The 144179-nt window shown below is 43.7% G+C and overlaps 1 protein-coding gene and 1 long non-coding RNA gene across 3 annotated transcripts; one reads left to right on the top strand and one right to left on the bottom strand.

Annotated features, from left to right (window-relative positions):
• Positions 1-777: 777 nt before the first annotated feature.
• SPTLC3 (serine palmitoyltransferase long chain base subunit 3) lies at positions 778-59773 on the bottom strand. Of its 2 annotated transcripts, none has more exons than XM_081906269.1 (12): positions 59305-59773; positions 31965-32156; positions 29171-29325; positions 27599-27747; positions 23031-23155; positions 22149-22242; positions 20653-20758; positions 18426-18645; positions 16711-16837; positions 6269-6404; positions 5214-5343; positions 778-2760 (listed from the first exon to the last, which is right to left on the bottom strand). In XM_081906269.1, the coding sequence occupies exons 1-12, from the start codon at positions 59545-59547 to the stop codon at positions 2647-2649; spliced, it is 1791 nt and encodes a 596-aa protein (XP_081762395.1). In that variant the 5' UTR covers positions 59548-59773; the 3' UTR covers positions 778-2646. The 2 variants fall into 2 exon arrangements, with proteins under 2 accessions (XP_081762395.1, XP_081762394.1); XM_081906268.1 differs by lacking the exon at positions 59305-59773 and adding an exon at positions 42127-42815.
• Positions 59774-59964: 191 nt separating this feature from the next.
• On the top strand, positions 59965-64597 carry LOC309367316. The gene is made up of 3 exons (XR_014167030.1): positions 59965-60096; positions 61599-61781; positions 63601-64597. It is a non-coding gene; the product is annotated as an uncharacterized lncRNA (long non-coding RNA).
• The last annotated feature ends 79582 nt before the right edge of the window (positions 64598-144179 follow it).

The following is a 144179-nucleotide window of genomic DNA, read 5'->3' on the forward strand; positions in this document are numbered from 1 at the left end:
GGTCGAATCATTCCTATGTCATAAACTCCAAAGTACTTTAAAGGGTGAGACCTTCTAGTCTCTTTTTGCTGATTATGCACTATAGGAAAATATTAACCTACCATACAGGATCCGCCCCCCCCAGATTACAAAACTAACCAAAACTGTGCATGGGAGATGTATGGGAGGAATAAAGAGGAATGCTTTGCCTGTGGGCAGGGATGGTTTGGACTGATTTGGAAGATACTATTGAAACTATTATTCTATATGGATGTTATTAGCCGCCAGCAGGGAATCTGTGATGCGGAATGGTAGCTTCAGTTCTAAAGACTCTTATGTATCTATTCCAAGGAACAGACAAATGTGGGACCTGGATCCAGTGCTCTGCTGCTAACAGGTATCCAGCTCTGCAGCAGAGGAAGCACACAGGATATGGTACCATTCCATACCATACTACCTAAACAATGCATCTGTTAAGGGAATAATGAAGGGGAGGAGATGGAGATGCGAGGAATTATTTTATTTGTAAGAGCAGAACTAGCAGCATCTTTAGAGAAAGCCCTTTCGCCAGAGCATCAATTTGGCAGCGTGCCCCTGGGGGTATGAAGCCATATCTCCCCCCCCTTTAAAATGACCACTGAAACCAGGATGTTCTGTGGATCCTGTGAATTGTGGATCATGGCTTAAGATGCTTCCTCTATAACCCACCATCATTCTTCAATGGATGAATGCCCCTCCATGCAAATCTGTAGATAGAAATTAAAGTTACCCGAACAAGAAAGGAGTCAACTTCAAAAATTATAAAAACAAAAACATCCTTTAATCTTTATACAGTAGTTTTAGTATAATGCACAAACATGGCCCCTATAGTGTTTCTCAAGTTCATCTGCCAAAGTGAACAATCATACAACACTGTACAAATCACTCCCCTCCACAATATACTTCTGAAGCAGACATTTGATATTGTGGAATGCGTTGCGGTCCGTTCTTAACATTATAGCAGCATTGAATTTTATTAACTTGAACAACAAAAAGGGACCTCATAACTAATCAGCCTTGCTTCATCCTCAAAGCTGCTTTAACAAGCAGGGGAGTCATATACTGTAATTGCTATTCCACAATTTAATTGTTCTGTTCTTAAATCTAATTTTGCAGCTGCGGGTTAAGTGGATACCACAGCTTTCAAGAACATGAAAGCAAAGTACATCTGTGCAACAGAAAGCTAACCATCTCTTGATCGGATGTGTTTACAGTGCCATCAGATAGTCCAGAATGGTTTGCAGCTCCCTCAAAGCTACAGAAACAACTTTCAACCAGTTATTTTATTTTTATATAAAAAAACTACATAAAACTACAAAGACCTTCCTTAACTGCTGAGACTGGAGAACTTCATTTCACATGCAGCCCAGTTGGAAGTGGATGATATCTTCCCATAAGTTCTGGCTTCATTCATTTGGTGCAATGCAAGTGGGACTACATCCACCTATTCTCCCATTATCCTTTCCAGATCATTGGTCCTGTTCTAACACCAGTTAAAAACTGTAAACATGTAATAAAAAACACAGATCTGTAACTCTCACAGCAAAACCAAGAATCTTGACCAACTTATCTCCAACTGTGTTATACCTCATAGAAACAGCACTATAAAGAGGTTTCAGGAGTCTGAAACAGCAAGTACCTGGCGCATCTTATTCTGTGAAACACACAACCAAAGTGTTCTTTACTCCCAAGTATGCTTATCAAGCCTGTAAGGCACTCCAAGAACAGAAAATAGGCTTCCGAATGTCAGTTATATTTTGTGCACCACAAGGGAAGGTATGTATGTGAAAGTATGCAAGAGTAACAGAAATGTTAGTTATGAAAATTGTGCATGAAAAGCCTTTAAACCTGCTTTCAGACCAAACAAATAAAAAAAGAAAGAAAAGAATTTCTACCATTAATTTTAAGTATTCAATGCATCAACAATGTAAGAATAAAAACAGACATTTTTGTGGCTTACCCTTTCTTGCCACGTTTGATGAAAAAACCTTAAAACATTTTTTTTTGCCAAAAAAAACCAACTGGCAAACAGAAGTTGTAGCTTTCCCCTCCCCAAAAAAACTTTTGGCAGTAATAGTTAATGTTAAGTAAGGCACTGAATGACCACTGTCTCCTACTAAGACACCTGTTAATCAAAGAAACGTCTGCCTGTAATTTCCTCTGCCAAAATTCACATAAGTTGAAATGGAAGTATGCCGTTCTGCAAGTGAAAGCCAGTTTAACAAGTGAATTTTTTCCTTCAACCAACATACTGCATTCCAATTCACTCTTTTGAAAAGTTTATTGTAATCATAATTAAGAACTATGAAAAGCCTGCTCATAAAAAGGCTCAAAACAAAGGCTGCACAGTTGCAATCAACTTAATGGGACAAAGTCTTTTGCATCAAATAATAATAATATTAATAATAATAATAATAATACTCGTATTTCTTGGTAGGGCTCTGTAGCAACCATATTTCAGTCTCTTGCACACAGATTCCAATCCAGTGAAACACACACAGTGCTTTTCTTGGTTCAATTAGCTGTGAAGCAAAAACTGTCCTTAGAAAAGAAGAAACACATTCCTATTGTTTAGGTTCCCTCCCCCCCTCTTGTAACATCGTAATGTTTTCTCCATGGGAGGGAAGCTTAATCTTCAAGTTCAAAGCATGTTTCATCATATAGTTCAGGACGAGATGACTTGGAGCGCTGGGAATATTTCAGCTGCAAAAAATCACCCAGTTCATCTAGAGCATCAAGGACCTGTAAATACAATTGTACGATATCAGAAAGATATAAAACGCCGCTCACTTCTGCTTAGCATCAAGAACAAAGAGCCATACAAGTGTATGTTTTCACACTCAAACAAAAAAAGGAATTAAGACCACTGGTGAATCCAGGTGAAATCCACAGTGTTATTCCATATTCATAACACTATTATGAATGTAGAGTCACAGACTCTACGTCTTGTATTACCTGGGGCCAACAATGAAGAAGTGAAAATTGTTTCTGTTTCTGATGTTTTGTCCAAATAGATAATCCAGTGTATACATTTCCACCAAATGCTTGTCAGAAGGAGGCAGGCTCTTTTATAGTTGAAGACCAACTGCTCTTTGGCACCTCCCAACTGAAGACAAATTTCCTCTCCCTGGTCATTTTAAAACATGAAGTCACCTGAATTCCAAATCTCATTTTCCTTTCCTGCTTCCGTTGCTTCTCTAGTTTGTCATCATGACTGTTAGACTGCAAACCACTCTCCATTCTGGTGTGGTCCTGTCTATTTTATTTCTGGTCTGGATATATTTCAGTATATTTTTCCATTTTAGACTCCAGTTTTACAATGGGTTTCATGCTAACTTTTTTTTTTACCATTCCCCTGCTTGATGTGCATTTGTGCAACGGCAATTGCCTGAACATCTTTAAAGATGTCACCACCACCACCAATTTGCATCCAGTTCTAGGCCAGGTCTTGCCACTACCCACCCTCAAAGCATGATGCTTCCCACACCTTCCTTTGACAAAAGGAACAATTTTTCATGCCTGCAAAAAGCTCAAGTGCCTATTTTAAAAAGTGCCTCAAAGAGCACGCATTTCTCCTCCACAAACAGCATTTAGTATTAGCTGAGTGTAAGTGTGAAGGTGAGATGATATTGCTGTTAATTTTAAATTGAAATAGCATCTGCATTAGAACCAGATGGCTTTTGTTATCAAATAACTATGGGATTTGTGTTTTTTTACGAGAGGAAACAAGCCTGAAATGTCTCCAGCAACAGTAAAATTCTTAGTGCATTACTTATGTGGTCTTGTGGTGCATGACACTTGTTTATTTGCACTATTCTAGATTTGGGGTTATTATATTTTATTATTATACAGAATATTATTATTATATATAATTATGCTTTCGTGTCTTACAAAAGTCATTGGGATTAAGGTAATGGGATGTCTTTCCATTTCAAGAATGGGTTGAAACATAACCAAATCAGGACATTCAACATATTGGTTTGTATGGTATCACAGCCCCTTCCTTCCTTCCTTCCTTCCTTCCTTCCTTCCTTCCTTCCTTCCTTCCTTCCTTCCTTCCTTCCTTCCTTCCTTCCTTCCTTCCTTCCTGTTTGTTTTGTGTCAAACCATAACACCATATAGGAAAAAACTAGTTACAAGCAAACTTTCCTTTATGGATGCTGCAGATACAGTATTAGGTTATCAAAATACAGCTGCAATCAGCAAGCTTCACTCTCCTGTCTTAACACCACATGGCCTTTACCTTGAGCAGGTATTGTAACTCTTTCCCACTGCTGTGTTAATTTGTCCAAAAATTAAATTAGGAGACTGTATAACTCCCCATTATTTCTCAAGTCCACAAAATACCACAAGGGACTGGAGCTTTGAGAAGCAAGCAGTATTCAAAAGGTATGGCCGAATAGGAGAGCTCAACCAAGTACAGTGGTGCCCCGCAAGACGAACGCCTTGCAAGACGAAAAACCCGCTAGACGAAAGGGTTTTCCGTTTTGGAGGCGCTTCGCAAAACGAATTTCCCTATGGGCTTGCTTCGCAAGAAGAAAGCCCATAGGGAAATCTCCGGGGACCTCTTTTAAATGCTAGCGGTGGGGAGCAAAGCCTTCCCCCCCCGGCCTTCAGAAGAGGTCCAGGAAGGCCGACGGGGGCCGAAAGGCTTTGCTCCCCACCACCAGCATTTTAAAAGCAGTCCGGGATAGCAGGGAAGCGCTTCTCGCTATCCCGGAGGGCTTTTGAAGACAGGCGGGGGGAGCAAAGACTTTTGCCCCCCACCCGCCTTCAGAAGAGGTCCTGGACCTCTTCTGAAGTCTTTGTCCCCCCTGCCTGCCTTCCCGGGGGCTTTTAAATCGCCCCGGGGCTGTCCCAGGGCGGAGATTTCCCTATGGGCTTTCTTCTTGCGAAGCAAGCCCATAGGGAAATTTGTTTTGCGAAGCGCCTCCAAAACGGAAAACCCTTTCGTCTAGTGGGTTTTTCGTCTTGCGAGGCGTTCGTCTTGCGGGGCACCACTGTATTTATTTTCAAAATCAAAACTTCTGCAATAATGTGAGGGCAATCAAGGAAGGCAAAGAGATAATAATAATAATAATAATAATAATAATAATAATAATAATAATAATAATAGAAGAGACAGTGTGAGGCTTCTTCTGGAACCTTCCCATTCAATGTCAAGTCGATATTGCAAGCAAGCTTGCTGTGCTTACCGCATCTAACATCTCCCGTGTATGAGCAGCTGACACACAAAACCGAGCTCTGGATTCTGCGATCGGAGTAGCTGGAAAGCCGACCACCACCACCCCGATATTTCTGGCTAGCATGCGTCTTGCAAAAGCCCTGGGTAAGAAAATGAGGCAAAACTGAAATTATTGCTGACACACTGCACAATGTTTAAATATAAAAGAAGTAAACACAAGACCCCATCGCAGAAGTGGAAGCTCATATTCAGTGCTTCTGTTGACAGGACTTTCGCTGAATCCTACCTTAAGCTGGTAGCAGTGATTTTGGCCCCCCAAATCCCCCCCAAAAAAACAACAAAACTGTTCCAGTGCTTCATTTTTCCATGGAAAACTTTCTACTTAATCAGTTCATTAGTAACAATGAATGGATGTGAATTGCAAATGCAGTATTAGGTAAGATTGGCAGTTTCAACTTTTTCTTCTTTGTTGATTAAATACAAGAAAAATGAAACATGCTAAATTGGATCACTTTAGGGCTTGAGAAAATTTTCCAACGCAGATTACTCTAATTTGCATGGGATCCCCCCCCAAAAAAAAACCCCCCACATCACTGCTTGGGAATAAGGCCTACTGAAAAAACAGTATACTTCCTTGTATAAAGGATGGCACTGCTTGTCTTTTATACATGTCTGATAAAATTGAGAGGAGGGGGCTGCTTAAACCCAAGAGCCTTTTAAATTCAATTAAGCCCAGAAAAGTATTTTTTTTTAAAAAATAAACTAATTTACAGGCACAATTTTTAAGACTATTACACCATAGAGGGAAGCATCCACCAGTTTGACACTCTTAAGTACTTATGGCCATACTTTTCCCTATAAGCCCAGAGAACAATTGTCAGTCAGAGTAGACAGCACTAGAAGGGAAGCTGCCATAGAAGGAAGCTGCCATATACGTCAAGTCAAAATATGTTCCCCAATGTAGAAATATAAAAAAAAGACATTTCTGAAATAAAATCTTTCGAGTTTACCAGCAAATTTCTGAAAACTCTGCATAGCTGCCTGGGGCAGAGGAGCTTAACTTACCCAATTTTGCCTGGTATGTAAAGGAGCAAAGGGACAACAGGAGAATCTTCATTGCCATAAATAATGAAACCTAGTTTATGCAATCTTCGTCTGAAGTACCTTGTATTCTCTGCTAGCGCGCGAACTCTCTGAAGTCCTGGAATAAGAACCAGAAAAGCAGTGAATGCAGGAACATCACACACCTGCTGCCTCAGGACCAAAACAAAGATCTAGAGCTTTAATGTTGCAGAGACTGATCAGCACGTAAAACAGCTAACTGAGATGGCTTCAGAAGCCGATACATCCTCAAACATACATTCAAACGTTAATGTGTCCCCAGCTGATTATTTCTGATACAGTGGGACCTTGGTTCTTGAATATAATCTGTTCTGGGAGTCCATTCGACTCCCGGAACGGTTCAAAAACCAAGGCGTGACATCTGATTGGCTGCAGGAGCTTCCTGCACTCAATCGGAAGCCATGTTTGAAGTTTGGCTTCTGAAAAACGTTCGCAAACCGGAACACTCACTTCCGGGTTTGCGGCGTTCGAGAGCCGATTTGTTCAGGAGCCAAGCCGTTCGACTACCAAGGTACCACTGTACATAATAGTATTATGAAGATAAAAAAGTACCCACAGGGCCAAATGAGACATGCATCCACGTGGAGGAGTTTTTTACACCAGTGGTAAAAGGAGCACCACTAAGCATTCCCCCAACCCACACATCTCAGGCCTTACCTCCCACTAGTCCATTGCTCAAGGCACTCTTCTTCATTCTCTACTTACTTCTGGTTTTGGAGTTAGAAGGGAATAAAAGTGCTTGGAGCAACAACTGGGGTTGGGAAGAGAGGGGCAAGGAGGTTCAGTACTCTCCTCCCCCCAATTTTTTTTAATACTGTTTAAAAACAGATGCCCCCCCCCCTGAATATCTGAACAGGGAGGCTATGTGGATGATGCTTAGTTTGACCCATACACACCGTACTCCCCTCTTTGCTTTCTAAGCAAAACAGCTTCTCAGTTACATTAACAAGGCATAGCGGAGGTATTATGATTAAAGTGTTTGGGAGGAACAATAAGACACCATGATTGACTACAATACATTTGTTCTACCCTGCTTAGTATAATAAACAAACACAGATACAGTACAATGTTGTTCTCACATGCAAACCCACCCGGACTCCATTCAATATGGGTTTAAAGAGAACAATATCCAGGACTGTTTTCTGGTGCAAGGACACACAAGTCCTCATTCCACCTGCCAAAAATTCCTCCTGAGTCAAGATAATGGGTTTGTATCTGGATCACAAACAACAATACATCAGGTGATAATAGCCATGGGCTCATTATAATACTATTCTTTGGAGTGCTAGAGAGGAGTTTGAAGGCAAAGGGGAGATACATTTCACCCACTTCAATACACAGTACTTTGCAATGTCCAAAGCATTTGACCTTCCAGATCAAATGGACTCCAACTTCCATCATCCTTGACCATAGTTCATTTTGGTTGGAGCTAATGGGAGTTGGAGTCCCGCATCTTCTGCAGCACTACAAGTTAACCACTTTTTAACTAAAAGTTAAAAACACAGTTCAGAATCTAGAGCAAACTTAGAGCGGACAGAACAAAACAAAATTTAAACTGGTTGACCCAAAGTCATTTCTATATTTCACCGACTCAAGACTGTTACATCTTGTCTTTACCGATGATGCAATAACCTGGCTATCTCTTTAATCTCCCAATAGCCAAGGGAGTATTCGCTGGATTACTTCTAATGTTAGTTGGTAGGAGACAGACACAAAGCACATGTTTGCAAATCTTTGTACATCACAATGTAGCAGATCTTGTGGCGTCTCTGATCTTTTTAACAGCCTAACTGCTCCACCATATTTCTTTTTTAAGGAGGCCACCATCACAATTGTCATTACAGCATTTCACTCTTTCCAGAAATTCTATCTACGGCACATCCTGCTCCACCCCGCCGAGAATTATTATTATTTTACAATGTCTCTGGAGTTCTTTGTAATTAGCACTTCTCTTAGGCACCACTTCAAGCCGAACTATTTTGCATTTCCCTATATTCAAAAAAAATAAATCAGTAATTACCATAATCCTGAGATTCTTCCCTTCATCCCATTTGGTTTGAGAAATGAGGCATTTCAGTTCTTTGGAGTCCCAAAGAACACTCTGTTGGCACACAGTTGGAACTTACAGGACTGCAAATAGATTTAACTCTTGGTGCTTATTTCTAGCCTTTATGTTATGTTGACAATATATCTCAAACAGATATATCCACACACAGCAGCTGTTAAGAAGAACCTCTTGTGCGTGTAGCTGATCAAGTAATATGGTGGGGCAGAAGACTGTTTAAGGCCCCACTCAAAACATGAAGCCCCGCTCAAAATATGAAGAAAGGATCCTCATGCTGAAGCCTGCTGTCACAGATTGCCCTTGCTGGATCTCAGAAGACTGTCTCCTTCAGAGATGGCCATACCATTAGGCAGAGTGAGGCAGCCGCCTCAGAAGGCAGATGTTGGAAGGTTTGCAGAGCAGTTTGCACAGTACGTCCAGTATTCCTTAAGCGAATACCGTATGTTGCCCTCAGGTTTCCTGGTGCCAGTGTTAAAATAAGAATCAACTGTCAATCCAGGGAGCTTTGGGAGATGGAACACAGCAGGTGGGAAAGTGGGCAGGCACCATGTTGTCCTTTGCTTCAGGCGGCAACCTCGTTATGGGCTGACCCTGGTCTCCTGCTTGGCAGGGGGTTGGACTCGATGGCCCTTGTGGTCTCTTCCAACTCTATGATTCTATGATTCCTTGCAGGATTTCTCTTTCTGACCAGCTGTTTAGGAACTTTCCGTACCATCAGTTTTGAAAGAACCACACAGGTGAATTTATTGGGTATGCTCTGTTATACCTGACATAGCTGACAAAGGATTTTGAAAAATTATTGGAAGGATTTCCAGGAGCTGGCTGTCCTATTTCTTTCACAGAAATAAAATACGATGCTTTCCTTAGATAGCACCTTGGTGATTAGTGTGATTGTCCTGAGAAATCTGATTGTGTGGAAATTACAGGAGCTTATCTGTGACGTCGTGAAAGACCAGCAGTTACATAAGCACCTCATTTGTGACACTCTAGATTTTTAAAAATACATCTAACCATTACTTTCTTCAGCGTCTGAAAACTAAGGCACCTTTAGCATACTTATCTAGTCATATCTTTCTTTTAAAAAGAGAGACAGCAAAGCTACCTCCTCTATCACCGTCTCATTTCTTATTTTTTTTAAAATGAGCTATGTTTGATGGTATGCTCTCTGACAAATATGAGTGGGAAGTCAAAGCTATCAACACACATATTTATAGATACATATTTCTTTATTTAATTTCATAAAACTTATATATAGCTTGATTGTAAAAAGAACCTATATGAGAGGAAAGAGGGTGGTGAATAGCTCTGGACCTCTGTCCTCCTGTCCACCAAATACGAAGAAAGAAGTACGGGTCTTCCTAAGACAGCAGATGAAAGAGCCTAATATACCGTATTTTTCGCTCTATAAGACGCACTTTTCCCCTCCTAAAAAGTAAGGGGAAAAGTGTGTGCGTCTTATGGAGCGAATGCAGGCGGAAAGCTCTGCTCAGCGCTCCCTTTAAAGAGCCGCGTGGAGCGTGTGTGGAGCTCTTCCCCGAGAAGAGAGAAGGGCTACCCAAGAGCCGCACACTCTGCGCGCTCTTTAAAGGGAGCGCGGCTCTTGGGGGAGCCTTAGCCGCGCGCAGCCTCCCCCGGGCAGGGGATGAAGGCTCCCCTTGCCCAGGAGAGGCTGCGCGCGGCTATCCCAGAAGCCAGAACAGCAAGCGGGATCACTGTGAGGATCCCGCTTGCTGTCCTGGCTTCTGGGATTAAGAATATTTTTTTCTTGTTTTCCGCTTCCAAAAACTAGGGGCGTCTTATGGTCTGGTGCGTCTTATATAGCAAAAAATATGGTACTTGGAACAGATCTCCACAATTTACAGATGAAAACAGGGTTGGCTTCTAACAGCTCAGTTCTTCTACTAAGGATCTCTGTCCAAGCCACCCCCCTTAGCCATCACAGTTACACACTAGACCCATGTATCATGCAGTATTATTATTATTGTTGTTGATGATGATCACCACCCGGCCTTCACTCTCAGAAGTCAGTAGTCTTTCACTGAATTTGAAAGCCAAAAAATTGCTATTCTTGACAAACAACAACAATCCTAAAACACATACAACTTGTTAGCAACAGTTCAAAATATTCCATACTAGACTGAAGAATGCGAAGTGGCATGCAAGATATTGTGTGGGGCTCTTGGTGTTTAAGTTCCAGGGGCCTTGGGGTGGGAGCTAAACTCTGAAAAGTGACAGAAGTGACCTTAACAAAATTTTAACAAGGGATTCTCCAGAAGAAAAAAATTGAACAAAACTAGGAGTGGTGATTTACCAGGAGGCAGTACCAGAACAGTGACTGTCCTTCATAATAAAGAGTAATTTGGAGCTCATGGACTTCCCAAGTGAGAAATTTTCTTATAGAAAAAGATGCTTTGGAGATGACCTGTGCCCTGCTGAATGAATGGGAAGGGGACAAAAAGCCTAGTACAGTCTGTGAGTATCTTTTATACACAGATCTGCTCACACAGGCATTCTGGCTGTTATTCTTTGGGTTTGCCATTCAGTTTCCATTTGACAAATCCGTTGAGTTAGAGGGACGACAAATAGCTTAACCATCTCTCCAGTGGCACTAAAACAAAAACAGCTGGGCCAGAGTATCAAAAACACAAAAAAGCATCTTACTACAAAGCTTTCCAGTTCTAATAAAAACAATAGTCTGGGGGTACTTCCAAAAATATTTTTGGCACAACAGATTTTAAAAGAACTCGGAAGAAAATGGGGGAGGGGGGGCTTGAATAGCTTGCAGGAAATTTTTAGAGGCTTAATGCATTGTTTAGCATGATTAATATTAAACTGGGGACTATCCATTTTTAATGCACAGATTAAAAAAAAAGTTTTTTTATGTAAAAAAAATAAATACCACCAGTTTTCTACCAGGATCCAAGAAAAGAAAAATTGTTAGTTCAAGCACAGATCCCTTTTCCTGGCTGTACAGTGGTACCTCAGGTTAAGTACTTAATTCGTTCCGGAGGTCCGTACTTAACCTGAAACTGTTCTTAACCTGAAGCACCACTTTAGCTAATGGGGCCTCCTCCTGCTGCTGCGCCATCGGAGCACGATTTCTGTTCTCATCCTGAAGCAAAGTTCTTAACCTGAAGCACTATTTCTGGGTTAGCGGAGAGTGTAACCTGAAGCGTATGTAACCCGAGGTACCACTGTAATGGGAAAACCTCAAAAGCTGATTTGTGTACATGAACAGAACTCACAACCAGCCCACCATTTTGTCCCATGTGCTAGCTTACTTCCTGTGTGCCAGAGTTTAGTCATGCGTTGCCTTCTGACTTTTAAGATATAAAAATGTCCCTTTACCCACATCTGCATGTCTTGGGCTGTATCAAACCTACTTCGAGTGGATGACAGAAAGGGTGTAAGCTGTTCTTTACCAAGCCTCAGCACTTTCCTGTCATTTCTGATGATGTGTTTTGTGGTCAGAGACCACACACTAGCATGACTGCCTCCCCAACCCTTGTGTACATGTTCTGCCAAGCTATTTTAACACACAAGGACAGATATTATGGTGATAGGTACTTTAGAGAAACCTCAGTGCTTGAACACAATTACAGACTCGCAGATTGATGCGGCTCCTCAACCATCAAATCAAGGTAACTTTCTAAAGGACAAAAATGGTTAAGACTGTTTTGTCTAAACCAAATTGTGAAAGTGTGACTTTTGGTAGTTAAGCAGGATGGCTTGTTTTAATTTCTTAGCTATAGAGTAACAGAGTTGTAGAGTCGGAAGATACCCTGAGGGTCAATCTAGACCAACCCTCTGCAATGTAGGAATCTCAACAAACAGGCTCCCATCCAACCTGAAATAATACCAGAGACTGCTTAGCTTTGCAAAGGTGCTAGCAGTTTTACTGCTGCACCACTAGGAGGAGATAGCTTTCTAAGGAATTTGTAGCACATGTAATTTAAATCAGCACTCCAGATCAGGGTAGATGCCTTGGAAACTTTCATCCACTACAGATCTTTTGACCTTTCAACTCATTCTCATACTTTTTGCTGTTGTTGAAAAGCCTAAATAGATGCGCAAAAAAGAAAAGAAAAGCAGCACTGTGGTGGAGTGGATGACTGTTAAAACGAAAGATTCCCATTACTAAACACAATAATCCAGCCGCAGTAAGAGCCTTACACAGAGGCTAGTAAAGGTAAAGGGTCTAGTTGTGACCGACTCTGGGGTTGTGGCGCTCATCTCGCTTTATTGGCCGAGGGAGCCGGCGTACAGCTTCTGGGTCACGTGGCTAGCATGACTAAGCCACTTCTGGCGAACCAGAGCAGCGCACGGAAATCCCGTTTACCTTCCCGCTGGAGAGGTACCTATTTATCTACTTGCACTTTGATGTGCTTTCGAACTGCTAGGTTGGCAGGAGCAGGGACTGAGCAACGGGAGCTCACCCCGTCGTGGGGATTCGAACCGCCGACCTTCTGATTGGCAAGTCCTAGGCTCTGTGGTTTAACCCACAGCGCCACCCATGTCCCTCTTACACAGAGGCTAGATGGTGCTAAATTCTATGTTTAAGGTAAAGGGACCCCTGACCGTTATGTCCAGTCGCGAACGACTCTGGGGTTGTGGTGCTCATCTCACTTTATTGGCCGAGGGAGCTGGCGTACAGCTTCCAGGTCATGTGGCCAGCATGAAACGCCACTTACTACTGACCTAAGCTATGGCAAGTATAATGATAGCCTGGAGAGGGGCACAGAGGGGAACAATGATTCCAGGGACCTACAATTACTGCCCCAGAATTGCACTTAATTTTTATTTGAATATTTCTGAATATTGTAATATAGACTTAGCAATAATATAGCACTCTGGGTGGTTCTGAATAAGCTTTACAGCACCCATGGTATGTAGGTCAGCATAGATAGATTTGCAATGGGGATTTCCTCATTGTTAGCACAGATTTTCACTAAAAATCTTAAGCATCTTTGTGGGACACAATTTTCACCCAGGTGGTGAAATCTGTGTTCGGGCATTATCCCTTTCGACTGTTGTTGTTGCTGTTGTTGTGTGTGCGCCTGTATGTACACACATGATGGAAAGGTCCTCAATATTAAAAAATAAAGCACGCACAAAAGACTCGCTGGTCAGGGAGGAGGAGTTTGGCCTAGGCTTCTTACTCCTGAATATTCTTGTTTTCTATGTACAGAGAACCCCCCTACCCCAATAGAGGAGTTTTCCACCATGTGAGACCCCACAAACCCTGCAATCTGAAGTAGTGCAGCACAGATATACTGGTTTTCTCCACAATGAAAATGAGGCCTATACTGACACAATATCTCTATTCAGACAGAACTTTTTTTCTTCAAAGAAGAAACATTATCTTGCTCCGACACAAAATTACAAACTGAGCCTTAATAGCAAACAGAAATTAAATCCTTTTTCAATCTTTCTATCATAGGCGAGGCTAGTGGACAATTTTGGTTCACACATTTTTTATATTTTAAACAATGTACAAAGAAAGATGGAAGGAAAAACGATTCAATAGAAATTTTAAAAAACTAGTACATTTAGCTAGGTAAATATCTAATATTCCAGGAAATCTGCCAAATTCATAAATCAAAATCTCACAATATTCCCAACAAATCATATGGATTTCTCTTTTCTTTGGCTTGTTACACCAATACATGATAAAAAGTCGTATTTTTAGGAAAATGTTAATAACTCTATTTCCCCTTTCTGACTTGGATCATTTTGGCTAGTTTTACCACACGGGGTCCCCCCCCCCCAGTGAGCTAACTGATTATTTTTAAGCTTTAATGCATGATTATTTGTATTTGATCTTTGCCACTCTGTTGGTTGGGGTACGAAGCAACCCAAGTGAGTTTGGCTCTTCCCTCTGTTCCATTCACAACAGCTTATGAACTTTACATAAAATCTGGAAGCAAAGGCACATAGCTCATCATTCCCTGTCTAAAAGTCTTCTCTTTCTGTAAACTGAAGGAAGACAAAGTCCAATAACATATTCCGTTGACACCGATGGAAGAAGCCCACTTTCCAGCTCATTTCTGAACCTACTAGATATTGCAGAATTCAGCACACTAAGAAGTTAAATCTTTCCCAGCCAGAGGCTTTGAAACAGCTTGCTGCATCCAGGTTTTGTTTTAGCGTGCTAAAACAGAATAATTTGCAATGGACTAACACCAGAGGTTCTATTGATTTATAAAAAACAGGATCCTGCTAACATTGTTCCCTTTTCAAGGCTTCAAAGAGGAATTCTACTGAAACTCTAGCATGGACATGGCACTTTTGCAAAACAGGCTTCTCCATTCACTTATATGGAAGGGGCAATTCTATTCTAGTGAAGTGGGAAGTCTTCTTTATTGCTTTCTGAGCAGATCAGAAAGAAGTTTCTGAATCAGCTTTAGGTGCATAGGCTTAGATGAAGAGTTTTATCCTATTTCCTTATCTCAGATACTTATCAATTGCCTGCAGATTATCCTCAAAGGCCTTTAATGCCTTTTGAGCATGATGCCCTTTCAGATCATTTAGCTTTGGGGCTGGGTGGGAGGGAATGCCCCAGCTGCCACCTACCTGCTTAAAGGAGAAGCACAATTTTCTCACTCCTTTAAAAGGGTCCCTTGAAGCTCATTTGGATATATCGTAATTGTCCTAGCCTAGTCTTCTCTCCAATATACTAGTTTGCCATGTTTGTATTTCTTCCACCACTGTATTCCCTTATGAGAAGTATGGGTAGTATATTCAAGACTGACATTTTCTACTGAGAAATAGGCCTGTCACTATGCTACACCAGGTGCAAGTGCTAAATAAGACAGTTTTTAAACAATCACTCCTTAAAAATGCTTTTGACGCGATCCTTTTAAGAGGCAGGGAGGGAAACAAAAGCACGCTCTATAGTTAACTCAGTTCAACTGAAAGTAGAAGCTTGTACCGTGAGCGGATGCCCAATGTGCTAGTGTGCATCAAAGCCACTGCAGTTAGTTCCCCCTTGCTATGCTTCTTGCAATGCAACAACCCTTGAACTTGCAGGTTCTGAGAACTTCTGTATCTGTGGATCTGTACTAGCTCAAAAAGGTAAGAAGAGAAAAAGTGCAGATGGAGCCTTTTATGTTTCTTTCTTACAGCCAGAAAGAATACTATCATCTTGGAAAACTACAGTGCAATGTTGCCCTCCACTGGCAAGAATATTTGCAAAAAAGCAGTCCATAAATCGAATTTTACATGTGTGCTCTTATTTATTGCTATAGATGAAGCACACCCCCTTTCACACCACTTTAGAAACTGTATAACAATTCTACACACTATGGCATAAAAATGCTATAGAGACAAAGTACACCCATTCTGTGCTAGCATCTCATAGGCACTGTTCTTTAGTACTGGCCACTTGTGCCTGCTTCTCAGTATGCTGGTGTTGTGGTGGCCACTGGGAAGCTGATATGAATTATGTGGGCACCTCTTGATGCATTTATATGAAGCTCCACCAAACATGTCGGCCAAATTCAACCACATCAGAAAAAAAGTTAATTTATTGTCGGCCCCAAACCACCTGGGCATCATTTCACATAAGCAGATAAGACCTTTGTCCTAACTGCCCTTTTTTCATCAAAGACAGGAAACAAATCCAAAATTCTGCAAGAATATTCCTTTTAACAGGGTTACTCATAAATATAATATTTAATTTTTAATCACTTGGACATTTGGGTCACTGCCACCCCATGCACTGCTGACCATGGTCTGTTCTATGTTATGTAGAAGTTTATGGGAAACAGTTCAGTGACTCTTTTATTCAGACTAACATTTCCACCATGTAAGGAGGTAATTATTATGCCTTACAAACAGCCCTACACAGTGATACATGTTTTATGAAGTGAGGAATAGGGTGTTGGACCTGTGTGCTTGTCTTCTTGCACACTGAAGTGTCAGCACTTCAGTTCTGATGAAATAAATCAGTTTCCCTTTACATCTAAAAATGGGGAAATGTAACTCAGTGTCAGTTTAGGTTTACAACCAAGATCTTGAGACAGCAAGAGTGAAGAAGCACATGCTCCCTGATGCTTGTTCCTGGCTTCATACACCTACCAAGTCAGAATCACTGCATCACTATTGGTCTAACAACACCTCCAAACAAAGTGTGCTTGCAGGTGTATGAAGGCCAGGAATTAAGTCCCCCAAATGCTATATGTTTTGCTCATACATTGACCACAAATGATCCGTTGCATTCATCCACAAGCATGCCTTTCTTAAGGTGAAATGCTGTTATCCCCCCTCCCATTTCAAACAACTCTAAAAGGAAATCTTCTCAGTCAGCACAATATCCTACCTTTTGTGGTTCCATCTAGTCCCATGACACATTTCATTGCTCTTATGATTTGTTCCACTACTGGAGCAGCCATAGATGAAGCATATGCAGCACTATGGGAGTGAACCCGTAAGTAGTCTACTAGTTCCTGGAATAAAAACAGAATAAAGTTTTAGCGCAGACACCAAAACCTCCTTATGTCTGTTGGAACAGAAGTTTGCAGGTGGCAAGAGCAATCAGATCCAGAACTAGCTGCACACTCAACTGTAAGCCGAAATGCAAAACTTTTAGAAACATACCTCAGTTTTTAACCAACGGCTAAATCAACTATTCGTTTCACTGATTCCCTCAAGTACTCTTATAGCAACTGTCAAAAGGGCACACTTTTAAAAAGTCAGTGCATGGCATGAAGCATCATGCTTCCAAATTTCCATGTAATGAGAGAACAGATAGACAGCAGAGGATGATATTTTAATGCACTATCACTAGAGATAGTCCTTCCCATGGACCTTGTACCCAGAAGAAATAAACTGCTATTCTATCTCTTTTTATGGTTTCAGTGTTTTGTTCTATTGCAATCCCTTAAAAGGAGGCATGGAGCTCTCCCATTCAGAAAAAGGTTATTCAGCCTAGACCCACAATATTTGAAGGGAAAAGTACATCAGGAAATTTATTTTTCAACAGTGCTTCAAATTAGTTTAATGCTAAATTAGGCCTGGCACAGTAGCAATGCCTAATTAAATACCTGCAACCTGGATCTTTTTCAAAGGCGTGTCTGACTGAGCACACCTCTGGTCTCAGAGGTGAGAGGTTATTAAACAGTGCTAATAGGGATCTGATGCAAAGAGTAGCACAGAAGCCAATTTAAGCTGACTCAAGTGAAAAATCTGACTACAGTTTCCCCTGCAGACAAAAACAAAACAAAACATGCTCACAGTTTTACTTGTTGATACTCAAGCAACATAAGACTTGAAAGTTCACAACCCTAAGGAAACTATGCAGTCAATGTAAAATTCATTCATGTTTAGCTACAATCCTTTGGCAAGACTTGCATATAAGCTGTATGCAACTGCACCTTTCCCCAATATTACTCAAGCAAAGAGCAATTTTTGCAGCAAGCACATGACATCTGAAGACATGTAATGTGCCCAGTACAGAGAAATCATTAAAACTTTCTTAAGATCAAATAACAAAAGGAATTCAGAGGCATTCCAAAAAACCATTTGAGAACTCAGTTACCAGTGTGCAAATTGTTGCTGCATTTCCCCCTTACATCATCATATTCAATGACATTAATTAGAAAGTGCTTACTATGAACAATCTGCATGCAAATAGTGGGATGAGATATTGGCACAGTTATCAAATGCAGCAGAAACAATGTTTACTATCAACAGGAGAATCCAAAGAGCTGTATATTTGTGACATGATATTCATTCAGAAGTATGTGAACTCTGTAAAACCATGTAGAGAGGGACCTCAAAACTGGAATATTCTCTGTTCTGTGGATGCAGATGGAACCACATGAAGCCCTTCAAACCTAGTGCAAATATACACACAAGGAAGCAAAAACTTTTGGAAAAGCATGAGCAGTGGCAGGATTTTCTAGGTACCAGAATAGGATATCTGCTTCCTGACTGCTATAGCAAACCAGGTCTTATTCCATTTTTGAAATGGTTAGCAATCATTGCCATTTGAGTTTTTACACACCTACAAATGCTGACAATTGATGCCAATACCTTTTTGCCTGCTATGTATCCCCCTGCTGCTCCAAAGCTTTTGGTGAATGTTCCCATCAGTACATCAACATCGTTGGGATCCATTCCAAAGTATTCCACAACTCCTCTTCCTGTTGGGCCAACGGCACCTATGCTGTGAGCTTCGTCCAAGTAGACATAGGCTTTGTATTTTCTCTTCAAGGCAATTATCTCCGGCAAGCGTACGATGGAGCCTTCCATACTGTGGGAAACAAAAGAAAACAGCTGAGAAATGAGCACTTAATTGATTCAGCTGTAGCTATTGTTGCATAATATGGACATAATGCTATTGATTGCATCCAAGCAGCTCAAGCCACAGTGGAGAAAAACCTAAGTATACTCGTTTGTACTCATGAGCAGCTACCAGCAAGAGACAAAGAAGCACTAGAATTCAACAAACCAAAAGTAGCTTAGCTGTGGACTCTTGTTTATTCCTTAGGTGTCAACAAAGGAGTGTCCCAAAAGGAAATGAGGCACAGTGGAGACTGTGGTGTCTTTAGGATATATAGTTTATTTACACACATACAGGGTGGTCCAAAAGTAGGTTTCAAAGAAAGAAACAATTCTTTTTCTTTGCCGATATTTTGAATGATGAGAACTTCTTGAGTCAAAGAACGAAGAAAGTGGATTCTAAAGCATTATACCTACTTTTGGGCCGCCCTGTATATAACCTGAGCCTGTGATGGAAAGGTTCACTGTGTCAACACCCCAAAAGGGTTTTGTTTCTCCCATAGCCACAGCCTTGGATTCAGCCAGAGATCCAGCATGGCTCTCTGTCTCTCTCTGCTTTTCCAGCCTGCCGTTTTTGCATCATATCACTCCCTAACCTCTCTACTCTAATCTCTGGCTTTATCTGTTGAGGGAGGGGGGGGGTCTCCACTCATTTTTCATCTTGCACAGACTCCTTGATCCAGTCAAAAACAATTAAAATAATTAGTTAAAACATGTCAACATTACACATAGGCTGGTCTAAAACATGTTTTTAGTAGGAACTGAAAAGAGTACAGTGAAGACACCTTCCAGATGTCATTAAGCAGGAAGTGTGGGTGTACTCATGATTTCATTGCTCTATTATTTCCCATCCACCCATCTACTTGCTAAATTCAGATAACATGATTGCTTTGATGAAGAGTTCTAACACCTTGCAGAAACACTGACCAGTTTGGAATGCAACACAACATTCAGACCAAGTGCAATTCATTATGCAAACAAAAGATCTCTAGAGATTTTCATCCATGACATGTTATAAAAAAAGAGATATAAAAATGCCAAAAGCAATCTGTGTCTTTTTCACAGATATATATCCTTTATTGTTTTAAGAATCATGCTACATGATCCCTATTCATATGCATATTATTATTATTAATATACCATCTGTTATCCAAATGATAGTGTAATGTGTTGGGATACTTCCAGGGAGACATGGGCAATCAGGCAGCCATGTTGTCTCCGGACGATCTCCGGTCTCCCGTTGGAACAGCATCAGTCAATTAGCGACACGAGCCTCAGACACATTCCAATACTCGTGCACACCCTTTCTGCAGAGTTTCCACAACGGAAGATTCACCCGGGAGAGCATATTTACAGCTTTATTCAACGTCGATCAGAACAAAGGAAAAAACATGACTGCTTGCATCCGTGTCGAGGAAAACAGCCAGAAACAAAAGCTATATTCAAAACGGAAACTCCCAGTGAGCAGGAAGTAAACAGGCATGTGACACACAACAGCCTGTTCCCTTTTTAAGGAGGAACGGAAATATCCTAACATAATGATGTAATAATGACACCAGGCACGCATTATGACAACAAAGGCTGAATGAATGAACCATGCACACCTGGGGAGAGCATTCCACAGATGGGAAGCCACCACAGAAAAAAGGCCTGTTCTTGTGTTGTCATCTTCCAAACCTCTTAGATGACAAGCACAGGGTCCAGGTTGGATCGAATGGGGAAAGGCAGCCCTTAAGATCCTGAGCTGTATTGCCATAATCTGGAACCAGAATCACGAGTAGGAAGAAAGGTGCCAGCTCAGCTCTCCCATGTCTGCAGTGGGGAGCCTTTCACATTCATGGAGGCTTCTTGTGAGATGGGGGTTCTACACAATGCAAAGAGCCTATGGAATTAGAAGCTACAGACCCATTGTCTTCCAAATCATGGCAGGGAGTGAAAGTCAACTTGAGCTTGCTCAGGAGTTTCAATTTCTGTATACCTGTAAATGCCTTCCACAAGAATCAGAATCTTTTTCCATGCTCTCCGACTTCGAGGTTGCCCATGTATTACTGCTTCCTTCAAAAGCTTTTCTAAGCTTTGCATATCTGGTTACAAAAACACAAGAAAGCAGTGCATCAGATATTTATTCATGTAATTTCTTTGCAGAGTATTTATATCCCTCCTTCCAACAAGGAAGACCGTAATCCTGTCATGCTCTGGGTAACAAAAGTCTGTGCTTTTCAAAAATTGGAGACCAGCAACGGATTCATCTTTTTAAATATTTGAACAATTTAATTGTTCAAGGACACATCTGAGTGACTTCTTTCCTAAACAAGAATGTCAACATTTAGAATACTGTTACTGTTCATGGTGGGGTGTGTTTTTATGGGTGTCTTCCTGCAACACACAGTCAGCTCTCAACTTATGTGGGGGATAGTGCATAAAGCCAAAATTGCTTATGGTTAAAACACTCTCCCTGCACCTCTGAATGCTCTCCCAAGCTGAGTGCAATGGCAGGTAAGACTGCTAATGTTTTCCCCCCAGACACCCACCTTTAAAAATAAATAAATTCAGCCAAGCATGTACAGATAAATTCGTACAAGTTAAGTTGTGAGTTGGTCTTACTATGTTTTACAAACTTCCAAGCTCTCTACTGCCTGCTGCTTTACATGCCCCTGAGAAGCAACCCCAGTCAACAACCAAAACACGTTGCATCACATTAGTGAGAGGTGCATTTTTCCTTGAGTGAGCAGTGGGGTAGAAGATACTTTTAGTTTATCATACAACCATATTAAATTTTCAGTAAACCAAGTATCTTAATGGTGATCTTTTATACAGAAGCTGGATTTTGTCTTCCCAACCATTCCATGTTTGATATAAAATGTTGAGATCAGTGCTTGCTCATAACACAAACACCCATGTATATTCTGCCAGATTGTGGTAGCATTCCATACATCTGATGACATGGATTCAAATCCACAAAAGCTTACACCATGATAAAATTCATTATTCTTTAAAATGGTGCCACAATACTTTTTTTTTTTTTGTCGCAACAGACTAATATGGGTAGCTTCTTTTTCCTAAACAATGTCAGTCAGGCATGTAATTTGCTATATAGTATATAGTGTGCTCATAAAAGTTTAACTGATGCACCAACTGAAGTATGGGCCATTTTTAGTTACTCATTTGTACAGTTTTTCTAATAACTTAGGAGCATGGGAATTGTTTCACAACAAAGAGAGTCAGTAAAGTTTCCTCCAAAAGTTCTGAATACCACAGATCAACCTGGGTAATTTAAGGGCTTTTGTGCAAAACAGAAAGCTGTGTTTCTTTTTAAATGAATGAGAAGTACAAACACGTTTTAACATGCATTATCTCCAGTGAAATAGTCTCATATGTCAATTGACAGAAGTTTCCTTGCGTGTACACAAGTCAGTTTAATTCCACTTGAACACTTTTCCACTTTTACCCAACATACCTAGTATTAATACTTACTGTTGTGTCTGAAGACTCTAATTGTAGCACCTGAGAGCCTTGCACCGAGAACAAGTGAAGAATGGTTCAGTTCATCACTTAAAATAAGACTTCCCTGTGGAAGTAAATAACGAATCACAATATGTTATTTGGTCTTGGTAATTGTCATCAATGTCCATTTTTTTACTTTTATTGTAACGTTTATTGATTGAGAAATATTGTAAGAAGGGTCATTAGTAGGTTCAAGGGAAGCCTGCTCTGAACATGATTCTTTATGGAAGCAACACTTTAATCTTCGGACCGTCGTGTAACTGAACTGAAGCATACAACTTTGGTTTTGCATTTTGTCTTTGTGGACTAAGGTGTTTATTTTTCTTTCTGACAAATGGAACACAGAAACGTTTAGCCATCTTGTTCCAACCATTCATTCTTAAAAAGGGTGGGTGTTACTTTCTAAAAGGTTACTTTCTAAAAGGTTCTAAAAGGTTCACTATCACTGCTAATGTTTCCTTCCTGAGGGAGTCATACACCCCAAAATGATCTCTATCACTGTTAATTGCATTTGTTATTCATTTCATAAAAAGTGTACTATAGCGAGTTAATAATATAAAAGACAGACAGGTAAAATAAACTAACAGTCAAATTAAAAACACCATACAGTAGAAAATTCCTGAAATGCTCACCCAACAATAAATTAAGAAGGATGGAGTCTACCTCAGCTCACTGAAAGATGAGTAGCATAATAGCGGCTAACTTAACTATCAAAAGCCTGGATAAATTAAAATGTCTTAGCCTGGCACATAAAACTGGCAAGGATGACTCAGGTACATTTTCCTGGGCATCACCTTCCACAAGGTCCATAAGTTTCCTGGGATATGGACATTCCTAAAGATGTTCACTCACCTTCCCAACCAATGCAGGGATGTTCATAGAATTTGTAGCAAAGCCCATGCCAAATGCCATAGCTGCTTCAACACCCAGGAATTCTGCCACCAGATTTTCTAACTCAACATGTTTGTCAAGGTTGCCTGTTGGAAACAATTAAAAATAGTTTTACAGATCACATTAGTACTTCCCAAGAAATTCAAAGCAGACAGTTTGCAAGAAGTGGATATACCCAGCAGATTACTCCGAATCTTACATGAGAACGGTTTTGAGCTTCTTATATATTTCTGTTGTATGGTTTTCTTTCGACTGTTGCACAGAGCTATGATATATTATTGTGATGTACTGGCATATAAAAATTTCTAGAGAGAAATAAATGAATAAACGTACGTAATGTTTTTATTTAAAAGATCCCATATGCTGACATAACTAAGTGTTCAATCTCAAGTGTGGTTTTTCCTTACTTAGGTGAAGTAGGAGCTATAAAAGCCCAACAAAGCCAAAGATCTGATGATGGAGCTGGACCAGCTCTGATTAACTAATCCATGGCTCCTTCCCCGCTGCAAAAGTTCACTAAAAACATACAAAGGGACCAGAGGAGTCATGTGGCTCTGGGGGCGGGGCTAAATACATGCCCCTGCCCACAGCCCTACTCTATCCAGAAAGTCAGTAGATCTATCCATGTGCTGAATGCAAATATCCACAAAAGGGTTTGGATGGTTTTAGGCCCTCCTCTTCCCACCCTCAGGAATCCCTCCTCTATTTATGGAAATTATTGGGAGTGGCCGGGAACTAACAGCAAAGACTTTTAGTTCATTCCTGTGGTTGATCTAGAAGGCATTGTGGATTTACCCTGAATGCCAGTCCTAATGTACCTACAAAAAGCCTGTTGCAATACGTGGGGTGCTCCTCTTCCATGTTTTTGAAAACCAACCCTATGCCCTTTGACAGGATACTCCATTTCATTCCCTTGCCTGGTTTTCAACTTTTTTCTCCCCTGCCCCCCCAACTGTCAGTCAGTATGTCCAACACATACAAACACCCCAAAAAATGCAAGTTTCTGAGATAACGCTGAGGTCACTCTCCTCTCACAATTTTAATCCTTCAGGTTTAAATATATTTTGATGATTTTTAGATTCTTGCACTGCTACTGGTTTCTGCTGTTGGTTTTATTCTGCGGCTGTCTTAACTGGTTTTTAGATGTTATGTTACATTTATTGTTATGTTCTTGCATTTTATAATTTGAACCTTTGTTTTCTGAACTGTCTGGTGAGCTCTAGCTGCTAAGTGGCACAGCAGTATTGTAAAGTTAATTTAAAAAAAAATCTTTTCAAGTGACAAAAGCCAAAGTATATGTGGGCTAACTGCTGTTTGCCAGCACCAAATATTGGTAATTGTTGTTTGAATAAAAAGCAAACAAACAGTATTTCTACCTTTGTACTTTCATGAAATATAACACACACAGTTACTATGTCCAGTTGGATCCAGAGATCCCAGGTGCAAAGTTCTGCTCACAGGATGCGGTGTGTGTCAGTTTTTTCTGATTTCCCATTTCCCCTGTCTGAAAATCTGCTCCAGAGGATTGAAGGACCCTCTGGAACAGCAAGGGGAAAATTCTGGGACTGCAGCCCATTTGCAGAAGTGCTACTCTAGATTCAGACCAATGTGTTCTTAAAACAGGTAACACAAGTTTACTGTTAAGACTCCCACCTCCCCACAATAGCTTCCAAATTTTTACAGGTGACCACTATAAATTGGAAATTATGACATGGCTATCGGATTACTCTATGACAAATAATTAGATAATGGAACACTCTTGGCAGTTCAACTGAACTAACCAAATATAATTTCCGGCAATTAGCAAGGTCACCTCCATGATGTTGCAAAAGCATCCTCGTCTATGTTACGGGCAAAAACCAGTGTGACAGATATGTTTCAGCTACATTAACATGCAGCTACATCTGCATGTCAATGGGTCTCAGAACATAATGAGAACTAATTCCTGATTCATCTTTGCATAAGTCAAACCTGACTGGCAAGGGTGTGAAAGACCAGCCCTTTGCTTTGCACATTTCTAATTAGAGTGGAACCTCTGTGGGTGGTAGGTGAGGTGTTCAAGAAAAACCATGAAGCATCTACCAGATCTTATCACTGGGAGGTTTGTGACAAGATACACAGGGTGGGGATGAAATACCCAGTTCAGTTTCAACATGTTTCTAAGCCCAACTTTTAATGCAAAAAGGATAGAACTAACTCAATCTAGGCAGGGATTTACATGCTTAGGCTGGCAGGCAAAAATATTGTTACATCGACCAACAATGTGCTTACTGGAAGGGTCATAGCTCACTAGCAGAGTGCATGCTTTGCAAGCGAAAAAATCCCAGGTTTGACATTAGATTCCAGGTACAGTTGGGAAAGGACTCCTGCCTGAAATCCTAGACAGTGGCACAAAGTCAACATTGACAATAATGAGCACAATGGACCAATGGTATGACTGCTATAAAGCAAGTGTTCACTGGTGCTGTTGTTGGTAATGCATAGAAAAACTATCTGCTGGAGCTCAGAACAAGTTATACCAGCTTTCCACTAAGGTTTTTTGGGATGTCATGAATTCCAAAAAGCTAAAGTTTGGAGAAACTCTGCCTCTTCCTTACTCCAAGCACAAAAATAAGGAACCCACTGTATAGGAACACACACAAATAGAAAACACAGGGGTTCAGGCGAGCATACAAAGACATGATATATGGCAAGCAAAGTACCACGAATGTATTTGTCACAATGTACCCGCTATTACAAGGCATACAGTACATGCAAGCAGTACTCCAGAATCGTCAAAATAAGTACAATATTACAATTAATGATATATTTTCATTATCTTCGACTCAAGGGAGTTATTGGGAGTGGTGGAGCAGCTATAGCAAACAGGACTGGAGGCCGGTGATCCCAGTTTCGAAGAGAAACTCCTTCTTCAGCTGACAATATAGAAGAATATGGTAGCAACCCAAGCCAGACTATATGCAGTGGAACCTCGTTGTTGAACGTAATCCATTCCGGAAGACTGTTCAACTTCCAAAATGTTCAACAACCAAGGCACAATTGCTGGTTGGCAAATTCCTTTTAAAAAATGGAGAAACACGCCTAGGAAGCTGTTCGACATTTGAGGCTCGTTTGAAAACTGAAGCATTCACTTCCAGGTTGTCGGCGTTCAGCTTCCAAAGTGTTCGACAACCAAGGTTCCACTGTAGTGTAAACTATTCCAGACCATGAGCAGGCTGACTCACCCTGTTGAGTTAATAAGGTCCCACATTGGGTACAAGTAGAGACAACTGCTGCTTCCTAGCTAGCAGAGCACAGAGGAAGCCCACTAATAGACATTTATTAGTAGAGACTGAAACACCGAGGATTTCTTAAGGAGGTACTACAAGAAACAGTCCAAATCAAAAGATGTATTCAACCCATGCGGTGTGATTGTATTAAGAAGATGACTAAACTTAATTTCTTGTCTCAAGAGTACTTTCTTAGTATTGAGAAGGTTGTGCATGCTCTGGTTATCTCCCGCTTGGACTACTGCAATGTGCTCTATGTGGGGCTATCTTTGAAGGCGACCCGGAAACGGCAATTAATCCAGAATGCGGCAACTAGACTGGTGACTGGGAGTGGCTTCTGAGACCATATAACACCAGTCCTGAAAGACCTACATTGGCTCCCAGTACGTTTTCTAGCACAATTCAAAGTGTTGGTGCTGACCTTTAAAGCCCTAAACGGCCTCGGCCCTGAAGTACAGCTCCAAAGGTCTTCTGGCGGTTCCCTCCCTGCGAGAAGTGAGGTTACAGGGAACCAGGCAGAGGGACTTATCAGTAGTGGTACCCTCCCTGTGGAACGCCCTCCCATCAGATGCCAAGGAAATAAACAACTTTGAGACTTTGAGAGGACATCTGAAGGCAGCCCTGTTTAGGGAAGTTTTGAATGTTTGATGTTTTATTGTGTTTTTAATATTCTGTTGGGAGCTGCCCAGAGTGGCTGGGGAAACCCAGCCAGATGGGCAGGGTATAAATATTATTATTATTATTAATTCTGATGTATGGGTCAGACTTCAGTCGCCTAATGGAAAAAAACTTTATGTCGGTGTCACTGTGCTTTTTCTTGAGATAATGTTCCAGGATAATGGTGCCCCTGCTAGTCTGTTTCGTGCCCGTTGCACTTTTATACCTCCAGTGAAGCATTTGCATATTATTCAAATACTCCTTAGAGATATTGAAAGACTTAAGCCTCAGCGTCACAGAAGGCATTATAATTGATCCAGAGCAGATAAACTAATCCTGGATACTGTTGCCCAATGCTGCGTGTGACTAATATAAAATACGTTATGTTCCATACTGATCCTGTCAGCTGATTTTATGAGAGAACAGAATGATTTTTTAAGGGTGCTTATAAGTACAACAAATTTGCATGATGGCTACTTTTAAAAATGGTTTCGTGGTTTGAAATGGAGCCAGAAATGTATTCTCAAATGGATTTTTAGCCATTTCCAAAAAAGAGCTCCCAACGCTAAAAATTGTGGTAGTAACTGAAAAACTGTTCCTTACCCATTTCTTGTCTGGTGCTACATACGCCTGTGCCGTATTTATGCAGCATAGTGCCCACAGTTTTCAAAGCGCTAGGATCAGTTTCTGCAAAGCCGAGGTAGTTATATGAACCCATGTTGATTACATTCTTCATTATCTTTCCAGTGAACCTGCAGCCAAGGGGGAAAAAAAACTTATTTCAATATTTAATCACAATGTTAATGTAATAAAACATAAATGGCATTATTAAAACCTCCTGAATTGAAGATATGAGTTAGGCCAACATGAAAAAACTATATGATGGAAGTGACCCTATAAACCTTGCCCTTGTTTCCTTTTATTTAATAAATCTGGTCATTGGTAAAGCATATGTGTGAGTGGCAAACTCTGCACAAGGAACTACATTTCAGCCAACAAATGAAGTCCTTTTTCACCTGCATCAACACACAAGCAGAATCTGGGGCAGTTTATATGGGAAGAGACAGTCCTTGAGGTATTGCGGTCCTCAGCCATTTAAGGCTTTATAGGTGAAAAACAGCACTTTGAATTGGGCCTGGAAGCTAATTGGCAGCCAGTGCAATTGGCCACCAGGATCAATACCCTTTGTACTTTGTTCCTTTCTCTGTTGTGATCAAAATAAAGAATTCAGATTAATTCCAGATTAACAACATGGATTTCCTATAGCGTTTATGTTTGAAGTCTGTGGTAGCTCAGAGTTCAATCCTGATGCTCTAATCTGGCTGGTATGGTGTTCAGCATATACATGATACATGCACTTGCTAATGAAATAGAAGCTCTCCCCCTCAGCTTTTACATGTGCTCCCTGGAGAGATCAGCGGGGTCAGCAGAAGGTTTGTTATTTGTTTTAAAACTCATGGTTTGTCCAGGAGATCTAATTGATTAGTCCTGGTTTGGACATCACAATTAGCAGCAGAACAAACGGGAAGCAGCAGCAAAATGATTGCAATCTCTTCTTTGGGAGCGTGTATGCTTACACTAAGGGCTTGTCCACTCTTCTGATTATCCCGTGCCTATAAAGAAAGGGTCCAAGTGGTTTTCTGCTTGTCCCATGCTTTCTAGGCACAAGTTTGAGCAGTTTTGCCTTTGCCCTGCCGCTTTCCCCCTGAAAACCCACTCTTTAGTGCTAAATCGGAGCAAACAACAATCCGTGGAAAACTCAGTTGCAGTTTGTTCCAATTCAGAACTAAGTATCAGGTTTCACCCAGACAAATTTGGGGGTCAAATGGAGGCGGGGAATAAGCCCTGGGCCACTGTGTAATGTGCCAGCCAGGCTACCATCAAGGGCAGAAATGCAACCCTGCTTCAAGATGCAAGTTCTGTGCAAGTGAGTTAACACAGGAACAGGGCTTATGTTGAAACCATTAATAATTTTAGGTTTGAGTCACAATTCAAGCACACAATCTTTATAAAAAGACTTCCCAAACACATCTGTCCAGACTCTACAATTCTGTGATTCTATGATTTCTGTGGTATCACAAAATAGGTAATTACAAAATTCCACTGATAGCTATGGAGAGTGAGAGACACATTTTTCTTCATTGATCATCACCTGTATTTACTAGCCTGACCCACCTAAATGTCCAGTTGTAATCATCTGAAACACGTTCCATCAGATCAAACTTTGGTCCAGGAACGCTGCAGATAGGGCGGTTCCAATTGTCTCTTATTCTCACGTAGAGGTTTCTTGTAAAAAAGTTTTCAAAATCTTGATAAAGTGGTACAAAATCCTAGGTTTTTTAAAGGGAAAAGAAGTGTGCAAAGTTACATCTCAAGGATATATGCATCATTAAGGTTTTTTTTAATTATATATATAAAAAAGCTGTATACATGACTGCATGTGGTCTGCTAGTTACAGTGTTAAGGTAAGATTAGGAAGTCTAGGTTGAAATCTCTACTCTGCCACAAAGCTTCCCAAATATCGTTGGGCCAGTTAGTCACTTTCTTTGCCTAACCCACCTTACAGGCTGCTGCACGGATAAAATGGGGATGGGGAAAACAATGATAACAGAACAGTAGTTCTAAGTTCCTTAGACGAAAGGTGGGATTAACCCCCCCCCCCGCGCGCAACTGATATTGTCCTCCAGTTATAGCATTCCATCCTGCTACAGAGTTAAAAATTTGACATCTCTGAAGCATTCTAAGATCTACCTCCTTGGCCTTTGGGGTTGGAGATTAAAGATGGGCACATTTCAGTTGTTTTATGGAGGGGTTTTTGGCCTGTCACCGACCCCCAAGTCTGCCACACTAGAGAAGGCTGTAAGTCTTAGTAAGATAAATATATTGCGATCTAGACTGGCAGAGGTAGACTTTCATTGGTGGTGTTCTGGTATGTATGTATGTATGTACATCTCTATTAAAACAGGTAAGACTGAAAAGCACTTTGTAAAATTAAAAGGGGACTTAGCACACTAGCAGTTGCACAATGGGTCAGTTTGTCTGGCTGTTAATCAGAAGGTTGGTGGTTTGAGACCACTCAGGGATGGCTGTGGGGAGGACTCCTGAATTGCAGGGGGCTGGACCAGATGGTCTTCATGGTCCCTTCTAATTCCACAATTCTGTGATTCTTGTGAGATTGTAACACCATACCTTAGGGACAGTCTACTTCTGTGTCTGTCAGCCAGCCAGCCAGCCAGCCAGCCATGTGGTACTTAAAAGGGAAGCTTTTGCACTGAGAAATAAGCTATCTGTTAGATCAAATGGGTTGCCATTCCATTTACCTGACAAGTGATTTGAAGACTAATAAGCAAATTAACAATGAACTTCGAACCAGGCATTTGATGTTTGGTAAGAAGTCCGCTTCCTTGCATAATATACCTGCCCCCTGAAACCAAACTACTTCAACACTGCATTTCCCCCCTGTGCTGGAAGCATCCCCTGCTAGATCCACCAATTTGCAAAAGGAAAAACGTAATGCTTCAGACAGTGATGCTAAGTTGCATTTTTCTTACATAAACAGAAGAAAATGCAACGTGCTCTGCCGCCTTTTAGAAGAGATCATCCTTACTATCTGTAACTGGAGGTGATAACACACAGTTTCTCAGGTTGAGGTCAGTGAGCGTAGGAAGAGTAAGAAGAGAAAAGAGCACATGCATAATAGGAATACACCCTATGCTTTTCAGACACATCTCCAGGACTGGTTCACATCTACATTTTCATCATGGTAAGAGGCGAGATTCTCAGTAGAATGTGTCAACTATCCCTATCCCTTAAAAAGTTATTTGCTGAGAGATTCAGAACCTCTTGAAAACTGCATGTGAGACCATCCATCTGCAAGTCATGTAGCTATGAATATGCATTCACAGGGTGGCACTCAAAAGACAAGTCTGATCATTCATATATATTTATGTCTATGTCTGAACAGTCTTTTCCCTAGAACTTGATAGATGCAAATTAATTCAATTTGCAGAATGCAGAATGGATACTGGAAAAAAGTTGCATATACCAGATATTTGTCCAAGTCAGCAAGTATTATTTATTCTAACTGGAAGCATCTCTCCAGACCTTTGCCAGAGTTTTTTCCTATCACAGAGGAACATCATTGGTATCTTGAGAAGTGTGCATGCACACGAAAGCTCATACCAATAACAAACTTAGTTGGTCCCTAAGGTGCTACTGGAAGGATTTTTTTTATTTTGTTTTGACTATGGCAGACCAACATGGATACCTACCTGTAAGAGGAACATCAGTATCTGCTTTTATACAGACTCAGGACACTGGTTCATTCAACTCAGTACTGTCTACACTCACTTGGCAGCGGCCAATATATCGTTCCCCATCCCTCAGATTCCAAACACCTCTGAATGAACCTCACCAGAATTATTGACCAGTGCAAGAAAATATTTCACTTTGGTGCCACCTGATTCTTATGGAAACTTGCAAGCACACACCTGTATCCTTCATAAGATCCAATTTAAGGAAGATTTTATTTTAAAGAAAAAAGCATTATATTCACATCACACGTGCTAAATCTTAACTACTATTAAGGTTGTTGTTGTTGTTCTTTTGCAGGGGAAGGTGGAGAGCAGGCTGCACCCATTTATATCTTGCTTCACATTATTTAGTATACTAGTCAGATGACTTGGATATTTTAGATAGAAATTCCAAAATGAAAAAGGCAGGCATCTAAAACATGGGTGGTCTACTCTCAGTAAGGGATCTCTCTCCAACTGTGGCCTGACACATGCAGACTTCTGCCACAGATGTGTCTTGAGACTTCCTATGTCGGGGGATGGATGGAAAGCAGTATGGGAACCTGAGATCTGAAGGGCAAGTGACAGTCGAATCATCCACCTACAACCCTGTTCTGGATATTCCCTTCCTGCTTGGGAAGGAATCAGAGCATTCACCAGTTTTTGATTCTATATACCTTTTGTTCTTCCCGCTCTACAGCAACAATAGTTTTTTGAAGTCCACAAGCTCTCAAGAAGTCTCGCAGGTAACCAAATGACGTTGCTACGACAAAACCCGCATACGTAAGGATAGACACATACATTGGTGCTTGTTCAAAGGACTCATTAAATGTTCGTTTGTAGATGCTTCCGTTTGAGATGCCATTTTCCTGAAAATGGAAATAAAGCAAGTTATAGCAATAATTATTTCACTTGGGCATAAAACTACAGCATTCCTTAAACAAATCTTGCTCTAAACACAGTAATACATCAATTGTCTGAGTCTCAGCCACATCACTGGTTGTCCTGTTTCTAACTATGCCTGCCCTCCATTTGAAATTAAGAGTCTTGGCTGGGATATAAGTAGATACTTAGATGGGACTGAGCGTGTTGGTATACTTCTTGAGTGAGCCATTTTTGCTGTACCAAAAAACACGGATGGAAATGCATGGAACAAAATTACTGCTTCCTAGAACCAACTTGATGCTTGCCTCTTCATTTGCGCTTGTGGTCTGAATCAGGAGGAACAATCTATCAATCTGATTCTGTTGGCTTAAAATAGCATGTCTGTAGGAAAGAGCACACTGTTCTAAACATTTACTGACTCGGGGCCACTAGGGGGCGCATCGGAAGATGGCTGACAATAACATCTCTCCGACCCACACGAGGTAATTTGGAGGCTATGATGGGAGTAATTAGCCTCCCTATCCCCTCCCAGGATGGTGTGTGTGTGTGGGGGGACTGCCCTTGCCTGCTGTGCCCTATACCACCCCCGAATTTGTGGGGATGGGGGCACTAGGCACAAAGCCCTCCTGTGGGATTTCGGCACTCCTGGACACCGTCCCTGATCCGTGCCACTAGCTGCAAGAACTTCAAAAGAAACAATTTGGATGAAGGAATGCACATATCTCAAGGAAGAAGGGGGAGTAAAGACTGCTAACAGAAGAGATCTCTGATAAAACAAGACAAGAATAAAACATGAGAAGATACGCCAAGATACAGTATGGCAAATGACTGATGGGGGAGGGGGGAAAACTTTCCTTTCTTTCCTTATGTGATTAAACAAGAATCCCCTCCCCTCACGAGTCAGAAATGCCGTTTTAAGGACTTAAGCTGTGGATTTAAGGCTGTGTGGAGATAAACTTTCGAACCAAAGCATGATTTAAGAAGAGCGTGGAATGTATAAGAGCTTTGGAATGACGCAGTTAAAAATGCCGTCGCCATATTGGGAAGTTCTGTCGGGAGGACTTAAGTCTGAGAGGAGAAATAGAGAAATAGAGCTGTTTTTATATTGTGGGTGAAACTCCTCAGTGGGACTTAAGAATGACAGTTCTGTAATTAATGATGGAAAGAGCGATGTTATCTATGAAGGTGATGATATATGGAAACCATCTTGATTTGAGAATTGGAAGAACGGAAAATTCACACAAGATTATTATTGGTTTTATCGGTTTAAGGAGACTATCAAAAGAGATCATAAAGAAAAAAAGAGAAAATATATGAACAAGATGTGATGTGGAAACAGCAAGATAAGATTGGATAGAATTATGAACTCTGTTTGGACTGATTTGGATTGATTTGGACATTAACGCAGTAGCAAGAAGATGATCAGAATCCCCCTTCGGATCTTGAGATATGGGTCCCCCCAACAAAATTTAAAATTCGGCTCTGTAATTCAGAATTTATGTGATGTGATTTAATTTGATTTGATTGGCCAGTTAATAAAAATTATTTTTTGAAAAAAAAACAAAAACATTTACTGACTCATCCTGGAGTGGATTCCTTAGGAGTTGCTCCATCTCAGTGAAAACAAATATTCTAGTTCATGTGCCTTTATTTACTGTATGGAATCTGGTGAAACTTTACTCTATGTTGCTCTCTCTCCCACTCTGCCCCACTCTTCCTTTGCCTTCTGTCAGCATTGTCTTTCCCCCCAAATACAAAGGGTCTATGAATATGCAAATATGTTAATCATGGATAGGCCAAAGTTCAGTCGTAGAACATCTACTTAACACGCAGAGGGGTCCCAGGTCTGATTCCCAGCATCTCAAAACAGTGCTGAGAAAGCCCTGCAGCCAACTCTGTGATGGGTTAAGGGGCTGCTTGTGCGTAAATGGCTTGAGTTCTTAACTCCTGCAATCAGTTTCTAAACTCTCCCCGTCCGCGGAGCCATGGGCGCATGGCTACCTCAATCGCTGGCAGAATCCATCAGTGGGCGCTTCCGGAATTTGCGCCAACATAGGAGTTCCTTAACGGAAACTCTCCTTTTGGAATCTCTGCGTGACAGTTTCCTGCGCGGAGTGGGCGTCCCCAGCGGAGGTCCTGAAACCTCTCCACTGTTCTCACTGGAAGTATCTTGGAGCCATCCCTCCGACTGAGTTTCTGCGGGAACTCTCTCTCTCCCCCTGCTGGTTCCTTCCTCAGCATCCGAGGGTCTCCTAACCTCCTTGAGCCCTTCCACCACCTGACTCTCCGATGGCAGTTCCCTGACAAACTCTGAATAGCTACTGCCTGTTATATCAGAGAGGCAATGCTGAGGTCTCATCAAGACTTGTGTGCTTTCCCGGAAGAAGTCCCACCGCTTTCCTCAAGGAAAACCCACTGTTTACTGCTGAATTGGAATAAATGCCAAACAAGTTTTCTGCAGATTGCGATTTGTACTGATTCAGCATTAAACACCAGGTTTTCCGGGGAAATTGACAGGATATATAAAAAAAGAACCGCCTGGACACTGATCTGGAAATTCCAATGCAAAAGGAAGTCTAGATGAGCCCTGAGTTGGATGAACCACTGGCCTGCCTCAGTATCAAATGTGAAGAGAAATTCAAGCACATTTTCATAATAATTAGCCAGGAAAACAGCTAGCATTACTATTTATGTTGATAGATATGTGAGAAAAAGCCTAATGGACACAGGAGAGCAGTATTGCCTTTAGCTAGCATTTACACTAAGGAGATAAGCGCAAAAGGGGAAGGGGAAGGGGTGGGAGAATGAGGATTCTAAAGCTTTCGCAAATAATTAATAGCATGTTGTAATCTCAGAAATCAGAGCTACCTTGAAGCATTATTATTGTACTGCTTCATGATTATTAATGAAGGCAGGATTTAATACATCAGCACAAGGAAATGGTTCACTGACACTGGCATCCAATGACCAATGACTGCAGCTTGGGAACATTCTTCCTCTTCATATCAAACTGCAGAGCAGAGCTGTCACAGTATTCCAGTATTTGGAAACACATGCTTACAACCACCATTTGTACCTTGGGCAACAGCATTTGTTACTGAAATGACCAACTTCCATGAAAAACTCGCAATAGTAATGATAAATATTAATAAGTACTGCTTAATATTTATGCATTATTAGTGCAATTGACTACCAATAATCTAAAATTGATGTAAATTAATGCAGATAAATACACAAGTGCACTCTTTTCTGTTTTTTTACAATAGGTTTTATTGATTTTCAGTGTATAAAAACAATTCCAAAGAATTCCCCCATCCCAATCTACCCCACTCCTTCCCTTAGGGTAAATCAGTCCATTAAGTTCTGGCAAAGTCCAGTTTGTGATTTGGTTGGATGCCATTCTTCAGGATTATCAATGGAATATTTTAAAAGAGGATGCCAAATTTCAATAACATCATCTGTGTCTCTTGTACTGTTCAGTGCTTGCAGTCTTTGTTTCCACCCCTGATATAGCAACTGGCCACACATTCTGTTTCCAGTGAGATATCTGCAAATGTTCCAATCCTTTCCAGTTATGTGCTACTAATATGTGTACTGCCAACAGAAGAAAAGTGGCTAATTCTTTGTTGCTTTTCTCTGAAATAGGTTAGCAGCCCCAAACTTGGGGTACATTCCACCTGTTGACCTGTCAGATAGCTTATTTCCATAAATGCACTCTGCCAGAAAGGCTATATATGTGGGGTGAGAGTGCTTTGTTGAGTGCACTCTGTTTTTGAGCAACATGGGTAATTTATAAATAATGCCATGTAGCTTAGGACAAAAACTAATTTATAGAAGAACTCCAATGAAAAGTAACAACTACAGGCGTGGCAGGAATCTTGCTTAACCAGGTAGATTACATATTCCCCCAAGCTGTATATTAGCACAAAGTTTGTAAGAACAAGGGGTCTCTTCAGGTGAACCTTAAGAGGCCTTTAGTGATTGATCTTCAAGGTAAGTAATTGTGTTCAACATACATTAAAACGAGCTTGTTTTTGTGCTAATAATGAGACACAGAGATTTAGTATTTGGCTAGCTATTTTTAGACTTGCCCATTGGGCAAATGAGCCCATACACACCTAAACAAGTTTATGAAATTAACATGTATCTTCAACATTACACAAATCTTTCTGGAGTAAGCATTTTTCTAGTATTGTTTCAGTATTAAACTAAAATGATGTACGTGGGGTTTAAAACTTTCCACATGAAGCAATGGGCAAATTAATTGTGAGGGCTCTGAGGTTTGTTCAGGAAGATCTAGATTCCTCCACATTTTTACAAACGGTTGCAGGTCACACACACACATCTCCCTGAAGAGCAGCCAGCGGCCAAGACAAGATGAAATCACTGGCCAGTATAGGATTCTTCTCTAGTTTTGTTCTCTTCCAAAGTTAACCAGAAACCCTAAAAATGCTTATGGAACAACCTTTCTCTCCCTTGTAAGAGAATTTGTACAGTATAACCCCAAGTCAGCAACATGCCTTCCTGAAAAAATACAACAGGCCAGCACCTTCAATTCAGTGAAGGAAACACTGGCAATTTATTAATTTGCTCTTGGTCTATTCTGTTCCAGTATCATTTAAAAATGAACCATTATTATACATGCACATGGAATTATTTGGCTGGATATGATTGTATTAATCCCCTAATTAAGCACCTTCTTGCAAAAACTTGAGATTATCAGTAAACTAGAGGGCCCAGTATGCAACAAAATAGTCTTTGGTACAGGGCCTCCTGGTGGTCGGCTTTCAAGCTTGACTATATTTTAGGCATATTTAGGCCCCTTTATTTAAGTTCAAGGCTTTGGACTAGAAAAGGAGCTATAAACCTCTTTTTTTTCCTTTTCTTGCAACTTATAAGACTTGACCACATAGCTATAAAAGACAAATGGATGCTTTCAAACACAAGTTACTATTCCTATTACATTTTGCAATTACTTTTGCCAGATTATTTAGTACGTTTCTCAATATTCCAGTCTGTAAAAGTAAACTTTATTACTTGTTGACAGATGGCCGTGGCAAATGTAAACATGTCATACAAGTGCCTTATTTGGAAGAATAGATTAGCGCTTTTCACTGCTCTTGTTAGAACAGGTATCTGAAAAGTCATTTTGGATTTTGATGCAAAAGTGCCTGTTATGCAACACAATTCGTACCTATGTTTTATTACTTTGAAGTACCGTATTTACTTAAATCTAATGCTCACCTCCCTGCATGTCCCTCTGTCTTTTATATTAACAGAAAACTCACTTCTGAGTGTGGATCCTTATGTAGCCAAAACCACACCATCCATGCACAAGAGGGAAGGTGGGGGGAACCCAAATGTTTAAAGGAGTATGAATTTCTTTAGGGTGAAAAAAACCCAATGCAGGGGGATACCCCAAAACAACACAAGGAAGACTAAACATAGTCAGTAGTTTCAGAATATTGACCATCTATTGGGGAAGAAGGAAGGAAATAGAAAACTGAGGAAGCGAAGTAATAAGTGGTATAGAATACTGAGGAAAAGAGCAGAGATAGCCAGAAGGAATTCTGAATAGGAGCATTCCAAACACTACAACCATTTGTTGCTGGCCCAACTTGTCCACCACAATTCAATTTCAAGAACAAACTAGACCAAGCACAAAATTAATAGTTTGTGCTATTAGTTCCACCTTCACTAGTCAAGTCTGGAGATAAAACCTGGAATTTTTGAACTCAGAATCTGGCAACCCTAATCACAAATTGCACAAGCTTTGTCTAGTAAAAACCCCAGCTTTTACAGATTCAAAATCACCATGCACCCATCCACCTGGCATCCACTTTCATGTCATTGTCCTTCTCTATGAATTCCTACATCACAATGCTTTTCTCCTTTCACTGTTCTTCCCAGGAAAGCACTTGTTAGATCATTAGGCCATACATGAAATTATTGATAGCATAACAAAACAACTGCTTCAGATTATCTATCAAGGAGGGTTGAAACACTCTCTCTTGAAGGAGTACGCTAGGCTTGGCCCAAATACACCAATAGTCCTGGTGGTATCCTTTTTTCATACACTGTACATTGTTGGATGCTGTCCCCTTATATACCAAAAAATAGACCCAGGGTATCCAGATATTGAAATCTTTCCAACGTTAGAGAAAAGTACTGCATTGCCGCCTGGTGTTTAGGAACAGCAAGATACCAGTTACTGACAATAAGATGGAATGGACTTTTAATTTAGCTTCACCATGACAAAAGGGAGACTCTGAATTTAGACAAGCTGATCTGCACAAAAATGTCTTCCCAACAATTCTTAAGCAAGAGCTAAGTTTGACAGCCTGCAACTAGGACCAGCGGGTCTTTTTCATTTAGCATCATGAAAGTTGAGAACTAGATGTCCGAAAGAGATACCAGGAACAAGAAGAATAAAGAACATGAAGAAACAAGAACATAGCTGCATATATGTCTTGCGTATGTTAACCTTGTTGAACACATGCGTTGGTGCTTCCCATCAGCACCTAGTTGGCCACTGTGAGAATGCTTTGGGCCAGCCCTGCATGCCAGGAGTTTCTGTGTTCAATTTAGTATTTGGAAACAATACCTGGCATCTAACAATACCTGGTATCTAAATAGAGTCTAAGGAGAAATGTACTGGATCAGGATAATAACCCACCTGGTCCATCCTGTTTTCACTGCTCAAAGCTAAATGACAACACGGTGCACAAAAACGCGCTGGGCTGAACACTGGTGACAGGATAGTGTCCTTCACTGAATCTGAAGCAGCAGGCCAGAACAGGGCCCCAGAAAGGTTCAGGTGTTGCCCCAGCTCCACACAGAGGGAGTCACCTTACTTTGCCTTCAACTGGAAGTGCCAACATGTACTTTGCAATTGTCTGGTTTAGGTCATGAAAGATCGAACCCTCACCATCTATAAATAAATAAATATCATGTTTTGATCCTAATCGGAAAGATTCCAAGCGAAGAGCGGTTTAGTTTCCATTTCAAAATATATAAATACAATATCCCCTAGTCATAGAAATGTACCATATTAGCAAAGTTGTATCAAGGCTGGAATATACCTGAAGGAATATACCTAGTATACCTGAAGGAGAATCTTCACTCCCATGGTTCAGCCTGGACACTGAATTCCAGCTCCAAGGACCTTCTGGCAGTTCCCTCACTGTAAGAAGTGAAGCTACAGGGAACCAGGCAGAGGTCCTTCTCGGTAGTGGCACCAGCCCTGTGGAACGCCCTCCCATCAGATGCTAAGGAAATAAACAACTATCTGACTTTTAGAAGACACCTGAAGGCAGCCCTGTTTAGGAAGGTTTTAATGTTTGATGCTTTATCGTGTTTTTAATATTCTGCTGGGAGCTGCCCAGAGTGCCTGGGGAAACCCAGCCAGATAGGTGGGTTAGAAATAAATAAATAATAATAATAATAATTAAGTGGGCATTGATTATGACATGATCTCACTGGGTGAATGTCTCCTTTTTTTCAAGGGGACCTTCCATTTGTCTTACTCTTTGCCTATTGTACTCTACATCGTCCTCTCCGCTATCTTCATATTCAAATTCCTTATTATGCATTTTTTCCTTCCTTTGGAGGCCAAGTATCCCTCACCCTAGTACTGTGCTTTGAAGATTCTTCCATTATATAGAACACAAAAAATCATTGAACTGCCCTGAGGCACTTCCTTAACGTAACTGGGATTACTAAGGTTACACAGGTATTACCAGTGTTTGCTGCAAGAAGCACATTTCTCAACATACAGTTGCCATGCCAAGGGGAGTAACAGCTGGGGGGGGGGGAGTCCTCTCGGTGCTGACAATACTAGCCATGAAAAGAGCGTCTCCCAAGAGGCTTGCCTAATGCCCTTTTGTTATCTTTTCAGTGCCAGGCAGATATCTTTTTTTAAAAAAACAGCCAACTTTAAAATAAAATTGTTCTATAAGATTCACTTTTGGTTTTATTTTATTGGGCTACCAATTGTATTTCTATCTGCCCAAAAATGGTGTTTTATGCTGCATTTTATTGCTCTTGTTGATGCTTTTAATTTCTGCCTTGTATTTAAATTCCCTGATGCCCAGGAACATGTGCTATTTTATTTATTTCATAAAGTTTATACACTGCTTGATTGTAAAATAAAGCTCCAAAACCTCAAAGCAGTTGACAAAGAGAATAAAACAACAAAAGTATCAATAGAAACCAACTGTTTAAAACATCGTGGAAAAAATTAGAACCAGCAATAAATTATAAACATTAAAGCAAGCATCTCCAACCTTCAGCCCTCCAGATGTTTTGGACTACAATTCCCATCACCCCTGACCACTGGTCCTGTTCGCTAGGGATCATGGGAGTTGTAGGCCAAAACATCTGGCGGGCAGCAGGTTGGGGATGCCTGGAGTAAAGCATACATCAACATGCTACATGTCTGGGTAAAGTAAAGGTAAAGGGACCCCTAGGCACCCACACTTTAAAAGGGTAAAAGGTAAAGGTAAACGGACCCCTAACCATTAGGTCCAGTCGTGACCAACTCTGGGGTTGCGGCGCTCATCTCGCTTTATTGGCCGAGGGAGCTGGCGTACAGCTTCCGGGTCATGTGGCCAGCATGACTAAGCTGCTTCTGGCGAACCAGAGCAGCGCACGGAAACGTCGTTTACCTTCCCACCGGAGCGGTACCTATTTATTTACTTGCACTTTGACGTGCTTTCGAACTGCTAGGTTGGCAGGCAGGAGCAGGGACCGAGCAACGGGAACTCACCCCAGTACAGGGATTTGAACCACCGACCTTCTGATCAGCAAGTCCTAGGCTCTGTGGTTTAACCCACAGCGCCACCCACATCCCTATATGTCTGGGTAGGCTTGCCTGGTGTCAATAAGAAGGGAGTAGGTGCTGCCACAACTAAATATCAATTTCTTACAAATGTGCAACAGGTATTATGCGGCACCTTTAACGGGGCCAGTTCTACAGATCAAAGCTGTCAAAGTGGGCATATATGGGGTAAGGTAAGGCAATCTGATAAAGAAACTGGCCCCAAGTTCTTAAGGGCTTTAAAAATACTAACACACTTGAACCTGGCCCAGCAGCAAATTGGCAACCAGTGCATATCTCTGAGCGCAGGTGTTATATGCTGACAAGGCCTCACTTTTGTCAGCAATCTGACTGAACGGCAGCTTCCGGATCAGGTGCCACATAAAGCACATTCCACTATTCCGTTCTTGAAATAACAAATGCATAAACTACTGTGGCGAGACTCTGCTGGTCCAGGAATGGTTGTATTTGCCATACCAACTGCAGTTGGTAAAAGGTACTCCTAGCTACAGAAACTACCTGCACCTCCAGTGACAGAGTACCTGCCAGACTGCAAACCTGCTCCTTCAAGGAGCAGTGCAGCCCCGCCCAGAGCAAGCAACTGACCAATTTATTGGAGGTGGGAACTGCTCACCCACAGTGCCTATGTTCTGCCAGGATTTAAGCTCACCATGTTCTTCTTCATCCATCTCACCACTGCGTCCAAGCAATGCCCCAGGGGCTGTGCAACCTTTCTCAATTAAGACGCTAAGGAGACATAACATACCCATGGCAATGATCCCAATGATCACTCCCAGAGGTTTCATATAGATATTAGATAGCACTGGGGGGCGGGGGCGGAGGGAGACAGTGTCCTGCAGCACAGTGTAATTTAGCTGTCAAGGCGCTGAAAGGCACTCTCCCCATACTACTCTCCAGATTTGGTGCCCCCAAATGGCGCATTAAGAATGTGAGGAGAGCCTGGCCGGATCCGGCCCAAGGCCCACCTAGCCCAGCATCCTGTCCTCACAGGATGATGAAGGAAAGCCTGCAAACAGGATGGCGTGCGATGGGAACGTCATTCTGGACACCACGGAAGCCATTAACGTGGCACGTTGAGAAGGCCCCCGTTAAAACCCTTTGGGACCACGGGTTACCTCCACGGATCCCTCCAAAGACAATGCTATTCCGCTCTGGCTGCTGGGTCGCCCCTCTCCCCCGTCTCGGGGCTGCTCCTTTTCGTCGCCTCTCCTCGGCGAGCTCGGCCTGCTCTTCTCTTTCAAAACGTTGATCACCAGCTCTGCCCCGTGCCGCCTGGGCGCCTCTTGGCGTTCTCCTCCCTGCCGCGAAGGCGTGTGCCCTCCTTCCATGTAGGCCATGATCTCCCTCCATGTCTCCCTGGGGAGATGGCCTATCCATTTCTCCAGTCCTCTCAACCCCATCGAGAAATGTGTTTTTTGAAGGAACGGGCGCCTTCAAGCTCTCTTCTAGGCCTTTCCTCCTTTACAGCCTTTCCTCCAAGCTCTTCCAGGATTCAAAAAAGCTCCTTCATTAGAAACCAAGGACCCTCACTAAAAATGGCTCATTTCAAGGAAAGGCGATGACAAGGGGGCGGGGGGGGGACAGGTTCTTTTGAGTCTTCTCAACCCTTCAGTCTTTTAAAAAAATAACTTAGTTATATACACAATATAAAGGAACGCTTAAGGCTCCCTTCATCTTCTGAGCGGTGTTAGAAGAACTGTCTCTTGGGAGGTGAGACGTCAAATTCACAGCACCCCCCTTTTTTTGGTGGGAAACGTACAAAAGCCTGTGCTAAACTCTGAGGAGTCCCTGAGGGGTAAATAGGAAGGCCCGCCTGTTCCCATAGTAACAGGCCTAGTGGCTTGTTGCGAACTGCCCTGAGCGCTACTGTAGATGATGGGCAGTATGCAAATTTAATAAATAATAATAATATTAAATAGTAGCTGCTAGTGGATACATTAACCCTTCAGAAAGACGGAACACTTTGCACTTGCTTCAGATGAAATGTACGCTTGAAGTTTGCTCAGAAAAGATTCTACTAGCTTTGGCCCATCATGCAGCACTGTTCATAGTTAAATCCACCCTGATCACACATTTACACAGAGAAATACAGAGTGTTGGTCAGGTGTACATACAGTGGTACCTCAGGTTAAGAACTTAATTTGTTCTGGAGGTCCGTTCTTAACCTGAAACTGTTCTTAACCTGAGGTACCACTTTAGCTAATGGGCCCTCCCGCTGCCACTGCACGATTTCTGTTCTCATCCTGAAGCAAAGTTCTTAACTCAAGGTACTATTTCTGGGTTAGCAGAGTCTGTAACCTGAAGTGTCTGTAACCCGAGGTACCACTGTACTTGGAAGGCGTTTTTAAATTTGCTGGGCTATTAACATACATCCAATACGCCTATCTTTATATGATAATATATGCAGGCCTGATGTGAAACAGAGACATGTTTTAATTCAAAGACATATAAAAAAAACACGATTAGAGACTTGCACACATTTTTTTTTTTTAAGTTATGAACGCAGAGGCAATATATTCATGGACCAGCACTGTAGAGATAGTTTAGCCCATGCATGTTGACAAACTTTAAATAGACTTGGGTGGCGATTTCAGTTATACACATACTCGTATCTTTTATTTGTTTTCTGACTATGTTTAACATAATCCAGGTCTAGGGAAAGTCTTGAAATAAGTGTATGTGTGCATTAACTAGAAAAGGGACTAGAAAAAAGTTTGCATGCTATCTGGATATTCTGTATGGTCATGGAAAAGCGTTTTACTGTCCTAGAAAGGTCCAAAGGATGATGTGTAGCAGAAAGTTTTCTACTATATGTGCTCCCACCCAGGGCTTATCCACACTTCCTCTTAGTCCCGCTGCTTTTTTCTCAGTGAAAACTGCTCTTTAGCCCTCAATTGGAGCAAATGGCAATTCGTTAATTAAATCATGTTAGTAGTTCAGCTAGTTTTAGATATTGAGATGTTTAATCAACCATGTGGCATACTTGCATTACTCAATACGGTTGAAATCCATTATGTAAACATGTCAAGTGACTGAAAATAATATTCTGAAATGCAACGTTTTTTTCATGGAAAACCTACAACACTGATTGAAAGAGCACACGTTTCTCAGTATCCTGCTCTCACCTTTGAATGGGTCGGCAGAGTGTGATCAAACAGCATGTCTTATGAACAGGCTGCATTATGCATCTTGGCCCCATTCTACACAAACTTTAGAATGACATGAGGGTGATCATTTATTGTATTTGTTGGCAATGTCGCCCTATTTATTTGCTATAGGATCCTAGAACTACACAGATTAGGGTTTAAGAAAAAAAAAGCAAAGCAAAGCAAAGCAAAACAAAACAAAACAAAGCAGAGGCTCCTAAAAGGGTTCAAGACATACAAATGAACACAGTACAGGAATACTGTTGTTGACAGAAACCACATTCATGGGTTCTGGAAAAAGCCATGGGAGAGAGACTGATGTAGTCACATAACGTGTAATCAGCTGACTAAAGACACAAATAGGACTTTAAACAGACATAAAACCAAATGAGGACGCTAAGCTATAGATGGTTACAGAAGCACAAGACAGATCTTTTTATTCTGTTTTTCCACAACCCAACCCACAAAACATTTAAAGTTCAATTTGACAAAACTATCAAAATAGATAAATAAAATCAGCACCAGCATCAATCTATATAATATTTTTTTATAAGAAACAAAAACAAAAAAGACTTAACCTTTCTCCTGGAAGACATTCCTATTTCAAAAAGGAGTTTCAAAGGGAAGTTGCAAGTAAGGAAATGGTTTGGGCCCAATTCTGAACATCTACAGAAAACCTCAAGCTGCCAGACCCCAACGTTGGGGACGGTGGCGGTATACACATTAAGTGGTACTCCTTCAGACATTCTGACATCCTGCGCCCAGATAATTTAAAGGCAAGTAAAGCTCAAAATAAAAGAGAAGGGCAGCACTCTGAAAACTCGAAGCCAAGTTTCAAAATAATGCTGAAAATACAAAAATGGGTCAGAAAATGCAATACACACAACAATACAATATACACTTTGGCATATCACCTCAATCGGGGCAAATATATTTCTATGCCATTTAGTGGTACCATCCCATAACATGGAGCTATGCACCAATGCAATTGAGTGTGCTGCTTGGATGTTGGGCCGTGAGATGGAGCTGTCAAGGCACTTGCATTATGTTTTGTGCTATCTATATGTCCCTAATAATATACTGAGCACTGCTTGTTAACGGGTGATGTAACTTTAACTCTGGATGTGCAATCAAGGAGTTTTCACTGCTATTTCCTGCCTCCTCTCCAATAACCAGCACAAGTTTCACTAACAAGCCCTACTATATTCAGTAAGATTTTCAGAAGTGAATATGCACCACTTCGGAAACATGTTGGGAAGCAGTTTATAAATATCGACTAGTAGCCATAAATTCAATGAGTAGAGATGTCTGTTATTTGCTTGGTATCTACAATTGGGTAGGCTTTCTGTACATTTTTTGCTTCATCACAGGGTCAACACATTTTTGTTGACCACACTTGCCAACCAAAAATTTGTCATGGCCAGGATGGCTCCTCCTGCCCCCAGGCTTGTTCCTGATCTTGTACTTCAACTCTGAAACACAACAAGAGATGAAAGGAAGTTCTCCTGGTCTTTTCTTAGGCCCTAGGCTTGGGGCTAGAAAGGGGAGTGGGTCAGAAAAAAGCTCCCACCCCATAACATTTCAAAAGCTGTAGCAGGGTGGAGAACAGATGCTTTCTCTGCCTCTGCAGTCAAGGGAACTCCAACATGAGAATGCTTGGGTGCAGAGGTGGAGCAAATTCACACACCTCCACCTTAACTTGGAAGGGAGAAGTAGAGAGACATCAGTTTCTTCTGCCCCTACATTCCTGGACACTCAAATCTAGGAGCACCTGTGAGACTCGGGGGCAAATCCACACACCTCTTCCTTTTCACTTGGAAATGGAAGGGGGAGGTGCACTGCCTTATTGTCTTGTCTCTGTGTCCAGTGGGCATTTCAGGTGTGGAGCGCATGCCAGATCAAGTCAGCAAATGCCTTGCCTCCTCCATCTATCTCTGAAGCTTGAGATCCGAGACAGACACTGTTATGGCTGTTAATAAGCACAGAGCCAAGACCAATCCAGGCTTCAGTTGGATAGCTCAGTTGGTACAGCATGAGACTCTTAATCCCAGGATCATAGGTTTGAGCTCCACATTGGGTAAAAGATTCCTGCATTCCCTCGTGGCATTTTCCAACTCTATGATCACAGAAATGAAGATGGAGTAGGGTTCATCTCCTTTCTGGATCTAGGTTTGGAAGAAGCCTTTGATACATCTTGATGGCCAAAGACTAACTCCCCTTTTCTCCATGGCCAGGGTGGGATTATAGAAACTTGGTCAGTAAGCAGAATGCTGCAAGCAGTGGGTGCTCATAAAGAAGTCCAAGGCAGTATTATGGTGAAACCTGACACCATGCTAGTAGAAAGTACTGGTTGTCTAACCAAATAACCCAAGTTATATAGTCTCCTGAGCAGATACCAGTTTAATAGCCTTGCCACTGCATTCCGCAGTGCTGAGTTTCCAAACACTTTCCCCACAGAGTGCCCCAAAGGAGTCTCCAACCTTGATGTTACCAGAGCATATAAACTATGTACATGCATTGTAATAAATCAGCAAACGCTACAGATGCCATCTGCAAATTAACTAGTATGGCTGGTAATGTTGTAATGCATTGTGTTGCAAGATGAACATACACAAAACCCTTTCATCCTTGTATGTTTTATTGGTGGGTAATGAAGCGCATTCAAATACTGTCTGGTCACAATGGCGGTATAGGCCTTTGACAAGAATACCATGCACTAGCTTTTAGGCTATTGTTGTCATAAGTTTGAAATCCCAAAGCTGGTGCTTGTGGCCATTATGTTACCTTCACCCACCCACCAAGGCTCATAACCCAATTTTTATATTTACTTAATTCATATTATTATTTTTGCTGGGGAGATGGGTTGCCTACTTTTTTGTCTATGTTTTTTTGGTGTGTGTGTGTGTGTGTGTGTGTGTGTGTGCTACCTGGTTTTTTTTGGGGGGGGTGAGGGGTGTGTGTTTCTGAGCATCACCAGTTGTTGTTGGAGTTACTTGAATTTCAAAAGGTTCCCCTGGGCCTAAAAGTGTCAGGGAACTTTGCTTTACATAGGTGGTAATTATTTTAAAATTTTAAAACAAATGAGGCATGCAATTCCACCAAATTAAGAAGCCAAATAAATAAATAAAATCTTCTAACATTGAGATGGCACCGGCACAACATATCACATGTTTCAAGGACAAGTGTGATCTTGCAACTATTGTTAGGTAGGTAACCTGCTATTCTTTGATGAATACAGCGAAATTATCACAAATCCTCAAAATCGACAAGGCAGGGCTGTCCCCAGCTCCCACTGTTTGCTTTAACTGTGCAACCACTAGCCATATGCTTGAGGGAACTATAGCAGTCAAGATTGGAGCTTTAAACTGATTTGGGGCTCTATGCTCATGACATGCTAATTTTTGCAACTAGCTCCATGCAGTCAGCAGTGGTCCTGAAGAAAGAGTTACGGAAATTTTCACTGGTCTCTACCTTGAAGGTGAACTTCTTATTAACGCCTCCCTTGGGGCCCGAGTCAAAAGTCAGGGTGGGACATACAGAGAGACGAGCAGTGGAATGGTCTGCAGGCCATGAACCCGTACAAGTCTTTGTCAAGTCAAACTCAAGACCTCTCTCTAACATTTGTATGTGGCTGGTACCTTACTCCACAACAGCCCTCCTTTGTGCATCTTCACGGTGTTGGAGGGGCTGCCACGTAGTGGGTATGTATAAACACATGTGGCAGGACTGCTCAAAGATGGCTGTTTTTTGGAATGTGTTCACTGACATCTCTTGGATAACTTAAATAAACTATTATTTCTGCACAAAAAGCTAAGAGGCTTGGGGGTTTCCCCACAGGCCCCAATAGCTGTAGGTTATGAGAAAGCTAGAGCAATAATCCACCAACGAATTTGGGATGTGGAACTGCAATGTCACGTGAGCAATGTCACCCAGCAATAAAAGACAATGGGAAAGAGGGTTCACCGCAGCAAAATGTCTGTCAAAATTACAAATACCTAAATACAGGCAGTCGCTTACCCTTGCTAGAGTCAACCCCTGTGGCTTGATGAAGGTAGAAACAGTCTCTTATGCCTTCTTACGCTGTCGTTTCTATGGGGATATACGCTTAGCATTTAACACCCCTGATATACAAAAATCTCTAAATGGGTCCGAACTTCAATGTCTAAAATCCCTGGTAGAGGACAAGATCCCAGAGATCACGCCAAAGGTGGCCAAATTCTGTGCGACTGCCATAAAACCTAGGGAACAAGCTGTGCTACCATAATGACTAAGGCCTTAAATGAAAATTCTAGGTTATATTTTAGTGGTTAAGATTTAACTTACATATTTTAACTGCTGCTATATCTGTATTGCCCCTGTTATACCCAATTGCAAATTCAAATGTATCCCTATCGTGTTTTATGACTTCCTTGATATTGAATGCGAGCTGCAACTGGTCTGTGACCGAAATTAATAAATTCTATTCTATTCTAACTATTATTCCATCTTTCTACCTGGCAGTTTTGAATCTTTTTATGGAAACATAACAGGATTTGAAAAGTAAAGGGATTGTATTGCCAAAATACTGGAAGACCTTTAGCCTTAATAATTTGAATTGCTGGTAATCTGGGGTTTGACAAACTGCTCTTCTTAAAAAGATATCTCATAAACTAAAACTATTTGAAGGGTAGAAGTCAAATGACCTATCTATCTATCTATCTATCTATCTATCTATCTACACACACATACACAGCATGGTTCTGTTTGTTATATGAATATTGAGTACCCTGTACCATGTTCAGAAACAATGAATACAACCGCACAAACCTATATTGAGAATGTGATATGAGTTATCACAAGCTTATTGAAGTACTACCTAGTATTGTTCAGTTTAATGGATTTCAGTATAAAAAACATTAGGCAAAGGTGGGGAATATGACAAGGTAAGGGACAAACTGACAATATCATCTAATAAAAAATACAGCTGACAAATTATGCAAGCATTTGTTAAGCCACCCTTACCAGTTGCTCTACAAGTTTTATGGTTACCGAGCATAAAGAATTCTTGTTCCACTTAATTCAACTGGTGATCCTGTGTACCATGGAAACTGAATATGAAGAAGCAAAGTAGGCCATAAAAGAGACATGTAGTCAGACACATTAAGAAGTTTTCAAACATCACAAGTGTAAAACTGCCTTGTGTGCATTTCACTAGACATATTTTAAGTGGAGGCAATCCCTTGAAGATGTGGCATTGCAGTGCTCCATGTTTTGGGATAAAGCCCTACTGCCATCCAGTTTTGTCATACCTGCAAAAGGCAGCAAGCACCTAGAAAAACCCATTGTTTTAAGATGGAATTCTCCCTTTTGCTTCTCGTGAAAGGTCCCATGTCTTGGGGTTCAACACTGCCTGGTTCCTTCATAGCTCACAACACCCACACCAACTTATGGAAAAGTCAGTGGCGAAAGGGTGTTGCAACTCACATTTGTGTCAGTAAAAGCATGGACACAGATTCCTGATAGTACATCTAGTGCAGCAAGAAGTGTTTAAGAGATAGAGATAAAAACCTAACCAACTCATTCAACTTTAATGAAGAAGCTGGCTTGGCACGCTAGGTACTGTAGTATACAAGTCTTCTGATACAAGCAGTCCCTAAACTCTAATTAAGTAAGAATTAATTGATGAAGAAACTAATTAATTAATAATTAATAATTTAAGAATACAAGGTGTACTCTTTATAAACTAATATAAAAAATATCACAGGCAGAGGCTTACCCATGATGTGAAATGATGCCGGAGTCATGGGAAAATAGAGGCAATTTAGCTACTAATACAGTTTATGGCTTGGAGAATACAAGGTATACTCTTTATAAACTAGTATAAAAACAAAACACAGGCAGAGGCCATGATGCAAAAAGAAGAACAGATGCCTGAGTCATAGGAAAATAGAGGCAATTTAGCTACTAATACAGTGGTACCTCGGGTTACAGATGCTTTAGGTTACAGACTCCACTAACCCCAAAATAGTACCTCAGGTTAAGAACTTTGCTTCAGGATGAGAAACGAAATCGCACGGCAGCAGTGGGAGGCCCCATTAGCTAAAGTGGTACCTCAGGTTAAGAACAGTTTCAGGTTAAGAAGGGACTTCCAGAACGAATTAAGTTCTTAACCCGAGGTACCACTGTATTTAAATAATGTTACAGAAATTATTATAGTGACCCGGTAGAACAGCCACGGGAAGAGAGAAGCCATATTCAAGCTGGTCCCAGGCAGGCCAAGGGGTCTCACTTCCTCCATAGCTGTCAACGTTTCCCTTTTCTTAAGGGAAATTCCCTTATTCTGAATAGGATTCCTTGCAAGAAAAAGTTGACAGCTATGACTTCCTCCCCTCTCCCACAACCCTTATTGTCGTACAAATATCACTCCAAACTCTAGTGCTTCGCCTTCTCATCTTCAATAGGCAGTGATTGACTATTCACTTATCTACTTGTTTCTAATATTTTTGATGGCGCGGTGTCTTTTCTCTTGAGCCATTTGAATACTTAGATACAGAAGCAAACTCTCTCAATGGACTTCATGACAAAGCCCCGCTATATAAAGGGGAAAGGCAAATATATAGACCTTCTGCAGCTCACAGTGAGCAAAGCAAGGCAGATTATAACAACCCTCTCCGTTTTTTAAAATTAGGTTTCTATGCTGCCTTTTCTTCCAAGGATCTCAAAGTGGTGTACATGGTTTTTCTTCTCCCTGTTTCGCCCCCACGACAGCCCTGTGAGGCAGGTTAGGCTAAGAGATGATGACTGGTCCAAGGTCACCCAGTGAGCTTCATGGCTGAGTGGGGGTTCAAACCCTGCTCTCTCAGGTCAGAGTCCATCACTCTAACCATTACGCCACAGAAATGGAAGGGGGCGGCTGATGCTGCACTGTTACTAACCTCCCTCTGTGCCTGACACGCAGCCCAAACTCAGAATGCCATAGGGCACGGTGGCAAGCCAATGTGCCTCTGCCACCTGGGTTTGCCTCTGTCCTTCACAACCCAAAAAAAGGTTGTTACCATGACCTTTTACTCCATAGGCCTCATGCTACATCTCTGAGATGTAACAGGAGGCTTTTTTTGTGGGGTGTGGATCTGCTCCTCTCTCAGGCTCTATAGCTGGGAAAGTGGATGGTGGGATCAGAGGAAAAAGCTCTCATCCCATAATACTTCTAAGCCGGAGAGGGTGCAGAGAAACAGATGCTTTCTCTGCCTCTGCACTCAAAGGGTACTCCAGCGTAGGGAAGTTTGAGCTCAGGGACACAGCAAGGCGGATTTAATAACACTACTGTTACCCACGAGTTCCCAAGAAAGCATGCAACACATGCTGAGCCCCGATGGTGGTACCAGGAGCAGTGTTCAAAATTCGCCAGGTGCATTTTGCACCTGGCTATTGGCCACTTGCGACCAAATTAAGGTGCCTGGCCACCAGGATGATGCCTCACATCTCTACCATCTGGAGTGCATGCCTGGGGATCCTTGGATCTTGACTCTTTTCACACACTAATTCCACATCCTGTAGAATTCTATCTGTTATATTTTACCGAAACGAATTTCAGAAACCAAAAAGTCATATCGAAATACAGTCATACCTTGGTTCTTGAATCTGTTCCGGAAGTCCGTTTGACTTCCAAAACATTCGAAAACCAAGGCACAGCTTCCGTTTGGCTGCAGGAGCTTCCTGCATTGAAGCAGAAGCAGTGTCGGAGGTCCGGCTTCCGAAAAATGTTCAAAAACCGAAACACTTTTGGGTTTTTGGCATTCATGAGCCAAAACATATGAGTACCAAGGCATTCAAGAACTAAGGTACGACTGTATAAGGCTTTCGAGTCATCTGGCCCCAAAATAGCCACTAGGCATTCCATTTTGGTGACTGTAACCCTGGTTTAAGGAGCCATTTGGCACCTACCGGTAGCTTATATATCTGAATTTCTAACACTGGGTCAAGGGAGAGAGTAGCAGCCTGTAGCTCAGTGAATGTGTGCTGGCGACCTATGGCGTTTGCCAGAGAGAAGTGACGGTGGTGGTGAACTTGGCAAATGGATTCATGTGTCCCTGCGTAAAGCCATCGAGGGAGCAGACAATGACAATTAGATCATGAAATCTAATTTCTCTGAGAGGCAGAGTATACCTGCACAAGAAGGCAGACCACCAAGAAGCCAATCAGAAAAAAACAAATGGAAAAACAGGATGCATGGAGAAAAACAGTAGGCTCTGGCTCATTCCGTTAATCCATTTCAGTTTCCAAACACAGTCTGCTCCTCACAGGTAAGCACAGAGAACGTCAATTAAAAACTGTCCTATGCATTTTAAACTCACCTTGTTACAACATTAAGATAATCCTTAACAATAAGAGCCACAAACAGATTAAGAGAGTTGGAAGGACTGGCTGTACATAAGGCAGTTGCCGGGCCTCTCTTCATATCTCACGAAGGCCATCAGCCCTCTGGGCAGTGATCACGTTACACTTTTATTTTTGCACATAGCTCTTGCGAAAAGAAAACTAAGTGGTTGCGAAGGTTTCTTCAAACCTTCTTCCCGGCAGTCTGCGGAGTTATAAAAATTGGTTGTATAACTGTAGATGCCCTACATAAATAGCTAGTCCCTCCTTCTGCTTTGCCAAGCCCTCATGACAAAATGATCTCTTGTGGGGGCAGGTTCCACCTGTAATTGCATTAGGCAAAAAGGGAGACAAAGACACCTGTCGTATTTAAACAAGCCACCATCTGAACTGAACATGTCCATTGTTGCATGTGCACCAAAGGCAAAAAACAGCAACTAAAAATAATGGGAGGAGAAAAGGAGTACGGTGGGCCTGCCATGTGTGCAAGGGTTCGGCTCTGGGGGTTTTTGCACAAAGGCAACATTGCACAAGCCAGGAACCCCCAAAACTGCCCTCCCCATGAGGCTGTTTACTGGGGTCTGGGAAGGTGGTGTGAGAGCTCTGGGAGGGTAGGGTTAGTACCTCTGGTGGGAGGGGGGACCACACATCATGCTTCTTCTGGGGTAATTTGCCCACCTTTGGTCCCCATCCTGTATTCAGCTCTCACCTGTGGATCCTAGATGCAGCCAGCATTTGACAGTGGCCACACCACAGGAAACAACTTCAACTGGCTGGCTAAACCATGTGAGGGTAGACGATAGGCCTCAAACCATCATTTAGTTAGGGACTTCCCCTGCATGAGTAGACGGGCCCCAGTGGATTGAGCAGATCAGACCAATTGTAGGTCCAATTGTCAAGAAGGTAGTTTCTGCAGTGCTGTAGAGGGAAGTGGGTGGCAGATGGGGCTCGTCGACCTGGGAAGATAACCCATCTTGGAGTAAGAAAACTTTGATCCTAAACCTCTGCTGCCTTGCGGCTATACAGTGGTACCTCGGGTTAAGAATTTAATTCGTTCTGGAAGTCCATTCTTAACCTGAAACTGTTCCTAACCTGAAGGTACACTTTAGCTAATGGGGCCTCCTGCTGCTGCCATGCCGCCGCCACACAATTTCTGTTCTGATCCTGAAGCAAAGTTCTTAACCCAAGGTACTATTTCTGGGTTAGTGGAATCTGTAACCTGAAGCGCCTATAATCTGAAGTGTCTGTAACCCGAGGTACCACTGTACACATTTGTGAGAAAGGCTTTGGGAGTAAATTCTGAGTAATAATATCCGCTGCCTTGCGGGACATCTTCGGGAGAAGAAAAGGCTAAGGAGTAAACTCTATGCAGATCCAGAGTAGAGTCTCTAAGGTGGTTGGATGGTGCCATGTGCGCCTCCTTCTGGCAACTCCTGCAGCCAAGCTGGTGCCAAACGTATTGCTCTGCTTCCCTCTGGACCACATCAGTGAGGCTGAGAGAGGAGTCTTGTTGTCTAGGCAGCCCAGGACCTCCATACCCACTGCCCAGGCTTGCACCCCAGAAAGGTCACTTTGGTGCTGCTAGCGCAGCAAAAGAAATGTGGGAGGCAGCCGCCACAAATTATAAGCTCTAATCTGATTTAATCTGATTGGCATAAAGTACAAGTGCTATCAGTTGCTTTTGGCAGTGGGAGAGCTCATCATGTCTCAGCTTAAGCCAGGCAGCCTTAATATTGACCCATCGCTATCTACCTGAAAAACTGCACGAGGCAATAAAGAAAGAAAAGAAACAACATACAGATGGCCATCATTGACTGTGAGTCGAAAATGTTCAACTCTTTCATCAACGCTTTACAGGAGACCAGACTTTCTTTGAATGGCAGGCTGTGAGAGGAGAGCTATACCTTTTTCTGGCAAGGAGCACATCCTGAAGTACCACATATTCATGGCATATGATTAGCACTAATGAACTTCCTGTCTGCAACAGAACTGCCAACTGAGGGTTCAGAATGCTTGCTTTCCATTCATCTCTCAATCACTTCCAGTCCAGTTAACATCTTGAGCATTTATGCTCCCAGTATGTGCTCTGACATACAGTCCAGAGACCTATTACACGAGGAACTAGACCAGGCTGGTCGCGCCTATTCCTGCTAGGAGATTTCAGTGGCAGAGTTGAGAACGATCATCACATATGAGACAACTCTGTAGGTCACTTTGGCATTGACAGCATGAACGAGAAAGGACAAAGGCTGTTTGAACTGTGCTGCTTTCACAGCCTTTGCATCACAAGCATGCTCTCCTCTATCAAGGCAAAACAGTGACTGTCCTGGAGACATCCCAGGTCACACCGTGGGCTGGACTTGTCACCAGGTGATTGGCACTGTTACATGGAACTACCATGATGCAGACTGTGACATGGATCATGTAAGATCCTTCTCCAGCACAGAAGACCCATAGCCCAAAGCGAGGCCTCGAATCAACACTACCCATCAGTCATATCTGAACTTTGTGAACGCTTCTCTGATTCCGTCAAACAAGCACTATTGAACTGCCCCAGAGACAGTGTTGAAGCAAGGTGGAACTACGGTACATCAAAAGAGGCATCCTACAACATGGCTATGTCCTCTTTTGGCAAAAGAAAGCAGCAGATCCTTGACTGGTTTGAGGCTAGCATTCCAGTTGATGTGACTGCTGCATCATTTAAAATGGTATTGGTTCAGTGTCTCAGAGCAAACAATGGGCAAAACCGTTGAGAACAGACTTTCAGTCTAGCCCAATACTATAAAAATGTCAGTTCAGTGCTATAAGGAATGCACCGTTACAACCTTCATCAAACCACCTGCGCTTTAACAACACATTTTCCTTTACGCAACGCTCTAACAAGTGTCACTCAGACTTGAAGCATACACACAGAATTCTGATGGGAAGGGAGAATTTCATTGCGATTTGTAATCACTGCATACTGTACATCTAAAGCTCATGGCTTTTCAAAAATAATCCTGGGAACAACTTTTTACCCCTCTTCAAGCAACAATTCCCAGAACCCTTAACAAACTACAATTCCCATGATTCTTTGGGGGAAAGCCATGTGCTTTAAAGGTATGGTCTGCAGGTGACCCTGCTCTCATCTGAAACCAAGCTTCGGAACAGGAAACAGGGAGTACACAGACTCCAGAATCAGTTGAGTCAACAGTTAGTTATCCTAAAGGCTCACAGAATAGCCAAGGGGCAAAGAAGAGTTCAGAAAGTGTTCTAGGCTTATCAGGAGGTAGATGAAGAGTAGTGCCACACATTATTAGTAAAAGGTTACAGGGAATATCCAAAGTTGCTTTTGCTACAACAGACGGAAACTTAAAGACTAACACATTGTGACATAAGCTTGAATGAACTACAGTCCACATTGTCAAACGTATGAAGTGTTATCCTGAGTTTCAGATAACACGCTCGCACACCAAAGATGGGAAACCCAACAACACCAACTCCTATCCTCATTGGTCACTGGCCATACTGGCTGGGGTTCATGAGAGTTCTAGTTTGGCAATATCTGGAGGACCACAGATTACTCACCCGCAATATACCGTATTTTTCGCACCATAGGACGCACTTTTCCCCCTCCAAAATGAAGGGGAAATGTGTGTGCGTCCTATGGTGCGAGTGCAGGCTTTCGCTGAAGCTGGAGAGCGAGAGGGGTCAGTGTGCACCGACCCCTCTCGCTCTCCAGGCTTCAGGAGAGCCCCACCGCCAGCCCCACAAGCTCGGGGGACAGCGGGGAGGCGGAACGCTGCCATCCCGCTGTCCCCCGACTTGGTTAGAAGGCTGGCGGGGGGAGAAGCATGCTCCTCCCCGTCGCCAGCCCCGCAAACTCGGGGGACAGCGGGAGAGGCGCAGCGCGCCCTTCCCGCTGCCCCCCGACTTGGCTAGAAGGCTGGCGGGGGGAGAAGCCTGCTCCTCCCCGTCGCCAGCCCCGCAAACTCGGGAGACAGCGGGAGAGGCGCAGCATGCCCTCCCGCTGTCTCCCGACATGGTTTGGAGGCTGGCGGAGGGCTTCCTCCTCCCCCAGCCCCGCAAGCTCCCAGAGCGATGCCAAAGCTGCGCGCAGCTTCGGCATGGCTCTGGGTCCCGTTCTGGGGGAGGGGGAAGCTCGGGCTTCCCCTGCCCCAGCCCCGCGTCTCCAGCCGGGAGACGGTCACGGGGGGGCTGCTTTAGCCCCGCGCGCGCTCTCCCGGCTGGAGAGGTGACGCGCGCCTATGGCCACTGCTCCCTGACCTGCTCTTTGGGGCTGGTGGTGGGCTTCCCCCGCCAGCCCCAAAGAGCAGGTCGAAAGGAACCTGAAGCCTGGAGAGCGAGAGGGGTTGGTGCGCCTGAACGCACCTTAAACGGCACCTTGTTTTAGAGCAGGAAAACAAAAGGGGGAAAATTCTCCCACTCTCTGCGCAGCGCTTCCTGCCGCTTCGCTGAAGGGGCGCTGGGCAGAGAGCAGAAGATTTTTCCCCCCTTGTTCTCCCTCCTCTAAAACAAGGTGCGTCCTATTGTCCGGTGCGTTCTATGGTGCGAAAAATACGGTACCCAACCGGGGCAGGAGCAGCAAGCAACAAGGACAGAAGGAAATGAAATGCAGAAAGGTATAGGCAGTGATGATTATATTATACTGGAAATATCCACTACATCCCAACAAACTTCCATTAAGCAAAAAAAAAAAAAAAAAAATAGCCAGGGGTGTATGTTAAATTTGATTGGCTGCCTGTATCTCCCTTAAGGCAGATCAATAGATTTGCTGAAGGATTTCTTTCCTTGCATAGAGTCCTCTCCCATTGTTCTGCTGTTGGCTGAGCCCAGTATCAAAATCCTGAACCTCTCAGACTGAATGGAAGTCACCCAGAACATCCCTCCACATAAGTTGCACAAGTATTCTTCCCTCCCATCTTCACACTAAGGTTTTATGCCAAGCAAGCAGGAGACACCCATAGACACTCCTTGGACAAGGCACTGGGTGCGTCTACTTAATAAGCATAGCCGTGTATGCAGTTCACAGTAGGAAGAGACTCTAGATAGGAAGTTTGTGTTTGGAAAGCCTCCAAGTTTGGAAAGCAATCCAATCAACAGCTGTTCTACCACCATGGTATTTTGCTTCTTCACAAGTAAGAAACAAGATACTATTCAACAAGCAACACTAGTGTATGAACCAACACCTTATTTTTTACTTCACTAAACAAAACCACAGCACTTGAAGTCTCATATACTGTACAATCTATTTCTTACCTCTTGAAGCTTTCACTTATTATAAAGAAACTCTGTTTTCACCTTAGGCCCTCCAGATTTTGAACTGCAACTCCCATCATCCCTGACCATAGAGCAGTCTGGCTGGAGATGCTGGGAGTTGTAGCATCACAAGGGCTACAGGTTCCCCACCTTCTGCTTTGGGGGGGAAATGGCTGTAGTTCAGTGTCAAGAGCAAGTGTTTTCATGCAAAGGGCACGAAGTTTCCATCCAATTCCAGGTGGGAAAGACGTGTGTCTGAAGCTCTGGAGAGGTACTAACCAGCATTGCAGCAGTAGTTTTCAGCCTTTTCAGATCTGGGGCCCACTGTTAACCCAAACATGTGTTTGGAGATCACACACACACAAATATGCACACACCATTTATTTGTATGGCAGTATGTCACTGCCACGCATTAGTGACTCCAAACACACTGGTTGAAGACCAATCACATAGACCACACTAAGCATGATGCAGGGGCAACTTCGGTCCTGTGCGATGCCAAAATTCGGCACACATGCCCCCAGCCTTCCATTCTGTTCAATTTGCTACGTCATAGTTGTGACGCCCCCTAGGCTCGGCCCCCAGTGTGGCGGAACCGGTCGCACTGCTCTAAAGCTGCCTCTGCTAGGTGGACCAGCGGTCAGACATGGGAAACTTCCCCATGTCCCACTTTCATCTTCACCACAACCACACAAGCATTGTTTTTTTTTTTCTTATATGGGGAAGAGCCCTCCCTCTATCCAACCCACCCACACCTGCTTCTCAAACTTCAGCAAAGACCTGTTTTGCAAGCTGACACCCGGCAACCTGTTAGAAAACTTTGGAGGTGTGAGAGCTGAATCAGAGGAAGATAAAGCAAAGGAGGCAACTCAACGAGACATCAAATGAGGACAGTATAGTTTAACAAGAACCCTGACCTGGAGTCCAGCTGTGAAACAAACACTGGGACAAATACGTATCACATACAAGTTGCCCCTCATTTTTGCATGCAACAATCAAAACAATAAGACCATCCTGCATTCATATGCTGGGGGCAGGAGAAGAGATGTTTCAGTTTTTTTTGTTTTTTAATCAAAAGCAGTGTTTCAAGCTACTAATAATCATAGATTTGTAGAGTTGGAAGGGACCTCCAGAGTCATCTGCACTGCAGGAGTCTTTCGCCCAATGTGGGGGTCCGAACCCACAACTGAATCTCAGTCTCATGCGCTACCCCCATATGAGCTTCTAGGAGAATAACCATATATTTAAAACAGTATAACAGCTATATGCCATGCCAAAAAACTAATCAGAAAGAGGAGGGCAGGGAAGGGGAGATGGGCCTAAAACAGATGCAAATCAAGCCTTTCTGACCTGAAGATGCTGGGGCGTTAGAAAAGATGAGTTGACCCCATTCCCATGTACAGTGTATTATTTTTAGGGTGGGGGAGAGACAGCTAAATCGCCCCGCTACACACAAGTAGAACGCTTAAAAGTATATGGCTTAGTTTGGTTAGCCGAGGGATCCAGAGTTGGGACCGGAAATGCAAAGCTCACCTTGGTCTCTTTAACCACCCCGTTTTTCTTGCGAACGTCCCGTTTGGATGAGCTGTGCCCGTTCTGGCGGCAGTGCAGGTGTCCATTGGAGAGCGCGTTAGGGTTCGCCATTTGCTTGGCAGGAGAGCCGGCCGCCGAGCCGTGCGGAGGGTCCCGGGCGCTTTCGAAGTCGAGCAAGCCGGAGCGGGGATGAGCAGCAGGCGAAAGTTTCCGACGAGAGGGACCTGCAGCGCAAGAAGGCATCCAACTGGTCTGGCTGGCTTTTCGAGGAGATAGCTATCGCTTCAGCGAAGTCGCAGCGACCGAGAGGCGAGCGGTGGTGGCGGTGGTGGTGCTGGTTGCCTCGGAGAGCGCGGGGCCGGAGCGGAGCCGAGCAGTTGCTGTTCCCGAAATCAGGGAGCAAGACGCAAATCCCATGCTGGGTCCTCCAGGGCACCTGAGCTGCGTGACTCAGTTGGAGTCGCGAAGATCGTACCAACGATTCAGAAAAGGAGGAGAAGGAGAAGAAAGAGGAGAAGGAAAGGGGTGGAGAAGAAGGCGGGAACGCTCCAAAGGCACCCGCCCTGCTCCGCGTTGAGCAAAGCGCAACCTGTGCGCGCCTTTTGATCGCGCGCCAGGAGGGCGTGCAAGATCCGAGTTTACTTATTTATTTTTTTAAATGCAGGGGAGCACAGCGATTGTTTCTCTCTCTTTGTTTTTTTTATCTGCGCGATCAGGATTATGCCGCCTCAGCGTCAGGTTTACGCGTTTGGAAACCAGCCCTTTATTTTGGGAAGGAGGTCACATCCAAAGGTGACACCCGAAATCCTTGGTTCCCCCCCCCCCCACCTCTCTTGGCCCCCTAATCTGCACAGTTGGGTTTCTTCGCCTTTCTGTTCCCCCAAGAGAGAAAGAGGGGAAAGGAGAAACCTACTTCGATAAGTTTATTTGCAAGAAGTAAACACCTCAAAAGCTTCCACTGAGCACCGCGCCCCCTTTTAAAGCCTAGGTCAGTTTCGGGTCATGGCAGAGCTGCTAAACAATAGGCTTAGCTCGATTTCGATGTTAATTCGGATGGCAGGAGCGAAGTTGGGTTCGAGTTGCTTGCAAAAAGCCCGTTGTGCCTTTTTTTTTTTTGTACCAGGCTTGAACTCTCCAGGCGGCATTTCAGGCTTCCCTCGTAGGCCCAAGTTTGGCCTGGTTTGCCTAACTGCGTCACCTAACCTTAACCTACCTCACAGGGTTGCTGTGAAGATAAAATGGTGTGTGTGTGTATGGAGGGGAACCATTTGCACCACCTTGAGCTCCCTGGAAGATAAAGGTGGTTGTAAATGTAATAAATAAATACAAATAAACAGTGAGCAAATGCTGTTGAGGAGTGAGGCCTTTCCCTCACCCATAAGCTGTCAATAGGCAACATTTTTATTTATTTCTTTGAAGCAAGCTATATCCCCGGGACATCATTTCCCTATGTTTCTTAAATGCTACCAGCCTGGCAATAGGGTGTTGCTGGGTTGAGATTTTGGCAAGTGCAATTTCGTCCTCACCAGCACCTTAGGGAAAGCCTTCACAGAATGAAATTCCCCACTTCAGAGGAAAAGAACAGGTGCCCCAAGCCTTGGTATGTTAATTCACCACTTAACGGTTATACGAACATTCTTACTCATTGGAACAAATGAGATGTGTGCCACGATCCTATACATGTGTCTCATATCCTTCCTGCTGAACCTAGTGGGATTTACCCTTAAGCTTAAGTATGCAAAGTTAAGTGCAGGGTTGCATCCTGTGTTTTCAGGAGAATGCCTTCTTGGTACTGGCACCCTCCCTGTGGAACGCCCTCCCTTCAGATGCCAAGGAGATAAAGAACTACATAACTTTCAGAAGTCATCTGAAGGCAGCCCTGTATCAGGAAGTTTTTAATGTTTGATATTTTACTATGTTTTATGCATGCTATAAGCTGCCAAGAGTGGCTGGGGAAACGCAGCCAGATGGGCAGAGTATAAATATTATTATTATTATTATTATTATTATTATTATTATTATTATTCATGGGACAGACATATACTAAACTTGTATCCATCTAAATGAATTAACATAGAGAATAAATATAACAGAAGTCTAGATTTTTAATGGTTCCTCAGAAGTCCAAGGTCTTCAACAACGGAGACACAGTTTAATTATTGGAAACTCATGTACTTCCCAGTTGTTTTGTACTACGTAAAGGGACAATTTATCTGGGTCCCCACTCAAAATGTTTCAAGTTTTTCCTCTTGATTTTTGTTACTCTTTCTGATTTCTATTATTATTTCTCATAGATCATCTTAAAAATCAACTATGAATACTAAGAAAATAATTACACCTGGAGTTGCCATATTCAGAGAGATGTTACATGCCTTTGGAAATTCCTAATGGCTCCTGAAAACGTCGTTGTCATCATTGGCTGACAAAGGTTGCCTCCAGAAATGTAGGAGAAATTAAAGCGTGTACCAGAAATTAAGGTTTGCACAATTAAAGTATATTAAAGTGTTTTGGCATACTACCACAACAAAGACACTAAAAAAACACCAAACTTTGTGATAAGGAAAGTGACATAAATGTACTGAAAAGGTTTTGATGAGCAAATGAGTAACATATAAACACTATTCAAGCAAATTGGGATGAATGCTCATAATAACACAACCTCCACATAAATCAGAACAAATGCTCAATAAATACTAAGGTAAATGTAAAGGTACCCCTACCCGTACGGGCCAGTCGTGTCCGACTCTAGGGTTGTGCGCCCATCTCACTTAAGAGGCTGGGGGCCAGCGCTGTCCGGAGACACTTCCGGATCACGTGGCCAGTGTGACGAAGCTGCTCTGGCGAGCCAGCACCAGCGCAGCACACGGAAACGCCGTTTACCTTCCCGCTATAAAGCGGTACCTATTAACTACTTGCATTTAGGGGTGCTTTTGAACTGCTAGGTGGGCAGGAGCTGGGACCGAAAGACGGGAGCTCACCCCACCATGGGAATTCAAACCGCCGACCATGCGATCGGCAAGTCCTAGGCACTGTGGTTTTACCCACAGTGCCACCCGCGTCCCTCAATAAATACTAGACATAATCTAACCTCTATGTAAACTTGTGCAAGTAAACCAGGATGAATGCTCAACCGTGAAGGAATGCAACCATGCAGTTTGCCTGTGTTACTGTACTGGGTATGTAGTGTCTTAAGGTTCACACATCTGCAGTGTCTACGTACATTAGAAAGTAATATTTACATTAGAAATTAAATGCCTCATGTCTTTCTGTTGCCATGCTTCTGTTGCTATTATTAGGAAAGAAATGTCAAAAGTAAGTGCATTTCGAAAGTCAGGGTTGGGCAGATGTGAAGACATAAGATTCCAAGGTATATTACCTTTTTTCCTGAAGGTATTTAACAATGCAGATGACAAAAGCAAGAAGGCTCTGTGGAATGGGAATATTCATGGTCTTTTCCTGTAGCACAGTCACGCTTAATATCTGCTATTACAAATTAGGTGCCTAGAAACTTCTGGTGAGCACACAGAACACTCCTACCTAATCACTACCTTTTTTTGGCGCGGGTTGCTTTGTTGCTAGTTTCCTAACCATGCTATATCGCATCCAGGCTAATGGGATGCTGATGACAGGGATTCTTCCTACGCACTATTGTATTTATTAGTTTATACTTTCAGATATTCACTTCCCAAATTAACTATGCCCAAGTTCCTATGAATTCCATGATCTTATTCCTAGAAAATTTTCTGAAGGTCTTTTCTCCAGAAGGTACGCAGTTGTGCAATTTTAATTTAATCCAATTGGATAGATTTTAATCCCCCTTTTCAAGAAAGTATCCTCACAAAGCACAATGTGTGAATGAAACAACACATAGCAGCAATATAAAAATGACATAGTTTAAAACTTTAAAGCATTCAAGAAGAGCATGAGACACTTACTCCCAGGGACGTGGGTTCAAGCCCCACATTGGGCAAAAAGATCCCTGCATTGCAGGGGGTTGGACTAAATGACCCTTGTGGTCCCTTCCAACTCTACAATTCTATGATTCTAATACTCATAAAATAGCCATAAAAGCATTCTCCTCTGTTCAGTCATAGAACAATACTGCTGAATAAAAGCAGATTCACCACCTCCACAGCCCAATTAAAATCTTTCCACAAAAGTGGCAGAGAACAAGTGCATCTTCACATCAAAACTTCATTAGGAATTGGATGAGGGTCACCAGTGTAAAAGTCCTTTCCAAGATCCCTGCAAACCTGATAGTTCTCATAGGCTGGTATACAAATTGTATTTCCACAGACCTAAAGTGATCCAGTTATAACCATAAACAGGAAAAGACGGGCCAATACCAACATCTGACACTGGCTCACTGGAGGAAACAGGCAAAAGCCACCACTCAATGGCTGCTTTGGGTAATTGTAGGTTACCTCTGTGTTTACTTATGTATTTACATTGATTTGTTGGTGGAGAACTATGAGGACCTATGCCGTGGGTCAATATTTTTGTGGTCCTGGAATTCACCAGATTTTTACTGTGCAGTTTACCAATGTAAGTTTTAATTTGACAGTGGTTTTTTGTTTGTTTTTTTGTAAAATCATGCAGATTCAAAAGGATATATTTTAATTCTATTGGATCTGATATTCACACAGATCCCATGGAAAAGCAATGTGTGCCTGTGCTGTCTCTCTTTCTGTCTTAGGGGTGTGGAGGGTTTGCTGGGTGGGGAGAGAAGCAACCAGAGTAGGTGATGCCCAAAGCATCCCCCCCCCAATCCAGTTGTGCTCCTGGACCAAAAAGGTTGGCCAAGTGAAATATTTCCTTCTGAACTGGAAGATTGCAGACCCTTCCGCAGACGTTACTAGTGGGTAGATAGACATAAAAAACTTTAAACATGGTGGCTGTTAATGTGGAGATCCAGTCAAGTCTATGACAAATTATGTCCCATGCACTAACATTCAATGGATCCTTCAACCGAGGTTCAGATTTGCTCCGCCGTGACCCAGTGGAACAGGGAAGAAAACCAGTAGAATCACAGACTCGGCACTGAAACTAATCACTCGAAGCAAAAGTCAGTGTGGATGAACCCTAAACCTCTCCTGAACTTTGCTGTCAGATAAAAGTGGGAGTTAGGGCAATCTCAGACACAGAAGTGAAAGAATGTTTATCATGTATGCATTTAGCAACCAAGTCAGATTCATTTTCATATGCACGTTTATATGTGATAGCGTTATTATATTGTATTATTTTAATGGAAGCTGTGTTGGGAATCCTTCTGGATCCATAGGTGAGACAAACATCAAAGAAACGCCTCTTTGTTGTGCATCAATGCAGGTTTCCCCAAACACCTTTTCTTGGTTCAAATTAGACACACACTCCACTCCACCTCAAAACATGCAGACAGAGACACATACCATAGTTTCAGTCATCCCTCTCCCTCTCTTTCTAATTAAAAAAATAAAAAAACCAGGCAGACATCCTACTTGCAAAAAGTTCTTTGCCTCCCAGCACCCCACTCTCCTGTTTTTGGGTAGTCAGTCAGAGGTCAGGGGCAAGACTATGTTTTTTGGCAGTGGTGGTTATTCTGCATTCTCTCATCCCTGTTAACTGTACGGCAGGCTGTGTTAAGGAATCTCAGTTCAACCTTTTGCAGTGATGGCACTGCCCTTATATTGGTAGTCGTGGAAAATCAAGGCTGCCTGGGCCTCCATTACTGTAATGGGTTTAGAGTGGTGAATGCATCAAACATGGCAGCTTAATTTCTGGACACTCATGTCAAGCCCTCCTGTATGTGCCCTGGCACACAATTTCGGAACCACAAGCGCAAATGTCACATTTTTAGGGGTTGAAAGAAACGTGTGAATAGCACATGTTAAAAATGTAATGTGAAACTCTTATTACAGTCCAGGTATAGGGTGATAATTATATTTTCTAATCATACCAATGGAGACAGGGAGAGACAAAGCTCCACATGTTCTGATCTTTCTGTTTTGAGCTTGTCTTTGACCCCAAATGATGAAACTAGTGGTGGAAAATGTTTACCTTCTGCTTGGGATTAATGGGAAGGCTTCCTCATGCTACTACTTTCCCCCTAGTTAATATGCCTGGTACTGTATAACAATAAGCTCACTCTGTACCCTTAGGTGAAATTTAAAAAAACCTGCTGGATTAGACCATCTAGTCTAGCATCTTTACAGTGATCTATGGGAAGTTAATTCTCAGCTTTACTAACCCAACAGTATTGTTGCAGTAGAGGAGGATAAGCATGTAAATTTATTAGTCTGTTGTTAGGCAATTTATATAGAAATCTGAATGAATAATGCTGCAAGGCACTGTGACGGTTATGAATCAATCACATATCCATGAAATGTAAGCTCAAAAGCAGCCATAGGGCCGGAGGAGGAAGCAAGGCAAGAGTCAGCAAGTGGAAGTCCTGCTTCTCTTCTTCCCCACTGAGGCTTACCTTCCCAGCCTGCTTTTACCTCAAGTATTCTTATGGCCGGGACAGACTGCCTTTCAAGGCTTGGTGCTGGCTGTGAACAGCAAAGCGGCAGTGGTTTTCAAACTTTCTGCTCCGAGAAAAACCCTTTCAGCATCAGTTTTGTCTCTGGTAATCTGTGGCAAGGAGTACTCTCTCCTGTGGTTTCCAGCAAGTGACATTCAGAAGTGTTACTGCCTCTGATTGTGGAGGCAGAGCATAGCTGTCATGGCCAGTTGCCATCACCAGCCTTCTTTTAAAGCTACTGTATTTTTTGCTCTATAAGACGCACCCGACCATAAGAGGCACTTAGTTTTAGAGGAGGAGTACAAGAAAAAAAATTTCTCTCCCTCTCTGCACAGCGCCTCTCCAGCGAAGCGAAGTCAGAACATCAAGAGGGATCGTTGTGCGGTGAAAGCAGCGATCCCTCTTGCTGTTCTGGCTTCTGGGATAGCTGTGCAGCCTGTATTTGCTCCATAAGATGCACACACATTTCCCCTTACTTTTTAGGAGGGAAAAAGTGTGTCTTATAGAGCGAAAAATATGGTATTTCTCTTCATCAATCCTCTCTTAAAGCCAACCAGGTTGGTGGTCATCACTGCCTCCTGTGGGAGTTAGGTCCATAGTTTAACTGTGCACTGAATGGCAAAGTGTTTTCTTTTATCTGTCCCGAATCTTCCAACATTCAGCCTCAGTGGAGGTCCACAAATTCTAGTGTTTATAATATGAGGTAGCGGGGGGCGGCGGCGGACTTTTCTTTCTCCATTTTCTCCATGCACTGCATACTTTTATAACTTCTATCATGTCACGTCTCACTCATCTTTTCCCTTAAACTAAAAAGTCCCAAATACAGCAGGAAGCACAGAAAAGCTTAGTGTTAAAAGCCAGCAAATGTCTAATCAGGGTTTCCCAAACTTGAGTCTCCAGCTGTTTTTTGGACTAGACGTCTCATCATCCTGACCACTGGTCCTGCCAACTAGGCATGATGGGAGTTGTAGTCCCAAAAAACAGCTGGAGACCCAAGTTCGGGAAACCCTGGTCTTGGTGTATTCTTACTGAATGGCATTGGGTTATTCGAAATGCAAAATGGAAAGCCATGCCTTGGGAGCTGCTAGCTAGATGATGCCATGAAGTACCTTCATGCCCTAACAAAGGGCTCATCCACACTTTTGCTTGTCTTGCCGCTTCCCCTGCCCTGGAAAACCCATGGGGGGGGGGGTTTCAGTTATTATTTTCAGCAGGTTTTCCTGGAGAAAGTGGTGGGACAAACAAAAAGCTGCTCACAACCCATGACTAGAAAGCATCACGAGACAAGCAGAAAACAGTTCGGGAGCACCTGTTCCTCCTCCTCCTCCATTTATTTATTTTAAACTATATAGCTCTCCTGGAATTTCCCAGGAAGCATTTTTAGGAAGGGCTGTAGCTGCATGCACCTGTTTCTCATGCAAAACATCCCAGGCTCAACCGCAGCACATCTAGGTAGCGATGGGAGAGACTTCTGCCTGAAATTCTGGAGAGTGGCTGCCAGTCAGTGTGGACTGTATGAGGTGGGTCTAAAACAACATTAAAAAAAACAGAACCCACCACCACTTACCACCATTTTAAAAGTAACAGTATGGATTTAGAATGCAATTTTACTCTTCTAGCGCCTGGCCCAATAAAAAAGCAAGGGAGAGATGGACATATAGGAAGTAAACCCCTTAGTTACATACTGTACTTAGGATCTGGACACCCCCCTGCCCCTAAGACGTCTGGGAACTGTAGTTTGTTAAGGATGCTGGGAATGGAAGTTCAGTGAGGGATAAACTACAGTTCTTAGGGTGTGTGTTTAAAAATACGGTATGTACCCAAGCACCAAGCTTGCACTGTTACTTGTTATTCAACTGTTCTTACTACCTATCCACTTTACAGCTCTCTTTGGTATTTCACAATTCTTTTCCCTCTATTTTTTCACAGTACTGAGGTACATTAGGTCCAAGTAGGCAAGGACTTGCTCAACAAAAGCTGTCTTGCACCTCAGTTCCACCAGCTTTGTTTTCCCGGCGGGCTTTCTGTGCCGTTCACAGATATTTTCCAGTCAGGAAACCTTCAACCGTTGGCAACTGTTAAAAAGGACAAGGACTTTGCCAGAGGGTGGGGGGGGGGGGAGTTGGCAACCTTATCTGAGACTGGAATGAGCTAGGCTGGAATCCACAATGACATTCCTTCAAGATCCGGGAAAAGAAAACGAAAACTTCAGGTCTGCCTGGTGAAGCACAGCATATATAAGTGTATCTCAGAATTGCATCACACACGCACCGCGATGAGTTTTAGCAGAAACTCTCGTTTGTCACCTTCGTGCTTACCTAACCTGATAATACGCACTCTTGCAGGGAGTCACACTTGTTTGTTCAGAGCCATCCCCTTCCTTCTGGGCCAGAAAAAGTATGTCGACGTATCCCATTCCTTGCGTATTGAGACACTGCTGGTGTGGTGGAGCAAAAGCATATACTTGACATTCCTGCCAGGCTTGTTTCATTAAGAGAAAGCACCTGCAGGTTTTACGTGAGAGGTAAGATCTCTGCTGAGTTCTGTGTGGGGTCACGAACACTGTTTGCTTTGGACAAGTTGCAAGGAGAGCATTTGACTTCCTGACTTGTCACTTCTGTACCCTTCCTAGGTCCAGAGTTTCTCCACTTAGCAGCGCTGAACTAACCACAACTGTGTCCAGTGTCAACCATATATTCAGACCTCCAAGTGCCTCTGTTTTCCAGGGGCAGTCCCGGATTTACAGAAGCCATCCTAGTTTCTGATTTGATCCCAGAATGGCCCACTTTTCCTTAGGTTAAGGTAAAGGGACCCCTGACCATTAGGTCCAGTCGTGACTGACTCTGGGGTTGTGGCGCTCATCTTGCTTTATTGGCCGAGGGAGCTGGTGTACAGTTTCTGGGTCATGTGGCCAGCGTGACTAAGCTGCTTCTGGCGAATCAGAGCAGCACACAGAAACGGCGTTTACCTTCCCACCGGAGCGGTACCTATTTAACTACTTGCATTTTGACGCACTTTCGAACTGCTAGGTTGGCAGGAGCAGGGACTGAGCAACGAGAGCTCACCCCGTCATGGGGATTCGAACCACCGACCTTTTGATCGGCAAGTCCTAGGCCCTGTGGTTTAACCAACAGCGCCACCCGCATCCCTCCACTTTTCCTTAGGACGTCGCTATTTTCATTGGAGAAATAGAATCATAGAATCTTGGAAGGGACCTCAAGGGTTATCTAGTCCAACCCCCGGCAATGCAGGAATTTCAGCTAAAGCAGTGGCATCGCAACGGGGGGCGGGGGGCGGTATGTCCTGGGTTCCATGCCAGCGGGGGTGACAAGCAGCCATTGCACTGCCGCAGCCGCCTTTGAAGGATCCTCCATTCACAGCTGCAGCTGCGAGCAGATGATCCCAGCGCCGGCAGCAAACCGCTAAGTACAACACATGTGCAGCTTCGCATGCATGCGCTGTACATAGCGACGCCGCACATGCACTGTATAGTGGTTTGCCCCTGGCGCCGCTCCAGCACCATATGGATAGTGCTGGGACCCTCCATTCGCGGCTGTAGTGGCTCCAGGGGGATCCCGGCACTGTCTGTATGGTGTTGGAGCGGCGCCGGTGGCAAACCGCTATACAGTGCATGTGTGGCATCGCTACATGCAGCACATGCATCCTACGTCGTTATGCCCGCCCCAGGTGTCACGATGCCTCCCTTCGTCCCTGAGCTAAAGTATCCAACCTCTGTTTAAAAACCTCCAAGGAAGGAGAGTCCATCATCTCTCAAGGGAGTCTGTTCCACTGCTGAACAGCTCTTACTGTCTGAAAGTTTTTCTGAATGTTTAGTCGGAATCTTATTTCTTGCAACTTGAAGCCATTGGTTCGAGTCCTACCCTCTAGAGCAAGAGAAAACAAGCATCTTCCCTCCTCCATGTGACAGCCCTTAAGATATTTGAAGATGGCTATCATCTCTCCTCTCAGTTTACTCTTTTCCAGACTAAACATACCCAGCTCCTTCAACCGCTCCTCATAAGGCTTGGTATCCAGACCCTCGATCATCTTGGCTGTCCTCCTCTGCACACGTTCCAGCTTGTCAACATCCTTCTTAAATTGTGGTGCCCAGAATTGGACACAGTATTCCATGTGTGGTCTGACTAAGGCAGAATAGAGTGGTACTATCATTTCCCTTGATCTGGACACTACTTCTGTTGATGCAGCCTAGAATAGCATTAGCTTTTTTTGCTGCTGCATCACACTGTTAGCTCATGTTAAGCTTGTGGTCCACCAAGACCTCTAGATCCTTTTCACATGTACTGCTAGTAAGCCAGATGCCCCCCAATCCTATATTTGTGCATCTGGTTCTTCCTGCCAAAGTGCAAAACCATACATTTGTCCCTGCTGAAATTCATTTTGTTAGCTTGCGCCCAGTTCTCCAATCTGTTAAGGTCATTTTGAACTTTGATTCTGTCTTTTGTGGCATTAGCTACCCCTGCCAGTTTGCTGTCATCTGCAAATTTGATAAGCATCCCCTCAATTCCTTCATCCAAGTCATTTATAAAGATGTTGAACAACAACAGGCCCAGGACAGAACCTTGTGGCACCCCACTTGCCCCTTTATTCTGGGATGATGAGGAAGCATTAATGAGTACTCTTTGGGGTTGGTCAGTCAACCAGCTACAAATCCACCTAACAGTTACCCTGTTCAGCCCACATTTTACCAGCTTCCTCATGGGGGCCTTTGTCAAAAGGCTTACTGAAATCAAGATACACTATGTCCACAGCATTTCCCTGATCCACCAAGTTTGCAATTTCATCAGAAAAAGAAATCATATTGGTCTGGCATGGCTTATTTTTGAGAAACCCATGCTGAGTCTTAGTAATTACACCATTCTTTTCTAAATGCTCACAGACTGACTGTGGAATTTCGTATTTTTCGCTCTATAGGATGCACCGGACCATAAGAGGGGGAGAACAGGGGGGAAAATTCTCCCCCTCTCTGCTCAGTGCCCCTTCAGTGAAGCGGCAGGAGAAACAGAGCCCCTTCCATTTCTCCTCCCGCTTCGCTGAAGGGGTGCTGCGCAGAGAGGGAAAACTGTGCAGCGCCTCTCCAGCGAAGCGAAGCCTGGAGAGCAAGAGGGATCGGTGTGCACCAACCCCTCTTGCTCTCCAGGCTTCAGGCGGCTATCCGCAAGCCTTTGGAGCGCAGTGAGAACTCCCGCTGTGCTCCGAAGGCTTGCGGATAGCTGCCTGAAGCCCCCAGAGCGCAGCGGGAGTTCGCGCTGCGCTCCAGAGGCTTCAGGCGGCTATCCGCAAGCCTTTGGAGCGCAGTGAGAACTCCTGCTGCACTCCGAAGGCTTGCGGATAGCTGCCTGAAGCCCCCGGAGTGCAGCGGGAGTTCCCGCTGCGCTCCGGGGGCTTCAGGCGGCTTCAGCAAAAGCAATGCGAAGCCTCCGGAGCGCGGGGGGGGGGGGAGCTCTCCCTCTGCGCTTTGGAGGCTTCATGTTGCTATCACTGAAGCCATGGAACCTGCATTTGCTCCATAAGACGCACACACATTTCCCCTTAATTTTTGAAGGAGTAAAAGTGCGTCTTATAGAACGAAAAATATGGTATCTGTTCTAGTACCTTCCCTGGTATCGATGCCAAGCTCCCTGGTCGGTAGTTACCTGGGTCTTCCTTTCCCCCCTTTTTGAAGATGGGGACAACATTTGGCCACCTCCAGTATGTTTCATTTAATCCGGACTGCGTAGGCATGGCTCAGTGCTGAAAATGTACTTCTTATGTCTGAGACTGGGGAGAATATCTTCCAGATTTGGGAAAGGATGTGGAGCCAGTCAATGTGGCAATGTGGCAGAGAGCTCAACTTTTTCGTTTAAAATATTCCCTGACTAGCTCACGAACCAGCAAGCAAGCAAGCAAGCAAGCAATAATAGCAGCAACATGTCTCTCACCAGTCTACGTTCAAAATATTCTGAATCTATGCTAGGGGACGGCACTTGTTGGAAGCAGATCCCCACAGCTTTACTGGAAATACTATCGAGTTGCACATGGTTCAGCTCCGATTGCCCTGCCCCAACAAGAAGCTAAGTGAATGCAGTGAAATGGTTGGCATACAGTTGGCAGCCCCCTGCTTTGTTTGTTCATTTCCCCTATTTGTGTTTTTCCCAGCTTTTTCCCAGCAGGCCTTCCCAATTCTAGCCATAGCTACGTTTCTGAGTTAGGACTGGCTAAGTGGTGCAGAGAGATGGTTGGCAGAAATGCATTCACAAGCCCCTGCAACTTCATGGAAGTATAAAATTTACACTGAGCCAACTCCTAGGGACTGAGGTCCCTTCGGTTCGCCCCATAAAATATTTGAGGGGACTGTCCACCCCAAAGTTGATGGGCATTGCCATTCAAATGATGTGTGAGCCACTGCATCATGTGGTCAGTTATGGGGGGCACAGCTTACCTGCCCCCAATATTTTATTCAAGTTGGCATCCTTGGTGTGTAGCTTTGAGATTTTTGGGGTAGGAGAAGGGATGTTTTAAAAATTACTTGATATTCTCATTAAGAGGATATGCCATAGTGGAAGAGCCTGCAATGGTTGCAATATCCAGCTATTGTTTTTGGAAGGCCAGTTAGTTTGGTCTAATTAAATTGAACCTCCAATAAACATACCAATTTCACAATATCACACTGATGCAGTTTACTAACCAACAGTAAAGATTAGCTAAAAATTATTGCCTTGTATTCAATGCAACGTTAAGGTGAATGTTCATCCTTCCTTATGCACCCCCTAAATCCTCTGTATAAGATTTGAGGACGGCACAGGGAAAGGAGGGAATCGCCTTGCACTAGTGATAATCCTTGCACTAGTGCAAAAAATTAGCTGAATAACACCCATGAACAAAATCCAGACATTTAAAGATGATTTTCATATTAAACGAACCTTTTCCTTTTATTAAATCAAAGATACCTGCATGGGATTAATATAACTAACATTCACTGTTTATAATGGTTTTATTACCGGTAATTACACGTGGGTAATTCTGATTTTGTGATGACTAAACAAACCCGCAAACGAACTGTCAAAAGTGTGAGGCTCATGCTGTTATAATGATTTTAAGCCGCACACCATTGACAGCAATTGGTCTTGTGCTCCACCCCCAAGACCTTGCACCCAGTGTTGGGACATCGCAAGCACCATCCTAATTGCTCTCCTGGTACTTAGCTTTTTCATTTTTGGGAGGAAAGGCCCATAGATCAGTGGTGGAGCATCTGCCTCGCAAGCAGAAGATCTCAGGTTCAATTCCTGACATCTCTAGGTTGGGTTGGGAGAAACTCTCGCCCGGCACTCTTGAGAGCTTCTGCCAATCAGCGCAGACAATACTGAGCTAGATGGACCCATCAGAATTCAGTATAAGGCCGCTTCCTCTGTTCCCAAGCTATTTGTTACTCATGATACAGGACTGGTGGACATTCCTGCTTATTGCAGCAGCCGCAAAAGCCCAGGGAAATGACGCTGATTTTTATCACAGAGGCAGAGCCTGTTCTAGGCCACATATCCAGCAAGGTGTGTCATAACTGTTGCACTGAGCACTGCAGTGCCTAGACTGGAGAGAAACTGCTGCAGAGAAAACGGTGTTTCGCTTTTCTTTGGCCAGCCACAGGAAGGATCGTAAAAGGCTATTTGCTTTAGATAAGCTGGGAAATGCCAATGGCCCATTGCCATTCCATGTACTTGCAGACTTTTTATTAGTTTTGTGGGCTGCGGTTTGATGACTTGAAGATAGTTTGTTGAGAAACTGTGAAGCAAGCTCAGGCTTGAATGTTTACACTCCTTGCACAAGTTTCCATGCTGCCACTTTAGGTCACCAGTTTCTGATTGTGTGGGATTTCTCAGTTTTCCTACCTGTCTCAAAAGGTGACTTAGGTTACCCTACAGCTCTCTTCACTACACCTGTTGCCTTTGGCTTAGCTACAACCTTTATCAAAGAAATGATGTCTCAAACATTATTTAAAATGTCTACATTTCCACCGCTACAAGTTTTATTCCTTTTTTTAAAAAAGAGGGAGATCATGGAAAATCACGCATCATTCTGCAATATGAATTTATGCTGCAATAAATGCACGTTTGTTTCTCAAATGTTGTGCATTTTGTGTAATTCCCCCCTTAAAGCTGCATTTTCCAAGTACTGTGGTACCTTGGTTCCCAAACGCCTCCGTTGGCGTACGTTTTGGTTCTTGAATGCCGAAAACCTGGAAGTAAATGTTTCTGCTTCCGAACTTTTTTTGGAACCCGAACGTGCGACGCAGCTTCCACTAAGTGCAAGAAGCTCTTGCAACCAATGGGAAGCTGCACCTCGGTTTTTGAACATTTTGGAAGCTGAACGAGCTTCCAGAACGGATTCCGTCTGAGAACCGATGTACCAGTGTATACAATTTTCTTAATAAATAAATAAATATTTTTTTTAAAAAAAGCCTGCACATACTCTCCAAAGATCTCACAGCACCCAAAAATCTGAAAACAAAACCTCAGAGGAAAAATGAATACAGTATTTTCAGGCCTTTGGTGTTCTATGAAGAAAGTAAAACCTTCCCAACAGAAATGTATCTAATGTTAACTTTTCTTTCAGATATCTCACCTCTTTCCCCAAATATACCCTTCACACCAATGAAATGTGGAACCTTTCCCAGTCCCCACTATTCTTGCGTTCCAACGCCACTCTATTTGAGCCAGGGATACATAGCAAAGCTGTGGGATACATCCAGCATAGCACAAAGTCAGGGTCCTCTCAGCACAAGGATTTCTGCATGTGCAATGGGACTCCCCTCATTCTCCTCCCAGCTCCCTAACCGTTCTAGGGGTTTTGCCAACCCTCCAGAGCAGGGGTAGGCCAACTAAGGCCCGGGGGCCGGATCCGGCCCAATTGCCTTCTAAATCCAACACGTGGATGGTCCAGGAATCATCGTGTTTTTACATGAGTAGAATGTGCCCTTTTATTTAAAATGCATCTCTGGGTTATTTGTGGGGCCTGCCTGGTGTTTTTACATTAGTAGAATGTGTGCTTTTCTTTAAAACGTATCTCTGTGTTATTTGTGGGGCTAAGGAATTCGTTCATTTCTTTCTCCAAAATATAGTCCGGCCCCCCACAAGGTCTGAGGGACAGTGGACCGGCCCCCTGCTAAAAATGTTTACTGACCCCTGCTCCAGAGACTATCTCATGGGAGGAGGGGGGGCTTGTCTGCACATGGCAATTCTTGCATTGATGGGAGCCTCAACCCAATCTTATATGCATGTTTACTGAGAAGCCCTGTGAATAATTGGGACTTACTCCCAGGTAAGCATTCATAAAAGCTGAAGCCATTAAACAGAACTCTATGCATGTTTACTTGGAAGTAAGTGTCCCTGTGGAGGGTTATTCCCAGTGTGCGTAGGCCGTAGGACTGTAACACAACAGCTCACGCCTGTGCATATTTGCTCAGTTACTCCCAGGTAAGTTTGTTAAAGTTTACCACCTTAGTTACTAATCTGAGTTGGGGCATGAAGAGAGAGTAGTGGTTTAAATATTAACTCTCTGTTGTCGTGGTAGTCTTAATTCCTCCCCAAGCTTTTGTTTCCTTAGCTGGTTTGCAAATATTTTGTGTCTCAAGCTTTCATCAAAATGGCATATTCTCTTCCACTAAACTTGTTACGCCAAAGGAGGGTAGAACCGCTGCCTGTGACTCCTCTTGCAAGGCTATTTCCTGTGACACATTGGTTGCGCTGCACATTCCTTTATGCTCATGTCACTCTAAGCAACTTTGGGCATCGTGGATTAGTGACACAGTTGATAATTGCCCTGGACTAATATTTATTCTCTCATTAGCATGTTTAATAATATGCTTATGGGGTGATATGGAAAATTCATTTGTCGAAAGGTTACAAGAGGCCAACTGTGTCCAGGCCCAGCCCTTCTTGGGAAGATACCTTAGCTTGGCAGTAGAGCATCAGCCCATAGCTGTCAACTTACAGATTTGAAAATAAGGGACCAGAAGCCTCGAAAATAAGGGATCAGCAGCCAAAATAAGGGATTTTCAGAGGAGAGGTATGTTCAACTTCTGAGCCCCTCCGAGCCAAAGGCAGAAAGCCCAGCCAGCAGCCAAATGAAGCCTCAAGTGGTGGTTCCTACAACACAGTAACCCGGCAAAGGGGATGCAGCAAGGAAAACCACCGTCACCTCTCCGCTGGGAAGCACTGAGCAAAAGTGAGTCCCTAGGCAACATGGCCGATTTGTTTGGCACAAGGCATGCAAGCTCCACCCCCCAGTCGTTCTTAGACTCCTTATTGGGTGAGCAACACAGTTGGAGCCTCCCTCCTCCCTGGCCGGCAGGGAGGGAGGGAGGGAGAGGAGCTGCTTCCTTTGAAACCTGGGAAATTTAAGGGACATCATCAATAAGGGACAACAGCGGGACCCAGTGCTGGGATAAGGGACTTTCTTGCCAAATAAAGGACGGTTGACAGCTATGCATCAGCCTCATGTGGAGAAAATTCAGGTTCAGTCCCTGGTGTCCTGAGGTGTGGCTGGGAGAGGCCTCAGTCTGAAACCCCAATACATAGCTAGATCATAGAATTGTAGAGTTGGAAAGCAGTGGCGTATCGTGGGGGGTGCAGGAGGGGCCCGGCCGCACCGGGCGCAACATCTGGGGGTTAGGGTAAGGGGGCGCAAATCCACGGGTTAGGGGGTGCAAATTACTTGCCTTGCCGTGCTGACAACCCACGCTACGCCACTGTTGGAAAGGACCACAAGGGTCATTTAGTCCAACCCATAGCAGTGCGGGAATCTTTGGCGCAATGTGGGGCTCAAACCCACAACCCTGAGATTAAGATTCTTATGCTCTACTAAGTTATCCAAACTAACTAATGCTTGACCTAATGCTTTGTCTTAGAGCTCGTCCATGCTTCCGCTTGTCCAGGAAAACACGCTATTTACTGTTGAATCGGAGCAAACATCATCTGGGTTTCTGCAGATTCATGTTTGCTCTGATGCAGCAGCAAAGAGTTGGTTTTGCTGGGCAAAGTGGCGGGACAAGCGGAAAACCTCTCTGACCCGTGCTTTCTATGCATGGGACAAGAGGCAGCTTCCTGGTCACCAGGTTCCTCTGCTTCTTAGTGTTGATCAATGAAAAGCACAGGATTACAAACTGCATGACTATTTGGCTCCTGTGTGTGGAAGATGAGGTGTCTAGCTGAGTGATTTCCGGTGAATTGATTTGTACAAATACTGATTTGTACCCATCAACACTTCAGGAAAAATGGGAGACGCATGTTTTGTCTTTAAATAATGGGTTCACCAGAGGACAGCCAGCAATCCAAATGACTGAGTCATTTCTTCGTGTTCTAATACAATGCTCCACTGAATAATTTTCGACATATTAATTCCCAAATCTCCATTTTCCTGTAGCCCATAATGTGCATTTATTTGCACATTTATTTAAAGTGTACACTAGACATACAGCTTCCTAGCGTGTGTGTTTTACTCAGCCTTTGTCACTTATATTCAGACCACAATGAAAAAGAAAGAGGGCAATTAATATATGATAATTATTCTTAAATCTCTTTCTCCGCCCCCACTGATGCTTCCTTGCCCAGTGCAGGCAAGGAGACCTGTTTCTGCCCCAGTTTGCACATCATGCTAAGCCAAACTTAGGGCAAACGGGCAGGCTTCCAGAGAGGAGTTTGCAATTGCTTTGTCCTCCCAAGTCTGCTTTTGCGATGCACTAAACCAAGGTTTGCTTAATTATGCCTGTCGTCTGAACCCAGGCTCATGGTTAAGATCTCTCCAGTCTAACTTTGGTGTAGCTCAGCTCAGTGGCAAAAAGGACTAAGGAGAAGCAAAACGGCTGGCTGCTCCTTTGGCCTGTGGCCCTTTGATTATTCCGAAGCATAGAGTTTTTTTTTAATTATTATGTTATTTATCATTTTCAATATTACAACAAATTCACAAAATTCCCTTTCCCCCCTTCCATGGTTTAGTATTGTTTTATCTTTTATTGCTATGTATTCTAGTTACTCCATATTTAATCTTTCCAATTTATAACTCATTTACCATTCCCCCCCCCCAATCCTAACATTTTTAGCTGTTTGCAATTAAATTTCAAATAATCCACAGATTTTCCCCGTTCTTTCTTAAACACTTCTTCCTGATCTCGAAATCTGTTTGTGAAGTTAGTCATCTCGGCATATTCCATTAATTTAGTCTGCCAGTCCTCCACTGTAGGGGGTATATCTTCCTTCCATTTCTGGGAATATACCATCCAGGCCACTGTAGTTCCATACATAAATAAGTTTATCTGTTCTATAGCTATATCTGTACCCAATATTCCTAAAAGAAAGGCTTCTGGGTTTTTTCCCCCTTAAAAGTTTGTTTAAACATTTTTTTTCCATTTCATTATAAATCATCTCCCAGAAGTCTTAAGCTACTTTGCACGTCCACCACATATGGTAAAAAAAAAAGGTCCCTTCCTGTTCTTTCGATTTCCAACAAATATCCGTTTCTGACTTATACATCTTCGCCAGCTTACTTGGCGCTAGATACCACCTATAGAACATTTTCATATAGTTTTCCTTTAAAATATAGCACGAAGCATAGAGTTTTAAGCACAGAAGATAGTCGGGAGAACAGCAACAGGAGGAAACCCCCTACAATGCAGGAATCTCAACTCAAGCATCCATGACAGATGGCCATCTAACCTCTGCTTAAAAACCTCCAAGGAAGGAGAGCCCACCAACTTCCGAGGGAGTCCATTCCACTGTTGCCATCAGAAAGCTTGTCCTGCTAGGATGTCACTTCACAGCCACATCTCTAGGGTTGTCTACTTATTCACTAACACAGGCCGTCAACCAGTATGCAGGATGAAGAAATAAGTGCTATAACTTTTGTAAGTGCAGGAATGTAACAGGAGCAATAGGAGGATATGCTGGTTCACTTTATCACCTTTTCCTCCTCATTTTGCTGGGCTTTTCATGGTAACTGGAGTTCTGCTTTAAGTGTTTTAAATGCAGGAACTTTGCTCTCTCATGTAGAAGGATGGCAATGAGGATGCAAAAAATCATCTACTGCCCTAGGAAAAAGTGCATTAGCTTACAATGTATATCTTTAACTGTTGATTCTATTAATATTTCAATTTGTTAAAAATGTATTTAACTTCAATTTTTATTGACAGTTTTAAGGTACAGTGGTACCTCTGGTTACATACGCTTCAGGTTACAGACTCCACTAACCCAGAAATATTACCTCGGGTTAAGAACTTTGCTTCAGGATGAGAACAGAAATTGTGCAGCGGCGGCACAGCGGCATCAGGAAGCCTTATTAGCTAAAGTGGTACTTCAGGTTAAGAACAATTTCAGGTTAAGAACGGGCCTCCGGAATGAATTAAGTACTTAACCTGAGGTACCACTGTATCGTTTATGTTTTTTGTAAACTGCTTCGAGATTTTATTTGAGATTAAGTGGTATGCACATTTTGTAAATAAATAAATCTCTGCTGTAAATAGGGGCGTCTCCAGACTGTCAGTATTTTGTAATTCAAGTGCACACTGGAACCTTCAACCGCCAACCTTCTGATTGGCAAGCCCAAGAGGCTCAGTGGTTTAGACCACAGCGCCACCAGGAAGGAACACTTGCACATGCTCATAAACATGCAACCCAAGACAACAGAATTTTGAAATGCAATGGCAGTAGGCATCACAGCTTACATGCTGTCCAGGAACTCTTGAATCTGGGGAGTAGCTCGGCCTACTATGAAGTGCAGTGATTGACAACAGCAGTTTTAAAGTGACAACATCAGTCTGAAGGTCAGTGTTTTTCTAGAAAAAGTGGTGCTGGGACTCACCATGACCGCCTCCCTTGTGCTCTTATAAAGCCAATGGCGCCCACCTGAGAGGGGCTGGAACTGAGTTCTGGCTGAAAAAAATCCCTGTGAAGGTTAATGCAATAGCTTGACATAGCAAACAAACAAACAATTCAGCACAAAGCATTGTTTTGGGGACTGCAGCACAGTTTTCATACAATTTTTGGAACCCTTCCGCTTCAAATGATTGCAAAATTCTGCCTCCTCCAGAAATGCTAAACAAACTTTAGCTAAACAAACTTGTGGGAAAGCCCACAAAATATCTATACTGTCAGCTGCCTCAGGTCCTGGTCTCTAGAGTCTTTGGAGTTTCCTGCTCAGGAAAATGCCTTTAAAAAAACACCAAAAAAGAAAAAAACCTTGGAGAAAGATCACAACTGAACCACAGTTAAAAACACTTGTCTATCTCGATTATTTCAGCTTTCTAACAATTGAAATACCGGTACATGGGAGTTTAACTTGGGTTGGATGAGATGAATCATAATAATGGAGAGCATCTGCGGAGCTTGAAAAGAAGCTGGTGTTTCCCATCATTAGTGGGCAATTGTGATGGTTTTAGTGCTGTTCAGTTTCAAAACACAACACTTAGGTTTTTGTCTTTTTCAATCGAGAAAGTGAGATCATCCCTAGTCTCCTGATCACGTGACTGTGACCTTCACATCTGGTATGTCAACACACAGACACGCCTTCGTGTCTTTCATCTCTGCTTCCAGTGCCTTTCTTTTTAAACGATATGTTTTATGACGTTTTACATTTGACATGTTAAGTTGGTGTCCTGTGCGTTCCTTAGAGAAATCATTTTCTGAGCTCTGATGAAGGAACTATTAATCCCAGTGTGCAAATACCTCTTGTTTGGGGAAGCAGATAATACTTTGAAATCCAGGGGGTCTTTTCTTTTCTTCTTTTTTCTTTTAGCCAAAGTAAATATGGAAGTGGAAAGGAACAGGAGAGGATAGCGCTTATAGGACAAAAAATATATTGTAAAAGAGGTCCAGGGAGAAGGGACGAAAGAAACTTTAAGTTTTAGTAGGGTGTGGTGAACACGATACATGTTGAGTGTGAAAGGAGATTGGGAAAAGAAAGTGCAATAGAAAGAAAGAAAGAAAGAAAGAAAGAAAGAAAGAAAGAAAGAAAGAAAGACATATGGAAACAGGAAGGGAAAACAGAAAAGAAAAAGCCTCCAGTTAGTTCCCCTGGGCTGGCAAATTCTGCCTAAAATCAGGAGTCACGTTTTACCTCCAGAGCAAATTGTCTGTACTTAGCTTGTGGAAAGCTGAGCTATGGAACTCCTTGCTGGAAAATGCTGTGGCAAAGAATTTAGCAGAGATAGGTTAAATATCAGTAGAAAGTGATAATAATTGCTGGTTGCTGTTGCTGTTGCTGTTGCTGTTCTTCTTGTTGTTGTTGTTGTTGTTGTTGTTATTAAAATCTGCAAACTTCTGTTCATCTGTAGATCTCAGGGTGGTTCACAACATAAAAATACAAGATAAAAACACAAAATATATAATAAAAACAGGAACAACCCCCCCAAAACCAATACCCCTCCCCCTCTCCATCTGCCCCCATTTTGTGACTGGTGGACCTCAGCAATTTCCAGCTGTCTCAAGTGGGCATTTTGGGAAGAAAGCTTGAGAGCAACAGCCTCATGCAATGAGAGAAAGAGAGCGTGTGAGGCTTAGTATAGTAGCTCAGCCCTATCCCCGCGCCCTAATTATTAGTAGTTTGATTTCTATCAAAGGTTATTTATATCTGCAGAGCTGACTTGGATTTGCACGTCTCTGCATCTTTTCAAAGTCAGATATTTCAACACGATGACAACATAGCTCCATGCAAGTAGAAAGCTAGCTCAACAGAGGAAAGAACCTTTCTCTCTGATAGGTTACTTGCAGAAAACAAAAATAAAAATGCAGAGCCTCATTAAAAAATGGTGCTCCCACCCCATCTCAAGATAGGGTGGCCAGGTAAAAATCAGAAAAAAAATAACCTCAAAACCAGTGGCGTAGCGTGGGGGGTGCAGGGGGGGGGCCGGCCGCACCGGGCGCAACATCTGGGGGTTAGTGTTAGGGGGCGCAAATCCACGGGTTAGGGGGCACAAATTACTTGCCTTGCCCCGGGTGCTGACAACCCACGCTACGCCACTGCTCAAAACTGGGAAAGGGAACACCGGTAGGAACAACATAGAGGAACTCTAGGTATTTGAAGAAGGATTTACTACAGGCATGATTCTGAATAATAAGGGGCACCATAAATATATGTATGCACATAGACAGAATGGGATAGAGAAATATGATACAATATAAAAATGATCAAATTAGTTATTGTGAAAAATAGATTTACAAAACTTTTATACATAAATATCGATATATAGGAGTGGCTTTCAACTAAACAAATTTGCCAGCAAAATGACCTCTGCTTGTGCAACAGGGCATTTTCACTCTCCCCTCCCCTCCTGTACATCCCTTGCCATCCTCAAATATGCTCTGGAGGGTTGGGGGAAACCCAAGAACAGATTTAGGGGAGGAGGTGGTGAGGAAAAGGGTGGTAGGTCCTGCGGTGCAAGTGAAAGTCGCTTAGTTCATCCAAAGTGCTACTTCGTGCTATGTTGAATGTAAACCTGTATCTAGACCTGTGTCTCTAGAATGTCAAGAACAAGACTTTTATTTAACAAACCAAATTATAAACAGAAACTCTAAAAATGCAAAATTGATTGATAACATTATTAATGATTACTAATAGTAACCGATAGGTCTCAAGATGTAGCCTCAAAAGTGTTAATTTTTTTATATAATGTAATATCTAAAATTTAGATATCAAATTTCCATATGCCTGAGAAGCCATTTAATTTAGCAATTTGCATGACAATACGCGGGTGGCGCTGTGGTCTAAACCACTGAGCCTTGGGCTTGCTGTTCAAAAGGTTGGCAGTTCAAATCCCTGCAACAGGGTGAGCTCCCGTTGCTCGGTCCCAGCTCCTGCCAACCTAGCAGTTCGAAAGCATGCCAAAAAGTCCAAGTAGGTTAATAGGTACCGCTCCGGCGACAGGTAAACGATGTTTCCATGCGCTGCTCTGGTTCACCAGAAGCGGCTTAGTCATGCTGGCCACATGACCTGGAAAAATTGTCTGCGGACAAACGCTGGCTCCCTTGGCCTGTAAGCGAGATGAGCACCCCAACCCCAGAGTCGTTCGCAACTGGACTTAACTGTCAGGGGTCCCTTTACCTTTTTTCTACTAATACTACTAATTAAAAAGGGACTTGGCTCTGTGGGTTAAATCACAGATCCTAGGGCTTGCCGATCAGAAGGTCGGCAGTTCGAATCCCCGCGATGGGGTGATCTCCCGTTGCTTGGTCCCTGCTCCTGCCAACCTAGCAGTTTGAAAGCATGAAGTGCAAGTAGATAAATAGGTACTGCTCTGGTGGGAAGGTAAACGGCGTTTCTGTGTGCTTCTCTGTTTCGCCAGAAGTGGCTTAGTCATGCTGGCCACATGACCTGGAAAATGTATGCTGGCTCCCTCGGCCAGTAAAGCGAGATGAGCGCCGCAACCCCAGAGTCGTCCGCGACTGGACCTAATGGTCAGGGGTCCCTTTACCTTTACCTTTACTACTAATTAAAAGTGCAGGCACTCTGTCCAGTTTTGTGTTTGTCAATACAGCCTCATTATTCTATCATTTCATCCTGTTTCATGAGCAGATTCAGCCTCAGCTTAACTCCTTGCACACTGTGCAAACGCCATGCAGCATTCATCAGGATTTGTGCAAGCTACAGGTCTGCTGTCAACCTGTTCTTTGGCTTACGTAAAAAAGGGGCACCATTTTAGGCCCTAAAGATATTCTAGCCAGCGAGGCCAGAGGTTAGGGATCATGGGAGTCGATGCTTCAACAACATCTGGAGGAGAGTCACAGTTTAATTTGGTAGCAGAAAGTGTTTGCCTGATGGCTTCCTCGGCACCATAAAAATTATGTCGCACTAAGAGAAACAAGCAGCAATATATCTCCAGGCAGAAGTCTGGGTGAGCCAAGAGCCAGAAGCCAGGAGTTGCAATAGGGGATCAGAGTGGGAAGATAAAGTCAGGAGTTGGGGCCACAGAGTAAGTCAGAAGCAGCAGAGAAACCAGGAGGTAGGACTTGAGTCAAAGGCAGAAAGAAGTCAGGACCAAAGAGCAACCAGGCAATATAAGAGCATGCCAAAGCTTGGCAAGGCTGTGTTACTCAGGTAAGGCTCAACTGGAAGAAAAAGCCCTCTTCTGCTCTTTTGGAATGATCCAGGAGCCAGCCTGGGCGGGCAGTCCCAGCACCTGAGCGTATCTCACTGCTGCAGCTTCCCGTTTGGTGGCTTAGCAATATGGAACAGCTGCAGCCAGAACCAAACACTTGTGTTCCAGGAGCTGTAGACACCCAGGCAGGGGCCGCAGTAAACAATTTTTTCATTCTAAATTTGACCAGAAGAATGAGGAAGGTCCTTGAGGTTTGCAGATAGCAGTCAAGCAGCCTTGAAGAAATGTAAGTCTATGTCACTGCTTTGGGGGAGAATGATCGTTTTTCAGGACATGAACTGCTTGGTGCTTATCAGACCCTCCTCTGCTCAAATGCCCTGTCTGTAAAGCAGGGGTCAGCAAACTTTTTCAGCAAGGGGCCGGTCCACTGTCCCTCATACCTTGTGCGGGGCTGGACTATATTTTGGGGGAAAAAATGATGCAAGAGCACCATGAGTCCCGGTGGCTGCTTACCTGTGTCTTGCGAGTGCCAGGGTCTGGCGGTGGAGGGACAATGAGCGGCGCATGAAAGGGCTCCAGAGAGGGGCTGCTTAAAATGGCGGCTGCTCAAGCGCTGCTGCTGCTGGCACCAACAAAGCCCAGCCCCCTTCCTCCTCTAGGCAGGGCAGGGAGAAGCCAGGAGGAGGCAGGGAGGAGGCGCCATTGCCGCTGTGTGAGGGAGAGAGAGAGAAGGAAAGAACACACGCACTGGCGATCCACGTGGTGATTCCTGGACCGTCCGTGGGCCAGATCCAGAAGGCCATTGGGCCTGATCCTGCCTGCGGAACTTAATTTGCCAACCCATGCTGTAAAGGAACAGACAGTAGAAGTGACACCATAAATCTGCAGTGGTCTGTCCTTGCAGAGGAACCTCCCTGTGAAGTGCTGCTTGGGGATTTCCTACAGCTTGGGGATTTGAGAAATGCAAGAAATATGCTGCCTTGCACATAGGCCCCACTTTTCTGGGTGGTGAGAAGTTCTTGGGCAACTTTTCACCCAGGTTGTGGGGTTGATTGTCTTGTGAAGAGAGAAAAACTGGAAGCATGTCATCATCTACAATATCATGATATATGTAAATATTGTTGCATACCACCCCAAACTCTGCGAGGTGCCAGATCCCTAAGCTCTGTGTCTCCTTTTGGAATGAGGCACAGTGGAGACTATGGTGTCTGTATGATATATTGTTGATTTACTCATACAGTATTTACAACCTGAGCCTACAATGGAAAGGTTCACTGCATCAACACCCCAAAAGGGTTTGGTTTCTTGCACAGCCACAGCCTTGGATTCAAACAGAAATCAAACATTGCTCTTGTCTCTCTCGGTTCTCAAATTGCTGCTTTGCTTCTGGCTCACATCATGGCCACTCTCTGCTCTCAACTCTGGCTTTGTCTTTCTAACTACCAGGAGTTGAGAGAGGACCTCCCACCCATTTGCTGTCTCTTTTATTCTTCTTAATGTCCCAACACCCAGGCTATCACCTCACCTGACTATTCCAAGAATTAGAAGCCTTATTTAAATTTTCACACTTGCTGGATACAGGGATTAGAAGGGTCTCGGCATACTGTCATGACACCCCAAAAATCATAACGATATATATATATATATATATATATATATATATATATATATATATATGCAGGTTTTGGTGTCCTCGGGTGTCTTCCCGTGTAAAAGTTGGGGTGTCTAGGCGACGTTTCGACGAGGTCTCACTCGTCATCTTCAGGCTGGTGCTTTCGGCTTCTTGTTACTGGAACAGAGCAGGATCTCAGTGTTTGAGTTCCTATAAATACTGTTGAGGGGGTGTGGTGTATAGCCTCCAATGTTACACCACACCCCCTCAACAGTATTTATAGGAACTCAAACACTGAGATCCTGCTCTGTTCCAGTAACAAGAAGCCGAAAGCACCAGCCTGAAGATGACGAGTGAGACCTCGTCGAAACGTCGCCTAGACACCCCAACTTTTACACGGGAAGACACCCGAGGACACCAAAACCTGCATTCCTGTACCCGTGAAAATCTACGAAAGCAATATATATATATATATATATATATATATATATATATATATATATATATATATATATGAATGAATGAATGAAGCTGGCAAGAAACCAGGCAAAACATATGTATTTAAAGTAGCACCACTTCTTCCTCAAAGCAAACAGGACAAACCCCTCCAAGTTAGCAGCAAAGCTCCAGCTGCTGCCTTCTTTTTTGGCCTCTTTCCAAATCTCAAGTGTTTCTTTGCAAGGTATTTGGAGTGTGTGAAAGTGATGAATGCAACCCTTCTTTAAAATAATCCTCTGCAATCTTCACAAACCACGGCACGCCTTCAGGTAGTAGCTCCGAAGAAACAGAAACCGACCACCAGTGTTCGTAACAAGGAATCAAGTTATATTAAACATGGGCATCCCTTCACTTGACCCAACGCAATAAAAATTCTGGCACAATGTTGTCTGGCTGAAAGCATATCCAGAAAAGGTACCAAATCATACCTTAAGCGTCTCACTACGGTAATTAGTGGCAAATGTTAAATTAACCTCTTGTGCAACAGGCACTTATCCTACAGCATTAATGCTTCACCATAGCATTAATGTGTTTCTCTAAAAGGAAGAAAGATGTAATTTTCAAACAGAGCAATTCTGTACTCATGTTTATGCCAGGTACACTGTCAGAAGATCCATCACATCCTGTACAAGAAGAGGGGAGGGGGGAAATAACCACCACCACCTGATCAGTGGAGTATTGAATCATGTGCCCCAGGGATCGCCTGAACCATTATATTCCAGCTGGATCACTGAGATCATCTACAGGAACATCTTTGGGCGTTCCTCGAGTTGGTGAGGCTCATTTGACAACAACAATGAGAAACTCAGCCTTTGGTGTCATTGACCCAGTGGTTTGGATCGCTCTCCCTGCGCTCCCCCTGCACTTCCCCTGACTCGGCATTTATGGAATGAACCTCAGTTGCGCAACTGCATGACTCAAGCGCTATAGGGTTAGTCCCACTCATGCAAATGAATGGAGTAACATGGCTGGAGGGAGCAAGCTGTGCTTGGGCTTCAGGTTGCCAAGCTGGTTGGTTGAGTCTCGCCAGCACCCACACCCATGACACCCAACACCTGAGGAGATACGCAAAAGCCAAAATGATTTGGCAAAACCAAATTAATTGAGAAACTAAACTGTTTATTTCCTGGTCTCAAAGCATAGCGCATCTCTTAGTCAAGTGATGGCAAAACTAGAAGCAGTGATGTTTGTTTATTCACGTGCCTGTGCATTCATGTGTAAAATGGGGTGGAGGAGTGTCTGGAGGTCAGCATCCAAGGGGTTGGAGTGGTGGTGGGCATGTGAGTAAGAGTGGCTTCAAAGCCAGCCCACCCATTAGATGAGGTGGAGCAGCCACCTCAGGCGGGTTTAGCGCTCGTCTTCCCTGCCACTGGGGTGGAGAAGACAAGTGCTAAGGCCTTGCAGAACGCCACCTGAGTTTTGGCGAGTGGAGGGGGCGCTGTGGCAGAAGTGGTGGAGCAGGCGGTGCATGGGTAGGAGGCAGCACAGTCTCATTTTGCCTTGGGTGGCAAAACGAAACGGGCCGCCCTTACTGGCTTGGTGTCCTGGTGCTGCCAGGCAAGGAAGGTCCCGAGGAAGGAACTTACTTTTTATTGTCAAAAGCACACTTACAAGTTAGGGAAAGGCATGCCCTTCAGTCCTATGTCTCTCAGCTACTCCTAGGTGTGCATCTGATGAGGCAGTGGCCGCAACAGAGAGTCCCCGGCCCTGACCTTGGCTTATGTGTCTGCCCCACCTGAGCAGGTGAAGACTGCATCTGCGTGTAACCTGGTTCTGCTCCTCCCACTTCAATTCTCACCTGGTCCTGGGAGAAAATGAAGCAGGAGATGTGGAGACAGGAGAAGGTGTGGAAGCCCTTGTCTCTACACCAGCCTGACCTCTCTCCCCCTCCTCCTGCACCTTCACTCTCCAATCTTGCAACTTCTCCTGCCTCTGCCTCTCGTCTCCCAGGTTACAGGCTCCCCCAGGTCACCGTTCCCTTTTTCCAAGTCAGTCTCCAACCCGCCTTCTTCCAGTGCCCATCCAGAACTCATTCATCAGAATCCAGAACCTAGCCACCGCTCCTCAGTCTCCAGCCATTCCCTGATACTCAGACATGAAACCCATTGGGTCACCTCAGGCTTAGTCACTTAGCAACAGCATTGCCGTTGCGAATCATGGGACCGGGGCATTGGCTAAGGGTATCACAGTTCTGGGGAAGGAGCTGCCATGTCTCCTGGTGTGGTGGTTTTGGGCTTAGTCCTGTTTTGGACTCACGGCTGTCCATGGAGGCGCAGGTCAATTCTGTGTCCAGGGCAGCTGTCTTATCAGCTCCATCTGGTAGGCAGGCTGAGACCCTACCTGCCCACAGACTGTCTTACCAGAGTGGTGCATGCTCTGGTTATCTCCTGCTTGGACTACTGCAATGCACTCTGTGTGGGGTTACCTTTGAAGGTGACCCGGAAACTACAACTAATCCAGAATATGGCAGCTAGACTGGTGACTGGGAGCAGCCACTGAGACCATGTAACACCGATCCTTAAATACCTACTTTGGCTCCCTGTATGTTTCTGAGCACAATTCAAAGTGTTTGTGCTGACCTTTAAAGCCCTAAATGGCCTCAGCCCAGTATTCCTGAAGGAGCATCTCCACCATCATCATCCAGCGCCTAGGGCCTTCTGGCGGTTCCCTCACTGCGAGAAGTGAGTTTACAGGGAACCAGGCAGAGGGCCTTCTCGGTAGTGGCGCCTGCCCTGTGGAATGCCCTCCCACCAGATGTCAAGGAAATAAACAACTATCTGACTTTTAGAAGACATTTGAAGGCAACCCTGTTTAGCGAAGTTTTTAATATTTAATGCTGTATTATGTTTTTAATTTTCGGTTGGGAGCAGCCCAGTGTGCCTGGGGAATTCCGACCAGATGGGCGGGATATAACTTATTATTATTGTTATTGTTATTATTGCTATTATTAAAGCCCTGACCTTTCGGTGCCATCTCCTTTCTTCTCTTTGCTTGGAGTGGAGCAGAAAGGAACCATATGGGGAAGCTGTGCCCCACATTGCACCGTTCCATCTCTGGCCCCATTCCTTCATGCCTACAGGCTAGAAGACGTGCATGTTGCACTGACAGTTGTCATCAGCAGGAAGCCCATCAGGGACAGTTGGCGTCATTAGGTATAACTACTGCTGGACGCCCTGTATTTTAGATTCCACAGCTTCATAGGGAACACATAGTTATTTATTATTTATTTTGGAGTACTTATATACCCTGCAGGTATAAGTCAGGTTGCAGTATATTTAAAGAACAATAAAAATGCAACAAAGGACTGCAAATGTCTGTATTGTCTCATGTGGTTGTGTCACACACACACACACACACACACACACACACACACCTGTCTGTATGTGTTTCGGATTTGAAGGGTTTTTTTAAATAGATGAAATCATTTTGCCTATACAGTAAACTGTTTGGCAGTGAAATGGTCTCCTGCAGGAAGTCGTGGACTCTCCTTCCTTGGAGGTTTTTTACAAGCCGCGTCATTTTTCATGGAGAAAGACTTTTCCTTGCTCCAGATTCTAGAAGGATGTAGCATTTGAGGGTCTCCCCCCTATGTGAAAGTAGTACAGTTCTTGCTATTCCTCACATTGACTGAATGAGCAAGACTTTGCCATCCGTTGCTGTTCTCTCCCTTTCAGCTGTCTGGTGGCATCTCTGTCACCTGCGATGGTGAAGCAACTCAACAGGAGGCAGGAAAGGATGAATTCAAGGCTATGGAATAAACCCTACACAAATCCAAAGTGGAGTCCTTAAGACAGTTAGATGATGCCTTGTTGCCTCCTCCTGGCAACTCCTGCAGCTCAGCTGGTGCCAGACGTATTGCTCTGCTTTCCTTTGAACCACATCACTGAGACTGAGAGAGGGGTTGTCGTCTGGGCAGCCCAGGACCTCCAGACACACTGCCCAGGCTTGCACCCCAGAGAGGTCACTTCCTGGGAGGCAGCAGTTATGAGTTCACAGTCACTGTAGCCAGAGCAGGCATTGTGATTCTCCAGTGGTTTGGCTTCATTCCATTGTCTCTCAAGACAGATGCCAACAGCTTCTAGTTATGGCTATGAAAGATCACTTTATCTTCCTTTGGATAAATAAGAGACCGAGACTACCTCATCTTTCCATACAAGCTGATTAAAATAAACACAAGAATCTTATGAAGACAACTGTCATGATAAGTCAATAAAAAATTGAGGATTGACCTTTCCCCTTGGTACTGATGATGCCCAATGACTGTAGCAGGAATGTCCTAAAGAACTGGCCTAGTTCCACCCTACCCTACAATTGCAGCTGAAACTTCCTGTGGCAACCATCCCATCACAATTTTGGTAATCAGGACTGGATGCCTGATGCACAGTCATGGTTCTTCCTGAGGATGACTTATATTAATAGGTAACACAGTATTCTTCAGTCTGAAATCCTGGCTGCATAAATCACAGAGGCAGGTGGAAGCACAGGTGATTAAAATGCATGCACATCTTACCATCAAGTGGTGAAGTCACATTATTCCATTAGCCAAGATTAAAATACTGTATTTCCCATAGCCTTTAAATCACAAGGACCCCAAGGTTTCAAATGATAACAAAAAGCAACGATGTAAGTCAGTGGTTTTCAGCCAGTGTGCCATGGCACCCTGGGGTGCCTTGAAAGATGGTCAGGGGTGCCGCGGGCAACACTGACCTCTGTCCCTCTTTCATTCATTTTCTCCCTCCGATGCCCTCTCGCGCCTCTGCCTCCCAAAGGCTCTGAGCCCCACAGGGGTGCCGTAGAAATAATGTGGTTGGTCAAGGGAGCCGTGGATCCAAAAAGGTTGAAATCCTCTGGTCTAAATAACAAGGATTTGTTGGGACTTTTAAAAAAGTGGTTTGCGTCTCTGAGTGTCTGCTTTTAAAAGGATTACAAGAAAAATGCACATCAATTCAATGTTACTGGGTTGATGCTGACCTCTTCTGGTGAACATAATGCACATGCCCAGTTTCGCTTGATTTTTACCTGCCAAGGAAACTTGCGTGTTTTGCCTAAGGAGATAGACATGGTAACAGCTGGAGTTTATATTTTCAAGAATGAGGAATCCGCTGTTTTTATGCTTCTTAATCCTTGCAGTCCTGGGTGCAACCTGAAACCTGCAAATAATCTCACTGGAGCCTCATTTAATTGTCTGCCACCTCCTCCCACATTCCGTCCTGAGTCTGCATTTAGTCTGTGACCAAAGACAAGACGCCTTGGCTTCAGCACAGCCAACTCCCTCTCCCCCTTCCCCGACTTGCTTTGTATACCATCTAGCTTGATGAAGAGTTATGGAGCACTCTGAAGCTCGCTTGCTCTATTTTGCGGACATTTTGTTTGGCCCAGTGAAGATATGGATTTTGGTCCTCCCCTTATGGTTAATATGGTTACCTTTGCTTCTTATATAATGGACATCCACGTTTTACACCAGTACAGACACAGAGAATCATACGTCCATACAGTAAAACACATCATTGCTACATCACTAACATGTCACAAAGGGGAGGGTTACACATGATTAGCATAGACAGATGTGTTAGGGCAACACGCAAGTATAAGATTAGCATAGACAAATATGTCTTAAGTACCCACCACCCAAAAGTACAATAGAACTTCCTTTGCATGTCTTTAGCCCGAGGCAAGTCAGGTGATGAGATTTGGCTTCCCTTGGCTAACAATGAGCCCAGCAATTGTCACCTCTGGGAACTTTTTGGAGTCCATTTTCAAGGGGAAAATAGCTTTGGAATGGAGGAAACTGGCAAAGCAGTTGATTTTATTTTATTTTTAAAGCTAGGTAACTTCCCTGAGAGGGACGCGGGTGGCGCTGTGGGTAAAACCTCAGCGCCTAGGACTTGCCGATTGCATGGTCGGTGGTTTGAATCCCCGCGACGGGGTGCGCTCCCGTCGTTCGGTCCCAGCGCCTGCCAACCTAGCAGTTCGAAAGCAAGTAGATAAATAGGGACCGCTTACCAGCGGGAAGGTAAATGGCGTTCCGTGTGCTGTGCTGGCTCGCCAGATGCAGCTTGTCACGCTGGCCACGTGACCCGGAGTGTGTGCAGACAGGGCTGGCTCCCGGCCTATAGAGTGAGATGAGCGCACAACCCTAGAATCTGGCAAGACTGGCCCGTACGGGCGGGGGTACCTTTACCTTTACCTTAACTTCCCTGAGCTGTCAAGTTGAAAGGATACATTCAGGCATAATTGTAACATTTAACAACTTTAAAGATGTGCCCCCCCCTAATTTCCGTAACAGTTGGCTGCAACTGCGTTCGGGCACCAGGCTCCCTTAAAAAAAGAAATTGTCCGGAGATTGTGTGGCTTTTGTCAGGCATGGCCAAACTTGGCCCTCCAGCTGTTTTGGGACTACAATTCCCATCATCCCTGACCACTGGTCCTGTTAGCTATGGATGATGGGAGTTGTAGTCCCAAAACAGCTGGAGGGCCAAATTTGGCCATGCCTAATAATATTGGATTTTTGTTGCTTCTTGGTCCTATTTCTGTTTGAAGGATATTACGTTGCTTTCTTATACAATGGTACCTCGGGTTACATACGCTTCAGGTTACATACGCTTCAGACGTTAACATCTCTCTGACCCACACGAGGTAATTAAGAGGCTGCTATGGGAAGTATGCAGCCTTCCCGCCCCCCCCCAAGGAGATGGGGGGGACTGCCTTGCCACTGGTGTCCATAATGCACCCCCGGATTATATGGAAACATATAATTGGAAAGAAGCTAAAGCACATACATCAAGCAAAGTTCGGGAGATAAGACTGCTGATTAATGGATCTCTGTGACCAGAGCGACAGACGGGACAAATAAATCAAGTGATGAATCCCATTAAGAGACTGGTATGTTTGGAGTGAAACTGAGGGGGGTGGGGTGGAGGAAAAAACTTTTCTTTTCTTTGCCTTATGTGAGTATTAATAACCCTCCACCCCAGAAAGAAGATCGTTGCAATTTATTAATCACAAGCAGGAATTTAAGAACTGTGTCGAGTGAGTTATTGATCAAAGAGAGGATTGGTAAACATTGGAGAACATAGGGAAGTTTTTATGACGCAGTTTTAAATGGCGTCTCTCTAAGACAGGCTTGTCTAAGAAAGACAGGGGGCGGAGGACCAGGATCATCGGAATGTAAATGGTGATTGGAATGTGATCTAAACCTGGCAGAGCCCTTTGTGATATACTTGGCAAGCCTGGGAAAATTAAAGGACAGACCGAGGATAATTTTTTACGGAAGTGTGGAATGGCGTCTGTCCCTATGTGATATGATTTTTGGGAGAGTCTAAAACCCACACAGAGGATGTTTGTTTCCAACCCGCTTGTGAAGATTATCAGAGATCGCAAAGAAAGGAATATATGATAACAACAAGAAGATGAAGAAAGTAATAAAGAGACTATCTGGACAGAACTGGATAGAATTGTCTAATTAAAGCAGCAATATAAGTGATGCTTGGACCCCCGTTCAGAGCTTGAAGTATGGGTACCCCCAACAAAATTTAAAAATCTGGCTGTATAATTTGGAACTAATGTGATTTGGAAATAATGTGATTTGATTGGCCTGTTAATAAAAATTATTTTTTTTATAAAAAAAGAACAGTTTCAGGTTAAGAACGGACCTTTGGAACGAATTAAGTACTTAACCTGAGGTACCACTGTATTGTATTTTTATAAATTGACACTGCACCGGACTCTACTGGAAGTGGGGTGGCCTGGAATTTTTTAAAAAAGTAAATAAAAATAAACAAAACGGCCTAATCCACTGAAAGCTATAAAAAACTAACATTAAGAAGAGCAACGCTGGTTGCTGAGCAAGGCTGAGCATGTTCCCCTGTTGAATGGCTTGCCAGAGGTTTTTGGTAAGAGCAGGTATTTGAGGGGATTCAAACAGAGAGAGGGAGACAGTTATTATTATTACCATTATTATATTCATTTATACCCCACCTTTCCCCCCTAACAGGGACTCAAGGTGTCTTATAGCTAAAACAGAAACAGCTGAAAGCATATAAAACAGTTACAGAGCAGGTTAAAGAGTTACCCATTAGGGAGTTATTGTGTTAGTTACAATTTATTATATTTATCTATGTATAAAAATATTTATATACTGCATTTCATAAAAAATATCAGAGTAGTTTACAACCATTGTATGCAAAACCATAATGATAAAAACGATGTTGAAAAGCTAAAATCAGAAATCAACTATTATGGAAAGATGCATTCTGATGTGTTAAGGAAAATTCTGGGTTGAGAGAACACTCAACAGCCCACCTCATCGAGGTACAAGTCCTCCACGGGTCCATGTGGTCAGTAAAAGAAGGAAATTCCAGCCAAGTAATTTGGAGCAAAACAGCAGTCAGTAGACTTAGATCCTTTATAGTTGCGTAACAGGTTCAACAGCAGTAAGAACCCAGAGCATGGGGTGACGCTGACTTTTAAAACTTCCCACAATATCCCAGAATATAGTTTGTACAGCATCATTGATACATCATCTTTACATCACTGAGATGTCACAAAATGGAAGGGGTAGACAGGGGTTAAAAGGGACATGGGTGGCTCTGTGGGTTAAACCACAGAGCCTAGGACTTGCTGACTTTGCAAGTTACTTTGCAAGTTAACTTGCAAAGGTTAGCGGTTTGAATCCCCGCGATGGGGTGAGCTCCCACTTCTCAGTCCCAGCTCCTGCCAACCTAACAGTTCGAAAGCACGTCAAGTGCAAGTAGATAAATAGGTACCACTCCGGCGGGAAGGTAAACGGTGTTTCCGTGCGCTGCTCTGGTTCGCCAGAAGCGGCTTAGTCATGCTGGACGTATGACCTGAAAACTGTACGCCAGCTCCCTCGGCCAATAAAGCAAGATGAGCGCCGCAACCCCAGAGTCGGTCATGACTGGACCTAATGGCCAGGGGTCTCTTTACCTTTAGACAGGGGTTACACTAGTTTAACATTGGCAAACATGTCCAGACAAGTCCTTAGTACAAGATTAGCATAAGCAGACATGTCAGCACAAGACCCAGGTATAAGATTAGCATGGCAAACACCTCTGAAGTCCCACCACCCAAAGTACAATAGAACTTCCTTTGCATGTCTGGACCCCTAGGCAAGTCTGGTGATGAATTAGGCTTTCCTTGACCAACAATCAGTTGAAGTCCTTTTTTCAAGAGCAAAATAGCGTTGGAATGGAGGAAACTGGCAAAGGAGTTGATTTTATACAGTGGTGCCCCACAAGACGAATGCCTCGCAAGACGGAAAACTCGCTAGACGAAAGGGTTTTCCGCTTTATGAGCTGCTTCGCAAGACGAATTTCCCAATGGGCTTGCTTTGCAAGACGAAAACGTCTTGCAAGTTTGTTTCCTTTTTTTTAACACCGTTAATACAGTTGCGACTTTTTAGCCTTTTTAGAGGTTTTTAAAGACTTTGGTGATTTTTGAAGCTTTTCCAAAACTTCTTTTGCAGCCATTTGGTAAGTTAAGCTTTTAAAACTTTTTTTGGGGGGGTTGGATTTTAGGTTGGGGTGTTTGGAATTCAAGGACTTGGTGTTGGGGAGGGGTTTGCAAGAATCTGGAAGCTTGTGGTTTTTTTCCTGCATTTTTATGATTTTCTGTGACCATTGGGCCACTCTGCTGTTTTTTTAAAAAAATTTCTGGGTTTGAATTTTGAAATGCACTTTACAGTATGTGTGACTGTAAAGAGCACTTAATAAACTCTTGTTGTACCAAATTTGGCTTTGTTTGGACTTTTTTTGACCGTAGGAACGCATTAATTGATTTTCAATGCATTCCTGTGGGATTTCGTGCTTCGCAAGACAAAAAATTCGCTAGACGAAAAAATTCACGGAACGAATTAATTTCGTCTTGCGAGGCACCACTGTATGTTTTTAAAAGCTAGGTAACTTCTCTGAGCTGTCAAGTCGAAAGGATACATTGAGGCATAATATTTGTAACATTTAACAACTTTAAAGATGTGCCCCCCCCTGTAATTTCCATAACAGCTGGAATAGAAACGTTTTCAGCATATCTTCAAGCATTGTGTTTACCCAAGATATAAAAGCAGATTCTCCAAGTGCCACTATTTCCTAGGAACAGTCCTGGAATTACGAAAGCCATCCCAACTTCCTATTTGATACCCGGCCAGCGCTGCTGCTGCTGAGGTTAGGGAGGAGGAATAGCTGGCAGTTGTCCTCAGTGGCAGCAGCAGTGGTGGCAGTGCTGGGTTTATGTATAGGCTACTTAATTGAGGATCGTAACAAAAACACTGGGGCCTAATTTGAATAGTAGAGTGCCAGGCATCTGATGGCCAGACCAAAGTACTTGTCAGGAGAGCTGTGAGATTCAGGTGAGGGTCAGATGCCTTGTCAATCCCAGCAGGTATATAACAGGAAGACCCGGCCTGCCCAGGCCACATCCAAACTGCCAGGGTCGCAGAAGTCAGTTCCCGTGCAGCGAGGCGTCCGCAGCACGCAGGGACTGACCGACCAGGTGGCAGGGTCCGCAGGCCGGATTTATGAGCCTGGGGGGCCACATCCAGCCCCCGGACCTTAGTTTGCTGACCCCTGCTCTAGCCCTAGGTTAGTGAGGCAGAAGGAAGTTCCCTCATTGGGTTTTCCATTCATTTAATTATTTTGTTTTGCTCACATGTGCATACTGATATTCTCCACCCCTTTACCACTGACCCCACTCCCAGGGATGCAGGCTCCACCCTTAGTTCCCTTCGGACTCCACTGCTGACCCTCCTAGGAAGTGATGCTTGCCTTTTCCTTGGCCTGCTCCTTGGTTCTTCCCAAAGGGACGTCTTTCAGGAATCGGCTGGCTGCCAGACAGCAGCGAAGGGGCAAAGCTGGAGACTAGCTGGCCTTCCCTCGGCAATGGCGTGCCAAGACTGAAGAAATTAAGAATAAAAGAATCATTATTCTTTGGGTTTTCAGGCTAGCAGGAATATGGACCTGGATTGCTTGAATTTCCTGCCTAGAATTGTCTTCACTTTTGGCCAGCAGCCCCAGTGCTGCAGATTATCTGGGAGCTGATCTGCAGAGGCTGAATTTCAAGCCTGACATTAGCTAAATCCAATTTTAATTAGAAATAAGTATTCCGCTGAATGCGGAAGAACTTTGGGCCAGGGCCAGGAAATGGTACAAAGTGATTCCTATTGAGCCATGCACTGTGGAACTTAGTAAGTGCACATCCAAAACGTGTCGCCTGCCCTCCCCATTGCATTCTGTGTTTCTATTTCCTCTGGATCTCTAACCCTTACAAGCATATCAGACACCTCTCTGATTTCTATGCTTTTTTATATTTATAAATTTTTAATTAGTTTTTTAACATATCATTTTCAACAGTAATTAAACATACTTTTACATCTTATTCAATTTTTTTTTGACTTCCATCAATCCTGTCTGAAAATTTTCCAATCTAATCTCTTAGTATGCATATCTTATCTTCCCTATTACATTTCAAACTCATAACCAACATCTCTATCTTTTTTCTACTTTGTAACACTTCGTATATTTCTCCTTACAAAACTTCTTGTAGTCCTACTAGTGTAATTTGTTGATTACGGTTGCTCTTCAAATAATTCATATATTTCTTCCAATCTTCTGTAAATCTCTGGTCCTGCAGGTTTCGAATCCTTCCTGTCATTTTGTCCAATTCTGCATAGTCCATTAATTTCGTCTGCCATTCTTCTTTTGTCGGAATTTCTTTCTGTTTCCGTTTCTGGGCTAACAATACTCTCCCTTGCCGCAGTTGTTGCATATAAAAACAATTTAACATCTTGCCTATTAATGTCCTGACCTATGATACCAAGTAAAAATGCTTCTGGTTTTTTTTTTTAATGTATATTTCAACATCTTTTTTCATCTCATTATATATCATTTCCCAGAAATTCTTTACTTTTTTACATTCCCACCACATATGATAAAATGTTCCTTCTTTTTCTTTACATTTCCAACATTTATTATTTGTCTTATACATTTTAGCTAATTTCACTGATGTAATATACCATCTATACATCATTTTCATCATATTCTCTTTCAAAGCATTACAGGCTGTAAATTTTATCCTTTCATTCCACAACCTTTCCCATTCTTCAAGCTGTATATTATATCGAAAATCTTTTGCCCAATGTATCATTACCGATTTCACTTCCTCATCTTTCAAATGCCATTCCAACAGTATTTTATACATTTTGGATATTATTTTACTTTCATTGTTTAATATTTCTATTTCAAATTTTAATTTTTTTATCATCAAATCATTTTCCCTTTAAATCCTCTTTATACATTTCATTGACTTGGCGGTAGTGCAACCAGTCATTTACATATTCTTTAACCTCCTCTGACTTCTATGCTGGCCTATTAGTAATTTAAGCTTTGCCTGAATACCACTGGCGTATGTCAGGTGGGCATCAACGAAAGTGGCCTACCAGTATCAGTAGAATGTTTTAATTTGAGACATCTCTGAAATAATTTAAGACGCAAATAACTTCACTGGGCTTAAGAGAGAGCTTTTGAAGGGACCATTAATGTTTTCTACTTTGATTTCTCTTTAATAGCCTTGTGGGCTCAGGGGTCTGATATTCAGGTTCATTTCCCTCCCTCCAGGACAACCTGGGCTGGACTAGTATTCTTAAGATTGTAGGGCTTGGCGCAGGGTCTGTGTTGTTGTTATTGTTGTTGCTGATGATGATAAAATAAAAATATTAAATCATCTGCCTAAAGTTACCTAGGCACTTTACAAAAGATAGAGCATTGGGCATTTTTAAAAATCAGTTTCACCATCATTATAGAAGTACTATTATTTATTAGTTACCTTTTACAAACCTATTGTTATAGATTTGGGGAGGACAACTTTGATGATGGATCCGTTTCAGGCCGGTGATTATGTATCCCGTAAGGTTTGGGATCTAGTAGAAGAAGCTGCTGGTTGTAGGATAGCAATGAAGGGGTTTCTGTATAGAAGCCAAGTGGAATTGTATGCCAGTTATGTGACTGCATATCTATCAATGTTCTCTTGTATGGACAGAGGAGAGGGAAGCAGGGAGGATCAAAGTGACTGCTTTATGGCTCAAGGACAATCCCCATTCACATTTCTTGGCGCAGCTACACAATGCTGCCGCCCCGGCTCTCATCACAACAATCAGACACACTCTGGCTTTGTTTTCTACCTTATAATAAATATTGGGGGGAACAATGGGGTTCTTTATCTCCCTTCTGCAGGGCCCTTAAGCTTTCCTGATGAGCACCACCTGGTGGCTTGTATGCCATTTCCATCTACCCCTGGTTAAAGATGTCTGGGATGCTTCTTAAAAAAGCTACTGCTTTCAAGAGCAAGTTGTGATGCTTCCTGCAATCCAGGGCTTTCAGCTGCGAGGTCGAGGGAAAGGAAGCTTCCTATCCCTCAAATAGCATAATGAGAATTTTGCAGGATAGATCTACAGCTAGAGATCTAGATGTGCACCTGTATAAGATGTGGGTGGGGCAGAATCAACAGGTGAAACTCTGCGGTGGTTGAATTTCAGCCTGCCATTCTGCTGCTAAATAATTACAAACATTCTGCAGGGAGGGGGTTGGGTAATATTAGTTGCCAGTGGGAATTCAGCTGGTGATTTCAGGGCTGCCAGGAACAGTATCCCTCAGGCTGAAAGTCACTAATGTGGGAGAGACACACCTCACCAGGGAGGGCATTCCACAAATGGGGAGCCACCACTTAGGAGGCCCTGTCATTGGTCAGCCCCAAGTGGGCAGTTCAATGACAGCACCATGCTGTATGTAGGATGGCTGAAATCTGGGAAGGCACTTTTTTAGGTACTTAGGTCCCTGAGCCGTTTAGGACTTTGTGTGCTAGAACTAAAACCTTGAATCTAGTAGCTCACTGGCAGTCTGTTCAGCACTTTCAGGACCAGGGACACATTGCCATCTCCTTTGCCAGCTGCACTCACTGCCACCCAAACCCTGAGCACCCTCCCATAGCCATGTATGACCTCTCCGGCAAAAAAAGGTTTCCCACCTCTGGTAAAGGTAAAGATAAAGGGACCCCTGACCGTTAGGTCCATTTACGGATGACTCTGGGGTTGCGGCGCTCATCTCGCTTTATTGGCCAAGGGAGTCGGCGTACAGCTTCCGGGTCATGTGGCCAGCATGACTAAGCTGCTTCTGGCGAACCAGAGCAGTGCACGGAAACCCCGTTTACCTTCCCGCCGGAGTGGTACCTATTTATCTACTTGCACTTTGACGTGCTTTTGAACTGCTAGGTTGGCAGGAGAAGGGACCAAGCAATGGGAACTCACCCCAATGCGGGGATTCGAACCGCCGACCTTCTGATCGGCAAGCCCTAGGCTCTGCGGTTTAACCCACAGTGCCACCCAGTCCACCTCTGGTATAGAGGATCTATAGAACTAGAAAGCATTGAACCATTTTATTTTTTTGAGAAATGAGGCATCTGCCTGGTACCTTAATGCATGCTTATTAGTCTTTTTTACTCCTTTATAAGAGGCTCTCTGCACAGTCTGCCTTGCAGAAGAGGCAAAAGGCAGATCTGCACTGCCAACATTCATTGGTTTTGAATCAGCATGTTTGTTGTGGCTTCCCAGAAATCATTTGCAAATTGTAGTTTGATGAGGGTGCTGAGAATAATCTCTCAAAGGTGATCCCCAATCCTTTTACCATGAACAAGTAGTAATTAAAAGTAATGCTCATGTGTTGCATTAATGCATGAGCTGAACCGTTTGCGAAGCACACCACTCAAATTTATGCATACCAGCTCACCCTGTTTCCTGAAATCTGCACACCCAGGAGAACAAATGTTGGCAGGAAGGAGGCATTTGCATGTGAAGGTCCCCACTCCCATGTTCACCCAACCCTTCTGAACAGGACCAGTTTAAGTTAGTAGTATACACAGGGACTGGAAGCGGGTAGCACTGTGGGTTAAAGCCTCAGCGCCTAGGGCTTGCCGATCGAAAGGTCGGCGGTTCGAATCCCCGCGGCGGGGTGCGCTCCCGCTGCTCGGTCCCAGCGCCTGCCAACCTAGCAGTTCGAAAGCACCCTCGGGTGCAAGTAGATAAATAGGGACCGCTTACCAGCGGGAAGGTAAACGGCGTTTCCGTGTGCAGCTCTGGCTCGCCAGAGCAGCGATGGCACGCTGGCCACGTGACCCAGAAGTGTCTTCGGACAGCGCTGGCCCCTGGCCTTTTGAGTGAGATGGGCGCACAACCCCAGAGTCTGGCAAGACTGGCCCGTACGGGCAGGGGTACCTTTACCTTTACCTTTATACACAGGGACCTCTTTGCCCAAGTGATTCAGCTGTCAGGGATACAAGGTCCATCCCTTGCTGTCACTTTTGATGGGTAGGTAGAAGCTGTCTGTGGACAAATGCCGGCTCCCTCGGCCTCAGTCAGGGGTACCTTTTACCTTTAGCTTGGGATTCCCAGAAGTGGGTTATTACATTGATACTTGTGTATAAGACTTGGAATATTGGAGTGGAGGGGGGGACCCATCATAAATCAAATGTCCAGCATTTATGGACTGGTAGAGAAGGAAGAACCAATGGAAACGTCATTATTTTGCACCACAGAGAGTGGATAACTCTCCCTCCCTCTCTGCTTTGCGTCACAGCAGCCAAAACACATTGTAAAAGAATTGATGATAGGTGCTAAATATTCGGAAAAAGTCAGAGGCCCAAGGCAGTATAAGTTCCTCAACTAAGTTTATTCAACATTTGTCAGTGACAACAGCTCACTCATAGGAACACAAGAACCAAACTGACTAGACAACACACTAATAAACCCGAGCAATGGACTGACAGTTGACAGTTGAAAGTGCATGCGCTTACTTGCCATTAGAATGTTTGTCTACCAACTCTTATACGATTGGTTAGAACGCGCCTTGTAACATAACAATAGGATACAATGATGTCGTGAGGGGCAAAAGCTAACAATGTGCTTAGTAGGAGCAGGCTAGCCTGCAATGAAAACATTTCATCAGATGCTGTCTCTAATGCCATTCAAAACATATGCAGCTTTCCACAGTCAGACACTGAGTCAGCTGGGGTGGAGCTGAAACAAATATTTGTTCCACAGCTAAGTGCTCCAGATATATTATTGGTTTCCTTATCATGTTGTTTCTTTGATTGTGGTATCCGCTTAAGCTGATGCAAAGGACCATCGAATCGAAACAAATGGATGGCTATTTCTATACATGGATGTCAGGCGGAAGAGGTGAAATTACGGTAATTTGCTCCTTCAAAATCCTTGTCTAAATTCTCCTTGGCCTAACCATAAGGCGTGGTCACCCATTATAAGTGGAGAGCACGTTCTGCAATACAGCTAACATTCCCACGTGGAAATAATGTGTGCAGCAGCTTTTAAGCATGCCTACATGCAGCAAAATAAAAACTTGTGAATTGGGCACACAATGGTGTCCCGTTTTTTCCTTATACAGTAATACCTCAGGTTAAGAACTTAATTCATTCCGGAGGTCTGTTCTTAACCTGAAACTGTTCTTAACTTGAAGCACCACTTTAGCTAATGGGGCCTCCCGCTGCCGCTGCGCGATTTCTGTTCTCATCCTGAAGCAAAGTTCTTAACCCAAGGTACTCTTTCTGGGTTAGCGGAGTCTGTAACCTGAAGCGTATGTAACCCGAGGTATCACTGTATGCATCTAGGAATAATGCCACAATCGCGATCTCAGAGGCAGAATACCATTTGCTGGAAACTATAAATGGGACGTGGGTGGCACTGTGGGCTAAACCACAGAGCCTAGGACTTGCGCCTTTGTCATGCTGGCCACATGACCTGGAAGCTGTACGCCGGCTCCCTCGGCCAATAAAGCGAGATGAGCGCCACAACCCCAGAGTCGGCCACGACTGGACCTAATGGTCAGGAGTCCCTTTACCTTTACCTATAGATGGGGCAAATGCTGTTGCATTCAGATCCTGCTTGTAGCCTTCCTATGGGCATCTTTTTCAGCAGGGCTTTAATCCTTTCCTGCGTGAAGCATCCCTTTAGTAGGGTGGTAAGAGGGACGCAGGTGGCGCTGTGGGTTAAAGCCTCAGTGTCTAGGACTTGCCGATCAAAAGGTCGGCGGTTCGAATCCCTGCGGCGGGGTGCGCTCCCGCTGCTCGGTCCCAGCGCCTGCCAACCTAGCAGTTCGAAAGCACCTCCGGGTGCAAGCAGATAAATAGGGACCGCTTACCAGCGGGAAGGTAAACGGCATTTCCGTGTGCGGCTCTGGCTCGCCAGAGCAGCGATGTCACGCTGGCCACGTGACCTGGAAGTGTCTCCGGACAGCGCTGGCCCCTGGCCTCTTAAGTGAGATGGGCGCACAACCCCAGAGTCTGTCATGACTGTCCCGTACGGGCAGGGGTACCTTTACCTTTACTTAAGAGGCCATGGCATCTTTCTGCTATGTAGCATGTACCATACTGCAAACACTAAAGGGTGTATCTGTACTATTTTGTTTTTTTAAGGGACTGGACATGCATGCACCTGATACCCAGCTGGGTCTCAGAGGACTTACTTTGCCTGGTCCTCAGTCTCTTCTTTTCACGTGATGAAGTGTGTTCTCCTTCATGGAGAGCATGGGTTGTGGTGGGGGCTGACAAAGCACTCCAAAATTGTGGGGTGGGCTAATTGATCATTGGCCACTGTTGTGATTGGGCTTCCCTTGCTGTTGGGAAGAAGTTAATGTTGCCTTTTCAGATCGACAGCTTCAAACCTAAAAACTCCCTGCACGAAGCGTAGAGCTTCCTCTTTTCGCTCCCTGCATTGGATTGCCTGTCCCCCCTCCCTATATTTAGGGCTGTTCGTGCTGACTTTGCTATGCCTGTCATGGGGTCGTCTGCTCTTGAGGCAGGGGCCCGGTAGGAATTTTGTACATTTGGCTGATTGGCTGGTGTCATTTGGTTTTTGCCTACTGTGTAGCAACTTGTAAGGTTGCGGTTAGGCATTGGTTTTTGGTTTGGTTTTGGTTTGGTTGGTTGAGCGGCATGGATTGGCTGTGCCTGCCCCTCTAATGCTGCTGCTGCAAGGGTATTCCGTTAAAGGAATACAGGGGCTCACCATTTCTTTTGTCTGAACCTTTTTCAAGGGGCTAGGGCCACGCATGAGCCCCTAGTTGCTTTGGGGGAGGGCTGAGGGCAGGTTTCCTGCTCCGTCGCTATTCCCCTTTTCTGGCTTTCGCAGGCTTGCGAAATGTCAGTCCGTCCCCACCGGGGGCAGATAGTCAAAACCAATGCCTAAGCAACCACTCACATTTTTTGTATTTTAATAAAGTTGCAGCCAAAATTATGCTAAAAACCTTAAACAAAAATTTCTGTGTGAGATGTGAGTTATTTGGGGTGGCTTGGGCACCTCGATGCGCAATGGATGGAAGTGGAATCTAGTACAGGCTGGACCTTGCAGACAGCATGGGATTTACTCCCTAGAATTTTTTTAAAGAACAGGTTGCAGTCTTTCAGCTTAGTACTAAAGCACTGAGTTGGGAAGAAACTATCATGCAGCTGTGTTATCTCCAGGTTAAATAACAATGCCATAGCTCATTGGTTAATTAATTGCTTAATTGATTGGAGCTCTGTGATCCTAGGCATAACACCTTAATTTGGTCGGCATGCCTACCTGGACGTGAGGACACGATCTTGAATATCATTCCCAAATTGGAGGTGCTGCTACACTGAATTTCTTTTACGTTCATTTTTTTATTGCAGTTTGCCTGTAGCATGCTACAAAAGATATAATTGCAGATGAAGGGCAGTGCCAACTTTATACCAAGAAATACAGAACTAACTAGTCCACACACCCATATATCAGCCATGGAAGCAAAGGCAAAAGTGGCCTTTGGTAAATATGCAATTCAGTCCTGTGCATGTCTACTCAGAAGTCAGACCTGTCGAGTTTAACAAGACAGTTCCAGGAATTGTTTATAGGCTTGTAGTTTCAGTGACTGAAAGGCAGATTTCTGCTTGTTCCATTAGATGGCTCTGTTGCATTTCTTTCTAGGAGCTGTCACGCTCCCCACTTTGAAATACAGCTGTTAACTTTGATCTGCAATCCGTTTCTAAATATAGTTGCAAAAGCAAGCACAGAGTTTTCACAACAGCCATTCCAGATAGAATGCCATTTGTTGAAATATGACATTATCATTTTATTATTAACCATAGCATGACTGTATCATTGGTTACGGTGCTTAGGCTACAGCTCATTTTGCAGCTTAGCTTTCTCTTGGTTGCTACTGTTGATGATATTGTTGTTGTTTTCACTTAATTGCAATTAAAGATGGTCTTGGAATTGTCCAGCAAAATAAAAGGCATAACCCCCATCAGTTGGAAATACCTATAGGTTCTATTAACGACTATTGCATACTTAACTGTTGAGGAGACATTTGGTGGTAATTGGTGATTCCAAATTAAGAGGAACAGAGGCAACTGTGTGGTCTCCTGATAGTTTTCCGTGGAAAGTGTATTGTCTCTTTAGTGAGTGTACCCAGGATATGATCAAATGCTTGCCAAGACTCATCCAGACCACTGTCCACAAGCCTTTCCTGCTGTTCCACAAATGATACTTCCAAACCCAGTTTCTAAACGTATTTCAAGAGATGATGAAGGTGACAGACCTTGGCACTCATGTGGTGTTTTCATCACTGCTTCCAATTGAAAGTTGTGGTCTAGGAAGAGAGGCAAGAAAGTTGGAAGTTAGCGACTGACCGTATTGTCATCAGAAAAAGTTTGGATTCTTGGATCATGGTCAGTGATGAAGAACCTCTGGTTAGAGATGGGTGTCGTCTCATGAGGACATGGAAAATAGTGTTTGGCAGGAGTTTCACGAAGTCCTACAAGGGAGAGCAGTGGGATTCTGGAAGACAACATCATATCATGTGTGGGGACAGCAATCTGTGTGAAACTGAGATGTAGACCTGGGTGTGTACTAATATGCAATTAAAAACAATGGTTTACAATGTCCCTATGCAAATACAGTGGTACCTCGATTTTCGAATGTCTCTATTGATGAACATTTCGGTTTTTGAATGCCGTAAACCTGGAAGTAAATGCTTTGGTTTTCGAACACTTTTCGGAAGTCGAACATGCCATGCGGCTTCCATATTGAGTTTTCTGCATTGAGGCTTCTGTATTGAGTTTTTGGTTTTTGAATGTCTCGGAACTCGAACGGTTTTCCGGAATGGATTATGTTCGAAAACTGAGGTACCACTGTATATGGATTATGGGAAATAAGCATAATGGATTATGGGAAATAAGAACAATGGATTATGGGAAATAAGCATACTGAATTTACAATATTAAAGGAAGGCCAATATGATTTAATGGAATTACCAAAACCTGGTGGGGCGAGGTTCATGATTGGAATATAGGAAGGGAAGGTTTTAACTTACTCAAAAGCAAGAGGCGAAGCGGGAAGGGAAGAGGAGCTACATTATAAGTGAAGGATGTATACACTTGAGAAATCTCTCAATCTGAACATGGAAGGTTGGTTGATATAATAATAAAAATAATGAAAGGAGTGGGAAATAATTGTGATGTCCTTGTGGGATTCTTGCTATGGGCTCCCCAATGCTGCTTAAGAATAACGGGGTCTGCCCACTTCTACCTGTATCCTACTTGGTCAACATTTTGAAATTAGAACCAACCCTTTTGCTCTCCCCTCTGACTCAGTCCGAACCAGCTGCAATTCAAGCAAAAAGTGGTCTAATGCTCTTCCCAGGTGCACAACAGAAGCTTTGATAGAACCATCATCAAGTAAAAAGCAGCTGACTAGTCCTCTGTAGGCACCAAAGCACAGGCAGATGGGAATGAGAAGTTAAGATACATAAGAAATGGACTCTGACATAGCCTGTATTGCTGTAAGGGGAGGGATTAACAAGCTACTTGCCTTTATGGTGGACTGTGTCCTTGAAGCCCATCATAAGGAGGGGGTGAATTGCCAAGACTTCTGTTACTAGTCATACTGGAGAGGAAGAACTTAAAGATTTCCTCCCCTTGTACCTCACCTGTTACAAGAGAAGGTGCTTATTCTTGAACCCAGATGGGAATCCCATGGAGTATTGACCCCCAGCCTGCCTGTTGCTAAGTCTCGTACATTTTCTGAATTCTGGTGTTTTAACCATTATTCATAAATAGGAATGGGGGAGAAATCTGATTCTGTTCACATATAACGACAAAGATGAGAACTGAAACTCAGTTGTCTTTTGAAATTTGCACCTCCCCGAATTCTGCAGTTCTCCAGCCATGTAATATATTTAAAAAAGCATATACTGGGATGACGTGGGCATAAAACTTCGTATATCAGTGAAAATGACATGCATATTAGGGGAAATTGCTTTACAAAACATGTGCAAACTAGGGGGAAATCATAATACTACAATGCTGATGAATTTTTTATAAGGATTTCTTTTTAAAAATAGCTAACTGATGCAAAAATGTTGGGAAATTAATTTAGGGTTGGAGAAATGAGAAACTGAGAGAAACCAAAATTGACAGATTTGCCCAACAGATGGGCGAAGGTGTACAGAACTTGATAGCTGCTGCTTGATGGCCAATCAAGCACAATTAACGAGAGATTCTCATGCAGGACTTACAGTGAATGATTCACAAGTAGCCTTTAATCCCTTTGAAAATATCAAGAGCTATCCAAAAATAGAAATTGAGGCCAAAGTTAATGAACAATTTATTCACGAAGGAAATAATCTGAACAACAGACGTCCCCAAGAGGCCAATAAGAAGATCACTTGTGATGGATTAAGTTAACCTTTTACAATGAAATACAAATTAGGTTGTGTTTTTTAAAACCTCCACTGTAGGGGGTCCAAAGGAGATGAGCCCTTGTCCTGAGAAAGGACCTTGTGCAAAGTGGGGTCATGGCAGGTAGGAAGTGGTGCTTCTGTCTTCTGTATTTTTTCAATATTGGCTGGTATGTGATTGCAATCTTACAGACTTTAAAGGGGACTATTCCATCTTTGGCCACCTCATGAGAAGAAAAGACTCCCTGGAAAAGACCCTGATGTTGGGAAAGATGGAGGGCACAAGGAGAAGGGGATGACAGAGGATGAGATGGTTGGAGAGTGTTCTTGAAGCTACCAGCATGAGTTTGACCCAACTGCGGGAGGCAGTGGAAGACAGAAGTTCTTGGCGTGCTCTGGTCCATGGGGTCATGAAGAGTCGGACACGACTAAACAACATTGCATATATGATGGAGAGGCAAGAAGAATGTTTCATCCTCTCTACAGGGGTGGAAGAAGGGGGTGCGGTGGGGGTGGACCGCTCCGGGTGTCTTTGCCGGTGTGTGTGACATTTGGCACGCTGCCCACCCGCGACTCCCAAGCCTACCCCGAGCCGTTGGGGGAGTTGCGCCACTTTGCCGGTGGCATTCCCCCCTTCCTTTGTTTTGACAGCTGGGGAAGGCTTGGGAGTTGTGGGCGGGTGGTGCGCCGAATGTCCACCATCAGTAGCTCACTCCGCCCCCGTGGGCAGCTTGCTCCGCCCCTGACTGCAGGGCATACGTGCCGCTCCATCCACCCGAGCGGCTATCCCGCACCTGGGAGGGCACCCTCCGCGCCCCTCGGGAGTGCGCCCACCCTGGGCAGCACAGGCATAGGCTTTGCCGCTGCCTCTCTGATAAGGGGAACAAAGTGATCTATACAGTGGTACCTCGGGTTAAGTACTTAATTCATTCTGGAGGTCCATTCTTAACCTGAAACTGTTCTTAACCTGAAGCACACTTTAGCTAATGGGGCCTCCAGCTGCTGCTGGAGCACAATTTCTGTTCTCATCCTGAAACAAAGTTCTTAACCCGAGGTAATATTTCTGGGTTAGCGGAGTCTGTAACCTGAAGCGTATGTAACCTGAAGTGTATGTAACTCGAGGTACCACTGTAATTGAACTATAATACTGAGCTATCCAGTCTTGTCCATTCAACTACTTTCCTATTGAGCAACAAATGGTGTAACTGGCAAGCAGTTGCTGAATCATACCCTAACGGTCATTCTGGCTTCAGAGCAGTTAGTGTGGTCTGGATCTTAATCAACGGACCCAGAATAAAGATCATATCAATTAGTTTTGCTGGTGATACTTTTTACCCTTCTGTGTGACCAGCACAGTTGGCGGTTACACATCAATACTAGGACTGTGGCAACATTTTGTGGTGATTATTTTCAGCTGATTGTTAGAGCTGGCCCTTCATGTGATATTATGCAGCCAATATGGTTTCTTGCAGGAAATGATGTAATATTCTGTGTTGGACACACACACACACACACACACACACACACACAACAATTTCATATCCAGCTCAGCCTTAATGGACACATAACAGAACAAAACATTTGTAACCACCACGAGCAGCTCAAAATTATCCTTAGATTATAGGTCATTTCCCCTGATTCAACTAAAATACTGCAGACCATTTACAGGCATATTTTCATAAGAAGCATGTGAATATAAAATGCACTTTTACCAGGGCTACATTTTTCTTGTATTTCTCTTATATTTGTATAGTTGGAAAGAGTTATGAGAACCTGCTTAAGGAAACCGCTAATGGGCCAAGACTTGGTATTCCATATTGTAGCCCAGGGTGAATGATATTTATGTGTAAAGTATGAATCTCAGAATAATGGGATTCAGAAATGAACTGCTGACATACTTTTAGCTGAAGCAAGCTGGCTTCCCCACCATCCTTTACTTACATTTGAAATTCTCCGAATGCAGGGTCTTGAATACTGATGTTTCCCCCCTTTATTTTCTCCTCACATGGACTGAAATGGTTCCCTAGATTTATGCTGGAGTCTTTTTCTGCTAATCATCTGATAAGCTGGCAGTGGCTCTGGGTCTCCGGGCAACATAAGGAATGCTTCTTAACTCTTTTCAACGACCCATCTCTGGTACAAGACCATTTGCTGCCCTCCCAGGAAATTGGCTATTATGACACACTTAGGAATAACTGCAAATCCAGAGCACCCCCTTGGCTGGCCTGTCCATCATCTTCAAAGTCATCTTGCCAATGGCTGATGGTTCACGAGGGAGAAAGGAAGATTGTTGACGCCAGAGGTTGTGCTGAGTTTAGGGATATGAAGATTTATTATATTGTGGCACCAAAGGTGCTTGAAAGGCCTAGAAGGTTGAAAAGCAGGACCCATATTTAATTACATATAATAAAATAGCACACCTTAACCCAAACCTCTTGGTAGTTCCACTGCTCTCAGAAGTTTCCAGGAGAGGGCATTCTCCATTGCAGCCCCTAAGTTGTGGAATTCCTTGCTCACCGGTGGTGTCACAAGGGTGTGTGTGGGTTGCCTCGGGTGCCGTGTCTGGAGGGGTGGCAAGAAGGCACCCCAAGGGGTGCTTCCCCCATTGCCCCTGGGTGTGGCGGCACGAGCAGTCATCGCACTGCCACATCCGCATGTGGAGGATCCCCCGTTCGTGGCTGCAGCCGTGAGCAGATTATTCCGCCACCATGCGTACGGCACTGGGGCGGTGCCGGCGGCAAACCGCTATGTACAACGCATGTGCGCTGTCACACGGATGTGCTGTACATAGCGACGCTGCACCTGCGCCCTATGTAGTGACACCACACATGCATTGTACGTAGTGACGCCACACATGTGACGTACGTAGCAGTGCAACACGTGCACAGTCGGCGGTTGGTTAGCCTTCATTCGCCACTGTTCTCCACAGAGCTGCATTGGGCACCTTCATTGTACAGCTTTTGTCAGATGCTGAAGATGTATCTGGCCTTTAAGATATGTTTTTAGGACACACTCTAGCTGTGATTACGGGACACGGGTGGTGTTGTGGGTTAAACCACAGAGCCTAGGACTTGCCGATCAAAAGGTCGGCGGTTCGAATCCCCGCAATTGGGTGAGCTCCCGTTGTTCAGTCCCTGCTCCTGCCAACCTAGCAGTTCAAAAGCACGTCAAAGTTCAAGTAGATAAATAGGTACTGCTCTGGCGGGAAGGTAAACGGCGTTTCTGTGCACTGCTCTGGTTCGCCAGAAGCGGCTTCGTCATGCTGGCCACATGACCCGGAAGCTGTACGCTGGCTCTCTCGGCCAATAAAGTGAGATGAGCGCCGCAACCCCAGAGTCGGTCATGACTGGACCTAATGGTCAGGGGTCCCTTCGCCTTTGCTAGCTGTGATTGTAATTTGTTTTAAACTGTTTTCAATGTTGCTGTATCACTCCCTGGGACCTTCTGGTGAAGGGCAGCTAATAATAATAATAATAATAATAATAATAATAATAATAATAATAAATAACAAATAAATTGCTCTGAAATAGAAGTGTGCTTTATACATTTTTATAGTCCTACAGAAGCCCTTATAATAATAACACACTTAAGCCATTGAAACAATAGCTGTATTTGGGTATAATACTAAACCATGGTTTACTGCTATATTTAAAAAAAGCCTAGTTTCCTCCTGGATTGGAGCCCTCCCCCACCTCCTTTGTTCTCTGGTGCGACAACAAGGAAATCTCCATTTTCATTTTTGACTAACCACGGTTTAATATGGAATTTGAAACCTGAGCAGTGGTTAATCTTACCCGTTGTAAGTGAAATCAAACCAGCTTTATAAAATACGCTTTGAAGCTGGCTTCCTTCCAGTGATTATAGACATGATTTAACACAGTTTGTCCTGGTTTGGACAACATAGCAAGCAGCAGTTTATCTAAACCAGAAGCGAAAGCTTTCAACTTCTCCTTGTGACTAAATGACAAGGGGAATTGCATGAGCCCAGAGGGCTGGTGGAGAGATGGTCTGGTCCCACTCTTGACACTAAACTATGGTTTAGGACTGTATCTGAACTAGCCCAATGTTCTAGCCAATACCCTGTAATTGCACAAGATGTATATAAAAGATTTGCTGCGCTAGAAGTCACCTCTAAAAAGAGGTTGCTGTTTATCTCTGCCTCTCTCTTTATGCAAGTGCCAATTCTGTTGGCACTTAAGACATGCTGACAAAGAAAGTTTATTCACTGGGCAACAATACTATCCATTGTCATTGATTCAATGAGATGACAGTCATTTCAAGGGCAGCTTTATCCTACACAGGACTCAGAGAATCTGGATTGTCAAAGAAGAACTAGGGGCTTAGAGCAGCTAACGTTGCTTTCAGCTTGAGGCTCTCTTTTTCCTTGTCCTTGAAAATTTGCCTCATAGCTAAACTCTGCTTGTAGGTGGAGAATCTCTTTTCCCGTGATGAAGGTCAAGCAGATAACCATCTTCTAAGAAGTCAAAAGTTTTTTTAAAAATAATATTTTTTATTAAGAATTTCAGCACAATAATTTTAACAAAAGTACATCATCCACATTATTTCTCCCCCATTTCCCCCTCCCCTCCCCCCGAACATATACCCACCCTTCCGTCCCCACCCCCTGACTTCCCTCAGCTCCTATCTCTGCTTTCTCAACACATATTTTTTATCTGCATGTTATAGAGTTGTAAAGATCCTCAATTTATCTGTCTATATATTACCAATAAAGATTTTGTGAATGTTTATTCAAAACCTGCCAAAGAGTCCAGTTCGTATTGTTGTTTCTTCAAATATTTCGTAAAAGGTTCCCATTCATCTTTAAAGTCACAGTTATCCTTGTCACGTATTTTGTGTTAATTTTGCCAATTCCGCATAATCCATCAATTTTTCTTGCCACAGTTCTTTCGTCGGGGTTTCTTCATTCTTCCATCCTTGTGCTATTATTATTATTTGGCAGAAGTCAAAAGTTAAACTTGTGTGTGTGTGTGTGTGTGTGTCTGTATTCCAAAACATGATCACTTAATGCCAATTCACACAACACATTTCTCCATCTCCATGTGGAAGTTAGGTGGAGAAAGCTAATGTGTGAACTAGTAGACCTGTGTGAACTGCTGTAGATTAATGTTTGCAAAGTGAACATTAGTTTTGTGCAGTGAGTGGGGTGTTAGCTGCTGTTTCTGTTGTGGCTGTTTCTGTGCCCACAACTCATCACGTTAAGAGGTCAACAATCACATGACGGAGGCCCGTGGTGTTGTCACTTCCTGTTGCTCCAAAAGTGGGAGTTAGTGACCTTGGCATGGCATGTTAGTTACACTATCTTTCAGACATCAGGAGAGTGAGAACAGCCACATTGAAGTGGCTTTTGTGTCCTCACAGATAACAGCCATGGCTTGCTGGTTGATGCATTGCATTTATTCATATAGGCACATACTTGGGGGAAAAGCCAGGATAGCTCATGTTGATTATTTGGACCAGTTGTAATTTGAGACAATACCAGGACAAAAATGAAAGTCTATAGAACAAGTGGGACAAAAATAGGGTTTCCACGACTTGGGGTTTAGCCTGAAGTTTCAGTGTTTTAGCCTCATAATTTTTGGGAGAAGAACTAGAGAAAGGGCCCAGAACTGAGGGGTAACACTAATTTTTGCTTGGCTTGAAAACTTTCACTACTATCAGGGAGTGCCTGGTGCTGCCTGGAAATCTGTAGGGGGAAAATAATCTGTGATTTGAAAATGGATAGTGTAATTTGTGAGTTTGGACCTATCATTCCAAAAATCAGACAAAATCATGTTTTGGTCTGCCATCTTGATTCAAAATGGTGCCTGGAATCCAAACGTCAATGAAGACTTCCACCTCACCCCGGGAACCCTCATGACAACCTTGTTGACAATATTTCAAGAAGCATCTGAACTCTTAGAAAGCAGACAGACAGATGAATGGATGGGCAGACTGACAGGCAAATCACCTTCCAAAATATATAGCAGATCAGCTCCACTGTCCTTTAAGTTTCTTACTTCTCCAGCTAGGGGAGCGAGGGGCCACTATGGAAGCTCGGTTCCTCAAGGTTCTTCTCGCCTCCCCTCTGGGTAAGATGGTCCCAATTATCTCAGGATAATTATCAATCATGCAAGGAGGTTGGGTAAATTTCTCTTTAGGAAAGTAAATCTTCCATTCATGGTTCTTATGTGGTGAATCCTTCCAATGCAGTGGTTGGTGTAAATGATCCATACAGTCCTTTATAAATCTGCGATTCTTCAGCTGCAATTTTAGCTTAAATCTTACAAGTGGCACTTCTGAGGATTAATCTATTTTCTTGCTTGACCTTCGTTGACTAAATTAAATGTAAGTATACATCATGAAAACCTGAAGGTTACGGAAGAGCTTGGTTTGCTCTGGGGGGATTCTAGATTGTGAGTGTTTTTGTGCCTTCCCACGCCCCCCTCCCCCAACAAAAAGGTTTTAAAAGTCTGGGAAAAAGAGAGAAGATAAAACTAAATTAGATATCTATTAAAAATGAATTAGTCGTGACAGAAAATCAAATTAAGTCATAGATAATCAATCTAATTGTAAGGCTCTCTGGTGAACATTACTGCTTAATTTTTCTTGTGTTTGATGAAGGCGCCAATTAATTAAAAATATTTATACAAGGTAAAATCTTGACATAAGTACTTGGAGTGCTCCTTCAGAAAAGAACCTGCACCCATTAATCAGCCAATCTAACAAAAGATGACCTGACTTTACAATGAAGGCAAGTTGTTGGTTCAATAAATCTTATTTAGAGCTCTCTCTCATTAAACATCCTTCAAAGCTGGTGCTAAAAATGAAAGTGTGAACTTTCTGGAGGATGATGGAATGCTTCACCATCACCCACAACTGCAGCAAACGAAAAGAGGACCATTCACCACCCCTGTTTTCCTGTTTTCCTTTGTTCTAAACTTCCCTTAAACTGCTGAACAACCCAGTATCCTAACCTGATGACAAAAAAGAAAGAAAGAAAAAGAAAGCAAACAAGAGAAGCATACCCAGCAAATGGATAAATGTCCTTATGTCCAAAGGACTTATAGCCATGTCTGCTGCCACAAATTGTGTCAAGTTGCTTCTGGGATTATTGACATATCTATGGCAGATTTACAAGAGATTGAAGTGATCCATTAGCTATACAGCCCTCCTGACAGGCCATAGGCAGCAACAGGGGTTGGATTTTTAATGGCTAGGGGTTATCGCCACTCCTTCAACACACCGTCAAAGTCTGGCTCTTTGGTTCCTAGGTTTTACAGCCTCCCAAGGTTTCTCCACTGTGAAAGGTTGTGCAGACACATCAGCAGAAACTTGCGTCCTAAGATGAAAATTAGTTAGGTCCTCTGATATATTTTTTACTATCTGTGTAAAGGTAAAGGTAAAGGGACCCCTGACCATTAGGTCCAGTTGTGGCTCACTCTGGGGTTGCGGCACTCACCTCGCTTTATTGGCTGAGGGACCGGCGTACAGCTTCCGGGTCATGTGGCCAGCATGACTAAGTGAATCAGAGCAGCACACGGAAATGCCGTTTACCTTCCTGCCGGAACGGTACCTGTTTATCTACTTGCACTTGACGTGCTTTCGAACTGCTAGGTTGGCAGGAGCAGGGACCGCGCAACAGGAGTTCACCCCGTCGCGGGGATTCGAACTGCCAACCTTCTGATCGGCAAGTCCTAGGCTCTATGGTTTAACCCACAGCGCCACCCGCGGCCCTTTACTATCTGTCTAGAACAATATAAATAATTGGCAGTCATTTGTGTTTCATGGTGTACGTGGGGCTCCCTTTGAAAACAGCTCTATAAACCAGGCAGCAAAAAGGTAAAGGTAAGGTTAAAGGACCCCTGGATGGTTAAGTCCAGTCAAAGGCGACTATGGTGCGCGGTGCACACCTCGCTTTTCAGGCTGAGGGAGTTGATGTTTGTCCAGAAAGCTTTACGGGTCATGTGGCCAGCATGACTAAACCGCTTCTGGCCGTGCCAGAAACCAGAGCGCACAGAAACGCTGTTTACCTTCCCATTGGACCGGGACCTATTTATTGACTTGCACTGGCGTGCTTTCGAACTGCTAGGTTGGCAGGAGCTGGGACAGAGCAACAGGAGCTCACTCCATCATGGGGATTTGAACCGCTGACCATCTGATTGGCAAGCCCAAGAGGCTCAGAGGTTCAGACCACAGCGCCACCCATGTCACCAGGGAGCAGGAGAAATTTCAGAAGAAACTGTCCTCAGGGACTGCAACTAATCCAAGCACAGCTTTGCCTACGCATCATGAGGGACGGTAAATCAAAGGCAGGGATTGGGGACTAGTGCTGCAAGACTTTTTAAACAATTGGCCCTAAGCCTTTGATGGCAGTGGAAAGCACCTGGGCTGTGTTTGAGGCAGCAGAATGTTTCGAGGAGCAGGGAATGGACACTAAGTGATCCTGATATACACAGAATGGGAGGGGGGAAGTAATTTAGGCAAGGGATAGCACGCCATGAGAGCAAAAAGTTAGCTGTACCACGAGACAGAGTGTTCTGGCAATGTCATGCAGCAGATTTGGAAACTGTCAAAGAGAGGCAAATTGTTAGTTATTAAATGTGATTTCTCTGTTTTTGTACTTCCAGACACCAAAATGCCCTTGAAAATTCAGGCTCTAGATGCAGGTCCTTTGGAGGTTTGGGGCTATAATTCATTACTCCCACTTTATTTTATGAGGCGTCAGTTTGGTTCTTTGGGATGCTTCAAAGCTGGGCATTTTATGCTGGTTTTGAATAAGCAGCTTACTACTTGGAACAGGCCTTTGAGTCTGGTTTTGATAGTTTGAAGGGGGAGGTTTGGTGCAGTACCACATCATTCTCACTCAGCCTGACATTGTGTGCCAGTTTTGTTGTGATGCCTCACAACTCGTTGAGAATAAATTCTGGCTTGGAATGAGTTGATAAAGGTGTTGATGCATTGTTCTCATTTTTTAAAACACTGTTTTCAGATTTTCCTTATTTGTTTGTCTCTTTGTACAACAGTTCAAATTCTAATTGGTCTGCTTTGTCTTACATTTTCACATTTTGCATTATTCCTGCTTATTTTTCATTGGTGAGAATACCTTATTGGCCCACATATAAGCCACACCCACAAATAAGCTGCACCTTCATGGGGAATAAAGAAAAAAAGACAATACCCAAATATAAGCCGCTCCCTTAAAATTCTGCAGGCACTCACACCCATAAATGGCAAATGTGGGAAAAAATCCTACAGCGATATCGTTAAAGCCAGTTTTTGTAAGGTCGCAAATTTAAGCCGCACTTTAACTTTTCACTGTCAGAATTTGGAAAAAAAGTGCGGCTTATATTTGGGCCAATATGGTATACTGCTTAATGGAGAATATTTGATATCCTGTCATTTTTTCTTCATAGTGGTCTCATATCCAGACCCCGACCACATCCAAACTTGCTTAGCTTTGGCAAGGTGGCTGCAAAATGTGCCCTCCAACCATACCCATAAGAGTTTCATTAAAGGGAAAATTGTGCCAAGTGCAACTTCTCCAATGTGCCCCCTCACTATGGTAGGAAAAGCCACACCTGGGTTGGGCCTAAATAGATTAACTGGAGGTGTCGTTAGAGTTTTGAATTTTGCAGACTTACGGGCTACGCTGCCAAAGCTACAGAGGGCGGGGGGAGGAGAGAGAAAGTGATGCAAACTCTGGGCTGGGCGAGTCAACGGAGAATGAGAGATTGACATGGTGGGCCTCAGCAGCAACATTTTAGTGACCAGTATTAGGATAAAATCACCAATTACAAAATTTAAGCTAAAATAAATAAAATTACATTTACATAAAAAGCAGTTCTAATTGGTCATTTATCCATCAGAAGGTAACCTTCTGCTCTAGGAATGACCATCTGTTGATATACTACTTCTGTTGCTTTCATTCCATGGCCTCAGCAGCATTGGCTGGATCTACATTGATCTTTTAAACGTTATTCGAACAATATTAGATATAACCTTCTCTAATGTTTAACATGCATTTCCCCTTTGCCGGTGGCTTGCTGCTCTGCAGCGCTTTCTAGTGTCACATTTTAATAACGCATTATTAACGTTATAAACCATGAGGGTAGATCTTCCCATTGTCTCCTGAAAGGTCCTGTGGCACCTTAAAGACTAACAAACTGATTATGGCCTGAGTTTTTGTGGACACTGCAGCAGACAAAGTGGGCTTAAGTGCACAGAAGCTTATGCATGAAAAAACAACAACCCCTTAAGTCTTTAAGGAGCTGCGAGACACTTTGTTGCTGCTCCTCTGAAAAGTTTGAAATGGAAAGGTATTTGAGTCAAGGAGAAGGGTGGGCTGTTTAGGTGGAATCTTCTTTCTTGTACTTTGGATCCATTGCTCCATGTCCGCTTCTCTGGAGCAGCAGAAAACAACCTTTCTCCCTCCTCTATGTGACATCCTTTTATATATTTGAACATGGCTATCATATCACCCCTTAACCTCCTCTTCTCCAAGCTAAGCATGCCCAGCTCCCTTAGCCGTTCCTCATAAGGCATCGTTTCCAGGCCTTTGACCATTTTGGTTGCCCTCCTCTGGACACGTTCCAGTTTGTCAGTGTCCTTCTTGAACTGTGGTGCCCAGAACCGGACACAGTACTCCAGGTGAGGTCTGACCAGAGCAGTATACAGTGGCACTATTACTTCCCTTGATCTAGATGCTATACTCCTATTGATGCAGCCAATAGATGCAACAGCCTCAAGCCTTGAGTCTACTAGAGAGATGGAGAAACTTTGGTTCTTCAGAGGTTGTTGGACTCTGTAACTCCTGCCAGCCCTAGGCAGCGTGTTCAGTTGTAAGATATGTTGGAAACTGGAGTCCAACAACATTTGGGGTACCACAGGTTTGCCCTCCCTGGCCTATTGAGCTACCCTTTTAAAGATGGGACGCGGGTGGCGCTGTGGGTTAAACCACAGAGCCTAGGACTTACCGATCAGAAGGTCGGCGGTTTAAATCCCCACGACGGGGTGAGCTCCCGTTGCTCTGTCCCTGCTCCTGCCAACCTAGCAGTTTGAAAGCATGTCAAAGTGCAAGTAGATAAATAGGTACTGCTCCGGCGGGAAGGTAAACGGCGTTTCCGTGCGCTGCTCTGGTTCGCCAGAAGCGGCTTAGTCATGCTGGCCACATGACCCGGAAGCTGTACGCCAGCTCCCTTGGCCAATAAAGTGAGATGAGCGCCGCAACCCCAGAGTTGGTCACGACTGGACCTAATGGTTAGGGGTCCGTTTACCTTTACCTTTTACCCTTTTAAAGTGTGGGTGCCTAGTTTGAAGTGAAAGGCTAGATCTGAATTTTCTAATTCAAATGTTGCTATCTTAATTTAGACTTAATGTTAGAATTAAGAGATTTTAACAAAGACTGCCTTGTATGCTAGAATGGATTTTGAGACTTACATTTGCCCTATCCCTAGTTCAGATATTCCATGCAATTGTTTTAGTACCGAATCACTGTTTTACAAGCTGCAATAAAGAGCATGAAAAAGAAATTGTTTTAGTACTGAGTGGGGAAGGTAGGCATCTTTTCCCACAAAGGAAGAAAAGGAGGTCAATAGAAAACATTTCATTAAACCTGTCTGTAGCTTGATGTGAAATGGGCTGGATCTCAGAAGAGAGCTTAATTTTAAAACTATGCCACTTGCCTCAACACCATCATCTTTGTGCTATATCATAGGTGCCATTTCAATTGCTGTTATCTGTTAAACAAATCTACAGTTGTGTTTTGCAATCTAAATACTGCCTATTTATATCTGCAGGATAGGAAAGCAGTGTTTGGGGAAATGACAGATAGGTTCAGCTTGTCATGAAAGGATGTATGTTGCTTAGCGCAATGTGATGGATCTTGTAGGAGCGCGGAATGCAAAGTAACAGTGAGATTAATTGGGCAAACAGGAAGAGGATAAAAGGGAAGAGCAAGTTTTGAAGAAGCTGGTACAATGTCAGTTTCTTGCCTGGGTCAGCCATGTAGCCTTTGCAAAGATCCCAACAAAGGAGTAAACCACCAACGCTAACATACGAAATGTTGGTCTTCCTTCCAGTCATTTAGTAATAATTACTGTTGGCATAGCGGGAATCAGGTGGCACTGTGGGTTAAACCACAGAGCCTAGGACTTGCTGATCAGAAGGTCGACGGTTCGAATCCCTGTGACGGGGTGAGCTCCCATTGCTTGGTCCCTGCTCCTGCCAACCTAGCAGTTCGAAAGCACGTCAAAGTGCAAGTAGATAAATAGGTACCACTCTGGCAGGAAGGTAAACGGCGTTTCCGTGTGCTGCTCTGGTTCGCCAGAAGCGGCTTAGTCATGCTGGCCATATGACCCGGAAGCTGTACGCCGGCTCCCTTGGCCTGTAAATCGAGATGAGCGCCGCAACCCCAGAGTCATCCGCAACTGGACCTAATGGTCAGGGGTCTCTGTACCTTACTGTTGGCACATAGACAATGGCCTTAGAATCTAGTTCTGTCTGTTTTTATGTTATAAGGTGTGTTCTGGGTCCTCCTCTCCTTTCACACTCCTTTGTGTATACACAAAGGCCAGAATTCAACTAGTACAGGAGGGGCGGTGTGTGTGTGTGTCGTGGCGCAGAGACACCAGAATTTTGAGCCTCTGTGTGTTGGAGACGCCCAGTTATAGCCTTGAGGGCATGCACAAAACCCTGAAAGGAGGTTCTTGTCCTAGGCCCCCTGTGCACCTGGGGAGGTGCTGTTGTTGCTGTTGCAGTTTTCGGGGCTAATCCGCTAGCCCTCTTGATGATGATGATGATGATGATAATAATAATAATAATAATAATAATAATAATAATAATAATAATAATAATATAATAATAATAATAATAATAATAATAATAATAATAATAATAATTTATTATTTTTCCCCAGCGACTCCGGGCGGCTTCCAACAAAGTATTAAAATACAGTGGTACAACAAATGTTTGTGTTGAACCCATAGCTGCCTTGGACCCCCTGCCACACCCCCAGAAGATGCATTCTGGCCGCACTGAAGCTGGAAGACCGGCCAGCCCTGCTGCGGCTGCACCGAACCACAGCCCACTGATCACCCTCATGGAACAGGCAGCTCAAAACTGTAGGCCTCAGAGCATGATGATTCTGATCAAAGTGGATTTGGGGACAGGTTGCATCCAAAAAGCCACAGGGTTTCCACCGGCCATTTTCCAAGCCTTGTTCTTGACTTGTTTACTTGTGGGGAAGTTTGCCAAGGAACTTCTTTTAAAAAATAGTGACATCTGAACAATCTGTTGTGGCATATTGTAAAACAGTGGAATCTGTGCTGCTATAGTTACAAGACTCCCCCCCCCCCAATATTCATGATTTAATTTCGCAAATTCTAAAGACAGAGCTCATGATTTTTCATGAAATACTTTGTTCATGCCAAAAATATTCTATAGCTCCCATGAGCAGACATCCCACCCCCCACGCCCGATCACAAAGGCATGCTATTTGGAAGGCAATTAAAAGTTAATAGATTGTGCAAATAGAATATAAACTATCACAATGCCTTTAAACTAAGTGTGGCCTGAAATCTGCAGCAATGTATACAGTGTGGGTTGCTAGAACTACATGCTGGCAGTAGCATCTGGATATCTCTGATTTGGTATGGGAAAAAGCTGCACGTTGGTCTGTGTGCAGTACATTTAATATGCCAAAAACAGGGAGATGGCGATACTACACAGCTGGGCAGTAGAGAAAAAGATGGAGGCAATTATATAAAGATATGGAAGTGCCCCATGTTGAGACAGGCCACTGAGCCTTTTAGCCCAATGTTTCCTTTTCCAAGAAGCTCAGTGTGTGTCCTGCTTCCACAGTACTATGGTCCTTTCCAAAGAAGAACAGCAGATGCAAACTTAGGACTATTTGGTTCTGATCAGAAGCAGAGTATTGAGGCCAACTCCTTGCTCTCTAGTAACTCATAAGCTATAGTAAAATTGGAAAATCTTCAGAGTTGGTAGAAACGCCCCCTCTCACCTCCAGGAACATTAAATTCCAAAATCTCAGAAGCCTGCTCCACAGTGACTCAGAGCAGGGCTGCCCCTGTTTTGCGGGATACCGTTCCTGTTGAGATGTGACAACAGGTAGCCCACTCAAGTTACAAGAAAGGAGATTCCGACTAAACATTCGAAAAAACTTTCTGACAGAAGGAGCTGTTCAGCAGTCGAACAGACTCCCGCGAGAGATGGTGGACTCTCCTTCCTTGGAGGTTTTTAAACAGAGGTTGGATGCCCATCTGTCACGAATGCTTTAGCTGAGATCCCTGCATTGCAAGGGGTTGGACTAGATGACCGTCGGGTCCCTTCCAACTCTATGATTCTATGATCTGCACTTTTCGGATACAGTTGGAGTCATTTTTATTCCAACAAGCTTTCCCCAGCAGGATGAATAGGTCTCTGTGGGTCCATTTTGTGTTGTTTTTGTGTTGTTTTGTTTTAAATATATCTTCTGTCTTTGATGCTGTTTTGCATTTTAACTCTTCTTTGCTATTTTTATTGCACAATGCATTGAGACGGTTGTGTACAAAGGGATTAGTAACATAGCAACAACAGCAATAGTACTAAATAACCTATCTATAGAATCATACTTTTTTATAGATATATAAAAAATGAAAGTATGGTATATGGTGTACGATAAAGAACTGATGCCCTAACTTAGTCAACAAGGGAGAATCTATCTTAAACCAAAGGGTAGAAACTAGTTTGCTAATTAAAATAATAGGGGAGCAACTAGTTAACGGAACGCTTTCCCCCATTCTGGCATATGGCATACCATGCACAAATTGCTTGTAAAATTCACAGCTCTAAGAAGTTGTACAGAATAATATCTGTTTTAAAAGAAGGATTGCTTCATCACTAGTAATGAGCCAAGATGGTCAGGGAACACAATCTCATTCTCCGAGTTCCCTTTACTGTTAGACTCTTGAAGTGAACAAAGGGATGAACCATTCCTTAATGGATGTCTTTCTTGCACACTCTTGCATCTGATATGGTGGCTGAACCATTCTTCTGTGACAAGTTGCTTTGTCTTCAGTCCAGCTATAAAAAGAGCAAGTTCACCTTTAACTTAAAGCAGTTGTAATCTAAATTTGAGCATGCAGTGAATGGTGAATGGAGACAGTCAGTACTCCCCCCCCTCCTCCAGAGAGCTGAAAATGATACGATGGAGAAATCTTTGCAGGTAAGTGTATGTACTCCCCCGACTACCATCTCTGACTGCAGATTTCTGAAATGTTTTTGAAAATTGCAAAGACTGTTTGACCTAAAGCTGTGTGCAATGGCTTCTTGAAAATCTATGTTGGCATCCAGCTGTCTTGAGAGACAATGGAGTGCACCCCTGGGGGGTGAAGGCAAACCACTGCCTTTGCAGCACCGAAGTAACCTTCCCGGAGCAGTGTTTATGAAGCCTGGGCAGTCTTTATGAAGATCCTGGCCTACCCAGACAACAAGATCCCCTTCTTGGCCTTGCTGATGTGGTCCAAAGGAAAGCAGAGCAATGCGTTTGGAATGAATTTGGCTGCAAAAGTTGCTAGAATGAGGCATACAGTATACCTGAAGGAACGTCTCCACTCCCATCATTCTGCCCGGACACTGAGGTCCAGCGCCAAGGGCCTTCTGGTGGTTCCCTCACTGCGAGAAGCAAAGCTACAGGGAACCAGGCAGAGGGCCTTCTCAGTAGTGGCACCCGCCCTGTGGAATGCCCTCCCATCAAATGTCAAAGAAATAAACAACTACCTGACATTTAGAAGACAACTGAAGGCAACCCTGTTTAGGGACGTTTTTAATGGGTGACATTTTAATGTATTTTTAATCTTTGTTGGAAGCTGCCCAGAGTGACTGGGGAAACCCAGCCAGATGTGTGGGGTACAAATAAATAAAATAATAATAATAATAATAATAATAATAATAATAATAATAATAATAATAATAATAATAATAAACAAGGCGCAAGCCAACCATCTTAGAGACTCTAATCCAGATCGGTGTAGGGTTTACTCCTTAGCCTTTTCTTCTCCCAAAGATATGCAAAGCTGTAAAGGTTAGGACCAGAGTTTTCCTTCTGCTAGATGAGCTACCTTCCCAGGTTGACAAACCCCATGTGCCACTCACTTCCCTCTACAGCATGTGCAGAAACCACCTTCTTGACTGTTGGAGCCACTATTGGTCTAATCTGCTCAAGCCACCAGAGCCTGTCTTCGGATGCAGGAGAAGTCCCTAATTCACAGAAGGTTTGAGACCCATCAGCTACCCTCACCTTAAAGCTACCCTCACCTCATCATAAACCTTAAAGAAAGCCCCGTTCTTGAGTTTGTTTAAAATCTAAAACAGCTTATCTTGTATTCCTTTCTTTGAATTTGTGCCATCTAGGTTTTTTTAAAAACCTTTGTGTAAAGGCAATACTAGAACTTTCACAGCTGGGTCCTCAACTCTTTATTACTGTGTTTGGCTTTCTTTAAGTTGGGCTGTGTCTAAAACTTGCCATTTAGGTCTTCAAACCATTTTTGTAAACTTAGAATTAGAAACTGTACCTTTGAGTCTCAATCCTTTGCTTCACCTAGGTTGAGCTAGGATTATAATACTTCAGAATTTTTGGGAGTTTTAACCCCCCCTTTTTGAATTTTGGTCATTTAAAGTTTATGATTTTTCTATTTCCTTCTGAGGAACTGAATTTTTTGACTTTTATTATTTAGTTTATTTCTATAATATTTCTAGTCGATTACTTCTCATTTCAGGGATTTTCACGGTATTTCATTTGTTCTGTGTAATTTCTTGCTTCCGTGACTGTCTTTTTTCTACTACTACCCTCACCTGGTTTAGCAGGCCAGTCAAAGCTGTTCCTGGGATGTGGCCACTGTCACATGCTGACAGCTTCTAGGAGCCACAGGTGAGTGTTGAGTGCAGGGGGTGGGGAACCAAAGATGGCCAAACTACCCCAGATGGAGCTCAACACATCTCCCCACCAGAGCTACTACCCCTCGCCCAACACCCCATCCCCACTACTAATCTATACTCCTATTCTAATATTGTATATTAAAATATAGTATTGGGGGAGGGAGGGCATAGCTCAGTTTAGAGCATCTGCTTTGCATTCAGAAGATTCCAGGTCGATTCCTGGCATATCCAGCTAGGGATGGGAGAGAGATTCTTGCCTGAAATTCTAGAGAGCTGCTGCCAGTCAGTGTAGGCAATAATAATAATTGTTATGTACTGAAGTTCTCAACCTGGGCCAGCAGGGGGATACTGTAGATAGTTATGCAAATGAAGGATCGAAAGTGACGTTCAGTGATTGGATAGTTTTTATGCAAATGAAGGATCGAAAGTGACATTCAGTGATTGGATAGTTTTAGAAAGTTGCTACAGTAACGTTGTCCTGGAGCTCTATATAAGCAGGCTAACTGAGCCCTTCAATTCAGTTCTGTTCTGGCCTCTGAATAAATAAGAGCTGTTTGAAGAATCTCTGTGTCGTCTGATATGTTCACCCACAACTTAATAATCAAACATTAAAAACTTCAGATGTCTTCTAAAAGTCAGGTAGTTGTTTATTTCCTTGACCTCTGATGGGAGGGCGTTCTACAGGGCGGGTACCACTACCGAGAAGGCTACATGGACTCCATAAATGTCAGTGTCCCATGCTGAGGCCAGACAAATTTGGGGGCCTACATTCCTCCAGGAGAAGGAGAAATTATATCTCTCTCTTTAATTTAAGCGGAAGCATATGATACAATAGCATGCACAACAGAATAGGGAAATACGTAATGCAGTCTAGACAAATCTATTTTCAGCCTTTCCTTTCTACAAAGGTTTGTTCCAGGAGTCCACAAAACAATTCCTCCTCTAATATATTTGAGATGGCCTCTCCTACCTTCCCTTCTCCAAACTATTTCTATCAGTTTGATTCATTTCAATAAGCATTCCCAGACGGCTGGTACATTTCTGGCCCAGGTGATTTTTGCAGCCGTTCTTACGATAGAGACAAGTGGCCGTCATATTTTATCCACCTCGTCCCATTAATCATTTCAGATTAATTCTGAAATTAATCAGAACCAGCATTGCAGTTACAAACCCAATTATATCTGAGATGCATTTCAAAAATGTTCTCCAGTGGTTTGTTACAGCCGAGCACTCCCACCACATGTGGAGTAAAGGCACAATTGGCCTGACTTCCTTTGCAAGATTCCCCTGGTTGACTTCAACGTTTTGATGTTTCTGCAAGAAAGGAAACAATATCAAACCGTGACTTTCTACTAGTTCTTTAACTCTACCTCTGCTTTAAATCAGAACCAATGAAGGTGGTGAAGGTCCTGTGTGAGTGCCTGGAGGCGGTTGGAGGATGGATGGCGGCTAACAGATTGAGGTTGAATCCTGACAAGACAGAAGTACTGGTTTTGGGGGACAGGAGGTAGGCAGGTGTGGAGGACTCCTTGGTCCTGAATGGGGTAACTGTGCCCCTGAAGGACCAGGTGCACAGCCTGGGAGTCATTTTGGACTCACAGCTGTCCATGGAGGCACAGGTCAATTCTGCGTCCAGGGCAGTTGTTTAGCAGCTCCATCTGGTCTGCAGGCTAAGACCCTACCTGCCCGCGGACTGTCTCACCGGAGTGGTCCATGCTGTAGTTATCTCCTGCTTAGACTACTGCAACGTGCTCTACGTGGGGCTACCTTTGAAGGTGACCCGGAAACTGCAATTAATCCAGAATGTGGCAGCTAGACTGGTGACTGGGAGTGTCCGCCGGGACCACATAACACCGGTTCTGAGAGCTCTGCATTGGCTCCCAGTACGTTTCCAAGCACAATTCAAAGTGTTGGTGCTGACCTTTAAAGCCCTAAACGGCCTCGGTCCAGTATACCTGAAGGAGCGTCTCCACCCCCATCGTTCAGCCCGGACATTGAGATCCAGCGCCGAGGGCCTTTTGGCAGTTCCATCATTGCGAGAAGTGAGGTTACAGGGAACCAGACAGAGGGCCTTCTCAGTAGTGGCGCCCACCCTGTGGAACACCCTCCCTTCAGATGTGAAGGAAATAAGCAGCTATCCTATCTTTAAAAGACATCTGAAGGCAGCCCTGTTCAGGGAAGTTTTTAATATTTAACACTGTACTGTTTTTAACACCTGATTGGGAGCTGCCCAGAGTGGCTGGGGAAACTCAGCCAGATGGGCGGGGTATAAATAATAAATTATTATTATTATTATTATTATTATTATTATTATTATTATTATTATTATTACTGAGATATAATCGCCCCATGAAGACTCCACGTGAGAAGGCTATACTCATGTGTGAAGCTGTGCCAACGCTGGTAAGGTCGAGAGAGCATTCACAATGGATTTATGAAAAGAAAAGCTTAGCCAGGCAATACCACAAAGTGGCGCATTAATGTTTGTGTGCACATCTGATCACCACAGGAGAAGTGTTCAGAAGGCATAGCATAGTGAATGAGGACAGGGCAAAGGAACTCAAAGCAGTCGGGGGCAAAGATGCTGTGGAGTAATGAAGCAGAACAATGGAAGTGAGGCACGCAAGCCTATCGTCGTTTTAAAGAGGCAGCTGTGTGGATCAAGAAGATGATAAATGACAAACTGGGGAGATGGGGGGGGGGACATCAGGCTGATGGAAAGAAACAAACATTTGTGGAGGGAGGAGAGCTGCAATTTTAACTTGAGAGAGAGAAAAAACAGCACCACAATGAGGCAGGTAGCAAGGGCTCAGTGACCTCGGTGTATCATTGTATAGGGGAAAGGCGTGTTGGTAATTGTGGGTTGCATTAAGGATAGGGGTTGTGAGGGTCACAGCCTTAATGCCAGGCTAGATCCATACAATGAGTAAAAGCCTGCACAAATCATGTCTCTGAACTCATGGAAAGCATCTAAACGAAGGAGAAAATCTCCTCTGATGTGCGTAAGATTAATGAGACATTTGGCAAAGTGTCATGGAAATTTGACTGTTCCCAAATGTCATCATGCATCACAACTTTGCAGCCATTCTTGTGACACCTTGAACTTTCCAGAAGCCTCTTTGAGAAAGAGAGAGGAGTGGAGGGCGGGGGAGATCAAGAAACGTGAAGAGTAGATGTCAAGGTCTTTTAGGGACACACTTGGGAGATGAAGTTTGAGGAAACATCTCTGTGCAGGAGAGGGAAAAGAATGTATTTCTGCATTTATGCAGAGCTGGCACGCTGTAGCTTGAGTTGTATAAGCTGATCTCTAAAAAGAGTCTGAGACCTAGTGGCGGATGGTTTTGCCTTGTGACAGAAGTCTTAGATGACCTTTCCAAATCCATGAATCTATCATGTCAGGTAGGCTAAAATCCGGCAAAAAGGGTACAATGTGAAGAAAGGTGAATGGTAAAAGGGTAGTTGAGAGATTCACAGATGATACATTGGCAACATTTTCCTCCCAGCTTATCTGATTTCTCCCAGAAGGGTACATCCAGATTTAAGATGTGTGTGTGTGGATGTGTGTGTGTTGGGGGGGGGGGGGTGAGACATGGACTGCCATTTTGGTGACAATCATGTCATGGGGATGCTGTGAAAAAAATTGCATGCCTGAGGAGCACCCATCCCAAAATAAACATCAGCCTGGAAGCACCTGAAGTCCCATTAGTCCTGTATCTAAACCAATCTGAACAAGATATCCATACTGTGTCACTGAGGAGATTGTTAATGAATTTATGTTATCCAAGGGTGATTTAGCTGATTGATTGACTGACAGATATCTCAATGGCATGTAAAAATCTGCCAATGCTTGCTCTCTCACTTTGCCCTGTTTTTTCTGTAAAGTTGTGTGTAGAATGAACTGGATTTTGATTCAGTGTTTTCCACTGGAAAAACCCTACATCACTTCTCTCTTAGTCTTGTTGTGGTTTCACAAATCTAAAAGTGGACCACTGGTGGCTCACAGAACACAGTCACTGGTATTAGTGAAGAGCATTGTCTGATCTTAGAGATCACAATACTATAACACCTTGTGCCTCAGAACGGAAGCGGATTGCTTGCGGCAGATTTAGGGCTTGTCTGAGTCAAAAGGGGATTTCCCAAGGCTCTTCAAACTGAAATAGGCACCTCTGAAACATTTCAGAGAGATCTGGATGTTTAAAAGTACACCTAGAAGTGTGCTTCCCAAAACTGAAACATTTCTCTGTGACGCATGCTCATACATCCAGTCCTGTTAAGTCAACTTTATGTTTAGTTTCTGTGACATTTGGTGCCAATTGAGCAGAACACAAGCCTGAAGCTGTTTTTAATTCATTGCAACTCCCTTGGCCCTCCACCCGTCCTTCTGAAAATTTCCAAGTTACATCCCAAGGGGCACCTCTGCGATGAATGCCACTTTCCACAATAAAAGCACCAACAAAACTACAGAGAGGGATGTGGATTGCAGTTAGTGCTCCCTCTGCAAATAAGCTTTTAAAAAACCCTGGACCCATTTGCCTGCAGTTTTTCAGGTTTTTCTATGAGCTATTTTCATACAAATTGATGTTCACCAGGAGATCTAATCTAAAAAGCAAAGTCAAATGAGATCCATACCGGTTGGAACTGGTAAAAAGCACTTTTGACTGCATCACCAACCTTCAGCTCTAAGGGCTGCAACGAAAGTGACACGGTCTTTGCTAACATACACATGCACAGTGCTTTTGAAAGACCTATGAAATGGGAAGAGCCTATAATACTGTAGTTTATAGAATTCGGGATTTTTGCTTCCCTCTATGGCAGAGGTGGGAAACCGTAGCCCTCTGGAGCTTGTTGGACTCCAACTCCCATCAGCCCCATCCAGTGTTGCCAACAGTGAGGGATGATGGGAGTTGTAGACCAGCAAGGGGAGGGCGATAGGTTCCTGTACCCTTGTGCTAATGTGTGATCAAATGTTTCATTCAAGTTTGTAAACTTAATGCTGTTGTGAATTCTGCTCTTCTTGTTCTTTTATTTTGGCAGCTGGCCACTGATTATTTTGGCTCTGATGGGGAGATGTTTTAAGGGCTCTTTATGCATATTTACTCAAAAGGATGTGTTACTGTGTTGAGCGGGACTTATGTCCCCATGAAATTTGTTTAGAATTGCAGCCTAGCATTTTGGGAAGTTGTCCAAAAATGGGCAGAAGCAGCAGTCCTGAAACTGGCCAGAAGGTACATATTGAAAGGCCGTACCCCATAAACAAAAGGGCAAATGTTTTACAAATGTTGCCATGCTCCTATTAGGAATAGCCATAATGTAGATTGTTTTCCCCATTAATGTACAAAGGCTCACAGCCAACTATGCTAATCAAGCAGCTTAAAGCATACTTTAGTTTGTCATGATTGATACTTGGAGATTTTCAGAAATGGTGATAATGTGCAGAGATGAATATTTTTCTTATTGTGTGTCTGTTTCCGATTTATTTTATAGGACAGATCACAATTTTTTATTCAGGTCGTTAGTGGTACATTTTAATCAGAGGGAGTGAAGTGAACCCATTCATCTGTTATTTCTCAGATTAATGAAACTGCAATGAAATCTGGCTAGAATGGGACTTTAGACAAGTAGCTGCCATGCATCCCTAAAGGCAAAGGCTGCAGTATGTGAGGCATTGCTGCTAAGTTAAACTTCTTGTTTAATTCACTGCATACATCACGATAACATCTTTAACATTCAGGGAAGGTCAAGTTATCTAGCTGTTCCATACTACCAACACTATCCAAAGGAGAAGAAAACCTACATTTACACTTTGTGAAAACTCCATCACTCGGCTAGATACGGATGTTTTTTATAATAAAGTTTAATAATTCAACTTTGTTGCCTTACAGGAATAATTTAGTTATTACATCAGAAGCTTGCAAATGTAATGCTGCTGAAACTGATCAATGACGGAAACATTTTGTCTTTCCCCCCCAAGGAAACTCAATAGTTTCCCCCAAGGAACTCAATAGTTCCGTCAATATATTGTCATGTACTGTCAGTGGCTTTTGGTGACAGGTGAAATTCCTCTTTTCTGATTCAGAGTGGATTCAGTTTTATATGAGGCATTTTGCAAAAGCAAACAAATAAAAAGAAATGGGAAATACTTCAATTGTTTCTTCGTCCGTTCCAAAATCTGGTAGTTGACATGCTCTCAGTGGCAGCATTGGCAGGATGAAGCGTCTGGAATGCCTCCATCAAGTCCACAATGAGTCCCCTCCACTCCTCTGATTCCCCAGATCTGTTCTGCTGCCCCTTCTCCTTCCCCCATATTAGTCTGGCAGCAGTGATTGTGGCAACATGGAGACCTCAAGGAAGCCTCTATGTGAGGCCTCCATATATAATAATAATAATAATAATAATAATAATAATAATAATAATAATATTTATTTATTTATTTATTTATACATACATACATACATACATACATACATACATACATACCCTCCCATCTGGCTGGGTTTCCCCAGCCACTCTGGGTGGCTTCCAACATAAAATTAAAATACAATAATCTATTATACAGTAAAGCTTCCCTAAATAGGGCCGCCTTCAGATGTCTTCTAAAAGTCTGGTCTTTGACATCTGGTGGGAGGGCGTTTCACAGGGCGGGTGCCACCACCGAGAAGGCCCTCTGCCTAGTTCCCTGTAAACTCACTTCTTGCAGTGAGGGAACCGCCAGAAGGCCCTCGGCGCTGGACCTCAGTGTCCGGGCAGAGTGATGGGGGTGGAGACACTCCTTCAGGTATACTGGACCGAGGCCGTTTAGGGCTTTAAAGGTCAGCACCAATACTTTGAATTGTGCTCGGAAACGTACTGGGAGCCAGTGTAGGTTTTTCAAGACCGGTGTTATATGGTTTCAGCGGCTACTCCCAGTCACCAGTCTAGCTGCCGCATTCTGGATTAGTTGTAGTTTCCGGGTCACCTTCAAAGGTAGCCCCACATAGAGCACATTGCAGTAGTCCAAGCGAGAGATAACTAGAGCATGCACCACTCTGGTAAGACAGTGTGTGGGCAGGTAGGGTCTCAGCCTGCATTCCAGATGGAGCTGATAAACAGCTGCCCTGGACACAGAATTGACCTGCGCCTCCATGGACAGCTGTGAGTCCAAAATGACTCCCAGGCTGCGCACCTGGTCCTTCAGGAGTACAGTTATCCCATTCAGGACCAGGGAGTCCTCCACACCTGCCCACCTTCTGTCCCCCCCAAACAGTACTTCTGTCTTGTCAGGATTCAGCCTCAATCTGGACGTATGGCAAGCCATGTCAGCAGTGTTGTTTTTGCTGATTTCCCAATAAATTCTCCAAAAAGCTCCAAACAGCATTTTTTTGTGTTTTTCTGAAATTTAGGGGCCAAAGATAAAAAACGTCTAACAACTTTACCCCAAAAAGCTCAATACCTTTGTGTCCAGATTTTCACTTTTTGAAATATGGCAACCCTAATTTACTTAGTGGGACTACTACCTTCATTAGATTGTGCCCTAGATTTTGAAGTTCAGTACTTTTGGAATGATTCCTGGATTGCAACTTTGTGTGGCAGAATCCAGTAGAATTCCAGAAGACTGTTTTGCAAGTTCTTTTTGGCTGGAGGAAACTGAATTGGTAGAATGTTGGGAGAATATATTCTCCACCTCAAATGTTAACTGCTTTGTTTCTGACAATGCAACATTTATTTGCACAAATTCATCTTTGTACATTTGCAGGATGAAAAGGAAAGAAACAGTAAATTAAAAAGGATACAGATACATTTCCTGCCAAATATATTCCAAAATAAGAATTTCTGACCGGAATTGAACCGAAGCAGAACTATTTAGGTGTTGAAATCCAATTATGGAACAAAAAATATTCCGTTCTGCTCTGTTCCTACAAAAAACACTGTTGCATGGAGAACAATTACGTTAGCACAATATTTTAAGATCAAGCAAGTTGTTTCCATTTGTAGCTTGTTCAATGTGCAGAAACACGAGCTCTCTGTAATTTGTCTCTCATGTTAGAGCTCTCAACCAGCTAGGCAACTGAAACAGACATTTCTGAGAAATGTCAGGTGAGCGAACACATGGAAAAGACCCATGTTACAAAACGTGAAGATTAGGTATGCACCAGTTCATACACTTTTGCTGTCATAAACTGACAACAAGATCTTGCCCTAGAGGCCGATGCTGATCAAAGTCAAAGGAAAGTCTGTCCCAGGCAACTTCCTAAACAATTTGTTCAAAGAGTTGGATAAAGGTTCAACGCGGAAATTACATGCCGTCTGTTGACGAGGGCTGGTATTAGTGTCTTACCTGCAGCTAGTGCCTTAAAGAAGAAAGAGAAGAGAGATTAGAGTGAAATGTGTGCCATATTAAAAACTATAAACCAAAACACCTCCAGTTCAATGATTAGGCAGATGTTGTTTTCTTAGTTATGTGGTGCTTTCATCACTTCTCCAAGTGCTTAGAACTTCCAGGGGTGTAGTACTTTCCCATTTTTAGTTTCCTTTGAAAAGACGTTACTGGAGAATTATGGCTTTTTAAAAATATTCAGGTTTAATTTACAGATATACATGTTGATCCCAGGGGGAGGTACAGTTTAAACCCTCTGACAGACAGGCAAACCCACTGCTCCCACATCAAGAGGCAGTCAGCACCAGAAAATGCTCTTATAGCTTAAAGCAGAGCTTTCCAAACTGTGCGCCGCATCCTGTTAGTGTGTTGGCTGCAGTGTGTAGGTGTGTCGCACGAACGCTCCCCGTGCTCATCCTGGGGCTGGAAAGGGTTGATTTAACCTCCGTTTTGCTAGTAAAACTGAATGACTGTGTCGCGAAATGATGCATGATCAAAAAGCATATCACCAACTTGAAAAGTTTGGAAAGCTCCGGCTTAAAGAGACCAAACTCATTCCTCCCTCTCCGTGTCCCTCTTAAGTATGTTTCACTCTCCAACTCAGACTTCCTGTTGCCTCTTTTCACGCACCAGTCTAGATTATTCCATCCTTAAACAACACAGGAACATCCAACCCAATCCATCTTTTCAATTTGTGATGTTCCTCAATAACCTGGAGAAGGATGCAAGAGCAGCTCGCATGGTGGGGCAGTGCTGTAGAGCTGACTTCTTGACCCTTGACCCTGGCATCGCTGGCCCTTCCTGGGATGGAATCCAGCGGTGGCACTGGCAAAATCAATCTGATGCTCCTAGAAGCAGCCCCTACCTCACCCTATCCCAATAAGTGGAGAGCCTGGCTCCATATAAGGAGTGTGTCAACCTGTGTCAACAATTGTTGAAGATTACAGTGGCCCATGTCCTCCTTTGCAAAAATGCTTGTGTTTTATCACGCAGCGGAAGCAAAACTGGGGGCTCAGCCACACTTCCATTTGCCCAGGATTTTGCAACACAGGTTTGACAGGTTCTTTTTTTCTTGCCTGGTCTCTTCCCCTGGGAAAATTCATTGCTTTCTGCTGAATTAGGACACATATCATTCTGTAAAAGGCCAGATTGCCGTTTGAAGTAAGCAGCAAATTTTCCTGGGGAAAGAAGTAGGACCAAAAAAAAAAAAAAAGAACCTCTGGGACATGTTGGCTAGAAATCATGGGCAAACTTAAGTATGGAAGAGCCCAGTGTGCAAAGACTGATGGTCCCCAAACCCTGAAACATGCACAGCCAGGCCCCGCTGTCCATTATTCACCAAGGGGCACAAACCAGCTCCTAAAGGAACCCACAGGTACAGTGGTACCTCGGGTTACAGACGCTTCAGGTTACAGATGCTTCAGGTTACAGACTCCGCTAACCCAGAAATAGTACCTCGGGTTAAGAATTTTGCTTCAGGATGAGAACAGAAATCGCGCGGCGGCGGCACAGCAGCAGCAGGAGGCCCCATTAGCTAAAGTGGTGCTTCAGGTAAAGAACAGTTTCAGGTATGAACCTCAAGAACAAATTAAGTTCTTAACCTTTAAGCCTCAGGCTATGGGTGAAAACCCAAAACTGCCCCCTTAACTCAATAATACCCTTCCCACACTGAATGCCAAACAGCCAACTAGAGCAGTTCCGCCCAAAATGCCTTTACAGTGTAAAGTAAGAAAAACAGGGAGCCCCAAGTTCTTGCTGAGCCCCCACAGAGGGTGCAGAAGCCTATATTATAGAGGGAAGGAGGACACGACACAGGAAGGAGATGAGAGGTCGGGGTACCCCTAAGTATCGGGCCACACCACCCCTCCTTTTGGAGACTGATGCCCATGTGGCCTAGATTATCACCCCTTGGGAGAGACCGACCTAAGTCCCTTCCAAAGCCAGCAGTGGAAGGAAAATTTGCCTCCACCGAAAGCGGGAGCATCATTTCAGTTCAGAATAATGCAAGCAAGCCAATGCAAATACTGGGTATATATCAGTTTATAAAATAACTTGTTGAAGGCTGGATTTAATTCCATGCACTCAAATTAGAAGAGCACATATTGTAAAAATATATATATATAAAACGTACTGTGCTGTAGCATTCTTGGATTCCACATTATATTAAGTCATGCAATCATTGCAGAGGGAAATGGAAACACAATTCTAAAGGCCCGAATTGTTATTCAATGTTATTTCTCAATTGCAGCACAAGGTAATACTTCCAGAGTGTTACACTCTCTTGTTAAGATGAAGATTTCTAAAACTGCTGAAAGTAACACTGAATGAACAAGGGACACTGAGTTTTGGCAATGAAAATGCATGAGGTCTTAGAGAATACATTGGCTTTGTAACCAATTTAATCTTTAATATAGGATACTGAGGGAAGACGAGGAAAAAGCAAGCGGTGGTATTTCAGGTCCAATATTATTCTGTCAGCAAACATTACGACTACATTCCAGGTTGTTATAAATTCAGAGAATTCTGTGGCAGAGCAACAGTTTCAATCCCTGGCATAGGGCCGGGAATGCCCCATCTCTGAAACTAGGGTTGCCATATTCCCAAAAATGAAAATCTGGACAAAGTTGTTGGCCTTTCTTTCGGTCTAAATTGTTGAGCTTTTTTTGGGGAACATCTGAGCTCGACTGACCAATGGCAACTCGTGAGTTTACTTGGTCTGATTAAAAGTTTGCGTCTTTTTTATATCAGTTAGTTTAATTTGTGTCACTGCTGGAACTGGCACCTCTTTTTCTAGGACATCATAACCATCTGGACATTTCTCACTCCCTGTCCAACTGGCTCTCCTCGGACCCCCAACCCCCATTTTTTGCCACCCCCCCCCCAGTGCAGAGCATTTCCACCACTAAAACACAGTTCACATGCCTTCCACCATCCTGTGGAAACTCCTTAATCCCAATTTTATTTCATTTTATTCTTTGATGGATTTTCAAACTCCTTAATCCCAATTTTATTTCATTTTATTCTTTGATGGATTTTCAATAAATAAATAAATTTCAGATTAGACACAGACACACAAAGCTTTTTTTTTTATAAAAAAAAACACCCATCTAACTACTAATGAAACGGAATGATGTGTGTACAATCCAGTTTAAATCCACTATTAATGCCTTATCATTGCATCAACTACATGTTGCAGGATACACCCCTCACAACCCCCCCCATCAGTTTGGAGGGGCCCTCCTCTACTGTATCTTGACATGCGAAAGAAAATAGCTAGTGTACAAAATTAGCTGTGTTTGTGCGAGTGAGAATTGGGGTCAGGCTTAAGGCAGAGGTCCAAACGGGAACTCTCAGGAGACCAGATTGGGCCTCCAATTGTAACGTTAACATATGAGAGTGCTGGAGGTGAAATAGTTAAACAGGTTACCCAATCAGAACCCAGGGGGTGGAGTCAGAGGGACTATAAAACCAGCTCTGGGAGGGGCAAAGGGAGGAGTCTGTTGGGAGTTGGGTGGTTGGTTGGAGTGGGAGGAATTGGGATAGAGTCTTTGGGGAGGTTGAGTTAGTGTAACGAAATAAGCTGAGTCAGGAACAGTCAGGAGCTAGGAAGGCAAGTACCATATTTTTCGCACCATAGGACGCACCGGACAATAGGACGTACCTTGTTTTAGAGGGGGGAGAACAAGGGAAAAAAATTCTTCTGCTCTCTGCCCAGCGCCCCTTCAGCGAAGCGGCAGGAGGCTCTGCGCAGAGAGTGGGAGAATTTTCCCCCTTTTGTTTTCCCGTTCTAAAACAAGGTGCCGTTTAAGGTGCGTTCAGGCGGCTACCTTGGAAGCCTGGAGAGCGAGAGGGGTCGGTGCGCACCGACCCCTCTCGCTCTCCAGGCTTCAGGTTCCTTTCGACCTGCTCTTTGGGGCTGGCGGGGGAAGCCCACCACCAGCCCCAAAGAGCAGGTCAAGGAACAGCGGCCATAGGCGCGCGTCACCTCTCCAGCCGGGAGAGGGTCGCGGGGGGCTGCTTTAGCCCCGTGCGTGCTCTCCCGGCTGGAGAGGTGACGCGCGCCTATGGAGGCTCCTGCCATAGGCGCGCGTCACCTCTCCAGCCGGGAGAGCACGCACGGGGCTAAAGCAGCCCCCCGCAACCGTCTCCCGGCTGGAGACGCGGGGCTGGGGCGGGGGAAGCCCGAGCTTCCCCCTCCCCCATAACGGGACCCAGAGCCATGCCGAAGCTGTGCGCAGCTTTGGCATCGCTCTGGGAGCTTGCGGGGCTGGGGGAGGAGGAAGCCCTCCGCCAGCCTCCAAACCATGTCGGGAGACAGTGGGAGGGCGCGCTGCGCCTCTCCCGCTGTCTCCCGAGTTTGCGGGGCTGGCGACGGGGAGGAGCAGGCTTCTCCCCCCCCGCCAGCCTTCTAGCCAAGTCGGGGGACAGCGGGAAGGGCGCGCTACGCCTCTCCCGCTGTCCCCCGAGTTTGCGGGGCTGGCGACGGGGAGGAGCAGGCTTCTCCCCCCGCCAGCCTTCTAACCAAGTCAGGGGACAGCGGGATGGTGGCGTTCCGCCTCCCCGCTGTCCCCCGAGCTTGTGGGGCTGGCGGTGGGGCTCTCCTGAAGCCTGGAGAGCGAGAGGGTCGGTGCGCACCGACCCCTCTCGCTCTCCAGCTTCAGCGAAAGCCTGCATTCGCACCATAGGACGAACACACATTTCCCCTTCATTTTTGGAGGGGAAAAAGTGCGTCCTATGGTGCGAAAAATACGGTAAATATCTGAGAGGTGGTTTAGTGAATGAGAGCAGGTAGCAGAAGTTATATGTCTGGATAGGCACCCTATGATTGCAATTGACCAATACTGTTTATGAAACCACACGCTTGTTAAACTACAATAAATAAACAGAAGTTTATGTTCCAATTTAAACCTGACTGGACTCAGTATTGTACCAGGTAGGGCCTGGGTGGTGGCAGCAAGAAATAAAATGGTGGCACAGGGATCAATAGACGGTGAAACGTCCGGGGACCCTGTGTGATCGCCACACCAATTGCCTAAACTTAATCAAGACACACATTTCCCAGCCAGTACAAATATTCTTCACAAGCAAAACTCTCTGTTTTGCTAGGTGTCTCTTGTCGAGTTCTCCAGCCATTTTCTTATGTTCAGTGCCCTGAACTAAAGATCAAAACCGTCTTCCATCCCCGTCAAGCTATATGAATTGAATGAAACATTTGTGGAGGACTGTGCAGTTTAACAGGTGCAACCTGTGCTGCCCCAGAGATGCTCTCCTGCCCATGGAGACATTGTTCTCCCCTCAGAGGCCGTGACCCCCACCCAACCCCCTGCCTTTGTACTCCTGCTGTCTCCTTCCCCCAATATTTGGGAGATCCCTCTTCTCCCGTCATCCCCTCTACTTTGGACATTATTTTGGCATTAGGAGGGTGAATGTCAAAAACGTGTAGATGTCAAAAACAGTTTGACGTCTCTCTCTCTGCAGGTGCATACCAACTGCAAAAGGTTTCCTATCCCATTAAGATCCGCAAAACAGATGGTCAGGGAAATAAAAGGGGGCAGCTGGCAGCTGGCTCCCTGGCACGATGAAAATGGATGGTGCCAGGGATAAGTGTTCTCATTGCCCCGTGGGTGGAGCTTCCCCAGAATTTGAGTAATTTCCCAGATGTTTCTGGTATCTAGTAAATATTTGCCAAAGTAAATGAACTCTCAGCTCTGATTTGTGAAGCTGACATGCGCTTGCAGTTAATAACTGACACGGAGAAGGAACATCAGGATTCCCCTTTCATTCATGAAAGGACACGGGCACGTTTATGGCTCTTTCGTAGGTTTCAGTCTCTGCAAGATTGATGTTCAGGGATTAGGAGAATCTGTGGGCCATTTATGTGGTAGCAAAGGTGCATTTGCCATGATGCATCACATTTGACCTCCTGCCAACCTAACAGTTCGAAAGCACGTCAAAGTGCAAGTAGATAAATAGGTACCGCTCCGGCGGGAAGGTAAACGGCATTTCCGTGCGCTGCTCTGGTTCGCCAGAAGCGGCTTAGTCATGCTGGCCACATGACACAGAAGCTGTATGCCAGTTGCCTCAGCCAGTAAAGCAAGATGAGCACCGCAACCCCAGAGTCGGCCACGACTGGACCTAATCGTCAGGCGTCCCTTTACCTTTACTATCACATTTGACAGGGAGATGGGGCCAAAATGTTCTTGTCAGACACAGCCAGCTAGAAGTACTTGTGACCCAAACTCTCAGGTTTGTTTGCTCAGTCCCACTGAATTCAATGGGACTTACTCCCATTAAGTGTAGTCTTTCCTTTCATATTATTTTAAGAAAAAACATTTTCTTGCCACTAGGGACCATACAATGTTGTAATTGTCTCTGAGGATGATGATGATTATACCACCCTACACCTTCAGGTCTCAGGGCAGTTCACAAGATAAAATTACAATATAAAAACACAAAACACATAATCAAAATATAAACAGAGACTGCCAAATACCCCCCACAAACACATAAAAACAGTTAAAAACAATGTTAAATTTTTTAAAAAAGTAAATTTAAATTAAAATAAATAAATTAAAAAGCAGTTTAAAAGAAGGTAAACAGTACTCTTTTGCAGTCTATCAGATATCTTGATCTTGTTCTGAATATTTGGCTGTTGCAACCTTTAACGAAATATTTGCATCATACGTCCCAGGGCAAGAACTTCCACCTGAAAAAATCTGACTCCCACATTCCTTATCAAAGCATACATCTTACTGGAACCAAAAGGATTTAGGCATAAATATATGCACACACCATTTGCATTTGGAAAACACAGCTATTGCACAGATGAGTAATAGACCAGTTCCGAACTGTGACCAAATGCAAAATCCAGTCCTTCTTGGTGTTCCCTGAGTGCAAACATTCAGTGTGATATGATGCGGCATAAGGTTCCAAAGGAAGCTTGAAGGCCAGTCTTTTCTTTCCCTGTATTTGTATATACATTTTGTGTGATCTGGAGATGAAGTGAGATGCTGATTAAGGATGGCAGCAGATTTCAGGAGAAGCAGACTGGGTATCAAGCTGGACCACAGTCTGCTTGTAAACTCAGTTTGTAAAGTGGCCTTGCTTGCAGTGACTTTCTTCAGATGTTCCTGATACAGTTATTTAGATATTCTTAGGTGTTTTTTTTTAATATGGCGACATTTGTTCCAATTCAATTTAGTGAGCTACCACCACCATCATCAATGTTTGTTCTTAACTGTTTGCTAACTGGGTGCAACTGAAATGTGTATTCACTTTATCACATGTCTCATTGATTCCCTGTTGATTATGTTAGCCATTAACCACCATTAACATTCATCATTTTTTGTTAACCTTACTCTCACTTGTTTTGCTCCCTATTGCTTAAGCCAAACGCTCACCGAAACTGCGGTCATCATCTTAATAAATAATGCTATTTATTAATATAACCAGGAAACAGCTTTCATTGTATTTAACAAAAAGATACGCATCAGATCCACATATTATTTTTGTAATAACATCACTGCATTTTTATTATAACATTATAATAAATGGTTCATTTTTCTGCCATCCTGTTAATGTCTGTAACTTTTCATTATTGATCCATGAAAAAATGCAAACTGCTTTTTTTTGTTCTTTTTTACTGGCAAAGTGTGTTGGTGGGTTGGGTAATCCTAAACCCAACCTTCCAGCTATGCCTAGAACAATGTGAATTGGCCTTTTTGGGTGGCTGGGGGTGGGCTAGGGACACACGGTGCCCTGATATCTGTCCCATTCCAGAACAAAGTGGTTCATTCTGTGAGGTGGGGAAGAAATAAACAGTCCATTCTTGCTGAAGGATCTCCTGGTATGTGCTTGAACCCCTCCAGCAAAATTCTGGCAGCAGGCACGCCAACCACAGGGGGCTGAGAGGTCTTCGGCCCCCTCAATATCTGGGGACCAGGGGCTGGGCCCCCTAAATGTTGAAGGGGCGGAGGAGAGCAAACATGGACCTGGGCTTCATCCCAAACCATTGGCCTCCTCCAAATGTGCAAATGATGCGTGAAGATCCAAGGCGCACTGTGCTTGACGGCAGGGTTGTCCTGGAGGGCTGGTTCTTTGGCACGAACCTCTGAGGAGTTCAGTATGCTGGTGCCACCGCATGTGTGTGACATCATGCATGTGTGAGGTCTCCCTCAATGTTGGGCGCAACTTGGCACCTCTGACTGGCAGGCTGGAGTTGCCCTAATGATCAAACTGCTCGGGGCGACAGACTGTAACAGACTACAGAAATGTAGTCCATTGAGACCATTTCATCTGCTCGCCCCTTCCCCTGCTCACCCCACTCTTTCTACATGATTGAAAAAAGATCCGTATTTAAATGCATGGATCTGCCATGGACCATGGTCACATCTAGTTTTATCGTAAGTCTTCTCCTGCACTTCACATTAAAGAAGAGTTTGGATTTGATATCCCGCTTTATCACTACCCTAAGGAGTCTCAAAGCGGCTAACATTCTCCTTTCTCTTCCTCCCACACACCAAACATTCTGTGAGGTGAGTGGGGCTGAGAGACTTCAAGAAGTGCGACTAGCCCAAGGTCACCCAGCAGCTGCATGTGGAGGAGCGGGGAAGCGAACCCGGTTCACCAGACTACAGCTCTGAACCACTACACCACACTGGCTCTGCTGAGCATTGCTGTTTCATGTAAAAGAGCAGGGACAGCAAGCTCACATAGTTCTGCTCCTGGCAGCAGCTCCTAATTCTGGTGGTGTAACCTGTGCCTAACTAAATCAGCAGTGCAGGGAGATACAGAGAGAGTGGGAGGGGGTGGACTTCACGTTCTTGGTCGGTGGATGTGGTTTGGATGCACGTTTGCTGCGTTCTCTGCAGCCTTTGTTTTAAAGGCAGAGAATGTGTGTCCGGACCATTTCTGTCACACCTAGTGTGATGGCGGACCTGCCTTCTAACTGGGCTGGAACTGGATAGATTCTGCAGCCTCCGCTCTGAGCACACACTCATTTCGATACAGTCCTTCTTTCAATGCTTCATGGCACGTGCTCTTTAAAGAGGTAGGTTGGCATAGCACAGGGACCCAAATAACTTCTTCCCATGCTCTTTAAGGTAAAGGTAAAGGGACCCCTGACCATTAGGTCCAGTCGTGACCGACTCGGGGGTTGCGGCGCTCATCTCGCTTTATTGGCCGAGGGAGCCAGCGTACAGCTTCCGGGTCATGTGGCCAGCATGACAAAGCCGCTTCTGCCGAACCAGAGCAGCACACGGAAACACCATTTACCTTCCCGCCGGAGCGGTACCTATTTATCTACTTGCACTTTGACGTGCTTTCAAACTGCTAGGTTGGCAGGAGCTGGGACGGAGCAACGGGAGCTCACCCCGTCGCGAGGATTCGAACCACCGACCTTCTGATCGTCAAGCCCTAGGCTCTGTGGTTTAACCCACAGTGCCAGCTGTGTCCCTCCCATGCTCTTTACCTTTGCTTTAAAAGATTTGCTCTGCACTGCATTAATAATCGTAATTTCCAACTGATTCAGACTGCTTCAAAGAACAGAAATATTATAAAACACAACCACAGACAAATTGGGTATTAAAAGTAACAGAAGCCAGAAACAAAGCCAGAGTCCTAATTGTCCTTGAAACAGCATTTGTGTCGAGGGACAAAACCCCCCCAACAAAAAAAGGGGGATGCACAGCATCCTTGTCTATGGAAGCAAAATGTTCTTTTCGTACATATACTCCAAAGCCCAGTTCATCATTATGAAAAACAATGAGATTTGTAAAGCAGATACTTCTTTTTCTGGCATTAGCACATCACACAAAATGAAGCCTTTGATATCGACTTGAAAAGGAGAGCAGGTGTGCGGAAGGAGAAAACCAGCAAATGAAGATTGGACGGGAGAGCTTAATATTGGTGGAGGAGATGATGTGTCAGTAAAGCCTCAAATATACCAGCTTTGAGAGAACGATTGTAGATTTATGTCCCCAGATTTGTCTGTGGAGAACTGCTGACCGTGGATGTTCTGCATGCTTGTATTGTAGCAACAGGGGAATTCTGATGTATGCAGATCAAAGGCAGAGGATGCCGTTTTATAAATTCTGCAGAGATTTGTTTATTTCTTAACCCAGTCCTTCTGCGGAATTTCAATGGACTTTATGCATTTTTAAAGTCTCCCAGCTTCTTAGGCGCTGCAGGAAATTGTATTATTTTTCATGTCACCGTAGGGAGCTGACTGTCAATGAACAAGCTGTAAATAATGTAATGACTTTAATGAACAACCACCGTCAAAATCATGCTGAAAAGCAAAGTGTGGAAAAGGGTGATCGCTGGTCAATGGCTCATTACTAGCCAACAAGGAAGTGTGAGGATTTTAAAGGTTAGTGTGTTACACAGGGTGGCATCTTCCAGAAATATCATTAAGAGAACCCGCTCCCTCCCGCCTTCTGCCAAAAGAAACTCTGGCTTAACTCATTCATTTCAGGCAAGCAAAATAATGGAAAACAGAACTTCTCATCTTGTAGTTCCTTAGATTATATAAAGATTCCCGCCACCCCCAGTTCATGATTTCATTTTGTCTCTAAACTGTCTGTCCTAATTGTACCATATCTGGGGTGTTGTCAAAGTGGACACATTTTGGGCAGGAGGAACAAGTAAGGCTGGGGTGGCAGAGCAAATCCCGGTGCTCGTGGGACTATGAGGGCTTACCAGGGCTGATGCAGGCATCCTCACCTCAGCCATTGCCATTTTTACTAACCAGAATGCCTCTGGGCCCCACCAGATGCCTCCACTCTGCCAAGCATCAGGATGAGTGCCACTTCCCATCCTCTGCCTGGCCTGATAAGTTTACAGTGGAGGAACAGGATATGGCATACACTCCAACATTTCTCCGATGAAAATAGGGACATCCTATTCCACATCAAAGGTCTAAACCACAGAACTACAGAAGATATAAAAATAACAAAAGGAACCAGACAGGGATGTCCACTCTCACCATTACTATTCATAATGGTCCTGGAGGTTTTTTTAAGGTCGATGAGACAAAATGAATTAATAAAAGGGGTAACAGTTGGTCAGAATGAATATAAAGTGAAAGCCTTTGCAGATGATCTGGTAATTACGATTGAAGAACCATTAGAAAGTGTAAA

Source organism: Podarcis melisellensis (assembly GCF_964234715.1).
Source record: "Podarcis melisellensis genome assembly, chromosome: 3".
NCBI lineage: Eukaryota > Metazoa > Chordata > Lepidosauria > Squamata > Lacertidae > Podarcis > Podarcis melisellensis.

Coding starts and splice junctions, on each gene's coding strand:
- SPTLC3 (XM_081906268.1), bottom strand. CDS start 42,411: ATGGGGTTGAGAGGACTGGAGAAATGGATAGGCCATCTCCCCAGGGAG. Junction 22,243..23,030: donor TCCCTGCATTGGTTGGGAAG/GTGAGTGAACAT, acceptor TTACTTCCACAG/GGAAGTCTTATTTTAAGTGA. Junction 2,761..5,213: donor CACGGGAGATGTTAGATGCG/GTAAGCACAGCA, acceptor TTGTATTTACAG/GTCCTTGATGCTCTAGATGA.